Below are 143606 nucleotides of genomic sequence, written 5' to 3'. Positions count from 1 at the left end.
ATCAGACAAACATATCGATGAAAATACGCAGATTCACGTGACCTTCACCCGTAAGAGTCGGCTATCGCAAGCAAGTACTGTGTCCGCGCCAGAGGTCGATTCCACCAGGTTAACATACCTTGTAAGAAGTCTGTTTTATCTCAAAATAAACAGAGCTCTCGCGAAACCCCACATGTTAACAATTTCATTGGAAAGGTTCTTGTTTATTTTAATTCTCGTATTTAAGCTAATCATGAAGGTTGGAAATGAACTTTCAAATTACGTTTTATTTGTTGCTGAGATCGGTGAACGTGCACACGTACCAGTTGGTGTTAAGTGTTTACCGGAGCTCATAGACATTACAATGAGAATGCACCATAAGCACCTTTATCGATGAAATCGAAGTCTCAATTTTATAAGAAAACATTCCAGCCTTTAAACCGACATATCTTACAGTTTCACGGCGGAAATGTGTGAGATGGGGGTGCTCGTGCGGACCTAGAATACCACCGGTAATTATATACGCGTAATATAGTTTTTGACAGTTCGATTTGATTTATTACACGTTGCTATTTCTTCATCTTAGAAGTCAAAGCTGAACATATATAAATAATGTAATAAAACTGTACTTGTCTTCAGGATTTCAGCCCCGACTATTGTGGTCGATACAGTTCGTCTTGTCCTTTGGGAATGAAGTCTTACGAGTACATAGACACTTCTAAATAACAATTCTGTTTATTTAGTTTAGATACGCAACTTTTTGAGTATTTTTATCATTTTTGGGCGTTTTTGGTCACGTAATTTATAATTTGCAAGTTTTTTCTCCTTTAGTAGTTTGTTTTAGAAACTTTCTTATTTGGTCATGAAGTAGGCGGTGATAATTTTGGGACTTTTACTATTAGGTAGTTCCGTACAATCTCTATCTAGCTACTATTGTATTAATATTTAGTAAAGATATCTATCTATATTTTAACTAAAGAGTTACATATATAGTTTAGTTTTACATACTTTAGTATTTGATCGGAATTTCGTACGGTTTTTTTTTAGTAGAAGTGTTCCGAGATGTGAAAAAAATCGAAAACGCATTTCGGTATGGATTAAAAGGACAGTGCAAACATTTATGTGTACCTATTTGACATTCTTTATGTAATTGTACTATGATTTTGGTAGTTACTTATTTCATTTTGTATTAAGTTTCTAGAATTATTATATAAAGATCACATGTTTACACAAGACACTGTTAGTCTGGATAATATTTTCAAAATTACTTTCGATTCTTTGTAGTCTCATTCAGCTTAATTCAGCACGTTTTTAAGGCCGCTTTTGTCGCGATTTGTTTTCGGTCCAAATTAAGAACTTAAGAGGTAAATTTTTGTAAAGAATTATTAATAGCGTCTTTGTTTGTACGAAAATAGACCTTACGCGCATCACGTGGGCTATTTACTAGGGCTTCATAAAGGCTAGCGCCTTATAGAGCAAGAATTCAATAAAATATTTGATATTTTATGTCTAGAACCGACTACTACTTTTATTTTTGGATTAGGGATTAACTGAAACACTATTCAAATACTTTTCTACTAAAAGAAAAGCGGTCCGCCCTAGACTTCCCATAGCTGCTTGTTAGGGCGGCAACAATTTTCCACGACCGCCCTGCCTACTAGAAAAACATGACTCACGAAGAGGTATTTTGAAACTAAGTTCTGAAACCTACATACGTCACAGACTAGAAAGAGAAAGCTATCAAAGAGCATCCCACGCATGCGCACTATCAGGAGAAATTCATAACAAGCCACTAGCCAGTACCTACAGGACGGCACACACGTTGCGTTAGTTACTTGATAGTTCTAATTCATATACTTTTTACATGAAATGAACTCAAACATAAAAATAAAACAACATAAAAAATTGGTCTCGTAATAGGTACATTTAATGGTATGATTTGACAGTATTCTTTAATTTTTTGTGATTCAATTTATGGAGTTCCACAACAACAACAGTTGCGTGACAATATACTTCTTCGGTAGGCAGCGGCTTGGCTCTGCCTCTGGCATTGCTGAAGTCCATGGGCGACAGTAACCACTCAGGTGGCCCAGCAGGTGGGCCGTATGCTCGTCTGCCTGCAAGGGCAATAAAAAAAAAAAGGTTGTAGGTATATTGGGTTCATAAAAATTATTTTTATTTTTCCATTTTCATAACGAAGCTTTTAGTGTCCTCATTTTCGATTAAATCCACTTTCTATTGATCCACTTATCATCAGTGGATTGTCAGTGGCCAGCCTTTCAGTGGAAAATCGACCATAATCATAGATTTATCAAGATTCATGTTACTTTATCGATTATATTTTCTCTAGGGAACAATCTGATTAAACTTTTATTTAATACTAGCGACCCGCCCTCGCTTCGCTTCGGAAACATTAAAACACACATGAAACAAAAAAAAAAAAAAAAAGTAGCCTATGTTCATCAGGGACAATGTCGGCTTCTAATGGAAAAATAATTTTTCAAATCGGTCCAGTAGTTTCGGAGCCTATTCGAAACAAACAAACAAACAAACAAATCTTTCCTCTTTATAATATTAGTATAGATCATTGAAACTCCTCAATAATTAAACGAACAAAAAATGAAAGTCGGTTGTCACGGGAAAAAAATATTATTGTTAAATTTTGTTTTTTTGTATCTCTAATTTAAATTTTTATTCTGACATTGTAAACAGCAGAAGGTGTTCTATGTATTTCATATATTTTTAAGCTTTCGTTTTATTGAATATTGTTTCTAATTAACGGTTAACAGATAACGGGTAACTTTAATGCCAAATATCGATAATATTTTTTGATCTGCCCTAGTAATTATTTAGTAATAATTAGCGTATTATCAATAAGCGGGTATTCGATTTTATTTAATACTCGAACAACACCGTGGCGATATCAATCTAGATTCGTATGGTGGACAGTTTTTCGAAATGATTGATGCTGTTTCCTGATAGTTATGAAATTTTTAATCGCCAACACAAGCACGCTTCTGCACAAGAAGTTCTTCTCGGTAGGCAACGACTTACCTAAAGCATCCATGGGCGGTGGTAACCACTGCCGACTATTACTAATCGATGATGATAAAAAAAACCTATAGACCTATAGATCTGAAATACGATTCGCTTGCCTTCGCATGCCGATCTAGGCCGTTATTTAGCCTTATTGTGATCTGAACTGTGATCTTCAATGCTAGTAAGACCTTAACCGCACGAAAATGTTTTATATCTCTGACGCAAGTTCGTGCTTTCATATTTCACTTTACGTAACGTTTCGGGAGTCGACTCGGGCGACATTTAACAAAGGCCGTTTTTAGGGAGCGGAGTGCGGGGAATGGGTAGCGAGCGTACGGCGTCGCGGGTCATGACGCGTCGAGTGACGTCACCACGAGGGTGGAAGGTGCGACAGCCGCCAGCACAAGGGTACTCACCCCCCAGTGAAAGTCGGCTCGACGGCGTCAGTACAACCTTACTACTCGACGCGAGTCGACGCGTTAGCTCTCCCTATTAAGTTATCGCCGATCACATTATACCTATAGGACGTCTAAATAACTTAGAAAAAGGTTTTTTTGTAAATAAATTAAGTTTAATTGCATATATATAAAGCCTTGATTGAGTGTAACGAGATTTCCAAAGTTTTGTGCATTAATATCCACTTTCGTACTACATTGTTTTGAATATCAAGACAACTCACTTGAAGGTACTTCAATTCTTATAATTCGTTTATTCTGTATGTATGTTCTATTCAAATCATGCCGAAATTTTATTACTCAGCTTTTAAATTCGTAAAATATTTCATTTTACCTAGTCAGTCAGAAACTCGTAGCAAAAATATGTACGGGTTTTTTTTATAAAACTAATCAAATCAGGTCCACGATCCTATAAATAAGCCGACGTAACCTAGATAGATCGAACGACCGTGAAACGCGTCATAGATCCGGATTTGGTTCCCGTCACAATCAAATTCTAATCGGTTTAAAACGTGATTGAATCCTTACAACCTTTAAGGAACAAATTTTGAGGCCTACGCAACGTGTTGGACTAAACTTTTTATTTACATTCTAATTTCAGCGACGATGCACGAAGGCCGCTAAAAATAACTGGGGTTTGCGTGCTCGAGTCTTGTTCGCTGCGGCCGGCCCGCTTTTTCACTCCCTACACTATTTCTGTCTTATAGGAAAGCAATAAGATATTTTACATGAAAAGGAACATCACTAGAATCCGAATGAGTAGACAATGAAAAAAGTGCGTAAGAAAAAGTCTGTAGTCGCGACGCGACAGTGACTTATGGTGTTTAGTGCTTGTAAATTTTGTGCCTGAAACCAGGAAGCATCATATCTACATAAGGTAACGTATAATTAAATAATGCGCGTTCATAACTATAATTTTGATGAAAGTCTAAAACGACACTAAAATGTTCGAGAAATTATTATATTATTTCAAGAACTTTTCGTTGATCTGGCTGCCGAGAATCTGTCAATGGAGAACATTCAGGGAAATCTACTGGGACAGAAAAGTATATTTTTATCATGTAATTGCTATTTCTATAACGTAAAGCGGTAATATAAATCTCGTTTTAATAAACAAGGATCATAAAGGGAATTCAATTTAATTCTCAAATCTCTTCAAAGCATTATTCTAGATAATAGTATTTACATAATTTCGGCGATAACCGAACGTAAACAAACAATATCATTGGCCATTCAGAGGTACTTATCTATAATAATGTGACGATGAGCGCAGCGAGGCATTAATTGGTAATGAGTTGATAACTCTTGTTAAGGTTACCAAAAATACCAGGATTCTTAAAGTAACTACTAGATATCTCTAATAAAAAAAGGAATAGGTACCTAACTCATTTCGTTCACCGTTGGGTAAGGCTTTTTTACACATAACAACTTAACAATTTGTTATAATCTAGATTTGATATTTCTGTAAAATCCGCAAAAAAATAAAACAAAGTATACTTTTGCATACTCAAGCATATTTTCAAGCTAATACGTGTCCTTTTTCGATTGTTTAAATGCGAATAACAGACTTCAAATAGAATCTAGTTGGATACAGTTATAATAGCACTGTTCACATTGGTATCAGTCTGAAGTATTTCATCAAAACACTGACTACTAAGCTCAGTAGGTACCTAGTTAAGGATTCTTCTCAAATCGGCCTTTCCCCTCGAACCGTCCCTTCCAATAAAAGTTTCTAAATACATAAGCTTGCATCGAGACAACTGCGAAGTCCTTTAAAACGTAAAAAAATACACAGTAATTTATGTAGGTATGTAAAATAAATGATAAATATGTTCTAGTGAACGTGATGCGTGCGATGTGATTTGAGTTTTTCTGAAATACATAATGTAAGATATCATGTGCAAAAAAAAATGACAGTTTTGGGTAAGAGCGTATAGAGTATACGCTCGTATAGTATACGCGTATATAGTATCTTACACCACAAAAGCTATTTTTATAAAAGTTTTCTTTTGAACACCAACTTCAAGAGATAGCCCTATTGACATTTTCAGCAATTGCTCTTGTTGCATAATGACCAAACTTAATAAACTCAATTGCTGGATTGTTAAAGTTCGAAACATAAATTTCACGTGCAACACCACGTGCCAGTTAGCCCTACCTGTCACTAAAACGCCTTGGACGCTTATTCATACGACCAACTATTCAATCCAGTGACTCCTGAATTCTACTTTGTAAAATCTTACAAAAAATATTACTGCATTTTAAGTTTTAAAATAATTTCAATACTTTCCAATCGTTGTTTATTGAATTATCAACAGTTGATGGAAGTAGTCCTCGCCACCCAGATTAACCTGTTCAGGGACATTGGCACATAAGTGTTCGTTTTTTTTTATTTATTATTATTATTTATTTAATTAAGTCTACGCTAGATGGCCACATGTGGCCACAAGGTGGACATATTTTTTTGAATGAATATTCAGTATTTATGTTATTTTTTTTAACTTTTGCATGTTTTCAATATAAAATAAACAAATCGCATTAAAGATAAACTAAATTAATGTTTTTTGTGCTTTAAACAATTCGTCCCTGAACAAGTGAAACGTACATTTTGATAAGATCGTTTCTTTAAGCACCGGTCACTGTATTCGTCGAACACTTTTATTTTATTGGCCTTGTAGGCAGACGAGCATAGTGCAGACGAGTGAGTGGTTACCGTCGCCCATGGACTTCAGCAATGCCAGGGGCAGAGCCAAGCCGCTGCCTACCGCTTAATACTCTCCACAAGCCTCGTTTGAAGAAGGACATGTCATAGCGCTCGGGAAACACCGTGGAGGGGAGCTCATTCCATAGCCGAATGGTACGTGGCAAAAAAGATCTCTGGAAACGCACTGTGGATGAACGTAGTGGCTCCAGGTAGTATGGATGAACTCTACTCCGGTGGCGGGCGGTGCGATGGTAAAAACGAGGTGCGAGGTGGTATCATCTCGAACAATTTCTCAGAGCACTCCCCAACAACAACGAAGAGTTCCACAAACTAAACTCATAGACACAACTTACTGAGTTTCTCGCCGGATCTTCTCAGTGGATCGCGATACCGATCCGGTGGTAGATTCAACGAAGCACTACTTTTTCTAGGGCTAGTCTTAACAAACTATCTCCAGTTAAGCCCGCGAGCTCACCTACACCTTCTTTCCCATTATTGTACCTTCACCTAGTAACATCTAGAATCACACACAATTCGGTATATACAATGTCATACTAGCAATAGCGGACCCAACCAGCCGGTGGACAACATTAATTAAGCCATTAAGAGATTTGTTAAGATATTTTTTACAATAACGTAAAATCCAAATAACTAACATGTTATTAAGAATAAAATAATTCAAAGGGTATCTTAGTTGAAGTCGAAGATGCTTTATTTTGCCCCTACCTAGGTATATCTTGCGTAGTCATCAAATTGACCTATAAATCTAAACGTTTTTAATATTTATTTAAATAACGGGTGGAGCCGGGAGCGGAGACCCATATCCAGAAATGTTATGAAACATTTACCCCAGAGTTCAAACTATTTAGAAACCGAGTTTCATCAAAATCGGTTATTGGTTTGAGCGTGAAACGTAAAACAGTTACTTTTGTACATAATATTATTTATTTTACGTAATTTTTAATACTTTACAATATAAAAGTAAATTTTAGTGAAACAAACCCCATATTATATTCTGAATCAAATTAGTACCAGTCTATTGATGAAAACTACATGAAAATCCGCTCCGTAATTTCGAAGAAGTGCGCTAACAAACAGCAGAGAGAACATAATTCTGAAATTGGTATAAATTTTATTACTCTTCTTAAATATCATTTTGTACTTTTATTACTTTTCTCACGGTACAGACAAACTTGTATGTTTCATTTTATGTATTGGTAATAAGGGCTTATTGAAAAAATGGATATAAGTAAACCATGATCATAAAGGAAAAATAATTTTAATTTAAAAAACAATCCTCTTTACCAACCAGAAAACAATGAACTTATATTTAATCAAAATAATTATTTATCTAGGTAACATTGGTAACTAAGTAAGTACATTGTTTGTTCATTTTCAATAATCAGAGTAATGCAGAGCTTTTGGTGGGAATGAAGGGTGAGGTTGTGTTTTTTGACTGAATGGTGTATAAGAAAACAAATTGTGCATTATCAGATTCTTCCTAAAAATCTACATAGAACTCAGAGTAAATCCCTGCATTTTACATTACAAGTAGGCAGTAGACAAGATGTTCAATAAAAATTAATTAGCCTATTAAAGAACATGACAATATTTCATATCAATACAAAACAACAAATTCATTGGATCTCATTAAGCACTGTATCAACTCCCGTTTTGTTTTTTCCTAATATACAATTTGAGACAGATGTGTCTTGAAAAATATTAATTTTTAAAAACGTCAGAAATTGTGAAATGGAATAAAGAATGTAAGAAAGAACTATGACTTTAGAAGAATATGATAATCATGCCCATGATAATCAAACCCCATAAACTACCATCAGCATTGTGAATTATTCACTCTCTTATAACATAGTCCCTCTATCTCTCTCTCTAATGCAATTAGAGAGAGATAGAGGGACTTGCCAGACCAGCAGTCTTAATATATGATTACTACGAAGTTATTTTCAAGCATTACTGCTTTGACTAAGAACCGTGACTAAATCCTAATTTCCACTATAAGTACATCAATTATAAATTCTACAACAGAAGACTGTCAATTATACTACTTGAAGCTATACTTTTATATTACTTAGATTTAAATCAACAATATAAATCAATATATTTGGTACCATCTTATTCTTCTTTGGCTTGGTATAAACTCGTGTTTGTTTTCAATATCATTTTTAATGAAGAAAAAAATTCTGTTGAATTTGGGTGTTTTGTGCGCTAGATCTTATTGAAATAAATATCACATAATTTCAGAAATTGTTAATTTATGATTATAAGTATAATGGAAAAAGACATCCACAGTATGTATTTAAATATTTAAAATTGTATAATATGTGCATATTGAACTAGTATAATTGTAAAACATTTATAAAAATTTAGCACCACTTTGATAACTTATAAGCTAATAAGACTATTTATTTAAAAATTGGATCTAAATATTTTGTGACTTTTGGCCATATTTCATCTGATGTGCGCCCTTCAAATTCTTTTAGGATACCCTTTTGCTTGTAAAACTCAATAACAGGTCTGGTTATATTTTCGTATATTTCTAGCCTCTTCTTTACGGCTTCAGGTTTATCATCAGGTCGCTGTACTAGAGGTTCTCCTGTCACATCATCCTTACCTTCTTGTTTAGGTGTGTTGAACCCAATGTTGTACACCCGTCCTGAAGGTAAATGCACCCATCTACTTTTCACCCGATCTATAATCACATCAAATGGCACTACAAGATTAAGTACCACATCCACAGGCTGAACTTTCCATAGAGCATTAGCTTGTTCTACTGTTCTCGGAAATCCATCTAAGAGCCATGGTTTGTTGTTGACTTCCTTCAATTCCTTTATCATGAATTTAATCATTAAATCATCAGGTACAAGTTTTCCTTCGTCAAGGTATGCTTTAACCTCTTTGCCCAGTTCTGTTTGTTTTGCTATGTGGTCCCTGAGCTTATCTCCACTAGACACATGTTCAATATTGTATTTTTTCACTATACGAGACGATATAGTTCCTTTTCCGGATGCTGGAGCGCCTAAAATCAATGCTTTCAGTAGCTTAGATTTCACAGACATTTTAAATGTGTACTTTGCACTCTGAACAGAGTATCGCTCGACTCACTGCGCGAAGACTTTTTGTCATACAATAGCGCGCCGATTAAAATACGACCTTGTTTATTGATGTCACCGTTCGTATTGATTTATACAATATTTAAACATCATGTTCGAGTTATCTGTATGAAACACTTGACAATATTCATTGTAAGATAAGAAATAGAATGACATTATCATACGAAATTTGGAGTAATCTCAGATAGTTGATATCTTAATAACTTTATGCCAAATTTAGTAAGACTGAATAACATTATTATCCCGTGGTATGAATTTCCGATATTTTACGAACGATCAAAGCCTAAAGTAGGTAAGTTTTTTTTGGTACAATTTTTCTTTATTAGGAAAGGCAAAGGGATCTAAGCCCATACAGCCTTGTCTGTTCTATATAATTTCTGAAATAAATTTTCAAAAAGCCGAAACCAGGTTGTACAGTAAGGAACGAAATAAGTCTGAAGACTTACCGGTTCGCCTTCCTTCCACTGCCTCGCGCTCCCTGGGCTCAGCGTCGTTTCCGGAGGTGGGACCGTCTGTCCCTTGACTGGTACACGATGAACAATTGTCGCTGGTTCTAATGGTTACGCGTGACTTGCGTTGGGTAATTTTTGTTGTTTGTAATAAAAGAATGTCTGCCGCGGAACGCGTGTGTTAAGTTACTATACGACGGCGACCTCTGCCCGTAGGCTTGGAGGGGTTGCTCAGCAAGCTTCTGGTTGGCTAGCCGGCCGTCTACAGGCGAGATCGAACCTTACTGTACCTAGGTTAAGATTTGTGTTGTCTTGAAGATGTATTGCCTAATACTCGATATTAATAAAAACACAGAAACACGAAAAATCTGTTTCAGTACGAAACATGCCGCTCACCTTAAAATAATGCAATTGTTTTAACACTACTTATGAAGGAATTTAAAAACTCAGTAACTCAACCACGTATGTGTGAAAATTAAAAGTACTAATAAAAATAAAAGAAAAAAAACAATGAGTAACATAATAATAATAAAAAAAGTTAATTGATTGGAAGTGGACAAAGTTTGACTACTGCACGTTTAACGAAGGTATTACCGATTTGAACAGTTACTACGCGAGTAACATTGTCGGACCCGGGATGAAGAGCGTGTACGCGAGCCAGTCTCCAGTGTAATGGAGGAAGATTATCGTCGCGTACCACGACAATGGTGCCTTCATGTATGAGTGGTCCGCGATTGTGAAACCATTTATTGCGTTGTTGGATTTCATGTAAATACTCGCGACTCCAACGTTTCCAAAAGTGTTGAAGACACTGTTGTACCCAACGCCATCTGGTCAGTTTATTTGAAGTAGACTCCGTCAATGAGACATCTGGCAGAGCCGTTAAAGGACCTCCAATTAAAAAATGAGAAGGTGTTAAGGGTAAAGGGTCCGTAGGATCGCTACTTAACACACAGAGTGGTCGTGAATTGAGTACGGCCTCAATTTGACAAAGAAGTGTATGCATCTCATCATACGTCTGTGTTTGTGTGCCTAACACACGGTAAAGGTGTTGCTTAAAACTTTTTACACCGGCTTCGAATAAGCCGCCGAAATGAGAAGCGTAAGGTGGCTGAAAATGCCAAGTTATACCTTGTTCTAAAGTTTTACTGTTTAACGTCGATTGTACATTATTATCACGTAAAAATTTATATAACTCTTGTAAATAGTTATTACAGCCAACAAAGTTTCTCCCGCAATCGGAATAAATATCGGTACTCATACCTCTACGTGATATAAATCGTCTTAGAGTCGCCAAAAACGCATCAGTAGATAATTCCGAAACCAACTCGAGATGCACCGCCTTAACCGACATACAAACGAAAACAGCCACATAACATTTGATTACCTTCGCGTTTCGAACTTTGTTTGCACGAACGTAAAACGGTCCAGCGAAATCAACTGCAGTCTTTAAGAATGGACGTTCGGGACGCACTCTTGAGGCGGGTAGCGGAGCCATGGCTGGCTGTAACGGAGCAGGACGTGCTCGAAAACAACGAACACAACTATGAATACGCATACGAATAATATCACGACTGGATAAGATCCAGAATCTTTGAAATAAAATGTGTTGAACAGATTGAGATCCGGCATGCAAATTTGTGATATGAGCGTTATCGATTATTAAAAAAGTTAAATGATGTTTTTTAGGTAGAATCAACTGGTGCTTAGAATCAAAATTCAAAATTGACTTGTGAAGTCGTCCTCCTACTCGTAAATTATTGTCTTTGTCAAGAAAGGGATTTAAACGTCTGAGTTTATTTGAAGGATATTTTCCCTGTGAAATATTTTTTATGTCCTCATAAAAACAAAATAATTGAACTCTGTGAATTAATTTCATTAAAGAAAACTCATACTCGGACACTGTAATAAAATCAGGATAGGATTTTTTTATTCGCTTACAATTATTGTAAAAACGAAATATTCGAGCTGTAATTCTAACGAGTTTACCTAACGTGGAAAAGCGTGATATGTATTCCACGTCCTCCGGTTGTGTTATTACTGAATTCAGCATTACTGTTAAATTACGTCTTTCCTCCGTAGTATTAGGAATGTTTTTGTTCGTGGGCCAGTAAGACGGCTCTCGGGCAAGCCACGGCGGGCCATTAAACCACATTTCATCATTTAGAAATGTTTGAGGAAGCATCCCACGAGATGGAGCATCTGCTGGGTTATCCTCAGATGGAACGTGACGCCAGCACCTTGCAGGAAGTCGTGAGAGTATCTCGCTCGTTCGATTAGACACGAAAGTTTTCCATTCATGAGGTGGTGATCGAAGCCACGCTAACACAATAGAAGAATCTGACCATGCGTATATATCTTCGCAGTTTACACGATCTTTATAAATACATAGCACCCTCTCACACAGCTGAGACAATAATACCGCCGCACATAACTCTAAGCGTGGTATCGTCAAAACCGGTTTGATAGGCGCCACGCGAGTTTTTGCAATTAAAAGAAAGCATCTAACATTATGTTGTAAGTCCGTAAGACGTAGGTAAATGCTAGCAGCATATGCTTTCTCGGATGCGTCCGAAAACCCATGAATTTGGACAGCATATGTATTTGGCAAAACATAACGTGGAATTTCTAATTGCGATAAGAGTGGTAACTCATTGATAAAGGTCGACCACGCGTTTGCTATATTCACGGGCAGTGGGTCGTCCCAGCCAACTTTTGATAACCATAATAATTGTATTAAATGTTTGGCATATAAAGTGACAGGAGCGAGCCAACCCATGGGATCATAAATTTTCGCTATTTGAGAGAGAATCGCACGTTTTGTTATTTTATCGGTTCCTACTTGAACAGAAAATGAAAAGACGTCAAGCTTTGGGTTCCACTGCAGACCGAGGACTTTTATTTGCATATCATTTTCCATGGAAGCGAAGGATATGTTGTCCTGCCGCTCACCGTGAAGACTTGGCGTCTGAACTGCCGCGAGTATCGCGGGCGAGTTGCTGCACCACTTTCGCAGTTCGAATCCCGCTGATTGACAAATACCGATTAATTGTTGTTGTAAAGCTAAAGCACGTGACTCGTCACTTTCTCCCGTGACTACGTCATCAACAAACACTTGGTCCCTCAGGACCTCAGAGGCTAACGGGAACCGCGTCTGCTCATCGACAGCTAGTTGTCGTATCGTGCGTAATGCTAAATATGGTGAAGAACTAATACCGAAAGTAACTGTTCGGAGTCGATAGTCGCGGACGGGTTCATTTAATGACGACCGCCATAAGATTCGTTGAAAATCGCGATCCGACTCGCGTATTAAAATGTTTCGGTACATTTGTTTTATATCTGCCGTGAAAGCAATAGAATTTAATCTAAATTTTAGTAAAACATCGACTATGTCTTGATGCAATTTAGGACCGACTAACAAGATGTCATTCAAAGACTTTCCATTGGAAGTTTTGCAACCTGCATCAAAAACAACGCGCGTTCGCGTAGTAGTACTCGATTCTTTGACCACGCAGTGGTGCGGTATGTAATACGAATTGTCCGGGACAAGGGACGGAGTGTTAACTAACTCCATGTGCTCAAGATCATCGTATTCTTTTAAACACGTATGATAGTCCATTTTTAACAAAGGATTACGTTCTAAACGATATTCTAATTTATTTAATCTAGTTAAAGCTATACTCCGGGATTCACCTAACGACGGGGAATCCGGTCTAAGCGGAAGGGGGACTATGTATCGTCCGGTTTCGTCACGAGTATGTGAGCTAACAAATAACGATTCGCACAAAGTTTCATCTGGAGTGAACTCTTTCCTTTCAAGCAACGACTCCAATTCCCAAAATTTTGTTAGTTCAGTGTCATCGTAGGATGAGCTAAAAGTTGAATGATAAACCTGTATTCCTGTAGTAACAGGGGAAGAACTGTGATTGAAAGAAAGACTACCTAACAATAGATAACCGAAGATACTATTTATAGCTATCGGCGAACCAGGTGGTCCCGTAATCACATTGCCTAATAATATTTGGGACAGTATGTCCGCACCTAAAAGCATTTCCACTGGTTGTGGAGTATGAAAATTGGGATCAGCTAATGTAATATTCTGTATATGAAGCCATTCCGTGAAAGGTAAAGAAACACTTGGCATATTTTGTAAAACAATCTTTGGTAAAATGAATGCTTCAACCGGAATCGAAGGCTGATCCCCATTACGAGGGGTAACGCAGAACGTTACGACGCCATTCGGGTATACAGGCTTACTATCACCCACACCGAACACCGGAACGTTAGTATATTTACGCGCTAAATTTAAACGCTGCGCGCAAGCCTCTGTGATAAATGTCGCCTGACTACCACTATCTACAATACATCGAACGATGTGTTTAATACGCGGAGTCACACATACATGGATGAGCGCTGTGGCTAACAAAACTGTACCCCGAACACACGATGCAGTAAACTGTGTGTGATTCATCGCGGTCATGACGTGTTGAGCGGCTACGTCAGATTGAGATGTATCGTTGCGCGAGAGAGATGCAGAACTACTTTCTGTCATACCCCTATTTACTGTAACCGACAAACGATGAGAATCAAAATGAAGCAAAGTGTGATGTCTTTTTTGACACGAGCGACACACAAAATTGGACTTGCATTGTTTCACATCATGACCGACATTTAAACAATTAAAACAAACGTTTTTATTTTGAATGAAAGAATATCTATCACGCGGAGATAAATTTAGAAATTTGCTGCATTTATTTAACGTATGTTGAGCCTCACAACATAAACATATATTGTTCTTCGTGTTTTTATTTCTTAAGGGAACGTCATGAATGACGCTAGCGGCAAATGAACGTCGCGTACCTAAGGTGGCTTCGCTTGACTTAGAAACAACACGCGATGCATTTTGCGGTAATGTTCGAGAACTACCCCCATGTGCGACCATTTTATCATTTGTATTTAAACTAACTGAATTTGAGTTTGAAAACTGGCATGCAGATAACTCACGTTCTAAAAAGTTTATTAACGTGTCAATGTCTGGAATATCGCATGGTTTTATTAGAGATAACTCGAACCTCTTACGTATTGAGGGTGGTATTTTACGCAGTAGAATGTTCAATAATAAAAAACTCCATTGTTTCGTGGGCAATGGCATAACTTCCAACGCTTTTATATTTTCTTGATATACGTTCAGTAAATTACGCAAAGTAAAAATGTTTCTTTCGGAACAAGGTTCGATATCGAGTATTTTGTCGATATGTTTCACTGCGATCACCCGTTTATTATCATACCGTGAAATTAAAATGTTCAAAGCCACAAAGTAATTGTCCTCAGTTATCGGTAGTGACTTTACTAAATTATACGGCTCATTTTTTAAAGTTAAAAGTAAGTAACGGAATTTCTCCGTGTTGGTGAAGGCATCACTGTCGTGCACTAACGAACGAAATAAATCATAAAACGGGGGCCACTCGGTAGGTTCCCCGTTGAAACACGGCATAGGCAAAGTGGGTAGTTTGGTTGCGCAACCACCGCTATGAGCATTAAACGAAGAATTTAAAATTGAAGGTCGACTCATTCGTCTACTCTCTTCATCCGATTTTTTCAAACTATTCATATGAGCAATTATGGCGTAGTAGCAATCATTAAAATCACCACGAATTTTAAGCTGTTCATCTTTATCGAAACATTTTGATTTTATAAGAACCTTTTCAATTTTCGATTGTAATTTTGAGAACTTTCTGTGTTGAGAAGTTAGGTCTACAACACGAGATCTAAATTGTTGTTCATTAATTTGAGCTACCTGTAGTGTACGTTTGATATCGTCAAGAATTATTTCACGTTCAAACATATCTTGTTCGATATCCGCCATGATGGCTACGGAGCAGCGCGAGTTAATGGCGGTTATCGTGAATTTTATTTTACTACAAATTAAAAATGAATACTAACTCAAGACAACACAAGATCACGCTATGCAATTCGGTTCGAATGGACCAAAAAATATGTACAGTAAGGAACGAAATAAGTCTGAAGACTTACCGGTTCGCCTTCCTTCCACTGCCTCGCGCTCCCTGGGCTCAGCGTCGTTTCCGGAGGTGGGACCGTCTGTCCCTTGACTGGTACACGATGAACAATTGTCGCTGGTTCTAATGGTTACGCGTGACTTGCGTTGGGTAATTTTTGTTGTTTGTAATAAAAGAATGTCTGCCGCGGAACGCGTGTGTTAAGTTACTATACGACGGCGACCTCTGCCCGTAGGCTTGGAGGGGTTGCTCAGCAAGCTTCTGGTTGGCTAGCCGGCCGTCTACAGGCGAGATCGAACCTTACTGTACCTAGGTTAAGATTTGTGTTGTCTTGAAGATGTATTGCCTAATACTCGATATTAATAAAAACACAGAAACACGAAAAATCTGTTTCAGTACGAAACACAGGTCTTATATGATCTATATTATATCCTGAAATAAAAATTTCATTAAGGCCGAAGCCAAGTCCTTTATAATTTCTTCCTTAAATAAGAAACATTATAGCCCAAGAGCCCGTGGGCTCTACCTGTATGTATTTGACCAGACCTGAATTTTCGTACATTGAGACCCCTATACCTACCATGCATGAGGTGGGCACTCACTAAGCTCAAAGTGGTCGACGCGCCGAGCGCTCAGGTAGGACAGGTACCGATTTTGACGGATTTTAAATCCATTTGACCACGTCTGCCGTTTTGAAATTTTGAAAATATATGATTATTATTATCGGAAAATAAGAATGGCAGACCATTATCGCGCATTTTACTTTGTGGCAGACCACTTTGAAAATGCTAAAAAAATAAAATTTTGAAAGTAATTGACCAGATCTGCCATTGATATAATAATATGGTGTTTATTATATAGTCTTAAAAACTTATATTGATCACGGCAGACCTCTACATTGCGTACACACATCAACATATAATAAAATCTTAGCTACTACCCGGCCAGATGTATATTATGTTTTCCGTTCACTGTTTTAGAGGAATATAATTTACTTGCGATTTACTTTAGCAATGTATTTACCGAAATTAATATTTTTTTATATTCTATATACTAAACTTCATTAGTTAGACAATAAAGAAGTGAATTTTTTATGGAATAATTATAAATAATACGGTATAATGCTGATCAAATTTTGAGCTCGAACTTTAAAACCGTTTCGATTACCTAGGAAGCTCCGTGGACGATTACAATGACGGGTTTGTGAATGCTGTCCATACCATCCGTTCCAAGTTTTTTAGAACCTGTCGTACAAACAGAACCAAAAAACTCTCAGACCCTGCTCTAAATCTCATGGAAGAACGTCACGGGAATATTATGCAGTCTTCAGAAGATTCGTGTAGATATCGTGAACCTCAACCGCCAATCTCAACAGATAGATCTCAGTCTCTTAAATCCGATCTACGCCGTTTTAATTAGAGGCTATAGAGCTCTTAGGGGAAGCCTATCTCCAGCAGTGGATGTAGGTGGGCTGATAGAATAGATTAGTATAGCAAACTTTATGTTCATTTTATTCGATAACAAGATCAAGTTGTTATTCTATTGAATTATTACCTAAGACAAAGAAGCACGAACTTAACATAAATGACAATTTATATCTTGTTAACTTGTACACGTCGAACTTTTAGCATGGGATTTATAAATCATGAAATTAATCAAATTATCTAGAATGGCGCTTGTAATGCTGCCTTGCGACCTACCCTGGTGGACGTCTGTTCAACGACATCTCAAACATCTTCTGGTAGCTTCTTCGCCAACTAAGCTAACAGCAAGCATGTTGAAAATACACGACATGTGCAAGTAAGTTGCTATATTTCTTAATTTTTTTAACATTCCTGAATTTATTAGACGATAGGAATTACTAACAATTATGACAACTGACATTTCCCATCACTTGAAGGATTCTATACATACATCCATAGATTATACACTTGCACTACGTATTGAATAGTATTGATTAGTTCCATCCATAGATTATACACTTAATATATTAAGGAGAATCGTCTCTGTGTGTAAAAAGTGTCCGTTAAAATCTGCTAAATAAGGATGGCATTACAGTAGCAACCGGGTAAATTTAAAAAAGGCGCTGAAAGTTATAAGAATAAGATAGAGAAATAAAAAAGGACGAAAGAACTCCATAGTTCCATCATAATTTCATGCATAATGAATGACACCATGCTGAGACCACCGAACAGTTACCATTACCTTTTGTATTAGTAGCCTGTTACGTCGTTTGACCTGGGGTCAGCCATTGCATTTTTCGCTTACGGTTATCGTAAAGAATCCACTTTTCATCATATATCACAATTCGATCCAATATTCCTTCATTTCTGTATCGATTCAACAAGTCAACACGCTTTTCTTTCTGCAGATCAGTCAAATCATGATGCACCCATTTTTCATATTTTTTTATTTTAGTGTTTTGACGCATATGAGTCAAAATTGTTCGTAAGGTAACGTTAAACCATGCCGCTAATTCCTGGGTAGTTTGGCTCCGATTGGCTTCCACCATCTCTTTCAATTCATTGTTATTCACATGTGTGGGCGGTCTTCCACGTGGTTCGTTCTTCAAATCAAAATTTCCATCACGAAAGCGTTTAAACCAAAATGGCAAGGTGCGTTCATTAGCAGTGCCTTTTCCAAACGCAACATTGATATTTTCTGCAGCGTTAGTTCCCCGTCGGAACTCGTATTCAAAAGTCACTCGAATTTTCGAAGAATCCATTTTTCTTATCTAAGCTGAATAAAAAAACCCAGCTGAAAGTCGATAATCGAATGTTGCACATTTTTTAAAAGAAGAACCTCATAGGGAACTTTTGAAAAAAAAAATCATTCAAAAATCTCAAACCATGAAGGTTCTATGTCAATTCGAAGTACCTATTACAATAAAACGGCCATTTCATACTTTAACCCCTATTATTTTTGATTTTATGTTTAATCAATCAATACATAATTTAAAAAAATCAATATTCTGTAAACAATATACTATAAGACTGTAGAGCATGGGCGCGTGGAGCGTTTCATAAACGTTTATACCTAATGCTTGAAATATTTTTATGTATGAGTATTGTAAGTTTGTTTAATTCAAATCTGGCAAGCTAAATGAGGACTACGTTTTTTTAACCTTGTGTGTAATTTTTAAATGCTGGTTCAGTTTGGCAGTACATTTGTATGACAGACATGAATTAAACCGACATCCAGTATTAGATCCTTTTAAAGGAACAGCTGTTTAATAACACAGACACGAAATTTCGTGTAAATATTTTACTAGGCTAGTATTACGATTTGTCACGACGTGAGTTAGAAACTAGTGAACTCCTCAATGGTCAACAAAACAAACATGAAAATTTATAGATGCATTCAATTCATAGACCTATTCAATTATAATGATAATCCATTTAATTCTGAAATATCGCCGTGACATGCTTGCTGCCCTCAGAATTGGAACCCGAGTGAAGAAGAAGTTTACTTAAGACTTCGGGCTAATTATATAGGTGGATGTCGTCAGCCTACACATTGTGGTGCATGAGCTCTAAGAGCATCAAATGTGGCGATCTGCCTAATGGCAAAAAATAGCAATTCGATCTATAGAAAGTTAATTTCAAACATCAATTTATTACAGTATCGGGATAGATCCGGACGATGATATCAAGGATCCAGATCTAATGAAAGGGTTAGAGCAATTCCTCGAAGAGGAGATGAACGAAGAAGAACGGTCGCATTTCTTAGACAATACTGTTAGGATTATGGTGAATAGGGCACTGCACCTTAAAAGATGGCGCCCGCCAAAGGGACTGATGTTTAGCTTACAACAACAAAGTAAGTATCTAATATATAAAATTCTCGTGTCACAATGTTCGTTCCCATACTCCTCCGAAACCGCTTGACCGATTCTCATGAAATTTTTTATGCATATTCAGTAAGCCTGAGAATCGGCTACTATCTATTTTTCATACCCCTAAGTGATTAGGGTTGTTCACCCCTAACATTTTTTTTTTTATTTGGACATTTTTTTTTGTTATAATGAGGTATTATGTGGTTGAATGAAGTTTTGTTATTTTTATTATATATTCCCTCATCGTTCACAGCACTACATACCTCTTTCACTCATTTACCACATCCTTACACACTTACAATAAGTTAGTTTTTTTTTTCTACACTAGAAATTCCCTAGAAATCTTATATATGGCAAAACAATGTTTGCCGGGTCAGCTAGTAGAACTATAAACTAATAATATGGCCTTAGTTTAGATACAAATTATTCAAGCGTTTTAGTTAGAGCTTTATGCTTCTAAGTTTACCTAATTAATTATTTTAGCGTCATTACGATGGATGTAACTGCTAAATATACTATGTTATACAAAAAAAAATCCTTTGAAGGATTACCCTTTTCTAGCAGAAAGATAAGGATCACTGCCTCCGGTACTGTACATGCAAATATCAGCATAAAATATTGAAGAAATCTATTCCTGAAATACTAGTGCTAATGATTCTACACATGATTACATAAAAACGTGACCATAAATGATGATCAAAAATATGTACTTTTTTTTAAATTAAATTAATGAAACATTTATGCGGCTTCGGTGTGCGCCTGGCCTTGCGCGATGTCCATGAGCCATGGTAATCAGACGATCAATTGGAGTTTAATTATTAATCAAGATTGTTTGTTCGATTAAATTGAAACTTTAAATATATATCTTAAATATGTATCTTAAGAGTACATTTTCGTATTATAATAAATTTCATATAAACTAGTATACGTCTTAAATAAATAAATTTACACGAGAGGTGTTGATTTTTCTCCAGGTGACGTAACAGAACTAGATTATAACTTTGTATCGTCGCTAATCGCTCATGCCTTATTCTCCACGTTTCCGAAGAGAACGCTCAAGACTCATCCCACATTACAAGACTTTAATTTTACACATTTTTTTAAGAATTTACACAGGTAAGACTTTTTAACATGTGTTAATATTGCCCAAAATCCTTTGCGCATCTTTAACCACTACAAAAATTTTAAAGTTTTATTAGAAGAACAGTGAACTGATTTCGGATATTTCAAAATTTAAAACTTCAAAAAAAAACTTGTTTCTTATGGATATTTCAAATTAATAATCTAATTATTGAATCGCAATTCATAGTTTATATATATATATTTGTTTTATATGTAATAACACTTTATGAATAGTTGACAATATCTGTTTTTAGAAAATCGCAACGGAACAAGTTAAAAAGTTTATTACATTACTTCGAGTGGTTGGACAAACACAATAATGAAGGGTCCATAAAAATTAGTCGGCAGGTATGTAGAGGTTGTAATGTATTTACTATTGTTACGCATTAAAAATAATAATCACCCGACATTTAATGTGGCTACCTAGTACATCTCCAATTAAATACATATAATGCAATATCTGCAATTTGGTACACTTTATCATTTATGTTCTGAAATTAAACTAGAGAAAATAATGGACAGGAAGAGCGTCATCTATATAATTTACTATCTCGAAACGAAAAGATCAGGCCTTAAATATTTCACTTCAGTAACACTAAATAGCCGATCAGTAGTAGTACATTGATGAATGACGGTAGGCAGCGGCTTGGCTCTGCCCCTGGCATTGCTGAAGTCAATGGGCCACGGTAACCACTCACCACCAGGTGGGCCGTATGCTCGTCTGCTTACAAGGGCAATAAAAAAAAATAGGTTTTTGGACCGCACGCAATGTAACACTATTGAAAATCAATGACGCCCGAGGTCAAAGTTGTTTTCATTGCATTGCAGTTTCACGAAACATTAACTTATTAAAACGGCTACTATCTAAATCTAGATTTCTTTTTCCGTTCATCGATATTACACCCTACATTTGTGAGTGAATTTCTTCCGAAATAAATTTATATTAGGGAGCCAACAGACCGTTTCGTCTTCCGGAACAATCAACTATCCTAACTCAATGAAAAATATTTTCTGTTTGTTAATTTAGCATAAATACTATTATAATAAATATGTTGTAATGTGATGCTAAGTAGCTTACAGACAGGGAAGCGAGACTAATATGTACGTATGACGTAATAAAGGTATACAAAATTTTAACTAGCCAAAATCACAACTTTTTTATACTAAACATAAAAAAAAAGTTTTTTTCTTCGTACAAAAGTTAAGGTAGAATTTTCTTCCTGTTTTGGCTACCAAAACGGAGACATACACTCTATTTTGTCACCCGTTAGAGCTCACATTTCCTTGCACCATAAATATATTTATGAACTGATCGTTCACAGGTAATGACATCGAAACAATGGTTGACCATAGAAGACTGGTTAGAATGCACGTTGCCGCTGTGCAAGCTGCTGGTTAGGCACGAGGGACGACCAGAAAGATGTGAGAACGAAGACGCCATTAGAGTGTGCTTCGCTACAAGCAGGATCGGGGGCAACATACTAATCGACGGAGAATCTCAGGTGATTCAATTTATACTTACCACTACATAGTATAAAACAAAGTAGCTTTCTCTGTCCCTATATCCCTATGTATGCTTAAATCTTTAAAAATACGCAATGGATTTTGACGCGGTTTTTTTAATAGATTGATTGATTGATTGATTGAAGAGGAAGTTTTATATATATATAATAACATCCATTAAAAAGTGGAGAAATCAATAATAAATTACAGTTTCCGAGGCGAAGCGAGGGCGGGTCGCTAGTAACATTAGAAAGCTTAAGAGTTTGTTTGTTTGAGCGCGTTAATCTCAGGAACTTCTGGTCCGATTTGAAAAACTCTTTCAGTGTTAAACAGCTCATATATCGAGGAATGCTATATACTTATCACGCTAAGACCAATACAAGCGGAGCACCAATAAAGAATGATTCAAAATCGGGGTTATTTTTACCTTTTGAGAGCTTTCGCTGCGTGCGCTGCAGAAACGGTTAAAGTTTCGCTAAAATAATGTATGACAGAATTGTTCCCACTTTAAAAGATCTAAAAAAAAGTCCGCGACAGCATATGTCTATATGTTAAAGTTGGCTCACTATAACGTTTTTTATGCTAACCAAATTTGTTCTAAAATAAAGCATTATTTGTGAACTATTCCACGCGGACGGAGTGGCGGGCAAAAGCTAGTCATCGATAAAGGTCTCTTTGCATTCACGTTTGCCCAATGCTTTTTAGATCACATTCTTACTTCTTCTTCTGAATCGTTTCACTCTTGACAGAGTGGTGACAGATTGTCATGTAGCATAGGAGGTAGCAGACTTGACGCGTTTCAGGATGCCTCGACATCTCTCAGTGCTCGAGGCCATCCTACTACTGTAGTACTGTAGTTTTAATTTGGTCGGTACACCGCATTGGCTTACTCCCACAGGGTCACATACCGTCCCCGTTTCCCTATACGACGAAGCGTTTCATGCATCTTTTCACAATAAATCCCATCCTATGCCTTTAAATTTAATACTTGTCTATTAATAATCCTTAGTCAACGTAAAAATTAAATTGCACAATAAAAACTTGTATGCACTTAAGCTTATCTCACACATAAGTTTTCTTTCATCGTTATAGTTAGCCGGAAAATAATATTACTATGCCTATTTCTGCTATGAAGCAATCGTGCGTTCAAGTTTGAGAATCAGAACTTTAAGGCGAGTAGCGGTATGCACGTTGTGATTACTAACTAAGACTCCAGGCACCATTTAATACCAGAAAAGCCAAGAGTTTTTCTGGCTTTCTTCACAAAAAAGAACCAGAGGATTTTTTTTAACGAAATAATTTAATTAAGTTCTCCTTATTTCTTATAATCAATCTCCAAAAAATTTTTACAGGAATCACTGTCGATGTTCATGATGCCAGAGCTATTGTCCACTATGCTATCAGTAGAATCTCTCGAAGATAATGAAGTTATTAAAGTGGAGGGAGCGAGAATGTTCAGCAGGATATACGATAGAAAACAAAAGGCTACGCTAGAACTACTCGAAGAACCTAAAAAAGTAAATTTGCAACATTTATCTAAAGACTATAACTTTATTACAGTGCCGTGACTTGAATTATTTACAGGCTATCTCCAATATTGTTATTTGTTATTATATATTTGTTAATTATCTATTGGTGACAATAGATAATTAGCTATGACCAATACTACGATAACAAATTATCTAGATAATATAATGATCTTATATAATTGGTTATAACTAATTGAGTGCCAATACATCATTGGTTTTTTATTTATCGCTGGCCTGGCCCACCTGGTGTTAAGTGGTTACCGGAGCCCATAGATATCTATAACGTAAATACCGCCTCCCCCATTGAAACAAGAGTTCTGACGTCTCCGTTTTTACAGTACCACGTCTGTCCCATCCTTCAAACCGAAGCGCATTATTTTTTCGCGGTAAACATAGCCAGGGTGGTGGTACCTACCTGTGCAAACTCACAAGACGTCCTACCACCAGTGATTACACAATGCTTGTTAATAAAGCAAATGATCTATTTGTGACAGACGAACAAAGAACGATTATCATGGTTATTATTGGCGAGATGCAGCCATGCCTTTTAGTTTGAAGACCGACACACCCAACAACTGGGATTTCTAATCGAGCAATAATATAAAAACTGTACTGTTTGTCACCTCTGAAACAAAAACGCAACGTGTTCTGACAGGTAACGGTGTGTCTGATGGATGCAGAAGACTACAGCAGTCTGCCGTTAGGTCAGTGGGAAGAGGACAATGTACTACGTGAACTAAACAAGAGTCTGCTTGCGTTCCAACAAACACCGATGAAAAGTAAAGACACCATTCGTCACGAGAGACGCTTGTCGCCTATAGGTCTGTCGTTTTCGCGCATACAGCTTATATAAATACATTTTAATTTTATATATTAATTTCGATCAAAATCTAAATCACTTATGATCCCATCAGACAATACACATCAAAATATTGCAGATAGTGCCAAATATAATTAAAAAATTCTAAAATAATAATAAGAATCTAATCGTGGATATAATTAATTAAAAAATAATAGTTTCAAAAGACAAAAAGAATACGCTTTTATAAAATAATCCAACTAAAAAATAGAAAATAAATTTTAAGAAATTTGAATTAAAAATAGTGTAAGAAAAAAATGATTTTATTGTAAAAAAAGCGTTTTTAGTTGGATTTTAAACTATGTATTATTTATTTTTCATTTTTTAATTAAATTTCAATTTTTACAAGTTTTTTTTAAATTTTGAATTCTCATCGTTCTTTAATAAGTATGCTAAATTTCGAGTTAATCCGACGTTTTGAACGTTGGAAGGGGCAGACTTGATGCGTCTCACGATGTCCCGCCATCTCTCCAATCTTATCTCTCAAATCGTCATGGAAGCTAATAAAAGCGTATTAAAAAGGACTGATTGAACATTTACAGGCGAATCCTTTAGCCACACGCCGCCAGAAGTGGAAGCCACGGTGGTCATCAAACAGGCTTCGTCCTGTAGCACCATTAACACCAACAGCAGGAGCCCGTCGCCGCAGAACTACTGCGCAGCGACCCTCAACCTCAACGACCCCAGTGCGTATACAAACTTTTATCATAAACGAACATCCCTGTGACCTTCAGACCATCGAACATTATTTATATATTTATCCAATTATGTGTACCAACAAAGTAATTGAGGGAATCCATACAGAGTCCCTTCTTTATTTCGCCGTAAAATCGTGTTTTATGTAATTAACACCACAGTTGAAACAATGGGAGTTTTATTGTTGTAGCGGCATAACTAATTCTAAGTTATTATATTATATTAGTTATTATAGACATTATATTTTATTTTACGTTTTAAATTTTCAGCGGTATTTTTATTTTTTTTATTTTATGACCTGGTGACAGAGACCTTTAGGTCATACCTTATTTGGAAAATGTTTATTACTTTGGGGTTTTCGGCGGTAAAAAAGTCCCGTGTCACAGACTATCTTCTTTTTCCCACCTCTCGTGCGTTCCGACTTACGCATCATAAAACGTGCTTTCTTAAACGCCACATAATCACCAATTCAGAATATCGGCGACTTGACAAGAAGCTACGGAACCCATAGATATCTACATGTACATACATCTACGTAAATGTGGCTCCCAACTTGAGACGTGAGCTCTAAATCTACTTCAGAACCGAAACGCATCACTGCTTCACGATAGAAATAGGCAGATTGATGGTGCCCCTTTCTCCCCCGCGCAGGCTCACAAGACACCTTACCAGTAAAAAACATAACTCAATGTGCTTAGTGCGAGTTTTTTAACGTTCTCGATAACGTAAAAGTTTGCCTACGTTCACCGCTAGGGGCGCTGTTCCAACCGCATACAAATTTGAGTTAACTTTTACGCTATCGAGAACGTTAAGAAACTCGCACTAAGCACAGTGATCGTCGATAGGTGTGGAACTATCTAAGCGTAAGTGCTGGCTGTCCCCGGACGGCGGGATGTTGAACAATCGCCGTGGACGATTCATAGTGCTCGGCTCGTCCGGGGAATGTTTGCCAGTGACCAGAAGCACGGGCAACGACCAAGACACGCAGGAGGACAGCTTGTATTCGAGCTGCAACTCCAGCGAGGACGAGTATCACAGTGCCAATGATAGTTTTGATTACGGTAAGAGTTGTGCTGTTTTATAACCATTAAAACACCGCCCTCCGCCGACGCGAGAATTCGCTTTTGCGCCCAAAGGACGCTTGCGCGTATAACGCGGTAGCAGTAAATCGTGCTTAGTAATAAGTCCCTACTATTTTTTTATTACCGTTGTAGGCAGACGAGCATATGGACCGCCTGATGGTGAGTGATTACCGTCGCTCATGGACATCAGCAATGCCAGGGGCAGAACCAAGCCGCTGCCTACCGTTAAATACTCTATTGTCTTGTGAAACGGATTATTTGACACTGCATTCCTATGTTGACTTAAACAAATAATAATAGATAATGTTTATAAATCACATTAAGTATTTCATATAAAACATCCGCTCTAGCAACGTTGTATATCTTGTTTTAAACTGACCCCAAAATCGTCAGTGTGAAAAGTGATTTGATTTCGTCCAATGAACGCTCAGGAATGTGGAATATACCGTTAATACCTTTAGTAAAATGTTTAAAATAAAAAAATAAAAATAAAAAAAAACCTGAAATGTGATGTATGAGATGCACAATAAAGTCCGGAATATTAAAATCTATGATACAAACGTAGAGCTCCGTAGCGCCAGTCATTGATAAATAAAAGAGCGAGCGGTTAACGTGGTATGGACACGTGATGCGTAGAGAGGAGATGCGTGTGACTAGGAGATGTATGGAAATTGTAGTACCAGGTAGAGGGGGAAGAGGTCGACCGAAGAAGACATGGATGGAGTGTGTGAATGACTATATGGGAGAAAGGGGAGTGAATGTTGAGATGACGGCTGATAGGAGATAATGAAATAGAAAAAATCGCTGTGCCGACCCTACCTAGTGGTATACAAAGAAGAAGAGAAGTACCTAGAACTCCATAGTATCCACTATTTTTATATTTTTTTATAAACAGGTAGTGAAGACGAAGGCAGAGGGGAGAGCGCCCGCCCGAATTCATTCCAGTATAACAAAGAATTATCAACCGAAGAGAAGAGGATTTCGTTTGCGGATAAACTCAAGGAGGCTTTGCGGAGAGAAGCTGAGGACTCTTGTACTAGTAGCAACACCGGGGACTGGTCCACGGACAGCTCTAGCTATGCTGTCGGCATTAGCATCTCGGGAGCTGGAATTAATGATAACGAAATAAGGTTAACAGATGATGTTTTCATTTTGAAAGAATTTATGACATATGACATAACATAATGCGATATGAATGTCATTTAATTTGCATGTTGAATTTAAAAGCATCTTTCTAGTGATTCCAAAAAAGGCCTCAATCCTCAGAATAACTAGCGAAACAATACTTAACCATCAATATGCCTTTGCAAAAAAATACTCGTTGACTGTTTTCTAAAATTCTCAACGTGCCACAAGAACGAACGAATTGTGTATTCCACGTCGTTCAAATGAACATAATAAAAATATCTCCTATCCTTGAGAGTATTTATTATAATCAGAATTACTAATTTAGAATAAAGCGCGGCGGCTCAGGGGGCTTCGTGCTGACGGACAAGGAAACGACAGTCAACGGCGACTTGTCTCCAAGACGAAGACCTCTCGGGAGGAAGGACACGGGAAACAGTTCCAAGTACAGTTTCAGCACCGAATACACGTGAGTTCCCTCCGATACCACGATCCGATATTAGGACTACAAGCCCACTGAGTTTCTCGCCGGATCTTCTCAGTGGGTCGCGTTTCTGATCCGGTGCTATATTCTGCGAAGCGCTGCTCTTGATATGGCCAGTTTTTTTTTTTATTGCTTAGATGGGTGCACGAGCTCACAGCCTACCTGGTGTTAAGTGTTTACTGGAGCCCATAGACAACTACAACGAAAATGCGCCACCCACCTTGAGATATAAGTTCTAAGTTCTCAGTATAGTTACAACGGCTACCACAGCCTTCATACCGAAACGCATTACTGCTTCACGGGTGAAATAGGCAGGGCGGTGTACCTACCCGTGCGGACTCACAAGAGGTCCTACCACCAGTAATTACGTAAATTATAATTTAGCGGGTTTGAATTTTATTACACGATGTTATTCCTTCAGCGTGGAAGTCAATCGTAAACATTTCTTAAGGACGTATTTCATTACAAAAATTGGTACTCGCCTGCGGGATTCGAACACCGGTGCATTGCTACATACGAATGAACCGGACGTCTTATCCTTTAGGCCACAACGGCTTCTTGTAATCTTCCTCGATCTTAAATCCGATTTAGGTAAACGAAGTTTGTGTAAATTATACAATTCCTTACCATTATAGATCAGAATTGGAGGAGGTTTACGAGCAGTTCAACCAATGGCTGAACGATCCCATAATGGACGCGGGGTCTGGAGAACACAAAGCACGAGAGTTGGACTCTCGCGACTTGGCTGTCATAAGGTACGAAGTATTTTGTAACAATCCGCCTCAGTAGCGCACCCCGAGCTACCACAAGAATTCCAAAACAGGAATTACTTTACTAATTAGTAATTTAACTCTCCCCGCATACCGTATTCTGAATTTTCAATTCAGAGAGTCCCAATAGGTCAAATCGGAGATCATACAACGGAGAAGTTTTTGTTTTTTTTATGATTGAGGGTTTACTGGTGGTCCGGAGGCCCGGAAGCCTTCCCAGTTTCACAAGGACAGGTGGGCGAGCAAGGGCTCAGCCAGAAGGGGCGGGATTTGCTAACAGCTACCCTAGTCCCTACAAGAGAGACATAACAAATCAAGAGTAACTACTTCGCGAATGACTCTACTACCGAATCGGATTCCGGAGATTTTATGCATTGGAATGCAAGCCTTTGTCCTAGTCTTCACATAGTGTAAAAACGAAATTCTGGGATCGTCTGTCATCTATACTAATATATAAATCTGCAGTGGTTTTTACGGATGTTCCGTTATAACTACTGAACCATGAATTCGATTGACTTGAAACTTGGTATGTGACATGTAGAAAATATATGTACTTAATGGATAGGCTAATATTTATATGAGTGTTGGACTCCCTAATAATAATGAAAATAAATAATAATGTTAATTTTAAATGCCCAGCGAAGCGGCCGAGTACGGCTAGTTTTATATAAATTTACATTTTCCAGATTCGCCGGCTCTCTCTTGAAGCGTACTCTAAGTGAGTCGATGGCGAGCGGTGCAGGCGGCGTCGGGACGGAAGGTGCAGCGGAGGCTGCGGAGCTTTACGGACGTGACGTCAGAGACAAGACTCCCCGGCGGCTTGCCCTAGCCGCCAGGTCACTCTCACTCGAACTGGCCCGACACAGACACAGACTCGCTGCTCAGCTGGTTAGTATAGACTAAAACTATCTGACTGGACTATAAACTTAAAATAAATCTATCTACTCTGGATAAAACATCAACGGATTCCGTAAAAAAACAATTGAGAATTAATCTGACCGATGCTCAAAAATTTTCTACATGATAGCCGGATGAGTATATGTATTTTTAACGAAAGAAATTTATCACGACGGTTGAAGCAAGCCAAAAACGATTTGTGAACAAAAAGTTGTTTTTGTAGAATCTAGATAGAGATTTGACCTTTTGGCTCTGATATCGAGATTTGTGCCTGCCGCTTTCCGTTACCGTTTCAGGTTATTAGAGCTTTTTACGCCACCATTCAACGTACCATATGTTTTGACAGAAACGTAAAGTAAAAGAATCTATACCCGAGGAGATAATTGAGAGCACGAGACGTTTATCCGAAGAGAATTGTAAGGACTCTGACGGATCTGGGTCCGCTAGCACAGAGACTAGCTCCACGCAGATATCCAATCCCAACGTTAGAAGGAAAAAGTTAAACTGGGTCATAAATATGATCGTAGACACTATAGAAGAGACTGTAGAATGTGAACCGGTCACAGTAAAGCTTAAGAAACCAAAGGTCAGACGTCTGTCTGTAGCTAATCTCAACATAATCACGCTCGGCTACTATGCACTAACAATATATGCGAGTAAAGTCTTCGCTTTCTGTCGAAACATACAATTTGCATGACCTACTGTAGTTTTACTGCAACTTTTCCCTGCTCACAATCTTTTAACGGTCGAAATTATATTCACACTAAAGATAGAACCTATGTGAACCGTATTTATTGAATTGGGAATTTTCCCAAAAAAAAATGTCCTAATCTTTAGTTCTATTTTTTCTTGATAAAGTAACAATAAATCTAAGTAAATCTAACAATAGAAGACATCTATCCAATAAATTATAGAATTTAACAACAACTAGTACCTTAATCGCATTTTACATATAATAAGGATTTGAATATTTTTTTACCATTTAATAAGTGTAGTTAAATGCACAAACGAGATTAAACAGCTAAAGTTAAGCAGGTACTGGATGCCGTAGACAAAGCAACGTGGTGCGCCCAGAGACAAGATGGAAATTTTAAGTACATCACTACATCGAATGTCCTACCCTTAAACCTAAATACATGAATGCTTCTGTAAAATGTATATTCTGCTTGCGAGTACGCAATATACCCCACGAAAAGTACTTAGCTATCAAACTAATTAAAAAATATAGATAAAGATGTTGCTGCTGTAAAGTAATGATAGATTTAGCTGCAATAGCTCGAGGGAGCCAAGGTCAAATTCCCGTAACTTCCAATTAATATCAGACTATTGTGATCTTTGATTATTGATTTAAAATTATTAACACAATCTTTCTTTCGGTCACCCGCTATAACACCTACTTCTTCAAACAAGGTTTTAAAAGAATCGTCGACGGTAAGTAGGGGCTATCGCTGATGTTCATCAAATACAGTAGCCATTTAAGAACTGGAGAGCGTTGGAAACGTCTATGTTCTTTCATAATATCTACAACTCTGTGATTGCTGGTAAAAACTAAAAATGTTATATCAACATATTTCACGTGGATTATTGCAGTACGTAAAGTGAAATTAATTTTAGACAAACGTGATTAATATAAAAAAATCACCGGTTCTCCTTTAAATTTCGAGAAGAGATTTTACTTGAAGCATTTTCTGGGAAAGACCAAATAAATAGACGATCAACTTTTCATAATTCTAAAGCATGTTTTTACCCTACGAAACATGCGTCTCCAACGGAATGATTGAGTTCGGGCGGGTTTGTACAGTTAAGCCAATTGGCCCACAAGATCGTGTCGGGAAGTTCGTCTCGGCCCGTGGCGACCGGCAACTGGGGCTGCGGTCACCGGCAGCGCGGACACCCGCAGCTCAAACTGTTGCTGCAGTGGCTCGCCGCCAGCGTCGCCGGTCTCCCCGCTCTCATATACTACACCTTCGGAAACGAGAAACTCTATAAGGTAACGTGCTTTAGAACACATGCTCTTTCATTTTTCCACCCCTCCTGACTAAGCCTTTTCTCGCCCACCTGTCCTGGTGAAAATGGAAAGGCCTCCGAGCTACCAGTAATCCTTCGATCATAAAAAAACACATGCTCTGTTAGAGATACATTTTATTCAATGTATTCTTGCCTCAATTCCACTTTGACGTCCAAAATAATCCATGTTGTACTTTAAATTTTCTTAATGATAATACGATCTGCCATCTGTCTGATGTAAGCCATCCTAGGAAATCATATGCATTTCTTCTTAGCATATCCCAGTCAGAATCCTACTTCTAATAGGAACAGATGATTCGGAATAGAAGGCGAAATAGAAGTAACATGAGATAGCCGTTTCCCAGAGAAATAGTTTAGTTATGTTTGTATAAAATGAGGAGCTACATTTTACACAAACATACATAACTATGTAATTAATTAAAGATGTAGTAGAGGGGCAGTCGTTATCGGAATGCATTGGCGTCGCATGTATCCTAATATTCCGAGAATTTTAAAACGATTGTTTCACCATTCAAACCAAAATACAACAGTTTCGTAGCAGAAATATAAAGAACGATGATGGATCCCTGCGAACTCAGAATAGACTAACAACCATAATTACGCAAATTTACAGGATTTATTGTATTATATTTAAATTACTGGTACATTGTGAGTTTGCACGGGTAGCTACCGTCACCGTGCTCATTTCGGCCGCGAAGCATTGTCTTCCGGTTTGATGGGCGACCTTTATACTATATCACTGGGACCTTTTTTTTTTTTTGGTATCGATGGGGAATCCCAGTCTTTACGGATACCCTGCCGACGGGGGTCGGATTAGTCATAAGAGACTACGCCTTTAGAAAGGCGCGCTGGGCTAAGTTCGGCTCTCGCCAAGCCCGCCCAGCTTAACGACTACCGACTAAACCCCAACGAGCTCCTCCACTCCGGCTGGACGGGAACCCAGGTACCGCCATGTGCGCGCCATAGGCCCGCCTTCGCCGGCTCCCACCCCAATGTTACGTTGGGCGGGATCTGCCACCGGGGACTTCTTCCCCCTCTCATCTCCACGACTCGTGAGGGATATCACTGGGACCTAGACCACATATCTCCAGTTTCACATTATAATCCACCACTAGATATACTATGACTTCACTCACTCATCAATAAAATAAAATAATATTAATAATAAAATAAATTAAAATAATATTAAAATATACAGCGCTAATAAAGGCATTGGAGCGTCCTTTTTTTTAAATCTATTGATAGGTGTTTCATTTTTGTATCTATAGGTAGGTTTTCAAAAATAGCATAAGAGTTTCACTAAGACTTATTTTTATTTCTGGTTAGTATTATATAACAAGACTTTGATTACACATAAATGCACTTCTCTATATTAATTTAATGATTTTCTAACATTTAGCTGGATACCGTAGTTAGAGTTCTGGTGGACAGAAAGTGGACAGTCGGCCAGTTGACTCGAGCCGTGCTCAAGTTCGCGCGTCTGATCATACACGAGCCTCACGTCATTCCCGACAAGCACTCACTCTTCGACGAACTCATCGGAATCGAGAAGATACCGGACGACACGTAGTCGACCCTATCACAGTGACAATAAGGTTCATAATTATCTACCACAGTTCGAACTAACGATTCGGATCATTTTCTATTTTATTACAAAGACAAAAAAATATGTTGTAGGCACGAAAATAATACGTTTAGCTTTCATTTAGTTACACCACGATGCATTTATTTGTATTTTAATATCTAATAACAAAATAATGTGGTTGAACTGTGTCTTATTTTACATGTCTGTTGACTTTTAGATACTTTTTACGACATAGTCACGAAAGCAATACTAGTTCGACTCTATATAAATACAAACTTTGAAATGTATTTTTATACAAAAACTATCAAATTAAAACCATGTATGAAGGTTTCTAATATAAGTTTTACTACAGAGCTGTTAGTAGCTTGATATCACTATTTGATTTTGTTAGCATCTATTAGTTTACATCCCAGATTTATAAATGTTAATTTTAAAAATACATATTCACAAATATGCAGCTATATATAGCAATGACTTACAACGCGGTTTTGTTACTTATCGTAATAATCCCTCTTATAATCATTTTCATCGTAGTTGTAAGAGAATATTATACATATTATAATACGTTTGGTTTGTAACATCACACATCAATAAATAATATCAATAAAGTCTACATTCGACAAAGTCTTCCATCGCATGAATCTCGATGTGTCCAAAGTTTAATTTTACCAAACATGTGGGTGGGAAATAAATCAATTGCGTCGAATTTTATTTGTTTTAATTGTTAACCTACAAACTATTCTAAAATGTGATTAATTATAATTCGAAAAAGCTAGACACGTGAGGCTCATAATGAATACGACCACTGACAAACCTTATGTCACTTGAAATCTCTAAGCTTCAAAACATACCTTGATAAGTACATGTCCGAAAGCTACTTATTTTGTAAAACAATGATGACAACAACCTGAATATGTTAAAGGCCAGTCCAGAAACAGATACGGCAGTCATCACAACTTTGACTTCCGGCCTTCGGATACGGCTCGAAGGACCATTGCTAGAGATCTCATGTTTCAAGATGTGTGGAAGTTATTCACGTTGAGTATGCAAAGGTAACCTATACGCATCTCAACAGCTCTTTGAATACATCTAGAACAAACATAATTGACACTCTAACAACGTTTTGGCTTTTTATATTTTTAGGACAACCCGTAAACAATACATAACACAAATACTAGAATTTGGTGTATTTGTAAACTATCGTTTCATTTAGCTGTACTGACATTATGGAGCGAAAATAATGCTAATGAAACGTTTTAAAAATGTGATATTTTTTTAATCAGGATCGATTTTTTTTCAGTCTCATCATCAAAGGTCTCGTTAGTACTATCGTCTGTCTTCGTTTTCGGAAGCGGCTTCCTAACACCCAGTATATAGATAACAGACAGGCAGACCAAGAGCAAACAGAACTGTTCACCACGTGAATGTTTGCCCAATGTAGAAATCGAACCCACGACCCTCGACGCTACAGCCACAGGCTCTGAGTACTGCACCACCGAGTCGGTCAAATAAGCTACCTTTCATCACATAGTTGACCATTTGTATGAAGTGTAGTCCCCGCAAGGGAAGCTGTGGGTTTACAGCTCACAAATAAATAAAATTAAAACTAATTTATTACTTATACATTTAATTATTTAAAAAAAGGTAATTATATGACAATTTACGTTTATTCTTTCTTAAGGTCAAGGCTTACAAGCATACACTGAATATTGTTTTTCATGTTTTTAGAATTAAATTGTAAAGTATTTAATTTAAGGACTCAAATTGCTCGGCTAGTGAATGGAATTTCAGATAAGGACGTCTAAGGGTTGTAAGGGACAATAAGGATAAAAATAACATACAAATACTTTCATTGGCTTCTTTTAAATGTGGAAGTTATATCAAAGTACTTTTAAATCAGAAGAAAAATAAATTATTTATTACTTGGCATAGAATTAGTGGAAAACATAATTTCAAACTAGAATTATGATTTTATAACAAACATATTTCGTTCATACATATAAGTTTAGAAAAAAAATTCAAAAAGTCTATTCTTGAAGGAGTTTATGTTGCCTTTTTAAGTCTTCAGAAAGCTTACTAGAATGTGGATATTTCATTTTGAAAAATATAAGCTTATTTGTTTGGTAACCAGTCAGTCTTCCACATAATTCTATACCCGTATTTCTAGATATTTTCACTTTTGTGAGCTTTTTTAAACACAAACTCGTACGTGCAGTTCATAATTATTACGGTCCACAAGCAAAATATTTACAATATTTGCAGTTACAAAACCAATTGTACAATATATTTTGCAGACGGTACCCGTTATTAACGTCATTCGTTACATTTCTTTTATGATATTAACGTCCGCCCTAAAAGAAGAGTCCTCGCATGCGCCTTCCCATGCCCTGTCTGTCGTAGAGCACGTTGAATCTATTCACAAGCTGATTGATAGCGTTGCAACCCTTCGTGATCGTTCCTAAGTATGTCATCAGGGCTACATCGTTGCATTGCTGTAAAAAAAAACAAACATACACTTTTAGATTTTTACAACAGCCGAATTTACTTAATTCAAACTACTGTTACGGTTTAATCTCATTTTTTTTATTGTCATTATACTTATTTCGGACGTGTAAGTAAGGAAAAGTGTAAAGTATTGACTTTACACTTTTCGTGGTCACGAATGACTGATACGACTTAATACTTGAATCCTACTAACACGATGGACACGTATTCCAAAGAAACAGCTATTACTAATATTCACCACTCTTAAAATCGATGGAATACTTAAAATGGCCTCGCCAATTAACTAACTCTGTGCTTAGTGCGAGTTTTTTTTATTTCTCGATCGCGTAAAAATGAACTTAAATTTGTATGGAGTAAGAACAGCGCCCCTAGCGGCAAACGAAGGGAAGCTGTTCTGAGTTGATAAAATTCGCACTAAGCACACTGATGTCCGAACGAATCCTTACCGAAGGCCATTGACATCACAACGTGAATGCCGCCATCCTCCTTGAGACACCGGTAAAAAGGCTCAGTTGAAGGTAGTATTGTGTGAAAACTATTCCACACATTACAACGGTGTGCATATAAGAAATATTCCACACATTATAACGGTGCACATATTGTTTCTCGGCAGAAATAAACAGGACAATTGTACCTACCACACTTACTTATAACGTTGTGGACTAACTTATAAGATGTGCGGAATACATGTACGAAGCAACGCGACTATACCTGTGTTAAAATACCACAGGAAGGTACCAATTTTTCTAAGGAAACTGCGGTATGAGTAAGAGCTATGCTGTAAGAGTCGTTCGTGCACACATACACTTCACACAAATATTGTATACTACTCTCATTATCTATTAAGTGACGAATCGTCGGTAATATATCATCTTACTCACATTATAGAAATGTGTCCGGAACTGCTGTGAAGTCAACAGAGGTAATCTGTTGGCGAGAGCACGCGCCTCCCTTAGTAGAGCCGGTCGAGGCTGAAGTTTACCATCCCTTATAGCGCGTACTGTCGCAAGTACGGCCCGTACACGAGAAACTAACATTTTTATAGCCGATCTTTGTGCAGTCAGATGTTCGGCAACTAAAAGTAGAAAATGCATTAATTTATTACAATATTAGCAGAAAATGCAATTGTTTTCAGAATTCATATTAATTTGCCAAGTGCTGGATTCAACTTATTCTATCTGAGTCTTATCAGTTGCAGAAAGTAGCATGTTTGATTGACTGCTATTTAAAATTCAAAACTTACCTAAACTATTGAGAGCAGCTTCTCCAGATGAAACTCTGGCAACATGATCTACTCCAATTCTTTCAGCCTCTTCAGCGGCTAATGTATATGTTAAAGGTGCTAGAAGCATTGTGGCACGACCATTAACCACATCAATTACTGATTCATACAAAACTACCGGTAATTGCTGTATAGAAAATAAATTTAAAATTATTAAGCTTGCAGTAAAATTTTTTGCTTAAGATTTATTATATTGTTACAGACTAATTTGTTACAGAATTAAGAGCTCAAAAAGTCGTTTTTTTTTTATATTGCCCTTGTAGGCAGACGAGCTGCACGAGCATACGGCCCACTTGATGGTGAGTAGTTACCGTCGCCCATGGACTTCAGCAATGCCAGGGGCAGAGCCAAGCCGCTGCCTACAAAGAAGGTATAATAGAAGGGGAATATGTACAATGAACAAATTATTTAAGTACCACAATGCCTATAATGACAAAGTGACAATAACTTATCAAGCTTTTTAGCTTATTTGATAGCAGTAACAACATCATCAAACTATTTTTGTAAAAATATTTATCGAACATTGGCACCAAACTTTAATCTTTATGTAAGACTGATAAACTAAAGACAATATTAATAAGATTGCACTTTGTTTTCTCTTCCATTAGTGTTCTGAATAGACTGTCAATATAAGAAGAGCAATAATGCTTTTCTCTTAAACACACATCTTATAAGGTTGTGCATATATTTCACACCAAGTCTTTACAAACTTACATCACCATTTCTGCCTGCCGGATTCAACATCAACATCACAGGACACTCATTAATGTCACAGATCTGTCTGTGAACTGCTATGTCACGTTCTGAGGGAGCATCTCCAGTTGTATACCATCCGAGGAAATCCATGTCAGAAAACACTTGTTTGACTGGAATCATTGAATTAATTTACTGAAGGAAGAAAATAAATTAAATATTGAGAACTGTGTTTAGTTTATCAAGTGCCCATAATGGGTAAGATAGTTGTTTCCTTGTACCAAGAGATAAAACTCAGCTGTGATTACAATCTTGAGCCACCATTAAACAATTGTTTATAGCATAGGTGGGTAATTTCCTGATATGCCTCTCTAGGCCTAAGTAATCAAACAGCACCTGGTGGGACCTAAGCTCAGCTACCTATCTATGTTAATAGCAATAATACCTTTTGATAAATAATAAATAGGAGTTCCCTACAACTCAACCCACAAGGTGATCTATCTATTGAAATATCTCAGAAATCATTTCACTTCCATAAAAAATAAAACAATGTTTATAACATAGTTGTTCTACTTTATTTTGAGTAGATTTATAAAATACTATATTTAATTATTTTATACTTTTTGTTAAATTAATTTCTATACTTACATTGTTCCTCTTTCATATTATAATAATCTCTATCTATAATAATGTCTCCATCAATCATACTGAACACTAATTCAAATGAATTCATTACTTCAATGTTACGACCTTTTTGCTTCCCAATTAAAGCTCCAACAACTAAAAACCAAATTATTTTATTTAACTTATTAATTTCCTAAGTTATTAAGAATATTACATAAAAATGTTAATTAATAATAAATTTATCAATCAATAATAAGATTATGACTTTTTTCTAATTTTATTGTTGATTTGCAACAATTATTTCAATCTTCTTCTTAGTCTGACATTCTTGTGAGTGGTCATGGTTAGGCTGACAATGTATATACAAAAGTATTTGTTAGGTTGCCCATGTTCCTGAGGATTGCCTTCCTGGCTATGCGCAGCAGGTAAATAAATATTATGTTACAATTTTGTATTACTGCAGTTATAATTAAGTTATACTATATTGTATTCTTAAAAAAAGAGTGCAAGAGTGCATTTTAGTGACTAACATGCGAAGAGAAATGATCAAGCATTTTTTTAAATTTATAATAATTAGTCGTATAAATTACCTGTTTGAGGAAAGCCTTCCTGTGCCTTAAGACGCGTCCAATGTTCTGAAACATTCATAATAACTAAAGGATGGAGAGAGACGGTCACCGAACCGGCTGTAGCAGTCGTAACTACTACACTCTTATTGCTGCCTGGTGTTGTAGGCGCCGGGGATGTTGGGTTAGGCACTTCAATCGGCGGACCTGAAGATGCACTCTCTACTTCCACTTCCATTTCGAAATCAATTCGATCAGCACTTGACATTTTAACTCTGGGATAAGAGAACTCAATGAACTGAAACTAGAGGACTATATAATGAGAAATAAATATCTGTATTGTCTCGATTATCGCAATCAATTTGTCGGTATTTGCAATTTAATATTTATGATTTGACAATAATATTTTCCTCTCTACACTTTGGTGATAATTATTTGTCGTGGTACGGTAATTTTTAATGCATTTCATGGCAGCATTGAACTGTCGTGCTATAAACAAAAGATGAGTTTTTCAAAGATTTTTTTTTTATTTTTGTTCATGCACAGTATACTCGTTCTATTCTATGATAAAATATCTATTCTCTGATGTTTGTCACAGTCCAAATTACTACATTTTAATGGAAGGTGTATCTCTGAGAGTCACTTTTTAACGGGAAAACGAGCGAGTTCGTGTTTCTTCTTTCTAAAATGAAATAGATCGCCGGACTGTCTTTTATCCAAAAAACATCTCCAAAACAAACGGTATTGACTTATCTTACTAACATTCCCTATCCTAGGGAATAGTAGCAGCTATTATCATGCATATTCAGAGTTATTTTATGAACTTTCAACATTCTACTATTAAACTAAAAAAAATGGAAGATTTTGCAACGAACATAAAACTAATATTGAGCGACTAAAGATTTTCCTGGTTTTTCCCCATTCACCTCTCAATCCCTAATCACCCCACTTTACGGTTTTACATCAAGTAGGTAGGTATCATAAGTACTGATCTGTGTACCATAAAGCAGGGGGGTGCAACTCCCATACAAAGGAAAATAACATACAACTAGCGTCATCTTACTCCTGTGGCGACGTCATTTTTGTAACTTTTAGGCATTAATGATCTAATAAACTCACTAGATGGCAGATATGAGTTCTGACTCAATAAAAAATGTAGCGTACTTTGAAGCAGTGCTTCCACTTTTAGGGAATTCTCCCTTTTTTAGGAAAAAATAGCTGATATTTTGGATGATAAAGACAATTTAAAAAATACCAGGATTTAGGATATTTCGGGGTAAAAAGCAAAGCCTATACTAGTAACTGTTGTGAATTTTAAAATAAACGATAATTAAAGTAAAACAATGAACATTTTATTTTATGGAGAGAGAATGACATTAAGTCGAGTTGACAAGTAAAAGAATAAAACAGAGTTGTGTATAAAAACTATAAAGGTTTGATTCAACAGTAACCCTCTAGTAAAGTAAATCATAGATTAAGCCACTGCTTTTTCTTAGGGATTCCCCAGAATCCCCATAAGTATAATCCGCCAAATTTTTATTTACCTATTTTCGTTGATGTCACCAGAAGTTACTTGTATTGTAATATACAGGTACTTCATGTACCATGAAAGATTATCATGGTAATTTCATTTACGAAAACCTTGTAATTGTCATTTCACTTTTGCTAGCAGTTCCTTCTTCAAAGACTGAGGTGGAAAGATTATTCAGTGTTCTCAAATTTAAAAACTGACAAAAGAAACAGGCTTTCTAATGAAACCCTGAACGGCTTGCTTCATAGAAAGTTCCCAACTTTGCCAGCAAACAATTGCTCAATTTTAGAACCGAACAGTGTTAGGTTGTGCAGCAAAAGAATATAAAAGCAATGCGTCGACTTCCTTGAAAATTCTAATCCTATAGATCTATGATCTTCTGGGGGCGTTTATATTATATATACCTACATTAAATAATATGCTGTGGTTTATTTTCTGTATTTTATTTACGCTTTCTATATGAGTCGTCTATTATCAAAGGTGGCAATCTGTGCATTTGGACAAAAAATTTTATTGATATGTCAATACAGATTTATTTGAATATAATCGTCTCCTTCAAAGAATACGGTTCAAAACCTGCATTAAATAAAGGTTAATAGTTAACCTGTTATTTATCTAAGATGTCGTTCCGAAGAGTTTTGTGACTGCCAATGGAATATAAAGTCAATAATTCGTTTTTCTGATTTACCAATCATTGTCCAAAAGTCAGATTGCCGGCTTTGATAATAGTCGACTCATATAAAGGATTTATGAAAGTTGTCTAGGAAATTTTAGGGTAAATTCAAAAGAAACTAGGGTAAAATGTGTTAAAAAAAACGTAAGTGGAAACACTGCTTTGAAGTTTTCAAAATTCTAGGGCCGTAAAACAATCTCAAAAAAAAAAAAAAAGTTTTCAAAATGTCGTAACGATTTAATTTTTTAAATCGTTTTTTTTTTGGTCTTGGTGTGAGTTATTTTACGTTGTAGTATTAATTTAGAGCAACTTTTAGCTTTATGAGAATATTAGACGATTAGACATTGAGAAACTCTGTTTTGAATTCTCTTTAGACATAACTTGGCTCCAATACTTTTTTCTTCGTTAGCGTTTCGTAAGCCTGTGTAACTATTTTCATTTCTTACAGAATGTTTATTATTAAAAATCAGCATGCCTCGAAGATCGAAAATGAAATGCTATTTCGGATGCCTTGATAACGGTGAGTTTACACTATTTTCCCGGTATATTATTTGCTAACATAATTATTATTCATAATATAATTAAATGAATTAGCACCAACTAATGGTCCTTCCTATTTCTGCTGCCTAGCTATCATATATGTTAAGTTTTGATCAAAACAGTCGGTATTAAGTCTCGTACTATCACACACACACCTCAGATAATAAAATTGTCTCGAGTGGGTGGAAGTATTTATGTTTTGCAACTCAGCGTATTATATGCTTATTGTCAAGTGGGCCCGAACTAGTTTTTTGGAATGATCAATCAGTCATGCTTTCCTGTTTAAATAAAATACAGCACAATTGATCTCACATCCAAAGTTAGATGATGGCATTCACGTTTTGTTTCCTGGTGTTTGATAACTAAGTTAAACCAAGTGGCCTGTGACCACGTTCATCCTTCTACCCAATATAAAATAATGTTTTTATTTTTGTAGACAAAGGTTTGATAATGACAAAATTTTATGGAAAAATTATAAGGAGCACTAAAATGTCTGAAACATGAAAATATTGATGCACTATATTTGAACCAGAACGTGTTATGTAATATATTAATTTGTAAGTAAGATTACATTAACACTAAATTTTTCATGGTCGTATTTTTTCAATATTTGTTACATACTTAAGATACTTTGTTTCTCCGTTTCAGAAGAGAAACTGATTCAGCAAGGATCGTGAACTCTCAAGGGATCTTAATTTTTTTTAAATATGTTTATAATTGATAAATTAATAATTGAAATAGTTCATAAGAACTAAATTGATGCCAATTTTGTTTTAAAATAGGTTGTTTAGTTCTTATAGTTATAGTATTACGTTTGAATAGTTGTAATTAGTAAGTTAGTAATATATGAAAATACTGATATAAATTTTTGTAAATAACCATTTGTAAATTCTACGAGAAGATGATTTTAATTAATGATCAAAAGTCAACGGTCTTTAAAAGCATTATTTGCAATTATTTAGATTTACTGTGGAATATATTTGCTAAGTTGTGTTTTCTGTATGAGCAGATATAAATGAAAATGCCCAAACATGATTATGTTTCTTACATTTTCATTATGTGAAATCAATATGCTTGTGACTGAGTATATTAATAATTTATTAAAACTTAAGTGATAGACAGCAACCCCTATGGCACTGCTGAAGTTTATAAGCACTGGTGACCACTTATCACGGGCCGGGTTGCGTGCTCGTCTGCTGTTGAGTGCAATAAAAATTTTCGAAACCCTTTCTATTATTTAGATGTAATATTAGTGTACATTTAATTTGGATTAAAAGATAAATTTACATTTTATGTTTGCATGTGTATGTTTATAATTCATTTGCATGTAACGAACACCAGTTTCTTTTTTAACAAAATGTAAACTAATGGTTTGTAATGAATGTAATTAACTTTAAGATGATTTTCTTTCAATCTGCTGTTTGTTTCATCTAGTATTACCAAAGCTAAAGCATCAGAAACGTCAGAATAGAAATAATTTAGATAGGGAATAAAAGTATAACTAAATCATGTCTAAGATTACTATAAGCGTCATTAAGTACAAACTATCAATATTTAAGAGTACTTTAAATCATCATTACATTTTTTAAACATTTTTTGTTTTTCAAATCATGTAATAAAACGTTTGTGCAGAACAAAATGTCACATGTTATGAACATGATTGTGGGTTAATCGTTTCTTAAATTTCTAAATGTTTATAAGAATGCTAAGAATAATTTAGTATTCACTTTAGTGTGTGTATTATCTCTACAATGCTAGTATAAATGACAATTATTGTATGACGAAGCATAGGTAGTGTTTATAGATGTAATATTTTCATACAAGGTCATGATCTGTCACGATCAACTTTAAGCAAGAACTGCTATAGTTAAGAAACAAATTTATTAAATTTAATTCAAATTGTCTACTATGTTTGTAATGGAAAGCTGACATGTTTATATTTCGCACAAATGACTTAAGTGACATTGAATGATTTGATTATCTAGACTTAATTAACTTTTAGATAACTTTCGATTTAATGTTATTAAGTACTCTAGTAGGATTAATCTAGAGGAGTTATTGTTATTCGAAATTTTATACAATTGTACGTTCATACTATCTTTTAACAGTAAATTGTTTGTAATATAGGGAAATTAAATAGCTTACAGAGAATTACAGCTTTTTATTTAAAAAAACTGTTTTCTCTCTGTATGAAAAGGTCTTATCGATTAGAATGCTGAACACAATCAAACGTTCTTTAATATTTCATAAGTACTACCGGGAATTTCAGCGATTCTAAACGATAAGATTTTTTCATAAAGAGAGTTAATTATAAAAAATATTAAAATTACTAAAAAAGCCACCTGGTGGGGGGTAGGGAGATTAATAATCGACAGCAGCGACGCCTGCTGTCCTGGGCTCTAACTAAAGCAAAAATAAAAATGAGAGTTGCGCATCTATCTCAAATATATTAAGTGTATAATCTATGCCATAAAGTGTAACCCATAGATTAAGCACTTATGTGTAACCTAATGGACATTGGATAATAATGTGCATGTTTGGGTTCGGGGGCACATATTGGAGGCACTTTATTATCGTAGCAGATGATAGCTAGCACATTGATGGGAAGATATTATTCGAATATACAAAACGAAGACAAAGTTACTTCGAAAGTTTAATTCAACGTCAAAGATAACTATTTAATTGTAAATGTAACACAACAAAATCTAAATTCCCAACTAATTAACCATATTACATCAGTGCAACATCACAATCAAGTTTGAAGAATAGATTTGTGCTCTAAAGGTCAGCTGCTATTTCTTCTAATATTATAATGGTATCTACCGCCGCTAAAACATTTGGCAGCATAATCAGAGATGTGTCACCGATTTACTATAGAATCCTCTCCAAATTTCCTCAAAACTTCACATTTTGCTTCGCATATGGCTCTGCTGTGAAACCACAAGTCGGAAATCAGAATAAACATAACATGATCGACCTCATATACTGCGTCGATAACTCTTATAGATGGCACGGATCTAACATTGAACAAAATCCATCGCATTATTCAGCACTTCGATTTCTAGGCAAAGGATTTGTTGCAAGATTCCAGGAGAATTGGGGGGCGAAAGTATATTTCAACACCCTTGTTGAATTAAAAGAAGAAAATGTGACAATCAAGTATGGTGTTGTTTCTCAAAAGGACTTAGTTGGTGATCTACTCGACTGGACTGACTTATACCTTGCGGGCCGTCTACACAAACCAGTAGAGATCATTAAACAAACCAACAGTTCTCAATTGCAAAGTGCTTTACAATCCAATCTACGCTCTGCAGTTCACACAGCGCTACTTATTCTACCAGAAACATTTTCTGAATATGACTTCTATTTTGCCATTTCTAATTTGAGTTATGCTGGAGATTTTAGAATGACATTTGGGGAGAACAAAAACAAAGTGAGAAACATTGTCCAGCCCCAGTTAGTAAATTTTCGTGAACTGTACAGACCTATCTTGCAACAATTCCATACATATGTAGACTTTCCCTCGGGTGATGCTCAGTGCCATCAAGATTTACATCCAGAAACAAAATTACATCACCTCATGCAGCTACCAATGGTGCCACAACAAAGAATAGTCAAGTTCTGGAACCATGGTGGTCCTCAACAAGATATGGAGGATGTGTTACGTGCTGTAGCATATGATATTGATTGTCCTGTGATATTAAGGCAGATTTTAAAGGACTTAGTTTGGCAATCAAGCGTACGACAATCATTAAAAGGCATTTTAACAGCTGGTTTCTTAAAGTCTTTACGCTACAGTGTAAAAAAAATTGCCAAAATGTTTTAAGGCTACTGTGTTCTATTACATAGATAGTTTATATGTATATATAAATATATATATTAATAATAAAATCAGTTGTTAAGTAATTTATTTCTTTCAATCTCCTTTTAAATTCCTTTGTTTGCTTTTAGGTGTGAAAATGATTTCTGATGAGTCCAGCAGTGATTCAGAAACAGGTAGATTTAAATGTCAAAAACCAAAGGATGAACAATCTCATCAAAGGGAAGATCGATACCGACCTACTGAAAGAAATAGGAATATAGAAAACAGATTTAACAGAGAATATGTTAAAAGAAGAGAGGAAGTTAGTCGATTTGATAGGAAAATACGAGACAAAGATAGACATCGAAATACACGAATTTCACCTAAGAGAAGACATTCTAAAGAGAGAAGCCCTCCACGAAGGCGGTTAGATGACCCCCATCCTAAGGAAGAGAGGAGCCCCTACAGATCTCGTGAAAGATATAGACATGACAGAATCTCCAGACCTGATTCTAAGCCCAGAGATCATAGAAGTAGTAGTAAAGACAGGAAGAGAAGCTCTAGATCAAGATCACATAAATTAAATGAACGAAAGAGAGATTTGAAAGATGAAATTAGGCAAGCCATCACCCCTAAACCCAATAAACTGGAAAAGCAATCGAGAGAAAGCCTATCCTTGTCTCCTAATATTAAAGGAAAACGTTCTGAAGTCTATAAAGCTCCACCTACATCTCTGAAAAGAAAAAGTGATAGTCCAATTATAGTTGAAGACAATGATAGTGACAAATCAACTGAAGTTCAACCTGGATCCTACTATAGTATGATACCAGCTATAATTAAAGACAAAACAGAAGAGTCCAGTGAAATAGACTCCTCTGATGACGAGAAACTGAGAGCCAAACTCTTAAATTTAGAAAAGAAGCTGCATAAAACAAAAAAAAGAAAACACAAAAAGAGACATTCAAAAAAAAATTCAAAATCGCCAGAGCGAGAATTAGATAATCCAACATTGGCAGAAGTTACAAGCACCACAGATATCCAAAATAAAATACAGACTGAAGAACACACACACCTTGAGGAAGTTGCCATTGAGGTGACTTCTACTCAGAAAAGTACTAAAAAAGAGAGCAGTGAAGAAGGAGAAATATTTAGTGAAGATTCTCAAGAAATAGTGGACATTGATCCAATGGATTTAAGACACAAATTGCTTTCACTCAAAAGTACAACACAGAAAATGGATGTGTGCGGACCAGCTCTCCCACCACATTTGCAAGATCGGTACAGTAAAAAATCTTCAGAAAAAGAAAAAACAGGAATCCAGACGTCTACTAACATGGGTAATGCCCTTACATCTAAATATATTGCATAACTTCAAACATCTGATTTACACTCTGTTCACTTACTACATTCAACTGTAAAAGAAATTTAAAACAATTTACAATTTTTATTTGGAAAGTTCAAATCTGTCTAGTTACTATAAGGTTGAAAATCTTGTAACATATTATATTGTTTACAGGTCCTTCCATTCCTGACGATATGCGTAAAGTATTAGCTACAAGAGAAGTCATCAAATATGAAAGTTCCGATGAGGATTCCTGTGTTGGTCCTTTGCCAGTTGGTTCAGAACAGAAATATTCTGACGCCCACAAACGTCTGGAGGAGCGTGCTTTAGATATGAAACTTAAACAGATAGAAGGCCATTCGGTAACTAAAAAAGTTAAACACCGTGAACAATGGATGTTGGAACTTCCTGAAGCCAAGGCTAAATATTTAGGATTAGAAGCACGAAGCTTTAGAGCGAAACAAGGACCAGACATGACTGATAGGTGAGTGTAGTTAACAATTAAGATAAAGAAAAGTCAAATAAAATGATTTAGAAACCCAACCAAATAATTTTTAAATTATTGACATCATGATTTGTTCAATTAAGCAGAAAAATTCACACATTAATCACAAGTTTGTTGCTAGGATACTGAAATTTATAGATATATATTATGTAAATAGGTATTCTTTTTTTTTATAGCTTAGATGAGTGGACGGGCTCACAGCCCACCTGGTGTGAAGTGGTTACTGGAGCCCATAGACTTCTACAACGTAAATGCGCCACCCAACATGAGATATAAGTTCTAAGGTCTCAAGTATAGTTACGACGGCTTCACGGCAGATATAGGCGGGGTGGTGGAACCTACCCGCGCGGACTCACAAGAGGTCCTACCACCAGTAGTTCTACCGCCAACAATTTCGCCCCCGATAGCTTAGCCTTATATCGCGCTGGTAGTATCTTTTCTCAACAACGAGGTGGCAACAATGTACATATGGTGAGTGTAGCTTCAATGTCGTAACTATTGCTAAGTGTACCAAAAAATTTAACCTGAACTGTCAACATAATTTCAACTCCAATCAGATAAAAACCGATTATTTTTTTATCATACTTCAAAGTCGTACGATTTTTATAAGTTGGATTTTATCATTCTTCTAGGTCAAGTTGGACAGATAACCCCGAGGATAAAGCTAGAAAAGCAGCGGGTCAAGTTAAAGAAGAAGATGCAGCGTCTGCGTTGCAACGCGAAGCTAAGTCCCGACAAATAGAAACCAGGGACAAAGAACAGGAAGATGCTGTGAAGTAAGCAAAAATCTAAATAAACTACAGACAGTTTAGCGGTAGGCAGCGGCTTGGGTCTGCCCCTGGCATTGCTGAAGTCCATGGGCGACGGTAACCACTCACCATCAGGTAGGCCGTGTGCTCGTCTGCCTACAAGGGCAATAAAAAATATATATAACAAAAAAATTATCGTGTGGTAATCGTAACACTCAATTCTCGTATTTTATTGAAATACATAGTAGATTTTCTCCCATGAAACAATTACATGATATGTAATGATATGCATTGTCTTATGGATATCGGGAAACAACAAACGCACACATGCGAAGAACCTAAACTTATATACATACGCAATATTTTGGTTTCATTAAAATTTCAGTTACTTTTTTTTTTGCCTACCTATGCTGATAGGCTTGAGAGGCTATTTCAGCTTCACCCTAACGTGTAGGTGAGCTCACGGGGCTCAAATCAAAGTGTTGCTAACACTGGCCCTAGCAAGAGCAGTGCTCCGCAGAGTCTACCACCGGATCGGAAACGCGACCCACTGAGAAGATCCGGCGAGAAACTCAGTGGGCTGTGTCTATGGGTTAATTCGCTCGTCGAGCCCTTCGTCGCAAGCGACGGGATTGACGAGGGCGGTGACCGGTTTCAGTCACAATTTATGACATTTATGGAAAAGTTCATACTCGGGTGTGTGGTTCTGACCAATTTGTTTCATGATGCTATTTATTTTAATATAAATAATTGATTGACATGCCTGACTGCATGTGGCTCGTAGGGAAAACCGCTTTAAATTTGTAACCAAGGAATATAATATAACTAGCTTTTGCCCGCGACTTCGTCCGCGTGGAACAGTTAATTTGGCATAACGCTAAATTTTACCCGCCTCTTCATTTACGTAGAAATTGAAAATATTTTTGAATAATAGAATGTTAAGGAGCTATTTAAGGTACCTACCAAAATCACGCTTTTTAACAACGTAAATGCGCCACCCATCTTGAGACAAGTTCTAAGGTATCAGTATAGTTACAACGGCTGCCCCACCCTTCAAACCGAAACGCATTACTGCTTTACGGCAGAAATAGGCAGGGTGGTGGTACCTACCCTTGCGGACTGACAAGAGGTCCTACCACCAGTGATTACGCAAATTATAATTTTGCGGGTTTGATTTTTATTACACGATGTTAGTCCTTGTGAACATTTGTTAAGTACGTATTTCATTAAAAAAACTGGTACCCGCCTGCGGGATTCGAACATCGTTGCATCGCTAGATACGAATGCACCGGACGTCTTATCCTTTAGGCCACGACGACGTCTATTGGGAAAGAGGCGGGTGCTAGTTGTCTTTGGTTTGCAAATTTCACGAAATCGAAACTTAGAAAACTGAAAGTTTTTTTATGCTTAGTTTTTCGTAAATTAGTTTTGCTTTGAACCAATATTATGTTTCCGTTTTTGGTTTTAGGAACGTAATAATACTTGCGAAATCATATTATGTAGTTTTCACAATATTCAAATGTCGACGAATAACTACTTCCCTAGTTATCCGTGACCACGAAACGGTAAAGTATTCGATACTTAAGAAATAAAAGTAATTCATCTCGAAATTAAAACTTAAAATTAGTTTAAGTTATGTCTATGACTTGCGACAACCCTTATCTTCACTTCACATTATGTAAAAACAAAAGTATTGCGTTATAGCGTATTTCACTATCGATTTATGTTACCGTAGTGTTTAATTCTATGTTTTATTTTTGTTCACAGAAAACATAAAAAGAAACACAAAAGGGAGGAAAGCTTACTAGAGCTACACCAGAAGAAGCTGAAGAAAAAGAAAAAGGTAAGTAGCAGAGAGCTGTATATGTAGACAATTGTATATGTTCGCCCGTTTATTTGGACTTCAGATCGATTTCGAATCCATTAATAAGAATGAAATGTTAAATGATAAGAATAATGAAGAAGGCTTAGATATAATGGATCATAATGAAGGCTTATTAAGACTTTAGATTTCATAGGTAGGTTTAAAAGGCCTTATATTAGTTTTATTATTATTAGTTGTTATTAGTTGTAGGCAGCGACTTGGCTCTGCCCCAGGCATCGCTGAAGTCCATGGGCGACGGTAACCACTCACCATCAGGTGGGCCGTATGCTCGTCTGCCTACAAGGGCAATAAAAAAAAAAGTTTTATTCGTTCTATATTAGAATATGGTATCGTCGCTTGAAATCTCCAGTATAAAAATTATCTTAAGCTACTGAAGGCACGGCGAAGAAGACTTATTAACCAGCTTTTAAATCTATGTCGTCGCTTCAACTTACCACATCCGTCAACGTTTATCTCTGACAGATCGTATGTTATTAATAAATCATTTTTTATACAATACTAGCTGACCCCGCAGACTTTGTAGTGCCTCAATCGATAAATAAAAGACCAAAATTTTTGCATAAAATAAACTTAAAACAAACAAAAGGAATCCGTCCGACGGGGGACACATCAAAGGAAAAACAGAATTGTTATTTTTATTTAATTCCGAGCATATTCATATTTATCTACCTTATAAACCTTCTCTGGACTTCCACAAATGATTCAAGACCAAAATTAGCCAAATCGGTCCAGCCGTTCTCAAGTTTTAGCGAGACTAACGAACAGCAATTCATTTTTATATATATAGATCTATACTAATATTATAAAGAGAAAAGATTTGTTTGTTTGTTTGTTTCGAATAGGCTCCGAAACTACTGGACCGATTTGAAAAATTCTTTTTCCATTAGAAGCCGACATTGTCTCTGATGAACATAGGCTACTTTTTTAAAAAAAAATTTAATTTTTTTTTTTTGTTTCATTTGTGTTTTAATGTTTCCGAAGCGAAGCGAGGGCGGGTCGCTAGTAATTAATAAACAGATTGATACCAGAGCAAACATTCATTACGGTCGTATTTCCGCGCTCTCTAAACTGTCCACCACTCGAACGAATCGTGGTTTCAATACATTTTCCGATACTGACGTCATTTCCGTATAGCTTGTAAAATATAGTACGACACCAATGAAACTATTGTAAGATGTTTATAAGTTTTTTTTTTTTTTTTTTAAATTGGTTTGAAGGAAATAAATAATAAGTATTTTAATATTCAGTACCAATTATTCGTAGTTAAATTATTAATGCTAATCATATAAACTGTCGGTCACACAAACTGCATCAAAGCTCATGAACTTGAATGGTTATTTCCAGTAAACAAATTCAAACTTAAGGAAATTATACTACGCTGTTTGAAAGTTAACGAATCAGTACAATTAAAATTTTGTATAAAAAGTTTTCATATTTATTTCAAAGTCGTCATGTACTTTAATGCAGCAGTTTAAGTTTCCTAAAGTGTAGTTAGGTTTTTTTATTGCTTAGATGGGTGGACGAGCTCACAGCCCACCTAGTGTTAAGTGGTTACTGGAGCCCATAGACATCTACAAGGTAAATGCGCCACACACCTTGAGACATAAGTTCTAAGGTATCAAATATAGTTACAACGGCTGCCCCACCCTTCAAACCGAAACGCATTACTGCTTCACGGTAGAAATAGGCAGTAATCTGCGTAAACTTGTCCGGTATTCGTTGTTTATTGTAATTTAACATAATAATATGTGGATCGACTCTACTGTTTGTTTTCGAAATAAATACATTATTGAGAAATATTGGAGTGTTACTATTGTCGTAATATCTTATCTTATACCTTTAAACGAGCAATGCTTGTATATATATAATCTGAATCTCGGAAACGGCTCCAACGATTTTCATAAAATTTAGTATACAGGGGATTTCGGGGGCGATAAATCGATCTAGCTACGATTTATTTTCAGAAAATGTTGTTTTATTCGTGTTTTCAATAATCAACTCTTCCCGACATCTATTGGCAAATAATAATACTATTTTTCTTAATTGAGGGCAACTAACCGCTTTAAAGACGCAACAAGATGGCGTTATCAAAAAAAAAAACCGAGCAAAACTCTTTCATCACCTAGTTTTTTTTTATTTCTAGAAGGAGGAAAAAGAGGATGACAAGAAAGAGCGCCGGCCGTTCAGTCGCGACGTCGACTTGCAGGTGAACCGGTTCGATGAAGCACAAAAACGTTCGATCATCAAGAAAGCTCAAGACTTGAACAATAGATTTTCGAAGGGCGAAGCTAAATACTTATAACGATCGAATGTTTTCAGCCGGCCAGGGTTGCGAGTTATGTGTTTAATAACTTGAATTTTTTAGCTCCGACGCGGGTGACAATTACGTTATGCAGTTTCATCCAATTATGTACGTAATATTTTAAGCGAGTTCCTAGGAACACATTGAATTGTTTTTTTTTTAAAAGATAAAAATAAAGAATAAAAACTTTTTTTTGTCTATTTAGTGTTTTAAGCGTTTTACCACTAGATATTGTGTGGTAGAATAAACATTTGAGAACGTTTGGTCACCGTCTCGAATTATCTACACGCGCAAAATAATATGCAATAGTATATACAACGAAATCTTTACACAATCAAATATTTCGTGTAATGAAATGTAATTCGGATAACGTCTATGTGAATAAAAAAGTAATCATTTGATATACATTTTATTGAAGTAATGTTCGAAATTAGTAACAGTGTAATAAATGCAAATACAGTTCGTTTTATTTATAATTTATAGACTTTCATTTATTCGTAAAAATAACTCTGTTAATAAATTATATGGTAGTCTTCGCTTCCGGTTGCACTGTTGATTTTAGTGTTACCACCGATGAACAAACTTTCACTTGGGAATTTTCGCAGCAAAGTGGGGCTTCGGCAGTCATGTTTGCGTAACTCCATGGTTTGTCGCACGTTTTGTAAAAAGCTGAAAGCTGTAACAATGGAATGGAAAATAACTTATGACTAGGCATATAGTCAGCTCGCATTGTACGTGCGAATATTGACCTCGCGTCCCCAGCTGGATCCGCATGATAATGATCATGTCTATAGGCTCCAATAACCACTTAATGCCAAAGAATTGTAGCTCCTGTGCAAAGCATAAACTTAGAACAATAAAAACATTTGATCTTTTCAGACCCTTGGTCTGAGTAATACCTTTACAATAATAGTCCCCGATAGCGTCTAGTAAATTTTTAGTCTTTATCACACAGAAGACGTTTTCCTCAAAACTAGAATAAATTACAATAGTGCCGAGCGTCAGTGACACATGTTCATTTTCATAAGCCTAAGTACGTAAGTACGTTTTAGGTTGGTTAATATTTTGTGAATTTAGCAATGCAAAAGGAAGACAATGGCGGGTGAAACGCCAGACAAGAACGTTGAACCCACGCGCCATCTGATTATCATGTTACATTGCGTGTAGTTCAAGAAGCATTATTTTTAAATATTAAAATACAATTTTATTTATTAAGTTATTCACAGCGAAAATTATCAAATCCGACTGATTTATGCAAGAAATTAATCCAAAAGTCATGTAATCGAAATTTTACATAATGCTCTAGATTGAAAATCGAAACGTTCAAAATATATCATATAAAGAGAGGAACGCGACTATCATGCTATGGACTATGGTGTTAGCGGACTACATCTTTAAATTTATATTTATTCATGTAATTTTATCTCTAAAATTATTGGGTAGGAACTATAGATTTCTAACCTTAAGTTCGTTGACATCTTTAAGCCTGCTGCAGAGAATTTCAGGGCCTTTTGCTTTCGTAGCTGTTGCTAATGCATTGCAGAGTATCTTGCATGTATTGTCTCCTTCTTGATCACATTTGACGACCAGACTTGGTGTTTGAGAAAGTAGGGGCAGACTTCCAGGATCTGGCGTCACAGTCGGAAATCCTCCGCAAGAGCAGTTGCCTTTCCGCTCTTCGAATGGGGCGATACTAAAAAAGTCAGTTATTTAGTATTGTATGTTTGCTCGTTGTCTATGTTAGTGTACTTATAAGTTTCTTGGGCAGTGACGAGATCAATACATCGCAACCACAGCCATTCCGTTGCCAATGTAGGATCACAGTGCGGGAGTTGGAATAAGAATTAGTAACTTAATTATTCAAATAGCACTACCTAACTGGTACAACTTCAGCCAGTAGAAAATAATTAATTCCGACCAACATGAGAATGCAAATGTCGCAAAAATATACCCTCAAGGAGCCCATCTTATGTTCGTTTTCAATGTTGAATGAATAGGTACTGACTCTGCATGCAGTTGTCCCTGTGTCTCGTTATATAGCTTACGGATATTATTTTATTTAAGTTACCTAAATGATCACATTGTTCAATATCAATGTAGTAGGGCAACAAAGTTAGCTTTTACTTTTGGGATATTTCGTTTATTATATTCAATGCCTAAATATTTAGCCAATCAGAGATGGCATTCCCATAAAATTAAATGGATTGAATTTTTATTTATTTTATTGCTTAGACGTGTGGACGAGCTCACAGCCCACCTGATGTTAATTGGTTACTGAAGCCCATAGACATCTACAACGTAAATGCGCCACACATCTTGAGATATAAGTTCTAAGGTCTCAGTATAGTCACAACGGCTGCCCCACCCTTCAAACCGAAACGCATTACTGCTTCACGACAGAAATAGGCAGGGCGGTGGTACCTACCCGCGCGGACTCACAAGAGGTCCTACCACCAGTAAAAAGAATGAACGGTCGTATTTATGCTCGTGTGTTAAGCAATCGCAATAAAATGATTAATCTAACTTAAATATGACTAACTTATGTCCGAAAGCACGACAACGGTTAAGTTGACGACATTGTAACGTCGGTTATAATGTTTACAATGTCCCGTTAAAAACCACGAAACAACCATTTATCTTCTAGCCATAACATTATATATATGTCGAATTAAATATTGACGCAAGACTTTGTATTTCTCTATAAAGATAGCACCAGCCACTACCACCTGATCTACACGCCTTACCTAGAAATAACATGAGAAATTAACTCTGGAGTAATTTCACCTCGCACCACATCGGGTGCTGTTGAGTATATCTGATTCTGTCAGCCCATACAGATGCGCGGTAGAAAATACAGTATAAGTTTATACTTATACTTATATTTTATATGTATATAATATCAATAAATATAATATAAATAATTAAAATAAATTAATGTTTGATAAATTGATTAATTTTAATTAGTGCTTAAAATTTATGAAATCACAAATATGATTCGAGTTTACAGCTCTGCTATTCTCATATAGTGGAAGTCGTACATGCATGTGTGCATCACTTGTACGCTAGGTACAAAATCAAGGACTTAGATTAACAAGAATCGACCTACTACGGCACAGTTTCCTCGCACCAAGCACGCATAATAAGACTTACTTAAGTTTCATACTGGTAGACGGAATCGTAAAAAAAAATGCGAAGTCGAGATAATAGATGGACACACTACTGTATTTAATGTTTTGCTATAAAACACGGTCATGTTATGACTGATCGCTTACACAAAGCGTTGTTACTCGATAGTCGATTGAATTTGCGGGAAGTTGCAATATTTTGAAACCTACAGCAAGCGGAAATTGAAATGGCTTAGGACTAAAGACATAATATTAAGTGTATCTTAAGTTTGAAATATTTAAATGTATACTTAATGTGACGATACGTCCCGCTTTGGGCAGGATTGTCCCGCTTTCAGGCTGTCCGTCCCGCTGTCCCCAACGAGAAAAAAAAAGTCCCGCTTTCATTTATCAGAATCTGTTGTGCATGTGTTTATTAGAAAATTACCGAATACTTACTGATCCCAACTCCTTATTGTATTACAAAATACATAAGAAAGTAACTCTAATTTTGCTGTAGAAATGTAGTTTTTTGTTGCGAAATTATTTATAAACATTATTTTAAGGGCAAGTTGGTGTAAGAATTAAGATGGCAGTAATGGTAAGATACCATAATAAATTACTTCAATTAATTTTTTAAACCATATCTTTTATTTTGCACTTAAATATTACATCTTACCCCGACGTACCCTATATATGTTATTATATATATTTATTTATATACGAAATTCCGTAGGCGTCCCTCTTTGACACGAAAAAAAAGTGGTCACGTTAGGTACCTATACTACAAGATATCGAAGGACTAGCTGCGGTTATATGTATCTCCTTTTTATTGTGTATTTTAACCATGGAGCTTGTTTTTGGCAGCCCAGATTAATAATAAATATAAACAAATATATTCGATTTCAGATAAAATAAATAAGCAGATTTTAGGGGGAAAAAAATTTTTTTATTGCCCTTGTAGGCAGACGGGCATACGGCCAACCTGATGGTGAGTGGTTACCGTCGCCCATGGACTTCAGCAATGCCAGGGGCAGAGCCAAGCCGCTGCCTACCGCTTAATACTCTCCATAAGCCTCGTTTGAAGAAGGACATGTCATAGCGCTCGGGAAACACCGTGGAGGGGAGCTCATTCCATAGCCGGATGGTGCGTGGCAAAAATAAGCGAGGTGGTGGTACCTACTCGTGCGTATTGTCTCAAAGTATGTGGTGATATTCATATTTTTTGTAATCACAATAATTATTAACATCATCATAACATTATCAATCAACAACAGATGAAACTGCCTGCGGCATGCTGAGTTTTCTAAAAATGGTTCAGGAAAGAGAGCTGTCATATATTCCGGGAACTGTGTGCTTAGTGCGAGTTTTTTAACGTTCTCGATAACGTAAAAGTTAACCCAATTTTGTATGCAGTTTGAACAGCGCCCCTTAGCGTCAAACGTAGGCATTTTTTTTTCTTCCCACCTATGCTGATAGCCTTGAGAGGCTATTTCAGCTTCCCCCTAACGTTTGTAGGTGAGCTCGCGGGGCTCAAACCGGAGAGTTGCTAACACTGACCCTAGCAAGAGCAGTGCTTCGCAGAATCTACCACCGGATCGGAAACGCAACCCACTGAGAAGATCCGGCGAGAAACTCAGTGGGCTTTACGTAGGCAATCGGTCCCATTCCATACAAATGAGCTAACTTTTACGCTTTCGAGAACGTTAAAAAACTCGCACTAAGCACACTCCTACAATTACTACAGTCTTGAAAAATATATATTAGTGTTGTGATTTCTGCAACTGTGGTGTTCGGTCACCCGAACCCACGTAGACTCCCTCCAAATGTTACAATCCCCCTTAATTACTAATGTGAATCTTTTTTTTTCCCTACTTATGCTGATAGCCTTGAGAGGCTATTTCAGCTTCTCCTTGACGTGTAGGAGAGCTCTCGGGACTTAAACCGGGAGTATTGCTAACGCTGGCCCCCTAGCAAGAGCAGTGCTTCGCAGAACCTTCTACCGGATCGAAAAGGCGACCCACTGAGAAGATCCGGCGAGAAACTCAGTGGGCTGTGTCTATGGGTTAATTTACTCGTCGAGCCCTTCGTCGCAAGCGACAGATTCGGCGAGGACGGTTGTCGAAAAGTTAATCGTTGAAGTGGGCATCAGAAATGTAGATCCTATCTATATTATATGCAGTCAGCGTCTAAACGCTACTTCGCGACGCGAAACCATCAGCCCATTATTGTGGCATTTGTGGCCACGGTTAGCTGCAACCTTGAGAGTGTTCCGGCAACAGCTAGCCACTGTCAACGGCTTAGTCACGTCTTGTTAGATCCACCTAATCTTCTTAGTACTGCTTACGGTATTAGTGCTAACGATAAGCAAAACATCCATCGAATTCGTCTTGACACTAGCCCATAGTTCGCTGAGTTTCTCTCCGGTCCGGAGGTAGATGAGAACACGAAATAGTTGCTTTGGAAATTGTAGGTACTAGCTCTCTGAGCAGCGAAAGCGTTTTACTTATTATTTGTAGAACAATACATCGAAATTAACCTACCTATTCGCTGGTAACTTAAGGCATAGATAATAAACAGGCCTAAGGGGCTATCTCCCAGCTTCTCGCGTATGGGTAGGTGACTAATCCACATATACCTAGTCAGGTCATAAGTATTGTCACACAGTAAAAACTTTTCTTTTAGAATGCTGGCCACAAAAAAGTTTATTGAATTCGAATTTCGAGAGAGAGAGAGAGAGAGAATACACTTTATTGCACACCAAAACACAATTTACATTCAAAAAAACAATCAAAAAAAACAGATACATTTGTACAATAGGCGGTCTTATCGCTAAAAGCGATCTCTTCCAGACAACCGTTTAATTTATAGAAATTCTGGAAAATATAAAAAAAATATAGCAGGTATGTTGCGGTGTACTATAATATATTATAGAAAATATATACATACAATAGGGGGTTGATGCTTCCCGCTTCCGTAGGTTTAACCCGCGATTCCCTACAAGTAACCCCTGGGTGGTGCTAAACGGGAGCCGAAAACACAATCGGTGGTAGGACCTAGTCCGACTGGCTGGCGACCACCCTCCAACTAGAGTCTGCCGCCAAATAGCCTAGCTGTGTTCCGGCATGTGGGTTGGAGAGCCAGTTCTATTCCTTTCCTTTCCTCCTCCTTGTTGGGGGTGAGTCTTGGTGATACTTGGAACATGCAGAGCAAACGTGCGCGCAAGTCCGCGGGGCGTGGGTTGCTGACGGGGGTATAGGGAGACCCAGTGAAACGGTGCCTGCCGCCGCCCGCCGGTCAGTAGGGGACCTGAACCTGGGTGTCACAACTAAACTCCGCCCCAGGAAGCTGTCCCGCCAACCGGTGCAAAATCCTGTCATGCGGTCGTCGTGCCGGAGTCGGAGACCGGAGTGGGTCCCGGCGATCGTATGCAGGGTGGACTGGGGGCCCTTCCATGCCCTGCGTCAGCTTCTCGCGCAACCCCGGATCGAGTGTTCATTGTGCCCTGCGCTTTATTCAGGTATTGCCTTGATCTCACCTCTAGCATCCTATCTCTCCAAATCCTTACTCTCCAACTAAAATTATCATGAAAGTCGACAAAAGAAAAAGAGTTTTTTCGGCGGATCCCCATTCCACGTTTAATGTGGATTTCAGCAATGTCAGGGGCCTACACAGTAACCTTGACGCCGTACATCACCACCTTGAGACGGCGCAGCCTGCCCTCTTTTTCCTGACTGAGACGCAGATATCTGCCCCGGACGATACGTCGTACCTCGGATACCCCGGCTACGCATTGGAGCACACCTTCCTGCGTAAAGCCGGGGTGTGCGTGTTTATCCGGGAGGATGTCGGCTGTCGTCGGCTTCGGGGCCTCGAGCAACGGGACCTGTCCCTCTTGTGGCTACGCGTGGACTATGGGGGCTGTACCAGAGTCTACGCTTGCCTGTACAGGTCTCACAGCAGTGATGCGGGGTCAGCTCTGTTTGAGCATGTACAAGAGGGGACTGACCGCGTGCTTGAGCAGTACCCATCTGCGGAGGTGGTGGTCCTTGGTGACTTTAACGCTCATCACCAGGAGTGGTTGGGGTCCAGAACCACTGACCTCCCGGGTCGGGCTGCCTACGATTTCGCCTTGTCCTACGGCCTCTCACAACTGGTGACACAGCCCACCCGTGTCCCAGACATTGAGGGGCACGAGCCTTCTTTGTTGGACCTTCTGCTGACCACTCACCCAGCTGGATACAGTGTGGTGGTCGACGCTCCACTTGGATCGTCTGATCACTGCCTTATCCGTGCTGCCATACCACTCTCTCGTCCTAGTCGTCGAACGACGACCGGGTTTCGAAGAGTTTGGCGGTACAGGTCAGCAGACTGGGATGGATTGCGTGAATTTTACGCATCCTACCCATGGGGGCGGCTCTGCTTTTCCTCCGATGATCCTGACGTCTGTGCGGACCGACTTAAAGACGTGGTGCTTCAGGGAATGGAATTATTCATTCCTTCTTCTGAGGTGCCCGTTGGGGGTCGCAGCAAACCCTGGTATAATAAAGCCAGTAGGGATGCTGCACGCCTCAAGCGGTCTGCATACGTCGCATTTAATGTTGCTAGGAGATGCCGGGATCCTGATATCTCGGAGAAAAGGCGGAAATTTAACGCCGCCTCTAGGTCCTATAAGAGGGCTATTGCCAAGGCGAAGTCGGAGCACGTTGCCAGAATTGGCGAGCGACTGAATAGCTATCCCTCTGGGAGCCGTGCTTTCTGGTCGCTAGCTAAGGCTGCAGAAGGTAACTTCTGCAGGTCTAGCCTTCCACCACTGCGTAAGTCCAATGACAGTCTGGCTCATAGTGCGAAGGAGAAGGCTGACCTTCTGGTCAAGCTCTTTGCTTCATGCTCGACTTTGGATGACGGAGGAGCCACGCCGCCCAACATCTCCCGGTGTGACAGCTCCATGCCTGAGATTCGCATCACACAGCGTGCGGTCAGGCAGGAGCTTCGGCTTCTTGATGTTCATAGGTCGAGTGGGCCAGATTGCATCCCCGCAGTGGTTCTAAAAACATGCGCCCCTGAATTGACACCCGCGCTAACGCGTCTATATCGCCTCTCGTACAATACCAACAGGGTTCCGTCTTCATGGAAGACTGCTCATGTCCACCCTATCCCCAAGAAGGGTGACCGGTCGGACCCCTCGAATTACAGACCTATCGCGATAACTTCCTTGCTTTCCAAGGTGATGGAGCGAATCATTAACATCCAACTTCTTAAGTATCTTGAGGATCGCCAGCTGATCAGTGACCGGCAGTACGGTTTCCGTCATGGTCGCTCAGCTGGCGATCTTCTTGTATACCTCACACATAAATGGGCTGAAGCCTTGGAAAGCAAGGGCGAGGCTCTCGCTGTGAGCCTTGACATCGCGAAGGCCTTCGACAGGGTCTGGCATAGGGCACTTCTATCGAAGCTTCCAGCATACGGGATCCCTGAGGGACTCTGCAAGTGGATCGCTAGCTTTTTGGATGGGCGGAGCATCGCAGTTGTCGTCGACGGCTGCTGCTCCGATACCATGACCATCAACGCTGGTGTTCCACAAGGTTCGGTGCTCTCCCCCACGCTTTTCATACTGCATATCAATGACATGCTATCTATTGATGGCATGCATTGCTATGCGGATGACAGCACGGGGGATGCGCGATATATCGGCCATCAGAGTCTCTCTCGAAGCGTTGTACACGAGAGGCGATTAAAACTTGTGTCTGAAGTGGAGAACTCTCTGGGGCGGGTCTCCAAGTGGGGTGAACTGAATTCAGTTCAGTTCAACCCATTGAAGACACAGGTTTGCGCGTTCACTGCGAAGAAGGACCCTTTTGTCATGGCGCCGGAATTTCAAGGAGTATCCCTGCAGCTTTCCGCGAGTATCGGGATTCTGGGGGTCGATATTTCGAGCGATGTCCAGTTTCGGAGTCATTTGGAAGGTAAAGCCAAATTGGCCTCTAAAATGTTGGGAGTTCTCAACAGAGCGAAGCGGTATTTCACGCCTGGACAGAGACTTGCGCTTTATAAAGCGCAGGTCCGACCTCGCGTGGAGTACTGCTCTCACCTCTGGGCCGGGGCTCCCAAATACCAGCTACTTCCATTTGACTCCATACAGAAACGGGCTGTTCGGATGGTCGATAGTCCTGCTCTCGCGGATCGCTTGGAACCTCTGGGTCTACGGAGGGACTTCGGTTCTCTCTGTGTTTTATACCGCATGGTCCATGGGGAATGCTCTGAGGAATTATTCGAGATGATTCCCTCATCTCCTTTTTATCATCGCACCTCCCGCCATCGGAGCAAAGTTCATCCATATTATCTGGAACCGCTGCGTTCATCGACAGTGCGTTTCCAAAGATCTTTTTTGCCACGTACCATCCGGCTTTGGAATGAACTCCCCTCCACGGTGTTTTCCGAGCGCTATGACATGTCCTTCTTCAAACGAGGCTTGCGGAGAGTTCTTTATGGTAGGCAGCGGCTTGGCTCTGCCCCTGGCATTGCTGACGTCCATGAGCGACGGTGACCACTCACCATCAGGTGGGCCGTATGCTCGTCTGCCTACAAAGGCAATAAAAAAAAATAAAAAAAAAAAAAAAAAAAAACAATAAACAAAATATATACCGTTTACATTTAATATGAAATATATACCTATATTTATATACCAATATACATACTTACATACAATACATACTAATATACTTACATACACATAATACATCAACAGTATGGAAATAATAAATGATGATGCAAACAAACAGCACTAAGAAGATAAGTAGTGTTCCTTCACCATTCTTTTAAAACAGTTTAAAGTTTGAGCACTTCTCACTGCATCCGGCAGAGCATTCCACAATCGAACCGCCTGGACGGTGAATGAATGATCAAAGAATGATGATGAATGCGCCGGCATTTTCAGTCTCAGGCTATCCGATGATCTCAGGGAAAAATTATGCGTATCACGTAGGAACTCGAAACGTTCTTTGAGATATATGGGGGCATGGGGGTTAAAGAGAGTACAGTATAGTAATGAAAGGACATGAATATTGCGGCGAAGGCGAATTGGTAACCACTTGAGTTTAGTGCGAAATTCAGATACATGATCATATTTCCGTAAACCAAATATGAATCTTATGCAGAAATTTTGTAGCCGCTCAAGTTTATCAAGTTGTTGTTCAGTTAAATCAGTATAGCTGGCATCGGCGTAGTCAAGAATTGGAAGAAGGAGAGATTGTGCAAGCGCAGTTTTAGTGGCAGTTGGAAGAAAATTTCGTAACCGTCTCAAAGATCCAGCTGTTGCAAACACCTTCCGGCTAACCTCTTTTATCTGAGCGTTCCATGAAAGGTTTTTATCAATTAAGATTCCTAAATTTTTCACAGTATCGCTGATAGAAATTGGTACGCCATCAAATAAAATAGCCGGAAGCTGCGACCATTTCACTTTCGAGCACAATCTTGAACTGCCGACAACAATGACCTGTGTCTTCGACGGGTTCACCCTCAATCCATGCGAATTACTCCAACGGGATAATATTGATAAGTCATTATTCAGCGTCTTCATCGCGTTGGTCAGTTCTGACAAAGAAGTTTGTGTATAGATCTGTAGATCATCTGCGTACAGGTGGTAGGAAGAAGTAAGTTGTATAGAAATAGAATTTATAAAAATTGAAAAAAGTAAAGGGGATAAAACGCCACCCTGCGGTACACCTACGTGCGTTTCACACCATGAAGAATAGACATTCTCACAGTGAATACGCTGTCGGCGACCAGACAGGTAACTTCGAAACCAATCAACCACGGTCGGAGATATGTTAATGGAGCTAAGGATGGCTAGAAGTATGTCGAAATCAACGGTGCCAAATGCATTACTGAAATCCAGCAATGCCAACACCGTCAGTTTCCCACTCTCCATGCCAAGTCTGATGGCATCCGTAATATTCACCAGGGCTGTGACTGTGCTATGACCAGGACGAAAGCCGGATTGGTAAGGGTTTAAAAGCTGGTTCCTTGTAAGAAACTCATTGAGCTGGTTGTGAATCAAGCGTTCTAAAACCTTTGAAAGGAACGGTAAAATGGAAATTGGACGGTATTCTGAAAAGGATATAGGATTCGACTTTTTGGGCAGTGGTATAATTTGTGCTTCTTTCCAAGCCTTTGGAAAGATGCCGCTATATAATGAGTGATTGAGGATATGACAGATAACGGGAAGGATTTGGTCCAGGATAGGAAGGATCATATTACGGGCGACACAGTCACTTCCAACTGCATTGGAAGTTATCGATAATATGCTCCGCTTAACATCACAAGCCGTTAGGTGATTAAAAACAAATGGAGAGCAATTTGGGACTGGAAGAGATGAAATATGATTTAATGTTTTTGATTTAGTTGTCCCATCAATATGGGACGACGCACAGAAATGTTGATTTAATAAATCAATACTCGAATGAGATAAATGAGTGTTATGTTGTGATTTTCCAATCCCCAGTGATCTAAGAAATTTCCAGACTTTAGCTGGATCTCCATTTTCGACAGCACTATGGATATGTTGGCGTTGTGCATCCCTACACACCCTGTTGCAGTGATTACGGATGCGGTGATAATTTGTGCCATTTTCGAGGGTAGGTTTTTTCTTATATTTTAATTTAGCAGCCGCCTTCTTGATTAAGAGACTTTTAATTTCATTAGTAAGCCACGGCGCTGGCAAATGTTTTATTCTTACTGGTCGACATGGTGCGTGCTTGTCATATAGATCAGTTAATTTTGCATTGAACTGATCAACTTTCTCATTGATTGAGGTAGAACACGTCAAAGCAGTCCAGTCAATGCTGCCTGCATCTTCTCGAAGACCTTGAATATCCATACCGTTAAAATTGCGCAGCAGAAGAATTTTTGACTTAGCCTTAGGAGGTCGTACTTTGTATGAGACGAAAATGAGATCATGATATGAGAAAGCGTCAGCTGAACATTGTCCATGGTCAGCCACGTAATCACGAGAAGTAACGAAAATAAGATCAAGAAGTGAAGGAGCACAGTTTGGAAAATGATGTGTCGAGTTCAACGGTAGAATAGTTAAATTTACCGATTCGATCATCGAGTGAAATAAAGTAGTGCGAGAATTCTTTTTAAGGAGGCATGTGTTAAAGTCACCCATGATAATGGTATGAGTATATGAAGGCATTATGTTTTCTAGCAAAGTTTCAAAAGAAGTAAAAAATTGTTCGATTTATTCATGAAAATAAAAATGTATACTTTTAGAATTTTTACTAATTTTTAAATATGGAGTGGACGCTTAAAGAAGACCGTGTTGCAGTTATTTCGTTGCATCGTTGCGGTTACGCGCCAATTCAAATTTTTAACATACTGAAAAATTTGAATATAACCAAAAGATTCGTTTATCGTACCATCAAACGATACAATGAAGACTCTAGTGTAGATGACAGGTCAAGAAGTGGTCGCCCTCGGTCTGTTAGGACTCCAGCAGTGATAAAAGCTGTGAAGGCGCGAATTCAAAGAAATCCCAAACGTAAGCAGAAACTGTTGGCCCTTCAGATGGGGTTAAGCAGAACCACGGTGAAAAGGGTGTTAAATGAAGACTTAGGGCTTCGGGCATATCGAAGAAAAACAGGACATCGTTTGAATGCTCGTCTAATGGACCTGAGACTGAAGAGATGCCGCGCTTTGTTGAAGCGGTACGCGGGAAAAAAATATCGGGAAATTATTTTTTCGGATGAAAAAATTTTTACCGTAGAAGAGAGCTACAACAAACAAAATGATAAGGTGTACGCACACAGTAGTGAAGAAGCGAGCAACCGTATTCCGCGTGTCCAACGAGGTCATTTTCCATCCTCGCTCATGGTATGGTTGGGAGTTTCTTATTGGAGCTTAACAGAGGTATATTTTTGTGAGAAAGGTGTAAAAACGAATGCAGTTGTGTATCAAAATACAGTCCTGACGAACCTTGTGGAACCTGTTTCTCATACCATGTTCAATAACAGGTACTGGGTATTCCAATAAGATTCGGCGCCAGCTCATAGAGCGAAGAGCACACAAGACTGGCTGGCGGCGCGTGAAATCGACTTCATCCGGCACGAAGACTGGCCATCCCCCAGTCCAGATTTGAATCCGTTAGATTACAAGATATGGCAACACTTGGAGGAAAAGGCGTGCTCAAAGCCTCATCCCAATTTGGAGTCACTCAAGACATCTTTGATTAAGGCAGCCGCCGATATTGACATGGACCTCATTCGTGCTGCGATAGACGACTGGCCGCGCAGATTGAAGGCCTGTATTCAAAATCACGGAGGTCATTTTGAATAAACTTTAGTGTCATAAGAATCTATGTTTTGTTAAGTTCATTTTGGTATATGAATGGTTACATAATGAATAAACTTGTTTCAATTATTTTACATTAAACATGTGACAGAATTTATGACCTGACTAGGTATATATATTATTTTTTATTGCTTAGATGGATGGGCACCTGGTGTTAAGTGGTTACTGGAGCCCATAGACATTTACAACGCAAATGCGCCACCCACCTTGTGATATAAGTTCTAACGTCTCAGTATAGTTACAACGGCTGCCCCACCATTCAAGCCGAAACGCATTACTGCTTCACGGCAGAAATAGGAATATAACTGACTAATCAAGGTTGACGAAATATTATTTTGTGATGATAAGTCCTCCAGCATTTCAAACTAATGGCGACCTTCACAAGCTATGCTTAATTGTAGATAGGATGCAGAAAGAGAAAAATGAAACTATGTAACGTAATTGTTCATTTCAGAATTAATCAGACGAATATTATTTATAATAAAAAGTGAGTTAAAGATTTATTCTGGGGTAAATAACAACAATTACAGTATTGAAAAATAAGAATTTATTACATTAATATCTCCTAAAAAGACAGTACCAACAGTCTTACTTTTTAAAGATGCATTCCTATTATTTATTTTACATAATTAATCATGCTTACAAGAATAGCACAATTTTTAGTATAATAAACAATAATAGTTAAAATTGTTAAAAATATTTTTTATTTTATCATAATATTTCATTAATTGTTAATGGAACTTTATGGTTATTGTTAGAATTCCACAGGTGTCTATTATAATACCATCAACGTACCATCGGTAACAAGAAATCAATGTTTTTCAAACCATTAACTACTCTCCAGTGTTATGTCAAATGTCATATATCTGCAGGCAATAGTGGAGCATGACCCCTAGTTTATATATAAATATTAATATTTATTTGTTTGTTCGTATTTTATGTGCCCGCGTCTATTGAATTCAGCCACTGCATAAAGTGCTCAATGTACAATTTCACCAATCATACTTTGACAGTACATTACATGATTATTCCCTGAATTGCTAATAAGTTTTAACCTGAAATGTGTAACCAATAGTAATTTATATATATATATATCTATTTAAAGGATCCACCTCATTTTCAATGTTCAAAATTGTTAATGTTGACAAATGTTGTAAAATGTGAACAAATGCAACACGGTTAATGAATGAAGTATCAATGCTCAAAAACATGCAGACAGATAAGACTAAATTCATTAGAATTGCCTTTTTTCTTTAGCTTTTGTCATCATACTTATCTTTGTCAGTTTACTTATATGAACAATGTTATTGTGCAGCATAGCAATACAATGACATTATTTAAACATTAAACTTGCAATAAAGGATTAATTTACTTTTGTGTCTAAAGGCTACAATAGGATACAAGTCTTAAATCACATAACAACCAATAAAGAGAGTATCTTTGGCTTGTGATGGAAAATTAAATAACTTAGTTGTTGTTCTTTTAATTTATGCTCTAAAGTGTGCTCTACACTGTATTTGTTTATGGTTGAAAAAATTCATAAAAATCACTTGAAATATAAGTAACCTCATCAAAAATAGCAATTTCTTTTCCTAGGGAATTAAAAACAAATTTTTCATGTCTACAATTAAAAATTATATATCCATTATACAAATCCATACTACAAAATATGTCTTGCTATCTCTGGGGAGCTGGCTTTGGTTTGGGCATCTTGGACAATAGCCCTTGTATTTCTTTTTTTTCATCGTAACTTTTCCACATCTCATAAAGGTTAATGATAGCTCTCACAATTTCTTGGATCTGTAAATTTGAATTTTTAAATGAGTAGTTTCAGAAGTTTTGTAATACAACCACACAATAACCATTTTTTTTTTAAATTTTAATACTTATTCAAGTATATTTCTCACTTTATCCATGTCAACATTTAGCTCAGCAAACCAAGGTTTGAGATTGTCTTTACCAAGCATCACACATGCTATTTGTAAGGCACCAATTGCAATCTGTAATTCAAAATATAATGGCAATGAAAAGTTTTATGAATAAAAAATGAAATGTGACTATTTGCATTACATAAATCATACCTGATAGGGTGGGTACAACAAACTAACATCTGTTCTCAAGGAATCATTTACTATTCTCCAAGCGTATGTCAGAAGTTGATCATCTTGTCCTATGTCTTGGACAAAAAGTAGTAATGGTCTATATGGTTGGTATACAATTAAACAACAATCTAAATTTTCTAGTAAATAAAATTCACACTCCAGAATGTGATTTGTCCTGTACGGGAACTCTTGTTGTCCATAAGCATAACTAAACTTATTTTTTATAACTGTCTGGCAGGTTGTTATTAATCTGGAATTGGATATAACACCAAATTCTTCAACTTTAGATGCAAGAAATACGCATGTTGGTGCCAAAAGAAGTGGATCAATACACTTCAAAGAGTTCCTTGCATAAAATCTTTTAAAGTAAACTGTTGCAGTTGCGATTACTTGTTGACGAAGTTTAAGTTGTTCGCCTAAAACTTGAATTATACTAGCAAAAAAATTAAATACTTTTTGGTATTCTTCTTCTGATAAAATATTCAAATCAAACTGGCGATCGCGCCTTAGCTCTTGCTTATCGAGTATCCATTGTTGATGATGTGAGCTTTGCCAAAAATTTCCAGCCATTTCTTCAAAGGCAAAACACAATACTAAAATTTGGTAAATTTTGATTTATCAAAAAAACATCCTTTTTTTACAAATTTAACACTTTTCCATCAATTCCTATTCTATGAAATATTTGAGACTGTCTATTTTATTATTATACTGTATGCATATCTGTTAAATTTAAGTAATTATTGTGTAGTGTGTCTGTGTACACTGTACATGTTTTGACAATTTTGACACTGTTCATGCTTTTTTTTACGATTTTATTTCCCGGTTTTCATACACAAGTGACAAGAGGCTCACTGAATTTAACCTCCCTTTTTTTGATTTTCGGATTTTTTTTATTTTTAATTATTTGTTCATCGTTTGTTCGTTAATATTCGAATGTAAAAATTGTTTGTTCGTCTTTTATTTATTTATAATTAATTAAACCAATGATCACCCTTAAGTTGCAATTTTACACGCGGGAGGAAATGTCCTACTTTTCTCCCTTGGTGCACAATGTACTATATTGTCAAATTTGATTCGACTGAGTTCTTCGAATATTTTGTATGGGTTAACCATAGGTACTTTTTTCTTCAAAAAATTCAATGCAATACATGTAATAACATGGCTGTGTCTATAGTATATTTAATATATAAAATTTTATATCAATTACTTATACAGTACTTTTACCTGTCCTGGTGAAACTGGAAAGGCCTCCGGGCCACCAGTAATCCTTCAATCATAAAAAAAAACAGTACTTTTAATCTAGACTAATGTTACTACTTTGCTCAATTAATGAAATATTTAATATTGATTAATTATAAAAGTGTTGTTTATTTTTAAACTTTTTAATAATAAAAGAAATACATTAAAATGTTATTATTATTTAAATAATATTTATTTTTGTTGATCGTTTTAATAATAATAATAATAATAATTCTATTTCAAAAGTAAAATCTATGAATAAATAAATATAAATATATTTAGGATTTAGGATTTAAATAAATCCTAAATTGTACAATGTGATTCTTTAAAATGCGCACATATCAAAATGAGGGAATCTATGCTTAATTTAATCGAGGGAAAAATATTTAAAAAATGCTAAAAAAAAAAAATTATTTTTTGTGGAATTTTTAAAATTTTTGTTCACTACTGTGACTCCGGTGTAAACAAAACGCTGTAACTGTTGAACTAAATGATCTATCGCAGTCAAACAAATTCCATAATGATTCGAAGTATTTATGCGTCCTCATGAAATGAAAAAGTGGGAGAATCTCCCCCCCATTGAAAATAAACACGTTTTTTTAGCATAATTCTGTTATTTTTTCATCAATTTTCACAACAATCCTAAAATTTCTCAAACAGACACCCCCTTTACCTACTTTTTTATTACTTAAAGTTATTTTACATCGTATCAGCTACCCATTAGTAAAAATTTCATGTTTATAACTCAAACATAACATTTTCTATTAAGTGTGCCATCTGCCCGCAACTTCCAGGAAGTTCACAGAAGGTTGTCAATCACTGGACTTGGATCAAGTAGAGAACGTCACGAGCCGCCTCAAGTAATTATTGATGTGACTTTTGCGAAAGCAGTAATTAGTGATTTGTTTGCTGATCCATCCATAAGTACTAGAAGATTGGCTCTTCGTTACGGAATATCCCAAAAATCAGCGTGGCTCATTTCAAAGAAAGAAGGATTGCTGAATTGATTGATGAAATCACCTCCCATCACTATAACATCTACATGAAGACGTAGACTGCTGGCCAAGGTCTGTGATGTCCACTTGGAACTAGTGAACAAATATTTTAAAAATTCCATAAAAAATAAAAATTTAGCATTTTTTTAATTTTTTTCCGTCGGTAAAATTAAGCATATATTCCTTCATTTCGTTCAGTGCACATTATAAAGAATCACACTGTTTTAAGTGTATAATCTATGGTCCGGGGCCCGGGCCACAGATTATAAAATGGTTTGGTCCGGGCGGCGACCTCATCTTAAAATAGAAAAAAAAAATTTCAGAACAGGGCTTTATTATTATAACACTATTTTTCTTAATTACAAATAGAAGAGTGATAACGGCTCAGCATGGGAAATAGTAAGACAAAATTGAAAGAAGTGTTTAAAAAAATCTTCACTTGGTGCTACTTCAAGAATTTGCTACTAAATCCATCGCAACTTTTATTGGTGTCGTTACTGATAATAGTGACCGAACTAGTGCTTAATATATTGATCGTGGAAAAGGTGCCGTACACTGAAATAGATTGGAAAGCCTATATGCAAGAATGTGAAGGATTTTTAAATGGTACTCTAGATTATAGCAAGCTTCGTGGTGACACTGGCCCGCTCGTGTACCCAGCAGGCTTTGTGTATATTTACTCTTTTCTTTATTTAATCACAAATCAAGGAGAAAATATAAAACTTGCTCAATATATATTTATAGGTATTTACTTATTACAATTAACATTAGTTTTCAGAATTTATTTAAAAGCCAAAAAAGTGCCTCCATATGTTCTAATTTTAGTTATATTAACATCTTATAGAATACATTCTATTTATGTGCTGAGACTTTTTAATGATCCAATTGCAGTACTGTTGTTATATGTATCATTGAATTTCTTTTTAGAATCCAAATGGTTTTTAGGAAGCTTATTCTACAGCCTGGGTGTTTCTGTTAAAATGAATATACTTTTGTATGCTCCTGCATTGTTTTTCTTTTATTTAGTTAATTTAGGCTTAAAGCTAACTTTAGTTCAACTTTTGATCTGTGGTTCTGTGCAAGTTTTATTAGGTTTACCTTTTTTAATCAGCAATCCTGTTTCATATATAAAAGGTAGTTTTGACATTGGACGTGTCTTTAATCATACTTGGACAGTGAACTACAGATTTCTAGATAGTGAAATATTTGAAAATAAATTTTTTCATTTGTCTTTGTTATTAATACATGTTTTATTATTGGTTGTGTTTATACCTATGTGTGTAAAATATTTTCAAAGCTATTGTCGTCTTCGTTATGTTCAAAAACAAGTACAACCTCAGATAGATGCGAAAAATCATGAAAAGAAAAAGAAATTGAAAATGGAAACAAAACTAAAAACAGGAAAGAAAATAAATGAAAAGGAGGTAATCACAAAAGAACAAGAAGAATTCTTAACATCATTTGAAGCAATGTTAAAAAAATCTTCAAGAAAATCTGTAAAGCAACCAGTTAACAAACCAACAGAAACAAGTGATTACAGTATAGACTTTGATATTTTAACTCAGTTGTTTATCCTTCCAATGTTTATTGTAAATTTTATTGGTGTTGTGTGTGCAAGAAGCCTGCATTATCAGTTCTATTCGTGGTATTTTCACAGTTTGCCATATATTCTTTGGTCCAATAATTTTTCAACTATTTTCAGATTCCTACTACTGGCTTTAGTTGAAATGTGTTGGAATACATATCCAAGTACAATATTCTCAAGTGTTACACTACACATTTGCCATGTGGCTATATTGTATGGTGTTTATAAAAAAATGTCAAATGAACTGAAAACTGTAGCAAAACTAGATTAAATTTGTTTTATTTCATCTAGATACACATACATAATGTATTCTACACTGTTATTAAATAAATTTCATTAAAGCTTTTTAATTTTTACTTCTTAGAGGTTGTAATGAAAGAGTATCGTAAGCCGTTTTGAGATTGTTTATTATGAATACAACTAATCAAAGGAAAAAATCTAATCTTAATATTTATTTTTAGAGAGTGAGGCGCATAAATTTCCTCTGATATCACAAAACCATAATCGCTCGGATCTTATGCCTCTGAACCAAGCACACCCAATCAGTTGTAGCAGTATACCCACTATTATATTCTTACTACCTTAGTATATATTCAATACTAATAATGAAGCTAGTTACAATTTTATTGTTAGTTGCACTGCCTTGCTAGACAATAATTATTGTAACAAGGAAAGCAACTAAATGCAAAAATATGTTAGGCCTTACGACAAAACATGGGAACAAAATTTACAATAGTTTTTGAACAAAGATCTAGCTGTAATTTTTTTATAAGTTAAATACCTACAGTCTACAATGTTAAATTTTTAAACATGTGCTTGTCCGGGTATTATCTTCGGACCTTTCAGTTATTGTTAAATTTTGAATATTACTATTCAGTCAGAAACCCAGTCATGATGAAGTCGGTAAGAAGAATAATAAGAATATTGATATACAAATCTATGCATATATTAAAATGATTTTCAGTGACCTCTATAGACAGGCTAATTGAAAGTATAAAATTAAAATTATACAGATTGTCAGATAGATGATTATTTTATTTGAGAAAAAGATGTTACTAATACATTGTAAAACGTAGGACCTATTTTATTATGTCATACATAAATAGCACATCGGCAGTCTTCCATGACTGGGATTATAACACTAATAAATTAAATAATTTGGCAACCAAACTACACAAAGCCAAAGTTTTTAGTTTTGATAGCTAAAAGTAGTTTATGTTTGAGAACATGTCTCGAAGAATACAATGGTATGTACAACCGCGAAATGCATGTGTTAGCAGTGGGGAGATGCGCATCGTCAGCTGGTCGTATAGTAACCGATGGCATTGGTTGGAAACCTTCTTCAGAAGCAGGCAAGGCTGGCGATCCAGTCCAAAAATATACCTAAAATAGAATAAATCCAAATTAGATACGAAAAGCTTTCGAATTATCAAAAATTAAAATACTTGTCTAAATTACTATTTTACTAGCATTCCATGGTACAGCATCCCTAGGTATTAATGATACCGCTTCGCAGCGTGCTTAATTGCGTATTGTTGCCGACATCAACCTTTGAATATAGGTCTTTGACATAACCAGACAATAAACCCATTGTTTAGTTCATGAACATTTTCTCTAAAGCTAAACGCATGTCGGCGCTCAATCCGAATCTCCCGAGACGTCATTATGCGTCATTAAAAACATATTTACATAATACAATATAATTACTTGAACGCGATTTTTAGAGCTCTCTTACACAAATCAATTAAATGTGCATTTGTGTTCTATTATTACACGAAAAACAACTTTCGTAATTAATAATAAACAACGCATTAAAATCAGTTTTAAACTATTTTGAATTAATTTATTATTAAAAGCATGTAGGTGGTGTTAAAAAAATATGAAAATATTACTTACTAAATCTTGTCTTTCTAAATGTGTCATTTTATCAACTATAGCCCATAGCCAACGTTTAAAACGAGCCAGCCGCTCTGGCTGTTCGCCACTCTCATCATTGAAACTAGTGTAAGAAACTAGAGCTGCTACATTTATATCTCCAACTCCATTCAGCAGTAGACGTAAATCCTCCGCCGTCAAACCTTCTAGCGCAGATTCTGGTAACACGTCAAGAACCCCAACTCGCATTGCCTATATAAAACAGAAATATGTTGAGTATTGAATAACATGACAATGTGAAACCACACAAGTTAATTGTATATTACTTACTTCAAGAGCCTTTTCTTGAGAAATCAACATTCTATGTTGGGAATATTTGCGTACATAATCATAAACATTGTGCGCAGTTACTTCAAGTTCTCGTCCGCCCGGTATGAGTTCTACACAGCCACCACCTTCCTCTTCGCACATTTCCAAACTATAAAGCAAGTTGTAATAAATTAAACCAATAATATATTTTTTTAAATTTCTCTTACAGAATCGTTCATAAAAGCTACTTACCTAAAGTTGAGATCTAAAGCTGCGAAAAGTGACTGAGAATCCCCAGTTTCAGCATCGACTACAAGTTGTCGCAGGCTCTCATATACGATTGGATCGAAGAATGCCAAATCGTGGAATCTAATTGGCCGCCCGAGGATGTATTTTAAAACATGCCGATTTAAGAACATAGGGCACAGCTCATTTTGCAACAGACAAAGTCCAATGATTCTAAAACGAAAAAAAAAACATTAAGCATTTATGTAAAGAAACAGCTGTCTCGTATTACTTTCTTAATGTTATTATTTATTACCTTCCAACATTTCTAAAAGCATTTATTCTTTCTGGAGCGGCGCGTCCTTGTCTAGGTGAGTAGTACCCCCGTTTCCCGGGCGAGTAGAACAGAGGGGCGGCGTCGTCAGTGATTGGAGCAGCTCCGTTTGCGCTGGACCCGCTACCAGATCCGCCGCCTCGTTCGGATAGTGAGAATACATCTAGATCTGTTTATATACATTTGAAAAGGAAGATGACCAAACCTTAAATACAAACTACAGTAAGATTTTTTGTATAAAGAGGAACATTTTGACCTACTGTTGAGAAGCTGCCCTCACAGATCTGCTTAAAGCTGATGGAGTATACATAACAAAAAAGAGGCAGATAACATGCAATTGGGATATGATTCATTCTGCTCAAGTCCATACAATGTGTGGATACGGCATAATCTGTTATTAGATTACCACTACATTTCACCTGTAATTTGATTTACTTTGCGGCTAGACGGCGGCAAACATTCGTTAAAATTTATTTTCGTACCTAATATTGCCTCTGAAGGGTGCATTACGATGAGATCCATGGCTTCGCGTACTTTCTGTCGCAAAGCATCTTCGCTGGCCAGCAGTACCAGAAGTTGCGCAGGTGTCAATTCTAACAGCATACCTGTTATTTTTCCAGCAAATGTTGGGTGTAGAGAGTGGACCTGAAAGAAAGAAATACTATAAATAAACGAAAAATATGGTTGTCAACCCCCTTTATTATTTTATTTTTAGTAGCTATAAATGTGCTATGGAAACAGTTTATTTCTCACCTTTCTATAAACCATGAAATGAATCTAAGCTTTGACTGGTGGTAGGACCTCTTTTGAGTCCGCACGGGCAAATACCACCGCCACGCCTACTTCTGCCGTGAAGCAGTACCTAAAGCGTTTCGGTTTGAAGGGTGGGGTAGCCGTTGTAACTATACTTGAGACATTAGAACTTATATCTCAAGGCGGGTGGCGCATTTACGTTGTAGATGTCTATGGGCTCCAGTAACCAAGGTGGGCTCTGAGCTCGTCCACCCATATACGCAATAAAAAAAATTCGAAATTAAACCAGCAGACGAATCCTGGTTTTTATGTTTGTAGTAGTTATGATTATCATGCATATATTTATTCTTAACTATTTTTACAAGCTGTGGTGACCACTTAATACCTGGTGGGTCGTGAACTCATCTATGGTAAAAAAATTGTTTACCCTTGGATATAGGCGTTCTCCCAATTGAGCCTGGTGATGTGTAAGATGTTCATTGTGTCCTCCAGATCTTTCTCCACTGTATCCAGCTCCTTCCGTTCCGGGAGCAGCCTAAAAAGGAATTATAGCTTAAAAATAGAACATTAACCCTAGATTACTGTTGTGTTTTCTGCACTGCAGTGCTTGAATTAGTTATTGATTATCATAATCAATAAAATTCAAGAGACATTTTCTGAACCTGCCAATTGTGAAAAAAGCCTGTAATTTTATGTTACTGGTCGAATTTATCATTTATAAGGATTAGCCACTACATTATACTTGATATATATTGGCACGTAATTAATAATGTGTATCTTCTAGGTTGAGGTTACATCAGTGATAGCTTGATTTTTTTTATCTCACCTAGTTTTATGTACATAATATTATTATGACCATAAACAAAGTTTTTCTATGAAACTACTAATTAAGACTTAGATTTTTTTAACATTTTTAACGTGATCAACATGGTTGTACTATAGTCATGTCACGCTTGACATACCCGTCGTGCGACACCCTGTATATGGTATTCTTTGAATGGTTTTTTTTCCATGTCTCAAATGTTATTATCCTTAAGATGATAAAGAAGTTTTAAAATGATCTACATGGTTGGTACTATGGTCACGTCACGCTCCACATAGCGGTTGTGGGACACCCTGTATATGGTATTCTTTAAAAATGTTTTTTTTTTCATATTTCAAATCCTATTCTTATGATGATAGAGAAGTTGTATAATGTTGTAACATACCTGGGGAGAGTATGGTCGTGCATCAACACTGAGCACACGTCGCGGCTCCCGGGAGGCCGCAGGGCGCGGCGCGGGACGGCCGGCCGCACGACGCGTTGCTTCCTTTGAACGCGCACGTCCTGCACCGCTCCTGTATACATACACACAAATTGCGAATTTTCACAATTATAATAGTACTAAGTAATTAATCTAATAAGTAATCCATTTCGTCGGAAGCTCATCTACGAAAATATACGTGTCATATTGGGAAGACGAAACGACGGTCCATCTGGTACTTCGTGGATACTGAAACCCACAAACTTCTTATTCCAAGGTATGGGCTAGTATCATCACTTCTACCATGAAACAATGAATTACAGTTGGAAGGGCGAAACTGCTGTTATAGAATTGAGACTTCGACCTCATGTCTCAATGTTGATGGCATTCACGCTGTGATATCATTGGTCTCAAAATTTGTCGAAATTCCTCTTTGCTTTTACGAAGAATACTTCCCATGAAATAATAATATACATACATTCAGTCAAAAAAGTATCGGGAGTAAGATAGGAACTATTTGGCACTGTTTTCCATTTTGGAATTGGGAATTCTTGCCGGAGGTCAAACACTAAATACAAAATAATAATTGAGCTTTATGCGGCATTTAAGAAAGCAATACTACGAAAAAGGTCAGATTGGTCGAAAGAAAATTCTTTGATTTTGTACCACAATAATGCGCCTTCTCACAAGGCCATCATTGTGAACGAATTTTTGACCAAAAGCTCTTAAATATCATCGGGAACCACACCACCAACCTATCCCAATTTTCTAAACTCAAATTACAACTTCATGGCAACCGGTTTTATTCAGTAGAACACAGAGGTGAATTCTCGGCGAAAACTGAAGTCAATTCCGGAACAAGCGTTTAAAAATGTTTTCATGATTGGATTATTTATTGATGTAAGTTTCTGAACATTTTGTGTTCTATGTATTTATCTTTTCCCAGAAACTTTCTTGAAAGAGTAATATGTACATATATGACTGACTCTTTGTCACAATAGTTAGCGCCCCCGGCTGCAGGCTTAGAGGGGAAGGTTGTAGGTTCGATCCCCGCATTGGGCAATTATTCGTGTATGTATATATTTAAACAGGCAATCCTAACGTGGGTTCAGACGAGCGGGGACGATTTGTCCCCGATTATTTACTTATAAATATAGCATTATTTCTATGACAGATCGTAAAATTAATGTATAATCCGTTGTGACTTAACATTTCAGGAGTGTGTAGATATTGCAGTGTTGTTTGTATGTAATGCTTTTTCACAATACCCAAGAAGAAGCAATTTATAGGAATTAGTGCGAGCAAATTAAAAAAAAATCTTATTAAAAATTATAATTTACTAGCGGCCTGCTCCAGCTTCACTCGGGTCTTTAATAAAAAAATCCAAATTAACAATCATAATACACACACATCAACCCTTCTATTTTGTGTCAGCTTACTAAAAAATGAAAATTATAAAGATAGTTTTGAATAACCTTGGGTATACATTATTGGAGTTTTAGCAAGGATCCCCATTTAAGAAAAAAAAAAATATAGCCTATGTCACTCGGGGATAGTGTAGCTTCCAAACAGTGATAGAATTTTTCAAATCGGTCCAGTACTTGCGGAGCCTATTTAATACAAACAAACAAATCTTTCCTCTTTATAATATTAGTATAGATTAGTATAGATGATAATGATGGGTTGGAAATCAGCTTTTAATCACAACTCACCGTGCACCGCTGCTGCTCCCAGTGCCACCAGCAGCGTTGCCAGAGGGCCCAGACGTTCCATTAGTACTGCTATTTGTGCTATTGTTACCAGTTGCGGATTCAAGGGGAGGCAGTTTTTCATTTGCAAGTAAAGCCTAAAAAACAGTAATTATTTGAATTTTAGTGTACTTACAATACTTTATATGATTATAATAAGATCATTTGGATGTTTTTCTATTACTATCGACTAATCTAATAGGGACTGAAACTATAGTCTTGTGAATTTCAGCTTATAAGTAGACAAGAGTGAATAGCTTTTAAACAAGATGCCGTCAGTGTGGGTAGTAAAAATTCTGTACTACTTTGCTTTGTGGGAAACTTCAGATGTTTTTGTTTGAACCTACTAGCTGACTCAAATTATTCCTTCAAAACACATTTTTCACATGGTTTGTTAATTTTAATAAATAAACTACCAATGAACAACCCTATTAAGAATAATCATATTATGTATAGTTAAATGAATGTATATTCATTCATAGTTTCATTTTGTATCGATATAATGGGTACCTCTGCTACACTAGTGTAGAAGGATCTTGCGACGCCGCTTCCTTCACCGGGTTCATCTCGGAACGTAACCTTGACGCGATTTACAGCCAGTGGAGGTTGTGCGCTATGTGCTCGTCTATTCTGTCCAGCAAACGCACCATTCAGCTCCGCGAACGTTTGTTGTAAGAGTTTTGAACGGTCACGTTCCATCTGTGAAAAAAATAAAAAAAGCGGTATTTTAGGAAATAATCTAACTGGTTCTTTTTTGACGAGGGTAGATCTAAAACTCGAATTCACACCCGGTCATCGAACCTATTTCTAACTAACTCCTACGGACGATAATCATCGTCGTTGTGCAAGTGTTATACTGGCTTAGTGAACACAAGTAATTTAGAAGATTTCTGTTACTTATTATAGCAACTTATTATTGTTAAAGAGTGAATAGACAATAAAACATATTTTTTAAGGTATTTTAAAAAAATATTACATACCTTGTGCAGAGTCAAGTCTTTCTGCTGTGAATTTCTAAGCTTTTCCATATCATGTCTAAACTTCACCTCCTTTACTCTGAACCCGCCTAGTTCAGCTACAACGGATCCAGGTTCCAAGCCAACGTCTTCGGTAAAAACTCGACCAAATAAATCGAGAGACAGCCTCCAACGCCCAAGCAAAAGATCGTGGGAAACTGATGCACCCAGAGAGGGACACGTTCGTCTAAAAATTAATAAACAATTTTGCATTTTATCTGTTCTTGGTTGTGGAAAAATAACGGTTTTTATTGATTTCTTGCCTTTTATCATTTCATAAACTTTTACAGCATGATTAAGGTCCAGGAATAGTGACAAAGTATATCAATATTTACTTTTATAAGTTTTATGATTAGTTACGAATATGGGACTTTTTACTCACGGTTGATTTTGAGCATTGAGTGTTGGTAATACAGGTTGCAGAGGCAATCCCGTAGTTTCTACCGTGACATGCGCCGATATCTCTTGAGATTCCAGTGGATCTGCAGCACTCAGTAATTCCCCCTATAAAAAAAGTTAGTATTGAAAACTTGATTGTTACCCAAATTTGACCCATTTTTTTAAATTTTAATTTAATAAAAGATAATTTGGGGATGACAACAATTTCAAGGACAGTGAATGGAAAGGTTACTAATGGCTTATAATTTTTGTAAGAAAAAGTCCCCCAAATAAGTGGAGTGACTTACAGCACGTACAATAACGGTCTTGCCAGGGCTTCGCGAAGTTGAGGCTCGAGGTTCGGTGGATGTGCCTGTGGAGGTACTTGGCCCTAAATTTACAAAAGAAAATATTACTGATTTTATAGTATATATTTAATTTCAAGTATATATTATACTGTTAACGCATATATTATACTAAAACACAGGAATTCTATAAAAAATTACCAGGAGTGGGTGAAGTGGCAACAGTTCGTTGATGTGGAGCTTCCATCATCGAGCAGGCAGTATCGACTAGGGCATGAAACTCTGAAGGCTGCACGACAGGCTCTTGCATAGAATTGCTCCCAGGAATAGTAGTAGAGTGTGGATGTCTGTGGATATATTATTTTACTATAAATAATTGTTTCTCCAGAACACCTTTGTTATTATTTTTATTTATTCAGGAAAATATACATTCTAAAGCTGAAGAAATTATCAGATTTAATTATATTGATGTGATATGGTACAATGCAACAACATTGTGATTTGTATCAATATGATGAAAATAGATCGACAATGCCGCCATGCTCAAAATTCATTTCGTCGAAATTGAAACTAATAATGCATAACTTTAAAAAAAATCCTAAAGATTTTACCTGTGGTGTTTCTTCCTCGGTATCTGTCTTCCTTCGTTAGAGTCGGAATCCGACATATATTCACCATCGGTATCTACATCCATTTTCGTTGCTGGGTCCTTATTGGCGCAAGATAAATCCTAAAAAAAATTACTAGTTTTACAGTGTACATAGAAAAAATAATTATACACTGACATAATCATCATCATCATCATCAGCCTTTATCTGCCCACTGCTGGACATAGGCCTTCCCCAATGCCTTCCACATAATATTTATGAATAATGTTAGCAGCATATTTACTTCCCCATTGTAAAACTCAGAAAGTTTAATATTTTCTGGGCAATATTACTAACTACTAATTCAAATTGTTAGATTAATCGATACTGATATTTGATGTAATAACATGTAGAAAACAAATCGAAAGGGTGAAAGGCTATTTAGCGATAAAAGTTTTTGCGATATTTTTGAACTTTATAGTGGAGCTACTTAAAGCTTAAAAGGACAATGCCCAAAAGTGGGCCAACTTCATGTCTAAACTATTTGTACTTGAAAAATTATGCCTTATTTTTTCACGTTGTTTAGTTTATGTATCAACATTTATTTTACCCTGGCATTGTTTTACAAAAAAATAAATTACTTATTTGATAACATCCCAAAACTGAGTGCCATAGTTTTTAAATTCGCCAATAGGCAAAGGGCTTAGCCCATACAGCCTTATAGTAAACCTATATGCTGCCAAACGAAAGAGTTGTCTGTGACTTGAACAACAAATAAAAAAAAAAAGCTAATGGTTATAATTCACAGACTTTTTATTTTATTTTTGTTCAATTCAATATTTATATATTGTAATAATAATTATTACTTAAAACCATGAATTATATATATAATATTTTTAGATATTAATGATTCCATTAGTAAAAATCTCAATGGCCTACCATTACTCTATTCTTATTATAAATGATCAGAGAGTTTTGGCAGCAACCCGAGTGAAGCGTCACTTGAAGTTTTATTTTAATGTTTTTTTAATAGTTTATTGCGATGTATAATATACAAATTGGGTGTTGTTTTGTGTATTAAACGTCAATAATCGTTGTTCACGATTATTAAGGCATTGGAATAAAACTGTGGCTAACATAGCAAGGTAACATAGCATAAAAGGTCTGCAGAAATTCACGCTCACTCAATGTGCTATTCATCGAGTTGACGTCAAAACTCTCAAAAAGCAATAAAAAGAGATCTACGACAGACTAGGCTGTATAGGCTACGCTCTTTGCCTAATTATTGGCGAATTTAAAAACAACAACAATATCGTTGCCGGCTTCCGGATTTTCATTTCATTTTATTATTATTATGAGGATATAATAATAATAAAATGTACGTAAGGGCTTATTTCTAGCAACATTAACCACAATTAACTTATTTAATACTGTAAATAATGATGAGAGCGATTATTGATTTCGAAGAAAACAATTAACAACTTAATTTTAGCTGCAGAAAAAAACAGATTTCTCTTAAACCTGGGTGAGAATATTAAAATCGTTTCCTGAATATGAAACAATATTTCTTTGTCTATCAAATTAAGTTAAAACCATCACCACACGACAATTTTTCATTCATTCATATTTCAATACGCCGAAGACAAGTCGTTATAGTGAAGATACCTATGTAAAACGGATAAATAGTTATATAGATAAGTGTTTTTCTGTATCGAGCTGTAAGATGGTTCTAACCTGTGGTTCATCCCTAGTGATTGTGTGCGTGTGCGCAGGAGGGGCAGAGGCGGGGCGCGCGGGCGGCGACCAGCCGCGGTCACTACCTCGAGTTGACAATCCCAAACGGCGTGGAACTACTGTTAGAAAATTTTCATTATATCAGATTTATTTAATGATCATTAGTATAATAATGAGGAATTAAGTATACAAAAAACTGTAAACCCAAACGAGAAAAAAATGTGATTAGGGTATTTAAGCATTCTTAATTAAATTCATAAGTTAGGGCTGAGAATTTTCTTGATCATTACGAAATTATTGCAACTTATTCCAGAACTGCAGTACTTAAAGTACCCCAAATAGTTAATTGCATTACATTCATATAATAGTAACTCGTTTAAGTCGTCGTGGCCTAAAGGATAAGTCGTCCGGTGCATTTGTGTGTAGCGATGCGCCGGTTTTCGAATCTCGCAGGCGGGTACTAATTTTTCTAATGAAATACGTACTTATCAAATGTTCACAAATGACTTCCACGGTGAAGAAATAGCACCGTGTAACAAAATTCAAACCCGCTAAATTATAATTAAATAAATTATAATAAGCTATCCTGCGTATTTCTGCCGTGAAGCAGTACTTAATCCGTTTCGGTTTGAAGGGTGGGGCAGCCGTTGTAGTATACTGAGATCTTAGAACTCATATCTCAAAGTGGGTGGCGGCATTTATGTTGTAAATGTCTATTGGCTCCGGTAACCACTTAACACCAGGTAGGTTGTGAGTTTGTCTACCCATCTATGCAATAAAAAAAATAAAATCGGATACTATTCAACATACAGACATTCGTCATTCAGTATTATAACATTAGTGAATCTGTATTGGTCAAGCAAGACATTAATGTTTTCGTGAAAATTAGTGAAAAAATGATCTTATTTAGGTTATATTACAGTTCATTCGTACCGACGTGGCTCTCACCTTCGAGTGGATTGTTGATCCCCGGTGGCGCGTCACCGGCGGGCGGCACGGTTACCGGCTGCCGAGGCTTACCAAACAGTTCTTCACGACGAGCGTTAGGTTGAAGCAACTGAGGCTGATCGGCCAGAGGCAAAGCTTCTTGCATGCTCACTGAAATATAAAATCGTTGTTATATTTACCTTAATTTAAAAATATACATACTTCAGTTGCAAATCGTCTGAATAACTTCAAAGATTATTTGATAAAGATGTAAGATGTCCACTAGTTTTTAGTACAAATTACATAGTTTCAACTGAATAAATAATGCTACAAGTCTGAAAATACATTTTTGGTCAACAACCACTGTGCCTCTGATACTCTTTTTTTTCTACCTAAGCTGATGGTCTTGAGAGACTTCTGAATAACTTCAAAGATTATTTGATAAAGATGTAAGATGTCCACTAGTTTTTAGTACAAATTACATAGTTTCAACTGAATAAATAATGCTACAAGTCTGAAAATACATTTTTGGTCAACAACCACTGTGCCTCTGATACTATTTTTTTTCTACCTAAGCTGATGGTCTTGAGAGACTATTTCAGCGTAGCCTTAACTAGTAGGTGAGCTCACGGGGCTCAAACCTAACGTTATTGCTAACACTAACCCTGGCAAGAGTTGTGCTTTGCAGAATCTACCACCGGATCGGAAACGCGACCCACTGAGAAGATCCGGCGAGAAACTCAGTTCGCTGTGTCTGTGGGTTAATTTACTTGCTGAGCCCTTCGTCGCAAGCGATGGGTTCGATGAGCACGATGACCGGTGCTTGGGTACTTAAAAGTACCTCCCTGATACTAATGTTCTCCACCGACAGGCAGTGATTAATTATTATGTAGAAGACTGCCTATGTCTTTGTCAACAATAAAATGTATACAATACTTTGAATCAACTGCTAATTAAAGTATTTTCAGAGTTATTACAATTTCGTTCTAAAAAAATGAACTGTTTACTATTAAAAGGATCAGGTGGGGGACATCCGAGGCAAAGTGTTGAGTCTGATCTCTGGAAGAAGGCATGTCCGCGGCCACGCGCCCCATCGCCCTCGCCATCAGATTCGGCAGTAGCTCCGTTACCGACCACCATCTCCTCATCGCCTTCTTCATTTTCATTTTCATCCTAAAAATAATTATGTAAGTAAAAGCAAACAAGATTAATGTTATGTTCGCCGAGAGTCATAATAAAATAACTCGCCCGACCTACGCAGATCCTCATTTATTACATTTACAAAAAATGCGGAAATGATGGCACGGGACCACCATGATCGGAACAAGGCTTTAATAAGCTAGTGTATTCTGTCCAGCGGCGATTATCAGTAAAATGTTGAACCTAAATTAAAATTGACATTGTAAGTAAAATCCATCTAATTTCAAAGTCTTCAGGGTCAAATAAAAAATGTATGTGCATTACTTTCCAGCGCCTATTAATTGACATTCAATATGCTACTCCACCATGTTTACTTTTTTCATTGTCATAAAACTATTGAAAGGAAAAAATATCTGTTCAAATAATCCATCCAGTGAGGAAAGAGTATTTCAAACGCACACTAAAGATGCGCTACAGCGAGTATTGCCGTCAACATTAAAGTACACTTTTCAAATCGTATGCTCAGACTAGCTTTGTGTGAAAAACACACGAGTATCCACTCTCAATCCCAACCAAGTGTCTGTGTAGGCACATGAGTCAACGTCATATAATAAAATTAAATAAATTCAATTACCGGCGTCCACAAATGATAATGGTGATGGGGCTGAGGTTGGGCAGCACGCATGTAGTAGACCAATGCATCAAGGACATAGGCGACGTGTTTAAGAGCTGCTACATCTAATACAGGCAGTTGTTCGGCATGTTCCGCGCTGTGTGCTCTCAGCAGAGATAGGCAATAGGCAAGGAACTCTCGACGAGCGCTGCCTGCTTCAACACCTAGGATAAAAAAATATATATAAATAATTTGTATAACTTCTTTTAACAAGTTTACAAGCACTCAAATAATCCAGTACATCCTCCATCCAACGAGTATGAGATACATAATTAAGACATTATAATCACACATCAATGATATTAATGACGCAACAATACAATATTAAATGCAACAACTACCAAGTAAAGAAGCTAAAATCACTCCACTTTTCTTTATTGCAAATATTTAATTACCTTGTTCACGATCTCTGGTCCTCGGTCCTTCAGAGAAACCAATAATACGAGTAGCAAGGGATGCTAGGGATGTAGTCGTCCGTCGCGTTGTGGTTGTATTCGAACGTCCAGTGTCGCCGCTTGAGCTGCCCGCATTGTTAGAAGTTAAGGATGCGCCGAATCTACAGACATTCATTTATTTGAATATACTGTGTAGTAGTAACAACTTTAAATTATATAAAACGACATTAGTAGAAATATGAAGAAAAGCCGGCGTTATATGGTTACCGAAACCCTTGTAGACACGCCATCGTGAATGAAATAGAACACGTGGTGGAAAATAAAAATAGAATTGTGGAACAAACCATGCACTTAGAACAAATATTACCAAGATAACACAAGATTCCGAGGGAAATCAGATAGTATGGTGAGGATACAGATGGATAATTGTAGTAATAGCACAAGCCAAGGTAAATTTCCACACGGACTATGGCCGTGTTATGTGGACCTAAGAATCAATTCATCCATACTATAGAGCAGCTCACACCTACAAACTCGAGAAAGCAGTTGATGACATTGGCGTGCTTTAGGGAAGTTGTAATAAAATTCTTAAATAGGCTACATATAGAAGGACATGCTTGTATTAAGTCATAGCAATACTCAGATTGAGTAGAACTTAGATAGAGCCTGCAGATAGTCAAGGAAGCCTTCTCAGGTGACAACCAAAGTCCTAGTAAATCTGCAGTGTTCAACTACATGCAGTTGTAAAGGCCCTTACTGGCAAAGCCGTTTTAATAAACATTATGAATTATAAATAATACTGATAATCCTCTTTTTAGATGATATATTACCGGAGTTGTGCTTCAGTGGCATCCATAACAGTAACAAGCCAATCCCAGGTGGGCTTCAATTGTCTCTCAAGATAACATTGTAGGCGCAGTCCTTCTCTGTACGCCAGTGGAACCACGCGGGGTAATGGTAAAGTAACGCGCTCGTATTCCCAAAGCAAGGCGGCGATTTGACGGATCACTATACCTAGAGTGAACATAAAAATTTATTTATTACTAGCTGTTTTAAATTATCATTATTATTTCTCACCCCCACAAGATTATTTATTTTCATTATTATTAGGGAGTCCAACACTCATATAAATATTAGCCTTTCCATTAAGTACATGTATTTTCTATGTGGATACCAAGTCAATCAGATGCATAGTTCAGTAATTATAACGGAACATCCGTAAAAACCACTGTAGATTTATATATTAGTATAGATATAGATAACATCATAGTACACACTATTTAACAAATGTTTAGTTTGTGTGGTATGAGTTCCTACTCAGACAGATAAACATACCGAAAGCTCTGGCGAGGCAAGAAGCAGTAGTGGATGTTGAGTGAGGGTCATGTGCACCCGCGGCAGCGGCGGTGGAACGACGCAGAGACACCGGATCAATAAACACTAGCGACGAGTTGCCCGTCAGACGTACGCTTCCCGTGCTGCCGCTCGTTCCTCGGGTAGGTTCTCGTGAACTGTTTAACATTTTTTTGCAAGTTGAAGATCATTTTTGCCACGATAATAATAGCTTATTTACAATTCATTTATTACATTTAAAGGAAAATGACCACATATGTATGGAATTCCGTCTTAAGTTGTTGCACAATAAATCTTTATTTGTTATAGACTACGCTTTATATATTATCGAATAAAAGTGTTCGCTTCCCCATAATTAACCGGGTTTTCAAGTAATTAGGCCAAAATGGACATAACCTATAAATAATGTTAAGCGCACAAACAAAACATATTAATCATAGTTTTCACACACCGACTTCTCCTCATTATCAGAGGCTCAAGCATCAACATGATTACAAAATTACAGAAGACTCAAGAGATCATAAACAAAACATATAAACGTCCTGGCGTAATAAAACACTTTTTACACACAAAAACGTATGGGCGCTTGCTGGGTCGCAGCCGCCGGTTCGTCTATCGACAATATCATTTAACTTAACAGTTGCGTCTGCGTGAAACGGAACACAGAAAAAAATAATTATATTAACTTAATGATAAAATCATAATTCAATACGTTGTAAAATATAATATAAGAATACCTGGTTATTCAACGGTACAAGATTTTGATATCATTTTTGTGATGATTGAGTTTAAAAACTCATGCATGAGTAATCTGTCTAAATAGAGAGAACGAAACGTCATGTCATGACTTTAATACGGAAATTATGCGAACAATTGTTGATCCTAAAATCATAACTCCGGTCCTGTACAAAATATTTTTGTAGTGAAATTGATTGAAAAAAATGAGATAACTATTTCGATGTTATTTTGATTCTGCAACATGCAACTTTGCTAGACGACTTTTGGTCATTCTCCTTTGTACTTCCGCAGACTACACTTTTAACTAAAACACGGAACACAAAACAGTTTTAAAAAAATACAAAAGGAGAATGATGTACCGAAATTACGCAATTTATAATATAGATATGTTTTATTGTTGCAGTTAAATCATATTCAAGAAAAATTTATATTACCCTACTAATATTTTGAGTGTTAATATTTTCAAGTGGGTTTAACTCAAAGTATTTACTGTTGTGTAAATAAAATACATGACAGTTCTTGATGAATCAGATCAGATTCGTTCAGATCGTGTAATAAAAACCAAACCCGCAAAATTATAATTTGCGTAATTACTGGTGGTAGGACCTGAAGCAGTAATGCGTTTCGGTTTGAAGGGTGGGGCAGCCGTTGTAACTATACTGAGACCTACCTACGCATTTACGTTGTAGATGTCCAGGGCTCCAGTAACCACTTAACACCAGGTAGGGTGTGAGCTCGTCCACACATCTAAGCAATAAAAAAAAAACAAAAAATGAACGACTGACCGTATGGCCCATTGCATGGAGTGCGAGGCCAGATTAGGTCTGGCGGGCGGGGCGGCGTGTCTCTCGAGCGGCTCGCCGTTATGTAGCGGCGGGTCGGGTTCGCCGTCCTGCTCGTCGGTCTCACCGGCCTCAGAGTCTTCATCTTCGGGCTGGGTCGAGTCACCGCTCTCTTCCTCTGGATACAGTAACAGCGATGCTATTCCTGTTACCGTCGACCCCATCATTATCTTAATAATATCGTTAGCCTCCTGTTTCTAAAACTATCTTTTAAACTTAAGGAACCGAAATAATCGGCTATTATGTTAGCAATAATATCTAGGCACTTAATATTTTATAGTAACATGAATCATGTACATTTTAGATTATACTTAATACTCAAAGTTCTTCAACAAAAAACCTTTTGTAGGTCATAGATACCAAATATTTCGATTTGTAAAAAGCTTTGAAGAGAATAAAAAACAGCAAATGGCATAATTATAAATACCCGCATCAGAGCCCTGTGTAGCTCCAGTCTGAACACTGCGCTGAGCTGACTCAGCATTGTCTTGATCATCAGAATCGCTTTCTGTTTCGACTTCAGCAAGAAGGTCTAGTTCACTCTCACTTTCGCCACCTTCAGCACGTTCAGTCCCATTTTCAACTACAACTTGTTGCTCTTGACCCCTGTTAAACCACCAAATTGATGATCTATATAAAATAATTGTTTCTATTATTTGAATGTTTCTAGAAATACAATCTTGAATTGATGAATTCAATTGTAAAATAGCAATTTTCCTTTTAATTAAGCAAGTTACTTAATGAAACAATAATTCATTTTTAATTAATCCAGCAAATTCATCAATAACGTAATGTATCAACCTGAACCCAATAATTATCCATTTACTAATATTAATTATCAATAATTATCCAATTGCTCGATTTGTATTTCTCTTTCTTTTAGTAACTCAAAATTAGAATAAGATGGTCTCTAGAAATGGAAAAAAATTCAATTAATTTATTTACCTCTCGCCCATAGCATCATCATGATGCTGCACATCATTTTGCTGGGCAGGAGCAGGAGCATTGGGTTCGTCAGTTTCAGACGCATCGTCATCTCCGCCAAGTGCCTCTCCCGCAACGTCATCCGCGTATTCGGTAGCTACCGGTGTCGAAGAACGATCTGGTGCTAATGAGGAATTTCCCATGGAAGCACCACCGGATGCTGCATTACGACCACCAGCAGCATTTGATTCCCTTTACCCCAAAAGTTTATTAATATTCGACCATTTCGTGGCCGGAAAGTCAAGACGCCTGGTGTAATTATATCTAGCGATGCAAATATGCCGCTGTTCAAATCTGGCAGGCAGGTACCAAATTCTACGTACATTTTAAACAAATGTTCACGAAGTACTTCCAGGATGAAGCATAACATTGTGATTGTGAACCAATATGGATAAGTATCACCAGTTTGCCAAAATTTACCGTGAAGCACTGCTGTATTATTTCATCGCGGAACGAGACTTTTGAGACTTGGATCCTAGCATCTTAAGCCTTCGAGCGCGAACCGTTGATAGATCGACTCTCTATTAATGAGTATCTTTATATCATTAATAGAGTCGATATATTATATTATATTATTATATTCCGTCAGAATATCGACTATTGCGCAGTTGTAGGTGTTAAGTCGATACTTACCTACGACGATACTAACCTATTACGTTTTTATTAAGTTAATAACATTATTAATAAATAGCCATTTAATATTATTTTACCATGAATTTAGCATTGTTTTTTTTTTAAGTTAGAGATTTTTATAAGATACTAGCTGACCCGGCAAACTTCGTAGTGCCTCAATCGGTAAATAAAATACCTAAACTTTTGTATAATATAAACTTAAAACAAACAAAAGGAATCCGCCCGACAGGGAACATCAAAGGAAAAACAAAATTGTTATTTTTATTTAATTCCGAGCATTTTCATACTTTTTCAACTTTTAAACCTGCTCTGGATTTTCACGAATAATTCAAGACCAAAATTAGCCAAATCGGTCCAGCCGTTCTCGAGTTTTAGCGAGACTAACGAACAGCAATTCATTTTTATTTAAATAGATTTCTCAAAAATCCTTAATAATGTCTTCAAAATATGTGAATATAAGCTCAGCACTAAAAGGGTTAATATGCGCAGCGGTATTCAGATTGTGGTCTCTGTGTATTCTGGTATTCACTTTTCACGTGGTCTGTGAATTCGTTTACCTAAATCAAAGTCTATGCAATAAAAAAATGAGCACATTGTAGATATTAATTGTATTCTAAAGTTGACACTATTATCATAAAATACCTTCGGGTGTGTGGAAGACGCGAGTGTCCGGTCGACAGTGGTTCCACTCCGAACAAGTCTTCGCTCCCATTCACAAGATCAACATATGTAGTTGCCAGAGGGAAGGGTGCTGTAGGACGAACAACACCAAGTCGAACTGGGGCAAGTAAAGCATCAGCGGCTTCTACTAGTTCTTCAACAGAGAGAGCAACTAATGCAGCAAAGACGCGACGGCAACGGACTAGTGAAGATGTTATCGAAAGTGGTCTGAAATTTTTGAATTTTATTTATAATATCTATACACAGCAATCTAAATATCTCACTAATGTGTAATATTACTAGACAGTTCGCTTACCCTTTCTTTTTGGCAGCTCCGGGTGCCATTTCAACACTAAATATAACAAAAATTCTGGCAACTGAGCGTACAAATCGTCGTGCAACTTCGCGAGCACGTTCAGCTCGTCCTGGGATCGAATCATTTTGTTGCTCACGAATCAATGTATGCAGTAGGGTATCCAACATCTAAAATATAATAATATTTGTTCGTGAATTTTAATTAATGAGACATTTTTAAACTAACAATATCTGCTTTTAATTTTTTTTCTAAAAACACTTTATTTAATATTATAGTAATCGGCAAACTTCTTGAGCAAATGACCTTGACTGCGTAGAACCGAATTTTAGATCACTTTAGTGGTGAGGGTGAGGCCCGACGGCAGGGGAAATCGTATCGAGCCCGTTATTGGTAGATCAGTCGAACCTTGCGTCCCGCACCGCGCCCTCATTCTGCTTGCTCCCAAAAGTACGCTTGCGTACAGTGGAAAGTCTATCGTTATTAATCGTTAAGTTATTTGTTATAATTGCTTGTGGACTTTGTTGCCATTGCTATTTGTTGAGTGTTTGTTGATTTTTTATAAAACATACACTATGCCGTGACAAACTGGTGTAGTACTTAAAAGAAAGGGTAGAAAATTTGTGTACGACGTATATTGCTTCTTTATAAAACAGGGGAAGAATGATATGGAAAAATTAAAACAGACTTCGGAAGCAACAAAAACATCAGTGAGTACTGTTAGGTGCATTAGTAACGAAGCTAAAGGCTCTGGCTTGCTCGCCGTGTTTCGGACTCCGGGTAAGAAAAGATCAGGGAAGAAGAAAATTACCGGAATGGATAGTTTCGTTCAATCTGTAATAAAAAGATGTAATCATAATAACTACATAACAAGCAGCGAAACTCCGTACCGTAGAAAGGCTTCGAAAAATTTAAAGAAGATATAAATTTTAATGGCTCGGAATGAAGCTTACGACGGATTATGAAAGAGCTAGGCTTCAGATGGAAAAAAAAGAACAGAAAATAATCGGAAGCTGGTAAATGAAAAAAGTAACATTCGATTACTACGAATCGAATATCTTCAAAAAATAATTAATTATAGACAAAAAAGAAGACCGAATCGACCGAGTTGTAAACTACGCCGATGAGCCCTATGTCGACTCATCACGATGATAGCGACTCGGGTGATGAAAACAGTGATGATGATGATGGTCAAGATTATGATAACGAAAAAAAAATTACAAATACCAGCTTCGCTTCAACTGAACCAAGACCTGGCAACAGCTCTAGTTTTGACTTAATAGAAGGAATATCTATTTTACCCCAAGATTAAATTATTACAATTATTAACCTATATGTTTTGTTGATGTTCTAATAAATATATAAATAAATACATAAAATATGTTGATTTTAATAATTTAATAGCATTATGACGCAGAGTAAGTAATGTTTTTGCACGTGAGTGTACCATGCGCAAACTTACCCCCACTACGTCAACAAATGCTCAAGAAGTTTGCCGGTTATTATACTAAATGTTAAATGTATTCTTTAAATACCGCTTTTAAAATGTAATAATATTAATTGTCTGATAAAGAGCATGAAGAAAAGCTCGTAGGTTAACATATAATAAAATCATCATCATCAGCCTGTATCTCTCCACTGCTGGATGTAGGCCTCTCCGCCTCTTGTGGCGGACTATGGGAGAGGCATATAATAAAATATTTTAATTTATTCTATTGTTCAATACAGTAACATTAAGGAGTATATTACATATTATTAAAGTTTTTATTGCAATTGACCGTGAATAAAGTAAACTGACCTCATTACTTGTACATTTAACTATGAGAGCATGGGTAAACTTGTCGAGCAGTGTGGTGCCGGACTGGTGCGGCGTGGGGGTGCCGGGCCGACTTTCCTCGCCCGGGGCACCGCTTGCGCCGCACATCACGGCCGCCTCTACAGCTGGCCAATCCGCTGGACATACACGAACGCATTCAATTCAATGTGAATTCAAAGTAATGGAGTTATTAAAATGTGATATTCGTGACAGATTTGATGTTACAACAAATAAGAGTATATTGTGTTATGCAATGCTTTTGTAGGCTAGTCTTAGTTTAAAAAAAATTTGTCACGGTAGTCGTGATTCATGAATTATATTCATCTCTTACCGAGCAAATGCAATAAAGCTCTTCGTGAAAACCGTGGGGGTTCAAGATCATGATCCGGTGCATCTACTTCAGCATCAGAGCCAGGCTGTTTGCGGGGACCCCGACCTCGTCCTCCACCAGCGCGGAACTGGCGTTGTTCAACAGCCTGACGACCTACTGTCTGAACTAGAAACAGCAGGATCGATTCACCCCTGTATGAATAAGAAATAATTTTATATATATAAAAAAATGAGATTAAAAAATAAATTTCAACAGAAAAGTTATTTATTCATAGTAATATTCATATGACTACTATATCGACCACAATATTTACCTTGAGTTAAAATGAGTCGCAAGTTGTGTATCACGGGCGAGGCGAGTCAACAGTTCGCATCTAGCCGCCCAGTTGCCACCAACGAGTGCTTTGCACCGGCATTTCTCCCAGCAGTCACAATAAGCGGTAGGTGACGTACGTTTTAGCTTACAATCATGTCCTTTGTGGCAAACCTACAATGAAATAATATCAAGTATTGTTAAATTAGATCCAAATCTACATAGACCGACTAGACAAAGACCTAAATTGAGTTAAATGCTTGTGTTAAGAGACGCGAATACCTAAAATAAGAGGTATTAAAAAATAGGGATCCTACTTGAAAACATATACAATACGAAAAGGAGAAACAATTGCAGATGGCCTTATTTTGAAAATTGGTCAAAAGTCGAAACCAACGTTTTGTACATAAAAACATGTTCGCCATCCCAAAACAGCAAAATCTGTTTATTCAATTTTGCAATTTTAGACATAGAAAAATGCAACAGACTCAAGCTAGGATTATATCTGAGGTTTTCCCTGTTAACACCTACGAGACAAGATAAAATACACCTAGTCCATTAATAAAGTTAAAAGTGAGACCTTAGACCTGTCTCAAGTTGGGTGGCAACGTTTATGTTGTAGATGTCTATGAGCTCCGAGGTAACCATTTAACATCAGGTGTGCCGTGAGATCGTTCACCCATCGAAGCAGTAAAAATAAAAATTTTAACAAAATGCAACTGCGATCGGAATATATATATCACATAACAAAGGGACACTTACCAATAGTAAAAATATAATATTTAAATTCAATGAAAATATGTAAATGGTAGCAGTAAAATTTATCTGGTGTCAATAGAAATAATTAGTCTAGCTAGGATATCCGGTGACTATTATCAAGGAAGAAACTAGGAAGTGTTTAACACTTTCTAAATATTTGTATTCTATGCCATTGTATTTTCTCTTAATTTCTATAAGTACATGTGTAGGCAACTTACCTTGGCACATTCAGTACAGCAACATAGAGATCCGGTGAGTCCACAAGTCTTGCATTCAAATATGTCCTAAAAACATTAGATTTATGAAATTTTAGAACTGTTAATTTTCAATTACAATATTTTACTGTCAATATTATTATATTTACCTGATTAATATGTTCTTGGCCTGTCCAAGTAAAACTACAGGTGTCATTACAGCAAAGAACAAGTAAGGGTGAGTGATCCGGATGTGCATTTGGTGGAAATATGGCTTCTGAGCGCTGTGCCTCGTCTGCGTCGGAGCACGCGCGTACCGCATCGAGCAATACAAGAGCGGCACGGTAAGCGCGCTCGGCCACAGCTGCCATTAACGGAGTTTGTCCCATTCCATCTCTGTTTAAAGTAACACACAGTTTAATTTTCAAGTTTATTTTATTAATATCACTTTAATGTTACTGTTAAGGAACTAAAACAGTTCTCAATGAAAATGGTTGTTGTACTTACCTTGCGATAAGCAACTGCAAGAGATAGGGCTTGAGCGCAGCACTCTCACAGAGTGCACGTAAGGCAGTAAGAGCATTGCCACGGCGTTCGGCGGGATCCGAGCTTACTGCACCGCCGGAACTATTACCGCTGCCCGATATTTTTCTAAAACGTAGTTAAAAAATTTCTTATTTAAAGGAACACAACGCCATTGTACTGTATTTTAAGTATGTAAATTTTTTACCCATTATTAGTTAGTCCCATCAAACTGTCTTCATCACCGGACGCCTCAAAAGTCTCAGGTGGCCATGATATAGCAGGTACTGCTTCTTCCGCATTTGCTGCAGCTCCAGTAGTGCCACTTGCGAGATTTGGCATTGAATTTTCGACTGATTTTCCCAAAAAACAGTAACAATTTAAGAACATTGTATGTTTACGTGAGTTTTATATTATCTATATGTGAAAAGGCGAAAAAACAGAAATATTGTTTCTCGTCAACCGATTTTTTTTTTAAACTAGCTGACCCGGCTGACTTCGTAGTGCCGATAAATAAAAGACCTAAACTTTTGTATAAAATAAACTTAAAAAAAAAAACAAAAGGAAAATTGTTTGTTTTTATATAATTCCAGCATTTTCATATTTTTTTACCTTTTAAACCTTCTCTGGACTTCCACGAATAATTCAAGACCAAAATTTGCCCAATCGGTCCAGCCGTTCTCGAGTTTTAGCGAGACTAACGAACAGCAATTCATTTTTATATATATAGACTAGCTGATCCGGCAGAATTCGTAGTGCCTCAATCGATAAATAACAGACCTAAATTTTTGTATAAAATAAACAAAAAGAAATCCGTCCGACGGGGGACACATCAAAGGGAAAACAAAATTGTTATTTATATTTAATTCCGAGCATTTTCATATTTATCTACCTTTTAAACCTTCTCGGGACTTCCACAAATAATTGAAGACCAAAATTAGCCAAATCGGTCCAACCGCTCTCGAGTTTTAGCGAGACTAACGAACAGCAATTCATTTTTATATATACAGATTATACATATAGACATGTTGCTTAAAATATTATTATACTTTTAACTTAAGTACTGTAATTTTTTCGTAAAGTAAGTTTTTCCAGATGTTAAAATTCATTATAACAAACATAAAGGAGAAAAAATTACTACATAAAATAAATTAAATTTTTTAAGTGTCAGTGAAGTTTACATTTCAATCTATCTTCCGTAGAGCTTCTTGCGCCCGTACACCTAGTTATGACCATCCTACCTATTTCTGACGCAAAGCAATTAATGTATTCTGGTTTGAAAACCGTTTATTATAGAACTGTGACTTAGACCTCATGTCTCAAAGTGGCTGGCGGCAGTCACGTTATTTTATATATATAATCCTTTATTTTAATGTTTTATAACATGTTTGAACTAAGACAAATTACATTTAGCTACTAACCAATATCAGGCTCCTTATTTGAGGTAGGAGCACACATATGTATACAGGCATGAAGAATGTTTCTATTGCCATCACACCGTTCTTGGAGAATTGATACGATTTGTTGTTCTGTTAACAGTTAAAAAATACAGCATATAATTTTTGTAATTTATAACTTAACAATATTGGTTAAATTACTAATGTTTCAACATACTATTATTTTCATTTTCAAGTTGATGTAGCAACTGTCGGACGCCATCCAAGTCGCAACGGAGAACGCGTGGTATCATCAGCTGGGGCTCGGGTACTATTATAATCAGGGCAACCTGTCAAAATAAAAGTCTTTATAAAACAATTTTATTCACATAAATAACATATTTATTAGCTACATTTCATTATAATGTCAAAATAATGTGTACTTTCTTTTCATTGTTATTTTACCAAAGTCAACTAGGCAATATAATTAAAACTAGATGTATTTTTTTTATTGCCCTTGTAGGCAGACGAGCGTATGGCCCACCTGATGGTGAGTGGTTACCGTCGCCCATGGACTTCAGCAATGCCAGGGGCAGAGCCAAGCCGTTGCCTACCGAGCCAAGCCGCTACCTACCTATGGTTCCTAGATGGTATGTAAATATATCTTATACGTATGTCTCACCTGTGACTTGAGTGCTGCTTGATGGTGGTGTGGAGCGTGTGGATGGAGTGGGAGCGCGTGTGCAGCCAGAGCACGGGCCGGCGCCAGGTTCAGCGGGGGCGGCTCGCGCACCATGCCCACGCAGTCACGTGCCAGTGGGTACATCGCACTGTTCCCGTCCACCAACATCACCACAGGCTCGCTTCCCTGTATAGTAAAGCTGTTGTAGCACATAGATCTGTACTTAAATTTTTAGCTTTTTATACCGTAGTCTCGACCTCCGTTATGCACTTCAATGAAGATAATTATTTATAGCATCCTTACCTCAGCAGCAGTGGTGAGCTGGATGGCTTGACCACCTGAATGGCCGAGTAGAGCATTGTTGTCCGTGGGGAAGACACTATCAGTGAGCGCACGTGTGGTTCCCACGGCGTACACGGCATAAGCAAGCGTGCCGCCAGGTCGTCGCACTACTGCGTGCACACCGCGGTTATCAACCTGTTTTGAACCAACGTAATTAATATTAGTTCTCAGTCTAAATTAATAAAATTATTTTTTATAATAAACCCAGAAAAGTTAAAACTCACAGCAATTGTCAAAACTTGCACTTCGGGAGGCAATGCAATCTTTCTGGGAGAACGCTGTACACAGTCAGGTCCCCGTGGACCAGTAGCTCCTCCTGTCCCACTTTTGACTGCGACGAGATCATCTTTCTTCACAAGACGACAGTCTTGTAGCAGCGTGGTCCAGTCATCTCCAGAAGATGGTACCACTTCTTTCCCGTCTTTTCCGATTGTTGGGAATCGTACGGCAGCATAAGCGCCGTCGACTTTTAGTACACGGCCTAGTGGCACACTTTTAACATCTTCTAGAAAAACTACTTCCTTGAGAGGCCATTCTTCTTCATCGCGTTTAGATCCATCATTAGAAGAACCCTCCTCACCACGCACTGTTACTCTTTTAGCACGTTCTGTTAACAAAATTATATAAATTAGCCAAACGAAAGAAACGCTTTACCTTCCAATAATAACACAATAACTAGATATATGAGTCGTCTATTATCAAAGCCGGCAATCTGACTTTTGAACAATATTGGTAAATCAGAAAAACGAATTATTGACTTTGTATTCCATTGGCAGTCACAAAACTCTTCGGAACGACATCTTAGATAAATAACAGGTTAACTATTAACCTTTATTTAATGCAGGTTTTGAACGGTATTCTTTGAAGGAGACGATTATATTCAAATCAATCTGTATTGACATAGCAATAAAAAATTTTTGTCCAAATGCACAGATTGCCACCTTTGATAATAGACGACTCATATCTAACTGAATCACTCTCAGGCCAAACCTCTCCACTCACCAAAAATTATAAAATACCTAACACGTGATGAGCATACAACTTTACTGTCACATACAAGAGCTCACCAGTGACCATGGAAAATTCAATCTCACGGAAATATCTATAGGCCCTCGACGTTTGCATATTACAGGAAGTTTCTTAGACAGTATACTAATTGTTATTTGGAGCAGCACTATTATATCTTGTACTTACTATGTGAAGTGCTAGTGTCACTGCATGTGGATGACGCGGGACTAGGTGGTGGTGGCATATCAAGTCTATCAGCCATGTCTTTGTTGCTATCTTTGTTGCCATCCTTACTGTTACCACTGGACGATGAAGCTTTTACCGATGAAACAGTGAGTGGAGACTGATTCTAAAAAAGTTTTAACATGAAATTTTAAATTGTTAGGTTTAATATATATTATATAGTGTACAAAAAAATAGATGTCAAGATCTCAACTGTTTATCTATACTAATATTATAAAGCTGAAGAGTTTGTTTGAACGTGCTAATTTCAGGAACTACTGGTCCGATTAGAAAAAGTCTTTCAGTGTTAGATAGCCCATTTATTGAGGAAGGCTATATAACATCACGCTAAGATAAGAGCACCAATAAAGAATGTTTCAAAATCGGGGTATTTTTCCTATTTGAGAGCTTCCGCTGCGTGCGCTGTGGAAACGCTTAGTTTTGCTAAAATAATGTATGACAAAATTGTTCCCCTATAAGATTTCAAAAAAAAGCTATAGTAGAATTATTTTGGCCCTGCAGTTTGGGTCATAAAACATAGCCCGGCTAGGGCGGTGAGCATGTTGCGCGGGCGCAACGCCATTATCGATAAAAACAAATGAGTCATCGAAGGCAGGTACACGGCGGTGGGTTGGTATACGAAGGATGGTGAGACATTATGTTATGAGTCCTACCCGCAAATTATAGTACATAATATGTCGAAGAGAAATGTGATTTTGTGCATTCGCTCTCTGGATTTCTTTAGTGACACAATAGCTACTTCTTTGTTTTGTACGAAAGCGGTAGAATTTATTCAAATATTTTGCTCATTGGCAAAAATATACCAGCACAAGCACGTGCTATAATTATCAAAAATGTGTTAAAATTTTTCACTGAAATGAGAATAGATCCCGAAAAGTTACAACGTGTTAATTTCTGCCGTTCTCGTTAACTTGTTGCGGCGATATATGGTCTAAGTGTTCGATTAATGATTTTTTCATTTTTATCACTAACCCACAAAGTGACAAAACTAAATACACTATCGACAACAATAATGCGCATCACTATGCCCGTCCATAAGGCTCGTGAGTGGAAGAGAGAGCGAAATACTCGTTTCACCGCTCCGATTTTTTATGACCCAAACTGCACGAATAAAATAATTCTACTGTAGTATTATATAAAATGGGTGAGCTTAAATTCATACACGAATTTCCTTCCAGTAACTAGTGGTTGACTAATAGGACATCCTGTTAATCAGGGCGTAATAAAGTTTAAGATTAAAATATGAAAAAGATTACCAATAACTTTATTTTATTTTGTTTTTGTTCTATGCAGGCTACTTTTTTTCTATTGAGTGCAAGTTATGATCAATTGTTGTACTATTTTATTTATATTATATGTACCTGTAAATCCCTTTTGTCCTTATCCGATATAGAGCGATCTGGTTGAGGTGCTGGCAACAATTTGAAGCGACACATATCTGATAGGTTCCATGCTGCATTTTGTAGAATACCGACTTTAGGCACTCCCGTAGACATGTTAAAACCTATTATTGTAGTTTGTATTAATTTTAGTAGGGAATAAATTATTTTTGCAACTATTATTTTCATTACTTTTTTCGTTGAGTAAATTGGACAGCTCCGGCTTATCTGATGTTAAATGATTTTCGGTGTCTAATTAGCCACCACAACATTGAAATATCAATTGAATTTACCATATCTTAGATTAGCATTAGATGGTACCAACCCATGTGTGTTCATTGCACGCCCCACAACCAAAACTTGTGGATAAAGGGGTGAAGAAAAGCTGGATAATAAGTAACGAACTTTACTTCAAAATATGGTATTTCTGATGTTAGTACCAACATCACATAAAACATCTTCTGGTTAATAGCTGCATATAAAAAATGAAATATACTTATAATATAAGGTAAGTTCCTCTAGTGCCAGTTCTTTCTTCTATTTCGAACTCAATTGTAAGCTATAATATTATTTTGTACATATGAATAACCCTAAGTTATATTATGGTTCTAAAATGGTCTTACCAATAGCACCAGGTTGGTACATAGGCGCATTTTTCATAGTGACACTCTGTCCTGCTTGTAGGTCCTGTGGTGTAGTGGAAAAATGGCCTCGCTGTTGTTTGCGAGATCTTGCGCGATGCTTCTCCCATAGGCGTGCTCTTTGTCCCAATGGCAAAACTCCCCTATAAAAACAGATCATGATTACAAACATTGAAATTTTACACATCCATGTAAGATTTTCCGAGATTTAATTTATAAAAATGTAAGATAGTCTCACCACCAATAAAGAGCTCCCGAATCTAGCTTCGCAACTGTGTACAAAGAGCATACGTGCAAGGATACAGGTTTGTCAGATCCAAATTCCATAAACGGTTGTAAGGGGTGTTCCAACCGAGACGCACCAGGAGCGTGAGCTATAAATATAAGACGTTTTTAATAAGTTTTCTATATTAATACAAGTATAATGTATATTTTTTTTAAACATTATGCAATAATTACCTATAGATTCATCAAGGAATGTAGCGATGCGTCCAGTATCAGTAAGCACAGATACGCGTATGCCAGCGGCGCTAACGTTGACAATACGTTCACTCGATGTCAATCCCAGCCAGTTGGATCGCGGATGAAAGGCACAATTAGTACCCTATTAAGTGAATAATTTATTTTAGTTTTAATTAAATTTTTCTTTAATACAAATTTCACTGAAATGTGATTTACAATTTCATAAATACCTCATTGCGTTGGTATGGGTGCGCATCGGCCCAGCGCCACTGGTAAAGCTGCCCGTTGGTTGAAATTGCAACCAGTTCACTATACGTTGCAGCAATTCGCGTAAATCTCACATTACTATCCCAGTATTCTAGTTCTTCAGAAACCCAAAGAGGCGAAGCTGCCAAACCGGACTCTTTTTTTTTACTTTCAGCTAACAGAAAAATTGCAATTAATCTTATTAATGATAGGCAAATAGTTGTATTTTAATATAAATACCGCCTCAGGCCTCAAGATTAATCCCTCATTTTATTTTATTGGTGGTATGCCGGTACCTACTCAATATAGGCTTCCATTATGCAGAATTATCATTTTATAACGCGATGTTATTTGTTTGTGTACAAGTACAAGGTACATTTAAATTTACATAGAAAAATTAACACTTGTCTGTAGGATTTGAGCCACAGCAAAGGCACATTACTCGATACCGAGGTGTTATATCCATTACGCAATGCATTCTAATGATAAAGCATTACGGTAAATGGGCTTTTTTTTAATAATTTTCAGAGATATGTAACAGAATCTGTAATGTGAAGTAACAAGAAATAAAACAACATACTTCCGTCTTTATCCCAAGATGACGTATCTCTAAGGGCTGATTCCAGCCATCGACGTGGTCCAAAGTACTGACGCTCACGCCAACGAAACTCTGAAGTCCGCTCTTGGGCTGAGCTGCTGCTCTCACGGCTGGCGCCACTGCGGCCACCGCTGCCACCACCACCGCCGCCTCCACTGCGACTATACAACATTGTATAATTAAGTTTCCGTTTAAAAAAAATACTAAGAACAATCTCTATACAAAGCAGCTACTGATAAAAACAACCTATTTTATTAAATAGATGTTTTATATATAAATGCATGCTTTTAAATTAGCCTTTGACATATACGTAAGTCCTATCACGAAACACAAGAGGAAGGCAGCGTAAGCTTTCGAGCGTGCTAGATTGGAATCAGGACTATTCAACTACGGGTAGGAATGTGTTTGGCAAAGGAGCATAGCTTGACAGGTTATACCTTCTGATAGCCGCGTACCCGAAGATGTCCTCGGAGAACATAGCGTCAGCATCAATGATGACGGAGTGGTCCTGTTGCGCTGCATGGAATCCTCCGTCGAGCAGTGAAATGAGATCCTCAGGAACGTAACCGTCGCCACCTTCACCTCCCTCTGGCTCCTCGCCCTCTTCATCATCGCGCGACAGTAGGTTGTTCACCGCAAGATTCACGTCCAGGTTTGTGCGCTATTTTTGTTCAATAATTTTGGACACATACATAACGGACAAACGTTCAAAACAATAAGTTATAACCCATAAATATAAAGACTATCATAGAATCAGTCTGTACGTCATGTTTTTACTGATTGTCCATGGACGTCACGACGGAATTCGCAACATTTTAAAACATGAGGTCGTAGGCTCAATTGCACTGGAATAATTGCTATCTTGTTCTAAAATAACGAGAGCATATTTTTCATTGTACAAATAGCCCTTATTTATTTTTATTCCAATTCTTTATTCCAAGTTTCTCTTCTCTCTACCTAGTTATCAATTTTAGAGCTTGGGTTTCAGTCCCCTAGTTTTCCTATATCTGCTCATCAACATGTTTATAGCTATATTAAATTTCAATGTTCTCTCTATTATTGCAATTATCTTTTGGATCAGAAAAAATTGGCATTCGTAGGACGGATATATATATATATATACCAACAAAACCCTCTATCGCTTTAAAACTCGTATCCGAACACGTGAATGAAGTAGAACTCAACCTATAGGGTGAGGATTCTTATTCTTTTATATTTTTCATTGAATTTGATTGATACAATACTGTGATGTCGTCCTGACAACATTATCACTAAATTTTCTTCTTAGGAGTGTTATGGAATATCATCTAAGTTCACTCCTAAGCCAGCACTGACTAATGAATCAAAATGGTCTACGTTTTCATTATTTAACTACTCGATTCAGTCTTCTTTCCGTCTCGTCTATCGTTGTGGAGGAATGATTTACCTCATGCTCATGCTCTCGAACACAGTGAACACTTAATGACTTGTTTAGCTTTCCTTAATGGTTTGTAACAGGTTTCTGGGACTAATTAAGGAGTCCCCTTTTTTGTACAGGAGAAAATCACCGGATCCTCGCCCGCCCGGCGGGTGGGGTATGTGGGAGTTGAACATCACTGAAAGCTCCTGCCGCTCACAGCCAGCGCCCGATACCGAACCGGACCGGTGCCCAGTCGGGGGCATTGAGACGGCAGGACAGAACCGACGCAGAACATATTATATCCCACCCGCTGTCGCCCAGACGCTGAACCGGCGGCCGCCGGCAACACGACCACCGATTCCCTCGGTCAACGGGCCGGAAGCTCGCCTTGATGGCGCCGCGCTGCACCTTCTCCCGGAGCGGTCGAGGGAACGCGCCCTACCATCACCCGGTTTTATATTACGGGCCAGCGTGCCAAGCACAGCTCCTCACGCCTGGGTCTCTCCCTGAACAATACGGGTGGAGCCCGAAGGTCTTAGGGGGCCGGATCACGGATGGGACTCCGAAGACGATCCCGATCCCCTGCTCGGCGGCGACGGATGGCGCACTCACAGAAGTCGAGCATAGTCTTTCAGGATTCGTCGCCGTCAAGCATCGACGACACGACGCGAGGCAGCAACAAGTCCGGTCTTATCTTTGGACTAGGACACGGACCTGGACCTCCCAAGCGGGGCAGACAGCGAGCGTATTATGCTCCGCCGTGTCCAGGTCATATCCACAATGATGGCATCTCGTCGTCGGCTCAGCTTCTATCCGATGCAGGTAATAGGGGTTAAAGTATGAAATTGTCGTTCTATTGTAATAGGTACTTCGAATTGACCTAGAACTTTCATGGTTTGAGATTTTTGAGCGAAACTTTTTTGAATCCTATGAGGTTCTTCTGTTAAAAAATGTGAATATTCGATTATCGACTTTCCGTTTTTTTTTTAATTCAGCTTAGACAAGAAAGATGGATACTTCGAAAATTCGAGTGATTGTTTAATACGAGTTCCGACGCGGAACTAACGTCGCAGAAACAGCTTGCAATATCTATGTTGCGTCTGGAGAGGGGACTGCTAATGAACGCACCGTGCGATTTTGGTTTAGGAAGACCGCCCACACATGTGAATATCAATGAATTGAAAGGTGGAAGCCATCCCGAGCTAAACTACCCAGGAATTAGCGGCGCGATTTAACGTTACCTTACCAACAATAGGTATTGTTGGCTCATTTGCGTCAAATCAATAAAATAAAAAAATATGAAAAATGGGTGCCTCATGATTTGGCTGATCTGCAGAAAGAAACGCGTGTTGAAACTTCTGTTGCCGTGTTGAATCGATACAGAAATGAAGGAATATTGGATCGAGTTGTGACATGTGATGAAAAGTGGATTCTTTACGATAACCGTAAGCGAAAAGTGCAATAGCTGACTCCAGGTCAAACGCCGCAACAGTGTCCTAAAGCAAAGCTTACCAATAAAAAGGTAATGGTAACTGTTTGGTGGTCTCAGCATGGTGTTATTCACTATAGCTTTCTCCGATCTGGTCAAGCAATGTCTAAAACGGCAGATGTCTACTGTGCAACTGTGTCGAACAATGGTAGCAAAACTTGCAGTGAAAGAACCCCGACTCATGAATCGATCTTTACCATTATTGCTCCTTGATAGCGCAAGACCTCATACAGCACGAGAAACCGTTTTAACTCTACAGGAACTGCAATTAAAAACCATTCTTGCTCCAACGGATCTTGCTCCAACGGACTACCATATTTTACGTGATTTGGACAATTTTCTACATGATAAAAAGTTTTCTTCCCAAGCGGCAGTACAAAATGCTTTCGCACAGTTTGTAGAATCTAGATCACCAGAGTTCTATCGCAACGGCATAAATGACTTTCCTATTAGATGGCAGCAATGTACAGATAATAATGGTAGATATTTTAATTAAATAAATATGTTAAATGAAAAAAAAAAACGAATTTCAATTTTTCAGTACATGTCGGCAATTTCATATTTTTAACCCCTAATACTTCCCGAAGCATCCATGCTCGGTCAGCACCTGCATCAGACGGAAGGTGAGGCGTCCTCCGCTACGATTCATCCAGTCATCAAAGACCGGGTAAACCGCTTCGACGGTCCGTACTCTACGTGGGGTTGGCCAACCACCTCGACTCGAGCACGGACCGTCGAGAATGAGCCTTCCGCGCCCGCAGCTCACTTTTGAGGAGACGCGCCACGCCCAGAGCACGAAACTCTCTGCGTCACCATTAGCTCTAGCTTCTATGGCGGTGTCCCCGCCAACAAAACGCCGCCTCGAAGGAGACGATGCGATATCCACGGATGATCCTGATGGCAACGGTGCGCTGCGGCCATCGCAGTATCCGAGCGATAGCGGCTCGATTGCGCGGCTCAGCCCATACAGGCACACCGTACATTGCCATCGATCGCACCACCACTGCGTAGAGGCGGCACACATCCTGATCTGGCCCCCCAAGATTCGGGAGGAAAGAAGTCCCCCAGCTTCCTCAAGCAAGTTTTCTAAATTCGAAAGTTTGGACAACTTTCCCAGGCTGGTTACACAGTACAGATCTAATGCATTTGCGACCTCCGGTTGGTGAAATATTATTTATAACTCTAGTGATTAATTGTGTCCATAGAGTGCATACTAAGGACGCCTATCATAATAATCGTCGTTGTGGGCATCCTACGGACCTACGCGATGCAATAGACAGTAGTAGTTAGAGAGGTTACCAAACAAGTTCAGTCTTGCTGATCGACTCATACAGGTCTTCAAACTTTGTTTTGTGTTTCATTAAGGTAAATAGTTATAAATTCATTAGTGTGATTCAATTTAAGCCTGGAAATTTTTTACTAATACTGTAATCACTGTCGCTTGACATTTCACATTTATATAGAGATTATTAGGTTGAAGATTCACTCTGGTACAAATTCTTAATCTAATACATAATTGAGTTTTCAGTTTAGACCCTCAATTTCACCTCTTGGTTACTACTACCAAAAGCTCCAACAAATTTAATAAAAGAATACTTTAAGATACCCTGCAATTTGTTTGGTGTTCAAACATCATATGATAATTTACTATTTCAAAAGCACATACTTGTAGCTCCCTGATGATGAGGCTTCTGCTTTTGCCTTGGAGTACAACTTGAGCCTGTGTGACAAGATCTTCAGGTACAAAAGGAGCAGGCATAGAAACAACTCGCCCTGAACCTGAAGCTCCAATTATAACACCAGTGGCACGACTTGTAGACCCTGCCCAAATATTAAATAGATTACTAAAAAGCTAAAACTTGATGAACAGAAAGAGCCTGCACAATAATGGTTTAAGCAAAGGTTCGGTATTCTTTATTATTTTATAACTAAGGAAAACAATAGACAAATTACCTTGAGAACTAGGAGCAGCACGAATAGAATTTCTCATAATTCGAGCTCGAGTGCGTGGCTGTTGGCGAGATCCGCAACTACCACTGCTGCCTCCTTGCTTTCCACCACTCGTTCCACCTCCACCACTTCCGCCACCGCCATTTCCTCCGTTCTTGCTAGCATCTGATTTACTCAGGTCCAATCTATCAGGGATGATTGAGAAAGCAGCTCTACATATGGTTCCATCTTCCAACAAACACGCAATATGGGCAGGCCCAGCAGCAACAGCCCGTACACCTCTCAGTGAACTGAGAGCTGAAGAACCTGCACCTGTTCCGTATCGATTCCAACGTTCTGCTACTTCTCTAATTCTGTAAGACAAAAAATACAAATTTTGTATATTTTTTTAAATCTTCTGAAATGCATTTTGATAAAAATACTTAGATCAGTCAGTAGTCAATCAGTAAATACATTTATAAATTAGTAAAAGAGTAGGGAAAAGCAGAGACAAGGTAATTTTGATTTAATTTTTCATCCGTACAGTACTTTTTTTTAGATGTTTGGACGATCTTACAGCCCTCCTGGTTTTAAGTGGTAACTGGAGCCCATTGACATGCACAACGTAAATGTCGCTACCCGGATTGTTATATGAGTTCTAAGGCCTCAGTATAGTTAGGGTGGTGGTACCTACCTGTGTGGACTGACAATACGTCCTACCACTAGTGAGACTACTTATAAATACTTTTCAGTTATTATATGAAATAAGTTATTATGAATATAAGTTATTATATGAATACTGGTGGTAGGACTTCTTGTGAGGACGGGTAGGTACCACCACCCTGCTTATTTCTGTAACACATTTACAAAATGGGGTTACCATTTTGTCAAATTTAAATAAATTTGAATTTATTATGAAATCAATAATGTTCTCTCTGCAACCAAAGAATAGATTTAAATTATATGGGATTGCACATTGAACTATATCAAGTTATGATTTTTTCTTTGTTATTATTAAGGGAAACATATATAATAGACTAGAATATTACCTTACATTACCTTGATCCCTAATGGTATAAAATATCTTTAATACTGAAACTCACCAGGAATAGAACCCAGACTCCAAGATATAGTACTCACTAAGCAGAGAACCAATGTATCAGTGAAGTAACCAGTGAATCAAATAGGTAAAAATATTTTGAAATCTGACAATATAGCTATTTGATTATGTGTACTCTTTAAGCATATTTTCTGAATATTTAATCAAATATTTGTAAAAATGAAATTTCTATGGTAATTATAGGTGTATTTATTCTAGAATTATTTAAGTTCTTTGTGTAATAATTTTAGTACTAAATTTAACAAACTAGTGAAACATCATACAGGCATCCCTTATTTAATTTATAGTTAGCAATAGGTTTTCTTTTTATTCTTGTTGTATTCAGTTGTTGGACTGTTTTTTTTTTGCATTAACAAGCAACAAACTTCACTGCCACATAATTTTACTACAACCCATATAATTCACATTTTTACCCACTTTGAAACATGAGGTCATAGTCTCCATTGCATTGTATAGTCTGTCCCACCCCTCACACTGCAAGACATGATTGCTTTACGGCAGAAATAAGCAGGATGTTGTTAACTAAACAGTGCAGGTCACAATACATCCTACCACCCGTAAAATCTAGTAGACTATTTCAGTGTGCTGCCCATTATCTAATGAATTCATTAGTAACACAAACACCATGAGAAGGATGGGATGGTGCCATTTTAGGTGTACACACTTGACCATATAAATTTGAATTAAAATTAAACAACTATCAGATTGTTGAACAGATAAACCAAGATTGTTGAATCAACATGCCATAAAGTTAGTTGCATGGGTCAGGTCTCAATTCTATAAAATGTAACTATATTTTATTAAGCTATCCTTTTCTGCCTTCATGATGTTCTCGTCATGAGGAATGGTGAAATTAACCAACACTGTCTATTATCACAATATTGAGCTTATTGGTGACAATAGACCTGTATGTGATAATAGATTGATCCCAGTTGGGTGCAATTATTTATTATTAGATATTGTTGTAGTCAGATGCATTTTCTCAGAACTGACTTTTTTAATATAGAATCTATTTAAAAGGGTAAAGAAAGCAAAAAGAAATGTACTAATTGAGTGTGTAAGTATCAAGTAAACTACATGTATATTTCGAAAATTCTTAGTTATATTTGAGATATATTTTATGGTTTAAAGAATAATAGTCCTGTAAACCGATTTCAGTGCATTTTATATCTAAACATTTATCTCCTGTAGTTTAAAAATCTCATCATGAGCATGACCTACCTACTTTTGTATAAATAGGTAGCATCAATTTATTGATTGTGTCTTCATAACTGAAATATCTATAGAAACTTATAATTGGGATCATGAACTAATAATTATGATACTGTAAAACTGGACACGAGAAAACGGATTTTATTCCAATCGTACATTTGAAAATTATATTTGCCATGCCCATGAAAAAACTGCAACACATAATGTCACCGACACACAAAAGTATATAATACATATATACCTAGTATGTACATCTATATTATATTTTATAGTGAAATTGAAAAATTTAAGGTGAGTACACCGTGCTCATTATCGTGAGACATTAAAATGTTCTTTGTGAATTGAAGTCATGGAATGTCGGATTTCACAACGTGAACGAAATGGAGTCTAGCAAAACGATAAAATATGTTTACCTGTCTATCAATTGATCCTCCGTCCCAGGCAAAGGATGAACTACAAAATGCATTGCAGACATTTTCACGATTCTATCCCGTGGAAACTAGATTTCAAAGCACACTTTAACATTTGTTAAAATTCACCACAGTTATGCACGAACAAAAGAACACCATCTACAATTTTCCATCAACCACCATATTTCTCGTGGTTTCTCTTGTAATCGCTTCTCGTACTCAAATACATGTGAGTCGGTACATGACGAAAAAAGAAGGAAAATATCAACATGGCTACCAAATTTTTCCTTAATGTTGGTATGAGTTCGCTAACTACAAAAAAAAAAATAATCGACTAAAATCTTGGGGGACCGGGTACATCTTCGATCAATAATACTAATATTATTGATCGAAGGGTTACATCGTAAAAAAAGAAGATGAGAAATGAAACTGTTGTATTAAGTTAAATAACTATTTAACACATAGTATAGCTACTTATTTTAAGTATATCAAGCAAAACGGTTAAAAAATCTCTAAAGGAGGTTCTAATTCAAACAAAATCTTCATACAGAAATTAAGGTGAATGAAGTTAGCCCCTCAAAAAAATTTTTTTTTCCTATTTTATACTTATTTTCTATTAATTCGTTTGTTCATCATTTGTTCATGATTGTTCACTGTTAATAATTGTTTGTTCTGCATTTATTTATTTAAAAAAAATATTTAAAAATATACCTACAAGTTAGCCCCTCTAATGCAATTTTTAATATTTTTTCATCCTTAATGACTCGTAAATATTCATTTTCGATTGTTCTTATACAAAACACGTTTGTTCTCTTTCGAAATTACTCGTTTTTTGTTTAATTTACTATTTTTATTAGTTGAATAAATGTATACAAAATATGTGTACTGCGCGTGCGTCAACTATAATGCCTAAACTTTATACGCGGTTTTAATCGTGAAAAAAAAAACAAATATAAATCCTGAAGGAGCAATTAATTGGTATACAGTTTAATTAAAAAAATAAAAAAATTAATAAATGAAATAATGTGCATTGGCGTTAAGTTAGACCAAATACATTTTTTCCATCCTCTTACCTATCGTATTAAAATGTTATTTTACTAATGTTAGGAATATAATTTCGACTGTGTAAAAAAGTTATTATAATGTATACCTATATTATCTCTTGAAAGATAAATAATGAATATATTTACTTATTTGTTTATATTACCTATGTGAACTCCCTATCTTTTTTATACCTTCATAACGATAAGTAGGAGGATGGAAAAAATGTATTTGGTCTAACTTAACGCCAATGCACATTATTTCATTTATTTATTTTTTAATTTTTTTAATTAAACAGTATACCAATTAAATGCTCCTACAGGATTTATATTTGTTTTTTTTTTCACGATTAAAACCGCGTAGAAAGTTTAGGCATTATAGTTGACGCATGCGCAGTACACATATTTTGCATACATTTATTCAAATAATAAAAATAGTAAATTAAACAAAAAACGAGTAATTTCGAAAGAGAACAAACGTGTTTTATATAAGAACAATCGAAAATGAATATTTACGAGTCATTAAGGATGAAAAAATATTAAAAATTGCATTAGAGGGGCTAACTTGTAGGTATATTTTTAAATTTTTTTTTTAAATAAATAAATGCAGAACAAACAATTATTAACAGTGAACAATCATGAACAAATGATGAACAAACGAATTAATAGAAAATAAGTATAAAAAAGGGAAAATAAAATTTTTTGAGGGGCTAACTTCATTCACCTCAGAAATTATCCATGAACTAGATAAGTTTTTTTTTTTTCTTCAATATGGCGATCAAACTTCATTCGGAAGCTTATTTTAGCCAGAGTCGAGTCAGCCAAAGGCGACATAGTAACTTCATCTTGAAGTGTCGAGTTGCCATGATATTCCAGTGTAAAGGGATAGGAGCAGGGACTTTAGAAATAGGCGGTATAGGAGGAACTAGGGCAATATATACATATAGTAAAATATAGTAATGTTAAGAAGAAATGATATTATAATAAAATATTATGGAAGGTTAGAAAAGAAATAAGAGCTTTAGTATATTTGAAATCAACAAAGGAAAGTATAGTGTAGGAGTCACAAGGGAGAGGAGCACGAAATTTTATAAGGAATTCATAAAGTGGTTTGGATTTGTATTTGACACATTCAAATAATGTATGTTCGATGTTTCCATTGGTATTGCAATGTTCACAAGCATCTGAGTCAACGACACCAAGTCTCGATAAATGACTGGGTAAACTACAGTGGCCAAATCTCAATCTCGATATGGTAGATTTTACTTTTTTTTGGAAATTAAACTTAGAAAACCAAGGTTTTAAATTAATTTTGATATGAAGACGACGATATCGTCCACCTTTTGATAAACAAGACTTTTCCCACTCGGAGTTCCAATCTTTTAAAAGATACTCCCGAGGCTTTTCTAGTAGGTCTTGAGTATACACTTTGTCAATATATGTATTACCCTGCCTTGCGGCCATAGCAGCTAAATCATCTACCAATTCATTTCCTTGGATGCCCGAATGGCCAGGAATCCATGCTAATGTGACTCGTAAATTTGAATCATGACATTCTTTTAATTTAAGTTTTACCTCAAGAGAAAGCGGACAAGGAGGTTTCTTTTTAAATGGATTTGATAAAAGAGACTGAAGAAAGCTCAATGAATCAGAAAATATACATGAATTCTCTATTTTATTGCAAATTATATATTTGACACATTCAAGGACAGCCATGCCTTCTCCAACAAAGTTTAAAGAAAGATGTGGATATTTATAAAGACGAAAATGACCTGACGAGAGTCTTAAGAAAGCAGCTCCAGTATATTAAGTGTATAATCTATGGCTACGCTTTTTTCATCCGAGGAAACGGATTTAGACGCGTCAGTATAGAAATCCTCCGATTTAGGTTCTAAGTTTTTAATAAAGGAGGCTAATTTTGAGTTTGCCGAGCTTGATCCTTTTTGGATATCTATTGATAACTTGATATCGGGTACAAACATTAAAGTCTCGTAATCATATGAAAAAGTTGAGTGGCATTGAAATTTATGAATTGAACAACGTAGTTCTAAAAATCTTCTATAGCTAGAAACAACTAGATAAGTTAAATATTGATGTAACAAAGAAAATAGTTGCGTTGTAGTCCTAAAAGGCAACTAAAAGCATTACCTACTTATTTTTATTTAAAAAGGAATTATTCTCTTTAAAGGTACACTTTAAAAAGTGAGTTTAAAAAGTAGTACATACAAGTAAGTTATGCACAATAACTTACTTGTATGTACTACTTTTTAAACTCACTATAAGTTACTATAAGTAAGTTTTTAATTCTTCAATTTTGTTTTCTTATATTGATTTTATAGATGTCTCATCAAGAGTGCATTTTTTAATCTTGTGAATTTTTATTTCGTGCAAGTAGCAATGATTAGCATTGCATAGCATAGATTTGACAGCTGAGAATGTTTCGATTATATAACATTTGAAGCATGTATGAAGCACCTTATTAAAAACATTCTCTCGGATGATTTGCAAGGGAATTAAATTGTCCCTTTGTAATAAGGTGACTGTCTACAAAACTTGCATACATCCAGTCATGACCTATGCAAGTGTGTGTTCGCTCCCGCAGCCCGCACTAATTTAAAACCCCTGCAAGTCATTCAAACCCGTTTTTGCAAGATAGCCCTCTGAGCATCGTGGTTCGTGAAGAACGTGGATCTTCCCGATAATCTGGAGTTGGACTCCATCAGTAATTATTTACAGTCGGCATCAGTGCGCCATTTTGAGGAAGCGGCGCGACACGAAAACTCTCTTGTCGTGGCCTCCGGTAACATGTAGTTATACTACCCGATCCTGAAAACCATTGTTAACCAAACCTGCTACATGTTTGTAGTATAACTACAAATGATAAACAGTCCACGTCCCCCAAAACACGTCATTCCGGATCCTCCCGATCCACTATCGGTACTTTTAGGTACCACAACGACGAAGAGTAAATTAACCCACAAACACAGCCCACTGAATTTCTCGCTTGATCTTCTCAGTGGGTGGCGTTTCCGATCCGGTTGTAGATTCTGCGAAGCACTGCTCTTGCTGGGGCTAGTTTTGGCAACGTCCTCAGGTTAGAGCCCCGTGAGCTCACCTACTCGCCCGGTTACGCTGGCATAAGCCCATAAGCTATCAGTTTAAGTTGAAAAAAATAACGAAAAATCTTTAAAAAAAATGGGAAAAGTTACAACGAGATCGCTCGCATACTTCGCGGAATTCGTTACATGAAGATAATAAGTTTTTGTTGTTATATAGACGCCATAGATTTCGATGACATTTAGTTTTAGTAGGACGGCGCCATATACCACGCCCATAGATGATACATTTTAATTATATGCCACGGATGAAACAATCGACTTATTACCGCAACGATTTCTAGGTCAATTCATATCACGAAATTATCACGTCAACTGGCCACAAAATCACACGATTTTCCGTCCTGATATTTTTTATTTAGAGTTATGTGAAGTCTCAGTTTTATTTAAGTATATCAATTTGTGGGTCCCATGGTATAAAGATCTTAGTTTGGGTCCAGAGAATCGTGTGCATGCCGCGGATTATGCTAGTAAACAAAAAAATCAACAATCAAGATCCAACACGTCATTTATAAAATATAATATTTGTGAAAAAACACCGAAAATTTTGTGAAAAACTCGCCACCGATTCCTTCGGAACTCTGGATAAGTATGTTAACTGTAACCATTACTGAAACTAACGAAATTATCCAACAAACTTGTTTGTGGGACCAACTGGACAACACAAAAAGTACCAGTCTCATCTGTAAAATCTAAGTAAATTATACAAACAATGTTACAGCTGCACGCTTTACCTCCAAATGTAAAATCATTTACACCGATAAGATAGTGGAAAAAGTCAGAAAGTACCCCATGGTCGAAATACAAATACGTAGAATTATGAAGATTCCAGAAAAATACACATACATATGTATTTATAACATCATTATTATCATCATTATCAGTTCACAGACTGCTGGTTTTAGGCTTTTCCCAAGGTTCACCGCAATCATCGTTCCTACGTAGTCTGCATCCAACAGATTCCCACGATCTTTAGCAGATCGTCAGCCCACCTAATAAGAAACCTACCCGCACTGTGTTTCCGTTGTTTAACCCAAGAAATCATTAAAGTCCCCGAATATTCAAAAAAACAGAAACTGAGTAAGGAGACAAATGATATTTCCTCAAAAAAATTCTCTGACTTACTCTCAAACCGCATCTAAAGAAGCTTGGTCCAAAAATTCAATGATATAGAATGATATAGCCTTTCGAAGCACCTTATCGAATTTCCGGTGAAAATAAGCATTTCAACCCAGTGGTTCAAGTCAATTATGTGTATTTATCTATGGTTCAAGTGATTAAAATGACGTTTTTCAGCGGCTTTTTTTTTCCCTACCTATACTGGTAGCCTTGAGAAGCTATTCCAGCGTAACCTTAACTAGTAGGTGAGCTCACGGGGATCAAACCTGACGACGTTGCTAACACGAATCCTAGCAAGAGCCGTGCTTCGCAGAATCTACCAACAGATCGTAAACGCGACCCACTGAGAAGATCCGGCGAGAAACTCAGTGGGCTGTGTCTGAGGGTTAATTTACTCGTCGAGCCCTTCGTCGCAAGCAACGGGTTCGACGAGAACGGTGACCGGTGCTTGAAGTACCTAAAAGCACCGTTAGTGGATCGGGAGGATCCGAGATGACGTGTTTTGGGCGACGTCGACTGCTTTCCATTCTTTCCGCAGGATCGGGAATGTAGTTACCGGCGGCCACGATGAGAGGGTTCTCGTGTCGTGCCGCTTTATCGAAGTGGCGCATCGACGCCGACTGTAGATACTTACTGATGGACTCTAAGTCCAGGTCGTCATGGAGGTCGACGTTCCTGACGAACCACGGGGCTCCGACGGCTATCCTGCAAAAACGGGATTGAATAATTTGGAATGATTTTAAGTGAGTGCGGGCCACGTGAGCGAACACTACACTTGCATAGGTTATGACGGAGTGTAAGCAAGTTTTGTAGAGTGTCACCTTATTTCTAAGGGACATTTTACTTCGCCTGCATATCATCGGGTAGAGTCGTCCTAGTATGAAGGCGGCACGGTCGCGTACCGCCTTTATATGGGGGCGGAATGTCATCCTTCTGTCGAGGGTGACGCCTAAATGTTTGACCTTCGGGGCCCACGGTATGGGCTGGTCATACATCGTGATTGGGCGAATGGCGGAGGCGGAGGTGTCGACGCGCCTAGACGGGAGAGGGATGCTCAACGTTGTGTTCGGAGGGCGACCCCTTTTGAAGAGCACCGCTGTGCTTTTCGTGGGGTTAATGTCGATGCGCCACTTCCGGAACTACTGTCCTATGGTGGTAGCTGCGGTCTGAAGTCGTCGATGAAGCAACGCCTTCTTCCTACACTAGTAGTAGATGGCCGTGTCATCGGCGAAGAGCGCCAGATGGGTCTCCGGAAATCGGGGTATATCATTGATATACAAACTGAACAGTAACGGGGAGAGGGCGGAGCCTTGCGGGACTCCGGCTGTGACGTGACGGGGGCGGGAGCGTGTTCCCTCGACTCGATATCGGAACGAACGGTTCGACAAGTAGTCTCGTATGATGAGCACGAGTCTGTCTGGCACTCCCATGTTATACAGTTTGTATATCAAACGTTTTCAGCGGAATTTTATATAAAGACTATGAACTTCTATTCTCCCTTGTCTCTATTTAAAAGCTATATTAAAACAGAGACAGATAATCGAATCAATGCTTAAATTCTGAACACAAAATGGATTTCTAATGTCAAAAACTTCAAAACATTTGTCGTATAAAAAATGGCGGCCAAGTCAAAGAAGCGGCTGTCTAAAATTGATAATAAATTGTTAAAATTAGATAAATTAGAATTAAAAGATTTGATTTGCTCCATTTGTCAATCAATATTAGTAGAACCAGTGACATTACCTTGTTTTCATGATTTTTGTCATCGTTGTTTCAATGGAAGTGTTGAAAATAATGCCTTGTGCTGTCCTCTCTGTCGATTACGAATTGGATCCTGGCTCAGGACGGCCACAAAGCGAAAAACTTTAGTAAATCTTGAGTTGTGGAGCTTCATTCAAAATAAATTTCCTCAAGAAATAGATACTAAATCAAGAGGCGATGACATCGTTCTTCCAGAAGGTGAGTACGTCTTGAAATACTGTCTACTTTTCCAGAAATATAAAATTGAACTCAAATTACTCTTTCAGGAATTGAACAAATGCACAGTAATATTTATATTTCTGTATTTTTTATTATTATTATGTACTGGTGAAAAATTTATAGTTTGAAACACAGACCATTTATTTCATTTCTACGATATCATGTTATTTTTTCATAGAAAAACCTGTAACGAGGCTAAGTTTGCCTGGTGAAATCAGATTGGAATATGAAGAAGAACTTCAGCGCCTTAAAGCAGAGAGAGAACGGCTTGAAGAAAAACACATTGAGGAAACTGAGTTACTGATTAAGTATGTTTTTTATTTATTTAACACTAGTTAAATATGGCAATGTTTCATTGTGACTATTGCGAAATATGATTGTTAAAATTACTCAATGTACTAGTATAAAATTGTGTTATGTTAGAAGTCTAGTTGCCACCAACAACAAAGTACCTACTAAATTGGATTAATTAAATGCGAACGCCTAGAATATGAACAAAAAATAAAGTAATTATGTTTTATATTATATGCATTTTAAAAAAAATTAAAAGCACAAAAATTTATCAAAAATAAATTAACCTTTCAGAAAAATTCAACAAGAAGAAGAAGAAGCACATAAGAAATATATTGAAAATCTAAAACAAGATGAAGTTTTGGCATTGAAAATCCAGAAAGAGCACATGGATAACGCAGCTTCATCTACAAATGCACACACAAGGCAAAATCAAAGAGAGGCAATGAAATTCAAACTGAAAACAGCAAAAATTGATGGCTACCTATCTAAAATGAAAACTACCATCATTAAAGAGTAAATATCTTCAAGTCTTATGTGATTTGAACCAATTTTAAAGACATATTGCAAGGAACATTTACTGTAAATGAAAATGAAATTTATTGTCCTTAGTAAAAATTAATTTTGCCCAAACAGTACATTTGAAGATTAGCTTGGATTTTTTTTTTTATATTATATTCAGTGAAATGTTTCCAAATTGAATAAAGTTTTCTGAATTTCTATTTCCATTTTAGACCTGCAACAACAGCCAGTAGTTCATGCAATAACTTAACACCAGCAACAACCAGTGAGAAAAAAGTAACATCCAGGTCACCTGAATTAATTTCTTCTTATGGTAAATTAATCAAAGATTTCATAGACAAGAAAGTGTGGAACAAAGAAAATGGAGAGAAACATAAGGATAAAGTCAGTGAGAAAGCATTAGGTGATACAGTAAAACCAAAGTTTAAAAATTCTTTGCTAGTATCTTTACCTCTGCCTTGCACTGGAATTCGTCAAAAGGTCAATGCTTCTGAAAATCATAGGAGTAAAGAGACTGGAAGTGTGGATTCAATGCAACAAGAATTATGTTATTTCAAACCGATTGAAGGAACTAAACCAACTAGGTAAAAGTAACAAATATTACGAATTTGATTAAGGTTAAACTGTCTCAAAAAATCTATTTTGTAGCTGTAACAAATCCAAATCAATTATATTAAGCTATATAAATTTTATTATTTACCTGATAATAGTAGTAAACCCAAAAACCCTTAAGAATATCTATGGTGCTACAGTAAATGATGGCAGCATTAATAACTAAAATAATTTGAGACAAAAGCCAAAAATTCAAAGCTGATTATTACAATTGCTCATGTGGGTGAATGAACTCAAAGCTTACCTAGTGTTCAGTGGTTACCATAGATCATAAATATTACAATGCAATGCCACTTATGCAAACCGCCATCTACCTTGAGACATGGGATCGAAATTGTTATTTTATTGACTCAAATAATCATATCTTGCATTCAGAATCAGGCAGGTCATTAGTATTGAGTTCTTTAGCAAAAAATGTTTTATCTCAATGTCAAACCCCAACCCTTTTTTTCTAGCCTATGTTTGATTTGATCCTATTGCTACCAAACCTTGCAAGATCCTGCCAACCTGAAGTTTTCCTGTAAATTTCAACAAAGTTGATCAAATTATTTCGGAGTCTATAGGGACATACAAATAAATATATCGACTTTTATATATATATAATGACTAGCGGCTCGCTCCGGCTCCGCTAGGATTTTAAACAAACTTTGTTTTTTTTTTTTTCACAAAAGAACACTTATTGCGGCATAACTATAATAGTTACACATAATATGCTGTCGCGACACTTTTTGTAAATAATAATGTGTTCTACAAAGTCGTAGTACATTATTCTATCATGAATAGTTCGTGTTGTAAAGAATATTTTAGATAATTTTTTTACACCTTGGGTTACGTTATAGGAGTTTTAGTAAGGATCCCTAATTTTTTTCAAAAAAGATTATAGCCTACGTCACTCGGGAATAGTGTAGCTTCCAAACAGTGAAATAATTTTTCAAATCGGTTCAGTAGTTTCGGAGCCCATTCAATACAAACAAACAAACAAATCTTTCCTCTTTATAATATTAGTATAGATATGGAGTACTTCAGAATGAATAAACAATAAAAGACTAAATTCTGTTTTCTGTGATTATTTTTTTATTGCCCTTGTAGGCAACCGAGCATACGGCCCACCTGATGGTGAGTGGTTACCGTCCCTCATGGACTTCAGCAATGCCAGGGGCAGAACCCACTTCGATAAAGCGGCACGACACGAGAACCCTCTCATCGTGGCCGCCGGTAACTACATTCCCGATCCTGCGGACAGAATGGAAAGCAGTCGACGTCGCCCAAAACACGTCATCTCGGATCCTCCCGATCCACTAACGGTGCTTCTAGGTACTTCAAGCACCGGTCACCGTTCTCGTCGAACCTGTCGCTTGCGACGAAGGGCTCGACGAGTAAATTAACTCTCAGACACAGCCCACTGAGTTTCTCGCCGGATCTTCTCAGTGGGTCGCGTTTCCGATCCGGTAGTAGATTCTGCGAAGCACGGCTCTTGCTAGGGTTCGTGTTAGCAACGTCATCAGGTTTGAGCCCCGTGAGCTCACCTACTAGCCACGGTTACGCTGAAATAGCCTCTCAAGGCTATCAGCTTAGGTAGAGAAAAAAAAAGGGAGGGGTCAGAACCAAGCCGCTGCCTACCGCTTAATACTCAATATAATAAGATATAATACGATGTAATAATAAAACAATATTTAAAGCCCTAATCTTTAAAATTAATATTAAAAATTAAACAGTAAACAGTATTGATAAACTACAAAACTGAGCACTCCTTTTACTCCATGACACTGAATGGACCCTGAAGAAAAATCATGTTTAAAAAATGTTAAATGTAAATCATGTTAAAACAGTTTTAAATAATAAAGGTTTTTCTCTACATATATATTAAATTTCAGTGGGAGAAAAGGATTTCCACTGCGGATACCGTGCCGACGAATCGACAAAGAAATCGCGCCATTGAAGGAAAATGCTCCTACTCGTGCACAATACTTGGAAGGACTGTGCCGACTCCGAAACATTTCACTATCAAAAAATTTACCATCTGCTTTTGTTATTACCCTAAACTTATTAGCTGTAAAAAAGGTAAAAAAATTATTATAGTTCATGAAAATGCCTAACCTGACCTTAACCTAACCTAACCTTAAGAACATCAGTTTAATTTTATTAAAACCCTAAGCTAGTCCAATTGAAGTAAATAATAGAAATGTTTGTTTATATAAAAAAATACAAAGAAAATCTTCATTACTTAAAAATGGAAATATAAAGAAACAGTTCAATATATTCTGACATAAAATTTATAAGTATTCAAAATATTGCTCATATCTGGTTATTAATTACTGAGTACCCAATTAAGATTTTGTGAGACTTGCAGTGATCTAATTATGAGTTGGACTTTTGCTTTTTGACTAAATCTTACGCGCTAGTAGTTTAGTCGTGATGAATGAAGTAACAACAATCCACCCTTGTAACAAATTACATATTTATAATAGAATCTATCCAGTGCCATGACAACTTACTGGTGGTAGGACCTCTTGTGAGTCCGCGCGGATGGGTACCACCGCCCTGCCTATTTCTGCCGTGAAGCAGTAATGCGTTTCGGTTTGAAGGGTGGGGCAGCCGTTGTAACTATACATGAGACCTTAGAACTTGTATCTCAAGGTGGGTGGCGCATTTACGTTGTGAATGTCTATGGGCTCCAGTAACCACTTAACACCAGGTGGGCTGTGAGCTCGTCCACCCATCTAAGCAAAAAATAAATAAAAATATTTATTTTAAAATTTTTTTAGGGCAATATTGTGAAACGTGAAACTGCAAGACAAGAAACAACAACAAGATTGAAAGAGAAGAGGACAACATGCCGAAATACAACTGAACCGGTACTAAGAAGATATCCTAGTCGTAATAAAAATAATATACTTAATGACGGTATTTCTAAATTTAATAACGAAACAAATCTGCGACGAACTAGATCAATGGGAAGTATAAATGACGAAGAAACCGTGTCAACGCCCAAGAAAGCAAAAATAAACCAGAGGAAGGTGTGCTCAGAACGAAAACCACATTTGAGAAGTGATTCGAAAAAGATTAATTGTAGTAACTTGTCCAGCACTTCTCCTTGTGACTCAAAGCCTATCAATAATAATAAAATCAATTTAGTTGTTAAAAATTTGTCTAGTCCTCTACAAAACTGTGATGTTAAGCATATTTTGCAAGAACAATTGAGGATCGAGGAAATAATTGAACAAGAGAAAAGTGATTTTGAACTTGCCTGTAAGATAGAAGCAGAATGGAACGGAAGGAGACAGCCGCGGCGAGCTGCCATCAAGCGACAAGTTTCGATTAACTATGCGCTGAGGCCAGCAAAAAAATTAAAAGTGTAAATAAACATACATTTCTTTATGTGTATAGAAAATTTCAGTGTTCTGTTTATCTTTTATACTTTTGTATGTAATCAGCCCACCTCGTTAATTTTAAGTAAATTTACTCAGTTATAACGATTTTTTTATATGAATGTTGAAATTATATAATTTAAGAATAATAAACATTTCGTAAAACGAACCTTCTCAAGCCAACCAACCGTGCACAGTATACAGCTTGGATCAGCCATTCCCAGTGCATAAATACTAAAACCTTGTTATCAAAATAATCATCTATATTTTTATATTTGGGTATTTACAAGTAGTAGTAGTGTAGCGACTTTGTGTACTACTTTGGTTAATAAGAATGTACTACTCGTCACTATCTTATTAACATAGTGTAAATGGCTGAAAGCTCACTCACGGCTTAACCTAGGCTTAGCCGATTATATATTTAGATCCATTTGAATATGACATAGAAAACAGCCGAAATTCTTGAGTATAATGGGTCTATTATTTTATAACTAGACACTAGTGGCATCATAATGATAAATACAAATGCAGTTCATTTATACGTAACTTTGACATGCATAGGTCAAAACTCAAAGAATATCACACAAGTGAACACTGAACGGTTAAATTAAAATTTTAAACTTGTTAATGAAATGATACCTTATAATGACAAAGAGGCGGGTAAAAGGAACCGTTTTAGAAATCAAAATTATTTGTAGGGGTCGCTTCTGACATGTTATTACTGGTTTCATTTTAAACACACTGTAATCCTGTTAAAAATCAGCAGAGGTCAGATGTGCCAACTTTGTAACCGAGCGGTTTAGAGATTAGTCTGCTTCTCCGCATTAGATTGTTGGTACATTAAAACTTAGCAGTACTATAAGAATGCTTAGTTTCGCAGATGAACATTGTTTCACTGTTTATGCTGAGGTAGTATATTAATACCGTTTATATTTTGGAAACCGTACCGTTCCAACCTACTTATAAAATAAATGTAAAAAAACATTACCAATATTTGTTACTTGCAATTCTCAATATATTTTTTCCTGTTATATCGATACTTCAAAGAATAAGTGGGGTTTATTCCAAGGATTAATTCTCATCAAAAATTGCGCTCACTTTGCTTGGAATTAAATATTCCAGTTATTGAAAGGCTGAATAATTTGGAATTTATTGTTAAAGCTAGTGATGGCTGATACGAAGGATTCAAAATTTGTGTATACTTTTGTTAATTTCAAAATACACTTACTTGATTTCAATAAATGTGTGTACACGATATACATGTAAAAAAATTAAATTTGTAATTGTGACTGAAATTTTGTTGTTAGGATGTTATTCTTTTTCTTAAAGACCTCATTAAAAAGGGAATTCATAACTTTTGTGTATTACATTTAAGTACCTATGTGTATGTGCTCACCTAAAGGACATGCAACGATTTGTAATTTTTTTAGAACAAAAATTTAAAGGTACTGGCCAACGAAAAAAATCATATTACGCCTGAACTCTTCAATCCCGCACATTTTACAAACTTGTATACAATAATAATAACAAAATTATATTCTTTAAGTAAGCTATAATCTATCTTTCTAATAACTGAATTGACCTAATAATTTTATTATCTGTTATTACATCTTATGTGGGTAAGATAATTAAAACGGTTCATAGTGGTTCACGTAACAGGACCACTCCTGTTGCGTGAATTATTATGTATACTGGATGTTTTGATAGCTTGTCAAACTTTCTCAAGACAATTGAAAAGGAAATTTAATGATCCCAAACCAGATAATCTTGGTTCAGACTTACGTCGTGTGTAATATTGAATATGATGTCGTCAGTGTGTTTAGTACGAGTTTTTTAACGTTCTCGATAGCGTAAAAGTTAGCTCATATTTGTATGGAAAGGGATTATTGCGTATGTTATCCGCCAGAGGCGCTGTTCCAACTGCATACAAAAATGGGTTAACTTTTACGCCATCGAGAACGTTAAGAAACTCGCACTAAGCAGACAGAATATATAAACTACGCCTGTCTTTAGTACTTCGAATATTGATTATTTATTTTCGTTGGCTGGCGTCTAATTTTTGGACTACCTACGTTTGGTAAATGTTTAGTTAAGGAACTTTTAAAAAATGTTACATTGAGTATGTACGAAATTCATGGAAGCGTAAGGCTCTAAAATTTTTTTTTGGTGGGTGTAAAATTCTGGCCGCAAACCAAATATCTTGATGGTTTGTCATGTGGTGAGTTTCTTCGACTTGCCATGGATCTCATGATTTGTGATTGTATTGTGATTATAAGATTTTGAAGTGTATAGCTGTATGTATGTATTTAATGATGTGGTGCTGTTCGTTTCAATTACCATAACAGAAAGCTTCCACATTTAAAAATAAAACAAATAATTTAATTGTCATTTTATTGAAATCTCAGAATTCCTGGAAATTCAATTAGCTTTAATCTCATAAGGGCTCGTATATTTGGAACGTCGATAGCAAACCTCTTTCAATGGTAAGACATCCCAGTGATTAGTTTTATCAGATTTGATAGTATAGTATAATTTCCAATACATCATTTTGAAGTCACCTGTAAAAAAATGACATTTATATTACTGTTTCATTACAATTACAATTTCAAAACGGCAGAGGCGGTCAAATGGATTTAAAATTCGTCAGAAATCGATACCTGTCTTACCTGAGCGCTCGGCGCGTCTACCACTTTGAGCTTAGTGAGTCCCCACCTCATGCATGGTAGGTATAGAGGTCTCAGTGTACAAAAATTCAGGTCTGGTCAAATAATGAGCAGATAATGAAGAACTTAAAGATGAATCCTAACCCACATTTTGTCAGTTTTAGTTATAAATTTATATTTCAATTCAATTGCAAGCTGGAGTATAGAAGTACGAGTGCTTGGCGATAGAAATAGACAGGATTGTGATTCCAAAATATATTTGACCAGAGTTACGAAAATATCTCTTACCTTACATCACATAGGTCAATCACCAGTACGTTTTAACCATGTTTACCGTTGTAGGGTTTGAGAGAGAAATCCACTTATTAGCTGTGGCAATCGCTTAACGCCTGGCTGTAAGCATATTTGCTCTTTAACCATGATAAAGGTGTAATTGTCTGGTACAGGTTCATAAAACAGCATGTAATAAAAATAAAAATGAATGTTGAGGTTAATAGTAAATCTGGAAAGATTATAAATGAAAAAAGTTCTGAACTGACAAACACATTTACAATAAACGGAATGTCTTATTAAATTATATTCCACATTAAGCCTTTAGGCTTGAATAAGCACACATTAATAACTATTCAACTTAAGAAGAAATGCAGCACAGAATCTTGAAGTGGTTTAAACCAGTTTATAAGCATTTTTACTTTAGAAATAAATACTTTACACTACTTTAGAAAAGGTAAAACTCGCAAAATTGACTGATCTATCTTCTGATAGAACTGATAGATATACTGATATATCTTTAGTGTAAATAAAATATGGTTGCACCAATTTTTTTTCCCTGCCTATGCTGATAGCATTGAGAGGCTATTAAAGCTTCGCCCTAACATGTAGGTGAGTTCACGGGACTTAAACCGGAGTGGTGCTAACACTGGCCCTAGCAAGAGCAGTGCTTTGCAGAATCTACCACTGGATCGGAAACGCGACCCACTGAGAAGATCCGGCGACAAACTTCGTGGGCTGTATCTGTGGGTTAATTCGCTCGTCGAGCCCTTCGTCGCAAGCGACGGGTTCGACGAGGACGGTGACTGATGCTTGTGGTACCTAAAAGCACCGTTAATGGATCAGGAGGATCTGTAATGACGTGTTTTGGGCGACGTCGACTGTTTACCATTCGGTCTACAGGATCGGGTATATAATTTCCAGCGGCTAAGACATGAGAGTTCTCATGTCGTGCCGCCTTCTCAAAGTGAGCACCAAAGTCAATGTTGACATGAGGAATTATTTAAGGTCACATATTTTTTTAAGACCAATACAAACAGAACGACACAGACTTCATTGTACTCATTGCACCTCACTTTCACCATCACTAGCATTATTTTTCTAAACTCCACAGCAACAAGATGTATTCATGACATGGCCAATGTCAGTGATGGCAACCACCAAGGCATTAAAGGTCATCTGCGACTGATCATGTAATTATCTTTTGCATGTAAACAGGGGAAAATAGAAAAATCTTTATTTTTGTTATATGCAACAGGCAACAAAATGGGAAAGTCATAAAGAGAGCAAACCCAATAAATTACATCTGAAAATTTCTGTTATTTCATTAATATACATACATACAAATACTATCTTGCACCCAAACTTCTATGTCAAGTAGTACATACAAGTGAAATTAACATAGCAATTATGAATATGACACTATAAATCATTGACAAAAGAAGTAAGAAGATACATTATGAAGTCATCTGATTTGATGCTCACTTTTTCTTCTAAACCAGTTTTAAACTAGAAAATTGACAAATTAGAATACGTAAATTTCAATTAATTACTAGAATTTATGGAAAATATTCTTAAATCTGAGGTTGAAGTTTACGAGGTAAGTTATATTATATAACAATGATTAATGAAATCTAAATTTAGAATTCTAGATCACTTTTGTCAATCAGCTCCTGTGCAAAATACGTACATGCTTCTTCTTGATTGTAAAGTGAACATATGGCAGATGTTTATTTGATTATTAATATAAATAAAAATATTACGACAATACTTCACCAAACTTTACTTCAAGCAAAACTTCCCTTGTTGCTCTCTTAACTGTACAGAAAAATAAAATTATGAAAATTGTACTCATTTAAACTTTACACATTATTACTTCACTTACCACAGTCGCTTTCATGATTATGTTCAGTGCTAGATTTACTAAAAGTACACCATAATAGCCATTCAGTTTAACAAACAGCCTTGTCATTATTCAATGCTCCTGTAATTCTGCATACTTGGACTAGCTTATTAAAACAAACATTGTATGTTCACCTCATATCCATAATAAATTAAACCACAAAACACTTACTTTTCAGACAGCCCATACTATCAAATAAAGTGCATAATTTACAGATGTCACTTTCGTCACCAATATTCGGACACAATAGCAATAAATCTTCTGTCATACACTTATACATAAAACATTCGACATGTTCTTCAATATAAGCATGAGTAAAACATCCATCTCTTATTTTCACACTTGCTTTATTTACTAAATGCTTTCAACACATACTCATCACAGACTACACACCTTAATCAAGTCAACTTATAGCTAATACATAATGTATTTTTGTTATTAATATTTTAAGATTTTTTTAATCCATTCTATTGATAACATTTTTAGTACTTTAGAACCTAAATTTATAACAAACCAACACATACATCTCTGTCTACAATTGTACTCAAGCTCACCTCATGTTTGTGGCTTATTGTTGTTCCATCCATTCCCTGACCCAGAACTCCCATTACCATTATTATTCCAGTTTCCTGGGCCTGACCAGCCAGTACTTTGATTCCAATTGCCATTTTTTCCACCTCCTCCACCTCCGTTCCAACCTTGTTGACTTCCTCCTTGGTTCCCTTGATTCCATGAAGGAGGAGGGCCATTTGATCCCCAATTTTGGTTACTATTCCAATTTTTGCCTGAATTGCCATGAGAGGGCCCTTGCCAGTTAGGTCCAGTATTTCCAGGACCTCCTAAAAATCCACTCCACCCTGCTTGGTTTAATGCTGCAGCAACTAAACTTATTGGTAAATTGAAGTTTGGTGGTGGCCCACCATTTGGATTTATGCCTAAATTTTGCATATTTAATGTATCAATGTTACTATTCCCACCATTGTTGCTTGGAGGTCCTGAAGATCCAGATTGTGACCGATTTACTTCCCAATTGTTATGACTGTATGAGTCTTCCTTCCAGTTGCTGTTAGATTTTGTTTTGACTTTTGGAGCAGCACTAGACACAGAAACAGAGGCACCTTTTATTACATGATCCTCTCCACAAAGACTCTGAGCTACCTCTGGGTCCAAAAACGTGACAAAACCAAATGCACGAAATGGACGAGGCACAAAAACATCAGTAACTTCACCAAACTTTGAAAAATAGTCACGAAGATCTTCAGCTGTTATATCTTCTGTACATCTACCAACAAATACTTTACATGGCATTTGGGGCACTACTCCTTCCTTGGAATTAGGAATTCGGACATCTACCCAACGGCCGTCTATGTTATGTCTTTGAGCAAGTGCTCTCATTTGTGAGGCATAAGTAGCAAAACGGATGAAACCAAATCCTTTAAAACAGCCACTTTTATCTTTTTTTAGTTGAACCATTACGACTTCTCCAAATTGTTCAAAATATTGTTTAATAGATTCTTCTGTTGACTTCCACGGTAATCCCAAGCAAATTAAGTCTGAACAAGTTAACTTTTTTTCCAAACGTTTAGTTTTGGCAGCCGAATTATCTGTCGAGACGTCCTCCATTTTACGTTTATTTTCTTTCGGAAAAACGCAAACGTATAAGTTTTTACCCCAGCCTACTTCACTTGGGGGATGTAATTTCCCGTCGCTTAGACGAATACCTCGAACTGATTTAGAATCTGGATGTCGATATTTTAATCCGCAAGTACCGGGAAATTGAGCTACAAGCGTAGATAGTAAAAGAGTTCCGTCTACTTCACAAGGTATCTCCACAGCATTATTTTCGTCTTCATCTTCACTGACTTTTACGTATTCGAATAAATCTTCATTATATCCACTTTTGCTGCCCATTATTTCCACTTTAAAATCACCACGCTTAGAATTAGTACCGATTTAAGATACAATATTACAAAAATATTAATGTGGTAGCAACTATGAGCCTCATTAAAGCGTATTATACAGTGCTGCCAACTTTAGTTTAACGAATCCACAAATTGTTGTAACGAAGCCCACCAGATTCCACTAAACCCGATTCTGGGCCTAATCGTTACACGAATGGGATATGTACCAAAAAATTCGTCTATTTTGCTTGATTAACCTATTGAAATCTTAGCTTCATTGGCAATGGCCAATTGTAGAAAATAAGTAGAATTCTATTTTTTGTTTTAAACAATCTTTGTAAGCCTCTGCAACACTTATTTCAATATACGTAACTAGCTCCACAAACGTGGGGATTAGAATTAGAGCATCCCTCAAATAGGATCGATTTAAAGGAAATCGATTGTGTTAAAAATAAATAGTACTCCTTTGTTTTAGGATAAATGACTGTTTTTATAGGTATTTTAATCAATTTAAATAGAGTATGGCCATCGAATTGTGACACAACTACTTACAAGGGCGGCAATTCAAAATATCTACAAATATCTACAACTGACAACATTAAGTATAGCATGAAAGGGTAGTTTTGCATTTTTATATGAATGTGACTATGCCATAGAAAAACATAAATGTATATAATCGTGCTATGTTATCTTTAATGTTGCCAATTGAAGACATTTTGAATTGCCGCTATTTAGTTGTACCATGATTCGCTGACCAGACTATGAACTTAAATCTCATTGAATAACGTAACGTAAAGCACCAAAATCTACCAACGAAAATAATTAAAAGAAATAAATAACTGTGCCATTTAGTTGTGACACGAAATCATGTCGGCAACTGCGACAATTCAAAATATTTTCAACTGGCAATCTTAAATATAACATAAAAAACCCGATGTGGTATTTTTGAGTTTTTCTATGGTGTAGTTACATTAATATAAAAATGCAAAACTATCCTTTCATGTTATATATTTTAATGCTGCCAGTTAACGATATTATTATTTTGAATTACCGCCATTGTAGGTGTGCCACAATTCTCTAAGTATATAAATAATCGATTTGGTGTAATCGACTATACCACGGATTCCTTTATTTAAAGGGGAATGTCAATGTCAACGTCACAATTATCTTGGCACAGGCCCATCACTGAAGTAGGAAACCTATGGAAATGAAACGTCAACAAAAAATTCGTGCCACTGTGACGTCATCTGGCCACAAAACATGGCGGTTTTAGTGCTGCCCAAAAGATTTTAATGTTAGTAGGTTTTATCGATAAACGTTCTTGGCTCATTTTATTTTAAATATTGTGGAGTGAATGTATTTGTAGAATTTATACTTTAATAGGAAGTAAGTATATTGTTATGTGCAAAGATGATGTGATTTAGATATTATGTGAAATCTAAGATGAGTTCGTGCTTCAAATTTGCCAAGTAAACGATATGACGATTTTTAAAATTTGCTACACTAATTTTATAAAGTTGTCGTTTTCCGCAAAACATAAAGATATGGCGTAGTACAGTGCCATCTGCCCATTTCTAGCATGCTGAATGTTATCGTATTTTGAGTACGTGTTTTTCTTAGACTATTACAATCTATTTTAATTATTTTGCTGACTCTAAAGTCCGTAACACACTACCGCAGCGCACCTCAAGGAAGGCAGGCCGCACCATTTTAATCACTCTCACTTGAGAGTGATTCAAATTTTAAACTTATCAAGGGACCGCCTGATAAAAAAAAACACATACAGAACATTTATTCGTTAATAAAATTACAAACGTCATTCCTTGTGACTTCCTCTCTAAAATCACATAATATTACGGTTTTACATAACAATAAAACCGATATTATGTGCCGAGAAGGAAAACATACAGCATTGTATTATGAAGAAGCAGTGTGTACTTAGCTTAGATTCCTTGTCTATGTCCAACCATAGACCGTCAATTTAGTTCCATCTTTAGCCGCTAGGTGCTGCCAGCAAGTATAAAGGGAGCGCAGCCATCTTTGATCTTCATAGTCTTCACCAGGAAGAACTTCCTGCAATGCTGTATGTTTTCCTTCTCGGCACATAATATCGGTTTTATTGTTATGTAAAACCGTAATATTGATGTGCCTTTGGAAAACATACAGCATTGTATTATGAAGACGTGTTTGTTATCTGCTGGTGAAATTATTAAGCACAACGCTATGATGAAATAGGTAAAGCCATAATAAAATTATGAAGCGCAATGATAATGTTCATAATTTATATAATTATTAAATCGAAAAAACAGTTGTTAACTTCCACGTTAATTCAATAATTAAAAAATATTTATAAGTTTGTAATAAACATTTTATCTTGTATATACAAGAAAATGTATAAATTGTATAAATGATGTATACACATCATGTAGAAGTAAATGTGTTGAAAAAAAGAATCGTGAGGATCTTTACGAAGCTCTATTATTCGGCAATAATTATTGTAAACGTTTGGATGATTTGCAATTGCCTCTAGAAAGTATTTCGTCCATTGGTTCATTATCAATCCATCTCAGAGGCTACTGCTGATCTACCACTTCTTAGAGATGCGTTGATGCCATTACCTCGTAAGGTTGAACGAAGACCAGTTTCAATTACAGTACGGGATGCCGCTTTTGTGACAACACACATAGAAAAAAGTCCTTACGAATCTTACCGGGCATGTCTTTAGTTTCATGTTTAGAAAGCACTTATGCAGATTATTGACGAAAATGGATTTCAATTTTAGACCCAAAGACTGGTATCAGAAAGATGTTTTTCTCTGTTATCAAAGAAACTGTCTTTAGAAATGTTGAGCAAAGTAAGGTCATTAACTCTGCGTCCCGTAGCCAGCAACATGGTTGTTGGTGTCCTTCAAGCTACATTGAAGCGTGATGTGGTGGCTGGGTTTGAAGAAAACCAGTTTAGAACTATTCTCGGATCTCATGTGAATAGGACTACACTTAGTAAAATTGTAATAAGTAGTTGAATTTTGTTTAGCAATTCCGATGGCTTTTTTAAAATAGCAATTTTTATTAGAGAGCTTGAGAATGTTTGCTGTCCTACATGTATTTCGCCCACAGAAAGTTGACAGCGCTGCTTTATGATGCAGAAGGATTGTTTTATAGGCAAAATTTTTTTTTTTTTTTTGGAAAAGAAGAAAGAATTTGGCAACATCTGCAGACTTAGGATCAATTTTAAAACTGTAGCACCATATGCACCATCTTCTAGTTGCTGGTAAGTATGCTGACAAAGTGGATTGACACCAGCTAATTTTCAACAAATCTCCTGTTTAGACCAGTCATTATTTGTACAACCTCCCCCCCCCCCTTTCTAAGCTTTCAGGGTTAATGTTTAACCTGTGGAGGAGGCAGGTTTTGGATTTCGTGCGAGTTATCTAGCGTTCGGGATCTGAGGGCTTGGAAACCCAAATGCTTTCGCTCAGTCTGGGAACACTACCAGGTAGGTTCCCTAGACACTGTTGAAGTGAGTCAGTACTTTGGGGAGAAGGTTGAGAGGAGGAATTCTCCATGCTAGTTGCATCCTCTACGGTCTGCTGAAGGTATCCAATCTTGGTCGGCGAATGGGTTTATATCCGGATGACCCCACTTTCGAAAAACTTTTGTGGTCACTTGTGGTAAAAAGTGCCATTTCGCAGGTTGATTTCCTCGTGATAGCCTGTCGGCTATGATGTTGTATCTCCCCGAGAGATAAGCTGACAGTTATCTTGAACTTATCGCTTAGGTTTAAAAATCGAAAGGTCAACGTTAGTGAAATACTTTCAGATTAATTTTGATTGTCACTACCATTGCAAATAGCTCTTTTGTGGGTGAGCCGTTTCTGTTGTTGAGCTGACCATAGACAGGACGTTAATATTTTGTCCAATTGTAACCCCTACCCATGTCCGAAGCTTCCGTTGCCAGGAAATGGTTGGTTTTGGGTCTCGGCAATGTTTGACATGTGGCTCCGCGTCAGCACTGCATTTGTAACCCCTACACATGTCCGAAGCTTCCGTTGCCAGGAAATGGTTGGTTTTGTGTATCGGCAATGTCTATCATGTGGCTTCGCGTCAGCACTGCATTTAATTGTTAACACATGCAGGATGGCCTGTTTTTTACCCCTTTTCTTGAAACTTTGCAAGAAAATTTGCAAGTTAGCATAGATTGATGTAATTCCGTCAGAGTTTGAGCTAGGATGTTGTTGAGTGGCCACTTCGTTTCTCGCAATTTTCCATCGAATCCCTAGACATGTCATCTCTTGAACCAGTGTACTAATTGATTTTTTGTAAGGCTGACTTGGCAGCCCAAATAATCCAAGAGCTTTACAGCTTATGTGGCCTGAAGACTCAACTTGGACTTCTTTTGATGGACCTGGTGGGATTTGCGTAGGTGGGATAACACTCAACATCCCTTTGCACGCAATGTTTCCGCGACCGAGCATGCTATGCAAGCAAAAAAGGTGTATTTGTCTTCATGGACCAAGAAAAAGTCGCGTAGGTAGGTTAACATTTGACTTCCCTATGTACGTAAGGTCTTCGCGACCGAGCATGCTATGGGAGCAAAAACGTTTATTTGTCTTGGTGAAACAAGATCATGTCGTGTAAGTAAGCTAGCACTTCGATTTTGCACGCAATGCCTCCGCGACCGAGCATGCTGTGGAAGCAAAAAGGTGTATTTGTCTTCAAGGACCAAGAGAAAGTCGCGTAGGTACGTTAACATTTGACTTCCCTATGTACGCAAGGTCTCCGCGACCGAGCATGCTATGGGAACAAAAACGTTTATTTGTCTTGGTGAAACAAGATTAAGTCGTGTAGGTAAGCTAGCACTCGACTTTGCACGCAATATCTCCGCGACCGAGCGACCGAGCGACCGAGCACCCTATATAATGGAAATTGACATGCCAGCCCAGATAATCCAAAACCTTCACAGCTTCTGCGGCCTGAAGTTTCAACTTGGATTTGTTTTGGTCGACCAAAAGGAAGTCGTCTAGGTAGACTAGCACTCGAGTTCCTTTTGCACGCAAGGTCTCTGCGACCCAGCATGTTATGGAAGCAAAAAAGGTTAATCCAAAAGCTTCACAGCTTCTGCAGCCTGAAGTTTCAACTTGGATTTGTCTTGGTCGACCAAAAAGGAAGTCGTCTAGTAGACACTAGCACTCGAGTTCCCTTTGCACGCAAGGTCTCTGCGACCCGCATGTTATAGAAGCAAAAAGGTGTGGCTCTGAAGCCAGACCGAAGGGTAGGCATGTCATTTCATACTAACTCATAAGAAGGTACCGATTCCTTCCTGGAGGTACTGATACTGGTACCTTGGTACTGATCCTCAAGAAGTATCGACGAAATTTTGCGACTGATACTAGAAAAATATTCCTGAGAAATGTTCAATTCTATCATCCAGTCCCCTGGGTGGAGAAAGTTTGGTACCTAGGTGTCCGAAAACAGTTAGGTGTTTTATCTTTACGACCTTGTTCAACTCCCGAAGATCCAAAATTGGACGCATTGATCCGTCGCTTTTCTTCCGCAGAAAAAAGGTAGTTTTTTTTTTTTTTGTTTTTTTTTTTTTTTGTAATTTTTTTTTTTTTTTTTTACGGTATTTGGTAACCATACATGGTTTACAAATTATTACAATTTTGGTGGCACTCAGTGCCTCCCGTCGGTGTCTTCAATTGCCCCCCTCTGGATTGTGCCAGATGTTACAGACTATGATTGTTTATAATGTTTGGCTTACCTTTTGTACGAGATCGTGACAAATAGGATTGTAGCCCTCAGAGGGACTGAATAGATTTCAATTTACTATTATCAAACAAAAATTCCTCAATGAGTGGTGCGTTGGCAACAGGATACTTTGTTAGAGACCACGGAAATTAAACTTTGACGTGTTATTTCTATACATACGGCCCTTTTTTCCGTATACAATTTAAAACGCTTTTTACGGGTAACTTGTACGACGGAGACGATTTGTCAAAGTTTTCAGTAATTATGTTACAAAGATTATTAGTTTAAATCTGTTGTGTTTTTGTCAAAATTTCCGTATTGACGAGATCAATTTGTTTACAACATTTTTCGTTACATTCAATTGTTACACACAGTTGATGCATTATTAGATTTACAACGTCACTGACCTGGTGGGATAACGAGCCGATTCGAAGATCGACCGTTACCTTTGAATCCCGTCGTTTCTTACGCAGAGACTCCTTTTGTTCTTTTTCGCTTGACGAGCTGTTCGAACGCGAGGCGTCTCCATCGCGTCTCGCCTGGACATCTTCCCTCTCGGAAATTATGGAGCTTGACTCAACATCACCTCCAACAGATGACGCGTGATTCATGGCGTCCGATGATAGGATTGGTAAATAATACTCGTAATGATTGCAAAATAACACTCATAGAAACACAAAATAAATATTTTTTTGCAATTAATAAGAAGTCGAATAAATATTTGTGGACTTGCGACTTCACAGTACGAAAGTACACAACGCTATGAAGATCAAAGATGGCTGCGCTCCCTTTATACTTGCTGGCAGCACCTAGCGGCTAAAGATGGAACTAAATTGACGGTCTATGGTTGGACATAGACAAGGAATCTAAGCTAAGTACACACTGCTTCTTCATAATACAATGCTGTATGTTTTCCAAAGGCACATCAATTATTAAATATTTAACGAGTTGACAGTAGTGTTTTACTCACTGCGGAATAAAACTATTTTATTTAAATAGTTCCGAAGAGATTTTGTCGGTAGCCTTTTTCCTGAAATATCTAAACAGAATGTCTAAATATGTTTTGATGACATATTTTAAAGAGGTATTTATGATTAGTGTCATGATCAATAGATTCTGACCGAAAAATGGTGTCCGATTTTTCGGATGAGGGCTCCATAATGAATTTAAATATATATATATATATATATAGATAACAGTTTTGGGGCATCGACTTTCTTGAGATCCTATAAAATACGTTTTAATTATTATTTTTGTATGTTTTAAGCATGATAAAATATGAAATTTTATATAAGCAATCATATTAAATCGATATCAAAGTCAATAAATAATGTACAACCCAAAACAGACGGCCGAACTGACGTGACAATGACATTTGGCGCGCTAAACATGGCGGATTTTCGGCCTCATTAGACGGAGACGGAGACATTTACGTATATTCATGTTTCATACGTACATGTTGTACGTATAGAACAATATGTCGTGTCCCTACTATAGAGGTCTATGGGCCTCATAGACCTATATTATTTTATCATGCTTAAAACATACAAAAATAATAATCAAAACATATTTTATAGGATCTCAAGAAAGTCGATACCCCAAAACTATTATCTATATATATTTAAATTCATTATGGAGCCCTCATCCGAAAAATCGGACACCATTTTTCGGTCAGAATCTATTGATCATGACACTAATCATAAATACCTCTTTAAAATATGTCATCAAAACATATTTAGACATTCTGTTTAGATATTTCAGGAAAAAGGCTACCGACAAAATCTCTTCGGAACTATTTAAATAAAATAGTTTTATTCCGCAGTGAGTAAAACACTATTGTGAATTCGTTAAATATTTAAGTGATTTTAGAGAGGAAGTCACAAGGAATCGCGTTTGTAATTATTGAATAAATGTTCTTTAGGAGTTTTTTTTTTCACGCGGTCCCTTGATAAGTTTCAAATGATTCAAGTGATTCAAATGGTGCGGCGCACCTTCCTTGAGGTGCGCTGCGGTAGTGTGTTACGGACTTTAGAGTCGGCAAAACAATTAAAATAGATTGTATTAGTCTTAAGAAAAACACGTACTCAAAATACGATAACATCTAGCATGCTAGAAATGGGCAGATGGCACTGTACTACGCCATATCTTTATGTTTTGCGACAAACGATAACTTTATAAAATCAGTGTAACAACTTTTAAAAATCATCATATCGTTTACTTGGCAAATTCGAAGGACGAACTTGTCTTAGATTTCACACATCTAAATCATATCATATTTGCACAACAATATACCTACTTACTTCCCATTAAAGTATAAATTCTACAAATAAATAATACTCAACAATATTTAAAATAAAATGAGCCAAGAACGTTTATCGATAAAACCTGATAACATTGAAATCTTTTGTACAGCACTAAAACCGCCATGTTTTGTGGTCAGATGACGTCACAGTGGCACGAATTTTTTCATTTCCATAGGTTTCCTACTTCAGTGCACAGGCAGGTTTTTAATTCGTATTGTCATTCGCATAGATTAAACGCTTTTCGTGTTTCTGCGCAAGTGAATGTGTTTTTCCATATTTCTCGAGATTTATTATTATATCATAATATAATGAGCATAATATGGTATCCTGGTTGGGTACGGCATCAGGGTAGTCAGTTGCCTCCTGCACAATTTTTAGATACCATACTGTTATATTATGATAATCGTAACGAAGATGATGATAAAAACCATTTATTACAGTTATGTATTTTTATTTAAACATATTGCATCAAATTCCCTAATAGATACATTATTATCAAAAGCCAGCCAGGTAGTGATTTAAGTGGGCCTTAGTTCAGTTGAAGTTTTCAGTAAGATCAACCAAATAAATCTGATGTTACCACCTACGCTTGTTATATACCTACCTAAAGCCTTATCGTGATAAGCTTCAAGTGCACTGCACATATTAGCTCGTAGGAAACAGCCTTTATAATATCGTTTTTTATTAAAATAACTCGAACAATAAACATAACCTAAACTGTAAACATTGTCTGATTTTACCAATTTGGCCATTGCTGGGAGACCCTAAAATTGGGCACATGAAACCTTCTTAGGTATTGTAATTTATGCCCAAATTCTAGCACTGTAACGCCAGGCCCAAGTTTGTATGGATTTTGGGTTTCTCCTTTGTGTTTAATGTAAAAGTGAAATAAACAAAAGGCAATAAAATTTAATAGTGAAGTATTAAACAAAGATGAGTCATTCATCAGTTCATCAGACAGTTATTATTCAATTAGTAGTAGTTTATTTAAAAATTAAAAATCAGCTAAATTGCTTTTTTTATGAGTATCTTTATTTTAATTTGGCGACATTGAAGTGTGTTTTCAGCTCCAACCATTTTGTGTAAATGCGGGCAACTGCCGACTCTATATATAACTATCTAGTATGACAAAATTGTACAATTTGTAATAGATCATGATCGTCATTGATAAGTGCTGCCTTGACGAAGAATGGCTGAATCAGTCATATCTTTCTTTAACATTGAATCCGAGATTTCTGAATTAATATGTAAATCGGATCATCTAATGGTTCAATTTCGTAACTCACCACTGAGTGACAACGAAAGCCGCTAGAAAAAACTAATAGCCACTAAAGTTAAAATTTGTCCACTAAAAGATGTCTAAGCCACCAGATCTAGTGGAAATTCTACTGAGCTGGCAGCACTGTCACAACACATCTCTATGCCTCATAGTACGGATGCAACCGGTATTAGAAACTCACTAAAACGGTTTTTTCGAAAACCTATACGTTCTGGTTTTTTAATAGAAAACTGATTAAGTTCAAGCAGCATAAAAACGTCATTTGACCTGTGACACAGCCGTAGATAATAATTATTATGTACACTTAATATTTAAAACACACATTTCTTTTTTTTTCCTACCCAAGCTTAGAGCCTTGAGAGGCTATGTCAGCGTAACTGGCGAGTAGGTGAGCTCACGGGGCTCAAACCTGACGTTGTTGCTAGCACGAACCCTAGCAAGAGCCGTGTCGGATCGGAAACGCAACCCACTGAGAAGATCCGGCGAGAAACTCAGTGGGCTGTGTCTGTGGGTTAATTTACTCGCCAAGCCCTTCATCGCGACGGATTCGACGAGAACGATGACCGATAGACATAGCGGAAAGGTTATGCGGGATGATACTACACGCTATTACTTTATTTTTTAGTATCCATTTCTAGTTTTAAGCCGTTTAAGAAAATCAATATTCAATGAAATCCCGTGAAAATTTGTTTGGCAAGCATAGAAAAAAAAGAGACCGGGTATTTATTTTAACAACGTTAAAAGGGAGAGTTTAGATGCTATCATAGCTTCTTTAGTAACCATACTACGCTTAAACATGGCAATTGTATCTGGAATTGGAAAAAATAAAACGTACATAAGTTACACGCAATTTCTGGAAAATGAATGCACATTGATACCGTTTGACAAAACAGCTAAAAAGTATAATTAAGTCAGTGTCAGCAACTGCTACATCATCTGAGCGTATGTATGTACTCCATACGTATTGTCGTTACTCAGAAGCAGGTTACAGAGTTACAGGCACATAGAAGCAGGTTACAGGTATTGCAGTAGGGTATCAATTCGTGTTTTGAAAAGCAAAATTATGAATTGACCCAATCAATGGGTACTTAGGCATTCATTGATTTTAAATATTTGTGATTTTTTCTCCAATTAATTCTGGTTTTTATAACTTTGTTGCGAATTGTGTGAATCGGCATTTTAGAATTTTTCATGCTATTTTTTTTAAATTTATATTATTGATTAAATGGGTGGACGAGCTCACAGCCCACCTGGTGTTAAGTGGTTACTGGGGCCCATAGAACTACACAACGCAAATGCGCCTTGCGTTGTGGATGTCTATGGGCCATTGCCATCTTAAGATATAAGTTCTAGGGTCTCGAGTATAGTTACAACGGCTGCCCCACCCTTCAAACCGAAACACATTAACTGCTTCATGGCAGAAATAGGCAGGGCGGTGGTACCCACCCACGCGGACTCACAAGAGGTCCTACCACCAGTAATTACGCAAATTATAATTTTGCGGGTTTCATTTTTATTACAAGACTAGCGAACCCGGCAGACTTCGTACATAGTGCCTCAATCGATAAATAAAAGACCTAAACTTTTGTATAAAATAAACTTAAAACAAACAAAAGGAATCCGTCCGACGGGGGACACATCAAAGGAAAAACAATTTTTTTATTTTTATTTAATTCCGAGTATTTTCATATTTATTTACTTTTTAAGCCTTCTCTGGACTTCCACAAAAAATTCAAGACCAAAATTAGCCAAATCGGTCCAACCAATTCTCGAGTTTTAGCGAGACTAACGAACAGCAATTCATTTTTATATAATTATATGGATGTTATTCCTTCACCGTGGAAGTCAATCATGAACAATTCTTAAGTACGTATTTCATTAGAAAAATTGGTACCCGCCTGAATTTCGAACACCGGTGCATCACTCAACACGAATGCACCGGACGTCTTATCCGTTAGGCCACGACGAATTCGATACATATTTATCCCCTATCTTAATTGTTTTTACTATACGATCAATTAAGTTATGTGGTGGATTGCCTTTATATTTTTATTTGATTTTCTCCAGATTTTATTTTTAGATTTTTAATAGTCATTGGGTTTAATTGTCTTTTGTGAATCCGTAAGGGTGGGTAACACCACTCTGACTATTTCTGCTGTGAAATAGTGCTGTGAAGCGGCATTTACGTTGTGGATGTTTATGGACTCCGGTAACAACATAACATCAGGTAGGCCATGAGCTCGTCCGTAATTCTTTCAAATTTAAAATATAATATTAAAGCGATATCACAAAACACCGATTCCAGAATAGAATCGGATAGCCTGGATTTCTTTGAACCTTGAAAATGGGACAGATCTCGATCTCTGCCATCTACGATTGGCTCAATTCAACCCGTTGAAGACACAAGTTTGCGCGTTCACTGCGAAGAAGGACCAATTTGTCATGGTGCGGCAATTCCAAGGAGTATTATTGCAATCTTCCAAGAGTATTGGGATACTTGGAGTCTAGATTTCGAGGGATGTCCAATTTCGGAGTCGTTTGGAGGGCAAAGCCAAGTTGGCGCCCAAAATGCTGGGAGTCCTCAACAGAGCGAAGCGGTACTTCACGCCGGGACAAATGCTTTTGCTTTACAAAGTACAAGTGCGGCCTCGCGTGGAGTACTGCTCCCGCCTCTGGGCCGGGGCTCCCAAATACCAGCTACTTCCGTTGGCATTGTCGATAATCCCATTTTCACCGATCGCTTAGAACCTCTGAGCCTACTACGGAGGAACGGTTCTCTCTGTATTTTGTACCGTATGTTCCAAGGGGAGTGCTCTGAGGAATTGTTTGAGATGTTTTTACCATCGCACCACTTTCGCGCTCTTCCAAAGATATTTTTTGTCACGTACCATCCATCCGGCTTTGGAATGAACCCCCTCTACGGTGTTTTTCGTGCGCTATGACATGTCTTTCTTCAAACGAGGCTTGTGGAGAGCAACACCGAGAGAAGCAATTCTAAAAAATGTTAATTTGACGTTATGAGAATTGAAAAAAGTGTCATTTTCAGTTGAAACAAAAATAAATATGGTAATTTTTTTTTATTGCCCTTGTAGGCAGACGAGCATACGGCCCACCTGATGGTGAGTGGTTACCGTCACCCATGAACTTCAGCAATGCCAGGGGCAGAGCCAAGCCGCTGCCTACCGCTTAATATTCTCCACAAGCCTCGTTTGAAAAAGGATATGTCAAAGCGCTCGGGAAACACCGTGGAGTCACCGTCAACAGTCACCGTCTACAACGACCGTGATGCTCCGCCCATCCAAAAAGCTAGAAACAACATATAATAACAAACTTTTACATTTATTACATTAGTAGGAAGGAAGCAGCTTTTTTATTCATTATACATAGGAAATACACCAATTAACAATATAATAACGAAGACGGGTTATGTAACTCAAACAATTAAATCTCTTTATTTCAGCAATCAAAACATTTCTTTTGAATGTTGCGACATCGTCACAAATAATTTCGCGAGGGAACTTTTGGTAATTAGTATCCTAAACAGGAAAAAATGATAGCGTGGACATAAAATCAGGTATCGCAAGTATTCGAGTCAACTAGATTTCGTCCTCTCACCACCTGTTTACCTTGAAACTTGACATTTACCGATTGCTAAATTTAAAATATGTTGATGCATTAAAATTTTGTTCGTTTAGCCAGTTATATTTATTTTACGTATATCCGCATTTAAATTTTGCTCAGCTCCTCTAATTTATTTAAGGACTTTGTAAATCTTGATGCCATCCGCGTTGTCGAGGATAGGCAGGGCTGGCGCAGGATAGTCCAGGAGAAAATTATTAAGGGAGTTCACGACCCTCAGTATTGAGGATTATCGATGTCAGGAGAAGGATAAATCTTTATTTATAGAGATGATTCTCTGTAATCCTCCTGTAAATTTTCTAAACGCATCAATTAGTACCTACTTGACTGTGTGTATTTAGACTAAGAACTTTTAACCTAAAAATGTAGGCAAGTTTTGCACTTTAAATTATCTGTTTGAATATTGCTATTTCTATCCTACTGATACAAAGATAAATATCATGTAATAATCAAACAACATATTAGATAAAATTTTGTTACCTAAATAATTATTCTTCTTCTTCTCAGTCGTGTCACTCTTGACAAAGTGGTCGTGAAAGAGGCATCTGCGCTTAGGACCTTCCACTGATGTGATGCGCACTTGAGAAAGGGGTTCCGTTGACAAGCTTAATGTTACTGTTTTTGTACTTTACTTCGAAACAGTACGACGGGAAATATGCCGTACTACCATAAAGGTCATAAAACATATCAGGTTCATTTTGCTCATAGAATTTACTTTTCTTTTACCTATTTACTTTCTAAACTTTATTCTAAACTAGCGACCTGCCCTCGCTTCGCGGGAACTGTAATTTATTAGGTATTGGTTTTATTGAATATTCTTTTATACAAATCTGGTCCTGGCGGTAACAAACACAATAAAAAAAGGAACGTAACAAGCAAACAAATCTAATCTTTCCTCTTCTTACATTAATGACTAACTATTTTGGTGATGATGGCTTACAGATAAAATGTCACGGGCTTTTTTATACTATTTGAGGTAAACATTTCCTACATTTTATACTAAGTGTAACTCTAACGGTTTTTGCCGCGCACGCCAAAATGTAATATAGGTATAGCTCGCAAATGGCAGATTAGTTTTCCTTCTTACTTGACACTGATATATATATTTTGAATAATTCTCACTTTAATTTTATATTATAAATTATAGTCTATGTGTTCTTCTGATGTGTAAGCTTAGTGTCATATTTATTTATATCGAATCCACAGCCTCAAAAATAAGTTTCTAGCTTTTAGTTCAAAAAATTACGATACTTCCATACAACTTTTCATCCCGCCCCTTCAACCCTTTACAACCCTTTTTTCGGATTAAAAAGTTGCTTGAGTTTTTTCTCAGGCTCTAGACTATCTATGTACCAAATTTCATTTAAATTGGTTCAGTAGTTTTGACCTGAACGCGCGACAGTTAGGTACAATTTTATAATATTAGTATTAATTTAACCCACGTCGCTAGTAGGTATCTGACTATTGTAGCTATGTTATATGGTTATGACTAAAAGAAACCATCTAATTTTAGCTTTATGCAGTATTTAATTATCAAAAATATAATTTTTTTGCAGCCGTGTTCACAAAAAAATACAAAAAATAATCCTTATATGACCTTTTTATCTTTTCTAACTAAGAAGAAGATATTATTGGACATAATAGGTCATGTCAGGTTTCTGTTAGTATTTTCATAGAATTTAGTGATATATAAATTATCAGGAGTCGACTACAGAGCGCTTTGGTTACAATCGCGTCGCGTCTAAAGGTCGTTAATTCACTAAAATGTCAAAATATGAACTTTAAATCTCCGCACCAAGAGGTCGATCATCAAGCAACTTGGAAATTTACATCACTACATTACATAATCGTTGCCTACATACGGTGTTATGTCAAACACAAAAATCAATTTAAAAATGAAGACAAATTTTTATACAGACGTGCATAACATTAAACTAATAAAGTACACTCTCAAATAAGTATTCGAATCCAAAAAAGGGTTCTTTTAAACTTTTTCTTTTTTTATTCATGTATTTCTAATTTTTATATTTCTACAATAATTACGTATACATTTTACAAATCAACGGATTTTACGTAATAGCCCAGCGTTTTAACCTGGGATTATGTGGCCCTCTATTAGTTCAATACGTTATCAAGTAAGAGGTATAAATGAAACTTCAAGGCTGGAAAAAATTCGTAATACGTGATCGAAACTGCTTTCCCCCAGAACAAAGAAACCGGATATCTAACAGCATAATGTAACAAAAATATTTCGATACCTACATGATGTTTTTTTTTTTTTGGTCAGGAGGAAATCGCCGGACTTCCGCCCTCCACCGGGGATGGTGGGCGGAGCATGTCGGAGTCGAACCGACTAAAACCTCCTTTCGCTCAACACCCAACGTTCAAACCTTGCATGAGACAGAACTCATGAAAAGGCAAAGGGGGGAAAGTGAAGCGTTTAGTGCGGAGCACATCTCTCTCATCACCCTCCCCCTCGGGACGCCGGATCGGCGGTCGTCGGCGCCACAACCACCAGCCATCTCGGTTACTTAATGCCCTAACTTGTTGTTACA

At 36.9% G+C, this 143606-nt stretch overlaps 12 protein-coding genes and 1 long non-coding RNA gene across 24 annotated transcripts; 6 read left to right on the top strand and 7 right to left on the bottom strand.

Annotated features, from left to right (window-relative positions):
- Nucleotides 1–3476: 3476 nt before the first annotated feature.
- On the top strand, nucleotides 3477–33995 carry LOC114241610 (uncharacterized). 3 transcript variants are annotated; one of them, XM_089733023.1, is made up of 18 exons: nucleotides 3477–3703; nucleotides 4075–4350; nucleotides 17443–17574; nucleotides 19397–19593; nucleotides 20584–20725; nucleotides 20986–21079; nucleotides 22054–22233; nucleotides 23587–23751; nucleotides 24419–24584; nucleotides 25165–25308; nucleotides 26164–26379; nucleotides 27296–27530; nucleotides 27854–27994; nucleotides 28645–28764; nucleotides 29466–29667; nucleotides 30023–30262; nucleotides 31478–31666; nucleotides 33104–33995. In XM_089733023.1, the coding sequence occupies exons 3-18, from the start codon at nucleotides 17444–17446 to the stop codon at nucleotides 33272–33274; spliced, it is 2733 nt and encodes a 910-aa protein (XP_089589149.1). In that variant the 5' UTR covers nucleotides 3477–3703; nucleotides 4075–4350; nucleotide 17443; the 3' UTR covers nucleotides 33275–33995. The 3 variants fall into 3 exon arrangements, with proteins under 3 accessions (XP_089589149.1, XP_028028273.2, XP_028028271.2); XM_028172472.2 differs by lacking the exon at nucleotides 30023–30262 and having other exon boundaries at nucleotides 31499–31666; XM_028172470.2 differs by lacking the exon at nucleotides 30023–30262.
- Nucleotides 7441–9630, bottom strand: LOC114241611 (Adenylate kinase 3). Its single transcript, XM_028172473.2, has one exon. The coding sequence runs from the start codon at nucleotides 9252–9254 to the stop codon at nucleotides 8601–8603; it is 654 nt and encodes a 217-aa protein (XP_028028274.2). The 5' UTR covers nucleotides 9255–9630; the 3' UTR covers nucleotides 7441–8600.
- Nucleotides 9110–17448, bottom strand: LOC149501476 (uncharacterized). Its single transcript, XM_089733022.1, has 2 exons — nucleotides 9755–17448; nucleotides 9110–9214 (listed from the first exon to the last, which is right to left on the bottom strand). The coding sequence occupies exon 1, from the start codon at nucleotides 15621–15623 to the stop codon at nucleotides 10296–10298; it is 5328 nt and encodes a 1775-aa protein (XP_089589148.1). The 5' UTR covers nucleotides 15624–17448; the 3' UTR covers nucleotides 9110–9214; nucleotides 9755–10295.
- Nucleotides 33996–34899: 904 nt separating the features above from the next.
- On the bottom strand, nucleotides 34900–39661 carry CSN6 (COP9 signalosome subunit 6). Its single transcript, XM_028172616.2, has 6 exons — nucleotides 38984–39661; nucleotides 38418–38549; nucleotides 37791–37942; nucleotides 37038–37203; nucleotides 36676–36869; nucleotides 34900–35781 (listed from the first exon to the last, which is right to left on the bottom strand). The coding sequence occupies exons 1-6, from the start codon at nucleotides 39225–39227 to the stop codon at nucleotides 35641–35643; spliced, it is 1029 nt and encodes a 342-aa protein (XP_028028417.1). The 5' UTR covers nucleotides 39228–39661; the 3' UTR covers nucleotides 34900–35640.
- A 1287-nt stretch (nucleotides 39662–40948) lies between these two features.
- Nucleotides 40949–43854, top strand: LOC149501475 (uncharacterized). Of its 2 annotated transcripts, XR_016324207.1 has the most exons (4): nucleotides 40949–41435; nucleotides 41612–41683; nucleotides 42140–42260; nucleotides 42352–43854. It is a non-coding gene; the product is annotated as an uncharacterized LOC149501475 (long non-coding RNA). The 2 variants fall into 2 exon arrangements; XR_016324206.1 differs by having other exon boundaries at nucleotides 40949–41683.
- A 318-nt stretch (nucleotides 43855–44172) lies between these two features.
- LOC114241615 (uncharacterized) lies at nucleotides 44173–52764 on the top strand. The gene is made up of 6 exons (XM_028172480.2): nucleotides 44173–44487; nucleotides 45655–46842; nucleotides 47022–47331; nucleotides 47985–48128; nucleotides 49869–49944; nucleotides 52130–52764. Exons 2-6 carry the CDS (start codon nucleotides 45663–45665, stop codon nucleotides 52286–52288), a joined length of 1869 nt encoding a protein of 622 aa, XP_028028281.2. The 5' UTR covers nucleotides 44173–44487; nucleotides 45655–45662; the 3' UTR covers nucleotides 52289–52764.
- Nucleotides 44484–45609, top strand: LOC114241616 (phosphatidate cytidylyltransferase, mitochondrial). The gene has a single exon (XM_028172481.2). It carries the CDS (start codon nucleotides 44516–44518, stop codon nucleotides 45527–45529), a length of 1014 nt encoding a protein of 337 aa, XP_028028282.1. The 5' UTR covers nucleotides 44484–44515; the 3' UTR covers nucleotides 45530–45609.
- Nucleotides 52682–54909, bottom strand: LOC114241617 (uncharacterized). Its single transcript, XM_028172482.2, has 3 exons — nucleotides 54163–54909; nucleotides 53750–53981; nucleotides 52682–52964 (listed from the first exon to the last, which is right to left on the bottom strand). The coding sequence occupies exons 1-3, from the start codon at nucleotides 54252–54254 to the stop codon at nucleotides 52809–52811; spliced, it is 480 nt and encodes a 159-aa protein (XP_028028283.2). The 5' UTR covers nucleotides 54255–54909; the 3' UTR covers nucleotides 52682–52808.
- An 11363-nt stretch (nucleotides 54910–66272) lies between these two features.
- On the bottom strand, nucleotides 66273–69164 carry CycC (cyclin C). Its single transcript, XM_028172564.2, has 3 exons — nucleotides 67824–69164; nucleotides 67650–67742; nucleotides 66273–67542 (listed from the first exon to the last, which is right to left on the bottom strand). The coding sequence occupies exons 1-3, from the start codon at nucleotides 68412–68414 to the stop codon at nucleotides 67420–67422; spliced, it is 807 nt and encodes a 268-aa protein (XP_028028365.1). The 5' UTR covers nucleotides 68415–69164; the 3' UTR covers nucleotides 66273–67419.
- Nucleotides 69165–69909: 745 nt separating this feature from the next.
- Alg3 (Alg3, alpha-1,3- mannosyltransferase) lies at nucleotides 69910–72008 on the top strand. Its single transcript, XM_028172515.2, has one exon. The coding sequence runs from the start codon at nucleotides 70468–70470 to the stop codon at nucleotides 71932–71934; it is 1467 nt and encodes a 488-aa protein (XP_028028316.2). The 5' UTR covers nucleotides 69910–70467; the 3' UTR covers nucleotides 71935–72008.
- Nucleotides 72009–72049: 41 nt separating this feature from the next.
- On the bottom strand, nucleotides 72050–109569 carry hyd (E3 ubiquitin-protein ligase hyd). Of its 9 annotated transcripts, none has more exons than XM_089733016.1 (50): nucleotides 109303–109569; nucleotides 106582–106931; nucleotides 106295–106449; nucleotides 102178–102401; nucleotides 101723–101901; nucleotides 101127–101317; nucleotides 100894–101038; nucleotides 100673–100808; nucleotides 100417–100577; nucleotides 99776–99918; nucleotides 98358–98520; nucleotides 97388–97770; nucleotides 97125–97298; nucleotides 96822–97007; nucleotides 96378–96489; nucleotides 96185–96292; nucleotides 94972–95116; nucleotides 94749–94892; nucleotides 94412–94637; nucleotides 94266–94331; nucleotides 93290–93462; nucleotides 92977–93167; nucleotides 92628–92782; nucleotides 90833–90999; nucleotides 90499–90744; nucleotides 89185–89415; nucleotides 88667–88869; nucleotides 88183–88384; nucleotides 86642–86817; nucleotides 86137–86320; nucleotides 85307–85467; nucleotides 84873–85075; nucleotides 84106–84271; nucleotides 83120–83269; nucleotides 82172–82290; nucleotides 80462–80580; nucleotides 80052–80197; nucleotides 79854–79936; nucleotides 79550–79671; nucleotides 79132–79354; nucleotides 78662–78850; nucleotides 78116–78249; nucleotides 76368–76497; nucleotides 75587–75694; nucleotides 74889–75051; nucleotides 74389–74575; nucleotides 74100–74306; nucleotides 73869–74016; nucleotides 73560–73790; nucleotides 72050–73046 (listed from the first exon to the last, which is right to left on the bottom strand). In XM_089733016.1, the coding sequence occupies exons 1-50, from the start codon at nucleotides 109362–109364 to the stop codon at nucleotides 72834–72836; spliced, it is 8583 nt and encodes a 2860-aa protein (XP_089589142.1). In that variant the 5' UTR covers nucleotides 109365–109569; the 3' UTR covers nucleotides 72050–72833. The 9 variants fall into 9 exon arrangements, with proteins under 9 accessions (XP_089589142.1, XP_089589144.1, XP_089589143.1 ...); XM_089733018.1 differs by having other exon boundaries at nucleotides 79863–79936; XM_089733017.1 differs by having other exon boundaries at nucleotides 82172–82287.
- Nucleotides 109570–115935: 6366 nt separating this feature from the next.
- On the top strand, nucleotides 115936–123721 carry LOC114241598 (uncharacterized). The gene is made up of 6 exons (XM_028172459.2): nucleotides 115936–116533; nucleotides 116733–116862; nucleotides 117140–117361; nucleotides 117580–117951; nucleotides 119854–120040; nucleotides 120745–123721. The coding sequence occupies exons 1-6, from the start codon at nucleotides 116191–116193 to the stop codon at nucleotides 121336–121338; spliced, it is 1848 nt and encodes a 615-aa protein (XP_028028260.2). The 5' UTR covers nucleotides 115936–116190; the 3' UTR covers nucleotides 121339–123721.
- Nucleotides 123722–123724: 3 nt separating this feature from the next.
- On the bottom strand, nucleotides 123725–128214 carry LOC114241599 (TAR DNA-binding protein 43). The gene is made up of 3 exons (XM_089733015.1): nucleotides 126738–128214; nucleotides 124299–124403; nucleotides 123725–123905 (listed from the first exon to the last, which is right to left on the bottom strand). The coding sequence occupies exon 1, from the start codon at nucleotides 128092–128094 to the stop codon at nucleotides 126739–126741; it is 1356 nt and encodes a 451-aa protein (XP_089589141.1). The 5' UTR covers nucleotides 128095–128214; the 3' UTR covers nucleotides 123725–123905; nucleotides 124299–124403; nucleotide 126738.
- Between the last annotated feature and the right edge of the window lie 15392 nt (nucleotides 128215–143606).

Source organism: Bombyx mandarina, chromosome 15, assembly GCF_030267445.1.
Source record: "Bombyx mandarina strain Sakado chromosome 15, ASM3026744v2".
NCBI classification, from domain to species: domain Eukaryota; kingdom Metazoa; phylum Arthropoda; class Insecta; order Lepidoptera; family Bombycidae; genus Bombyx; species Bombyx mandarina.
Note: the sequence above shows the minus strand (reverse complement) of the source record. Positions and strands in the feature narration are given on the sequence as shown.

What these genes read in the sequence shown, in the direction of transcription:
- LOC114241611 (XM_028172473.2), bottom strand. Translation starts at nt 9,254, where the DNA reads ATGTCTGTGAAATCTAAGCTACTGAAAGCATTGATTTTAGGCGCTCCA.
- LOC149501476 (XM_089733022.1), bottom strand. Translation starts at nt 15,623, where the DNA reads ATGGCGGATATCGAACAAGATATGTTTGAACGTGAAATAATTCTTGAC.
- LOC114241610 (XM_089733023.1), top strand. Translation starts at nt 17,444, where the DNA reads ATGGCGCTTGTAATGCTGCCTTGCGACCTACCCTGGTGGACGTCTGTT. An exon ending in AAAATACACGACATGTGCAA is followed by an intron (nt 17,575 to 19,396) that starts GTAAGTTGCTAT and finishes AATTTATTACAG; the next exon opens with TATCGGGATAGATCCGGACG. An exon ending in ATTAATGATAACGAAATAAG is followed by an intron (nt 27,531 to 27,853) that starts GTTAACAGATGA and finishes TTACTAATTTAG; the next exon opens with AATAAAGCGCGGCGGCTCAG.
- CSN6 (XM_028172616.2), bottom strand. Translation starts at nt 39,227, where the DNA reads ATGTCAAGTGCTGATCGAATTGATTTCGAAATGGAAGTGGAAGTAGAG. An exon ending in GGAAGGCTTTCCTCAAACAG is followed by an intron (nt 38,550 to 38,983) that starts GTAATTTATACG and finishes TTTGGTTTTTAG; the next exon opens with TTGTTGGAGCTTTAATTGGG. An exon ending in AGCTGCTCTCAATAGTTTAG is followed by an intron (nt 36,870 to 37,037) that starts GTAAGTTTTGAA and finishes TTCTACTTTTAG; the next exon opens with TTGCCGAACATCTGACTGCA.
- LOC114241616 (XM_028172481.2), top strand. Translation starts at nt 44,516, where the DNA reads ATGGTATCTACCGCCGCTAAAACATTTGGCAGCATAATCAGAGATGTG.
- LOC114241615 (XM_028172480.2), top strand. Translation starts at nt 45,663, where the DNA reads ATGATTTCTGATGAGTCCAGCAGTGATTCAGAAACAGGTAGATTTAAA. An exon ending in CCAGACGTCTACTAACATGG is followed by an intron (nt 46,843 to 47,021) that starts GTAATGCCCTTA and finishes TATTGTTTACAG; the next exon opens with GTCCTTCCATTCCTGACGAT. An exon ending in AGCTGAAGAAAAAGAAAAAG is followed by an intron (nt 49,945 to 52,129) that starts GTAAGTAGCAGA and finishes TTTTATTTCTAG; the next exon opens with AAGGAGGAAAAAGAGGATGA.
- LOC114241617 (XM_028172482.2), bottom strand. Translation starts at nt 54,254, where the DNA reads ATGGGCTCCTTGAGGGTATATTTTTGCGACATTTGCATTCTCATGTTG. An exon ending in GCTGAAGTTGTACCAGTTAG is followed by an intron (nt 53,982 to 54,162) that starts GTAGTGCTATTT and finishes TGACTTTTTTAG; the next exon opens with TATCGCCCCATTCGAAGAGC. An exon ending in AAGATGTCAACGAACTTAAG is followed by an intron (nt 52,965 to 53,749) that starts GTTAGAAATCTA and finishes CCATTGTTACAG; the next exon opens with CTTTCAGCTTTTTACAAAAC.
- CycC (XM_028172564.2), bottom strand. Translation starts at nt 68,414, where the DNA reads ATGGCTGGAAATTTTTGGCAAAGCTCACATCATCAACAATGGATACTC. An exon ending in TGTTGTACCCACCCTATCAG is followed by an intron (nt 67,743 to 67,823) that starts GTATGATTTATG and finishes TTTGAATTACAG; the next exon opens with ATTGCAATTGGTGCCTTACA. An exon ending in TAAATGTTGACATGGATAAA is followed by an intron (nt 67,543 to 67,649) that starts GTGAGAAATATA and finishes TCAAATTTACAG; the next exon opens with ATCCAAGAAATTGTGAGAGC.
- Alg3 (XM_028172515.2), top strand. Translation starts at nt 70,468, where the DNA reads ATGGGAAATAGTAAGACAAAATTGAAAGAAGTGTTTAAAAAAATCTTC.
- hyd (XM_089733016.1), bottom strand. Translation starts at nt 109,364, where the DNA reads ATGTCTGCAATGCATTTTGTAGTTCATCCTTTGCCTGGGACGGAGGAT. An exon ending in AGCTCACCACTGCTGCTGAG is followed by an intron (nt 97,008 to 97,124) that starts GTAAGGATGCTA and finishes TTTACTATACAG; the next exon opens with GGAAGCGAGCCTGTGGTGAT. An exon ending in CCCTTCAGAGGCAATATTAG is followed by an intron (nt 74,576 to 74,888) that starts GTACGAAAATAA and finishes GTATATAAACAG; the next exon opens with ATCTAGATGTATTCTCACTA.
- LOC114241598 (XM_028172459.2), top strand. Translation starts at nt 116,191, where the DNA reads ATGGCGGCCAAGTCAAAGAAGCGGCTGTCTAAAATTGATAATAAATTG. An exon ending in TGACATCGTTCTTCCAGAAG is followed by an intron (nt 116,534 to 116,732) that starts GTGAGTACGTCT and finishes ATTTTTTCATAG; the next exon opens with AAAAACCTGTAACGAGGCTA. An exon ending in GAAGGAACTAAACCAACTAG is followed by an intron (nt 117,952 to 119,853) that starts GTAAAAGTAACA and finishes ATTAAATTTCAG; the next exon opens with TGGGAGAAAAGGATTTCCAC.
- LOC114241599 (XM_089733015.1), bottom strand. Translation starts at nt 128,094, where the DNA reads ATGGGCAGCAAAAGTGGATATAATGAAGATTTATTCGAATACGTAAAA.